Below are 144,179 nucleotides of genomic sequence, written 5' to 3' on the forward strand. Positions count from 1 at the left end.
TGCTTTTAAGAAAATGTGTTAAAAGACAAGTATAGAGAGTATACTATACTTGTCTATATGGCTTGTTTATATACTATGCTATATAGCCTATAAAATTAACATATTTAGGGGCACCTGGGTGGCTCAGTCAGTTGAATGTCTGACTTCGATATAGGTCATGATCTCACAGTTTGTGGGTTCAAGCCCCACATCTGGCTCACTGCTCTCAGCTCAGAGACTGCTTTGGATCCTCTGTGCCCCTCTCTTTATGCCCCTCCTTTGCTCACGTGCTCATTCCATCTCAAAAATAAATAAACATTTTATTAAAAACCTTAAAAAATCAAATTAAATCAAAATACCTTATTTTGTTTGGGAGTGATCTCAGTAGGCTTTAAAGAGGAAGTGGCATTTAGGCTTATACTTAAAAGATGAATGCGTAGGTGGAAAGATTACTCAAACACACATGCACATGCATGTGTAAATAGGCAGATTACTCACACACACATGCACATAGCCCACAAGGCAGTGAATGATCAATGAACATTCAGTAATAACTGTAGTTAAAAAAAAACAAAAAACTCAGAATGTCCAGAAATGGTCTAAGTTTAGACTTGAGGCATGATTTGTTCAGATCAGGACAAACACTTAAGGTTTGGATATTATCTTAGTAATAACTTTAAAGGGAATCTAGGTTAGATCAGTCTGTCTGTCTGTCTGTTTTTCCTCTATGTATACACACACATGCACACATGTACTACATTTACCACAACTCAGCCATGAAGTCTAATGTAGTATAATTAAAATATTTTTTCAGATAATTTGGAATTTTACTGATATAAAGTGCTTTATTCATACTCATATAATTTTTTAATTCTCTATTTTATAATCTTTATTGTATGAGAACTGATCATCCACATTGCTTTCCTTCTGAATTTTAATAAGGGATAATTTAAGACACAAGTATACTCCTTTTTCCCCTTTAGTTTCTTTTTTCTTTGGCAAGGATAATTAAAGTAAATGGAGCATAATAAAGAAAGAATATTAGCTTCCAAGCAAGAGTTTCTAAAATGAAAAAAAAAAAAATCTCAGTACATTGGACTCATAGAAAAGAAGGCCAGTTTAAATGGCAAACTATTTTAAATGTGTATATTTTAGTTATTTTAACTACATTCAGTAACAAAAATTGGATGTCAGGACTACATATTGGAAATTCGTTTTAGGAACAGATAAGAATGATTTATAGGTAGAGAGATTGGTAAGATAATTAATTTGAAATATGAAAGACTGCTTAAAAACAGTTATCCAAATAACAGACTATTTAGACCTAATAGTCTATCCACAATTTCTTTTAGTATTGATGCTTTTCACGGAGAAAATTTTCTTCATAATTAGTAAAAAGATCAGAGTCAACTAAGACATTTATTTGATCATGTGAAGTTATAAAAGTAACAAGGTTTCCTCTTTGCATTTTTATCTTTGTATTATAAATTTTTGGAATTCCTCTAGAAGTATCACCATCACCAAAAATAAAAATGAGCAGTTTTAATGCATACACAACTTTCACGAAATAGAATAACAAAAACTCAACAATGTTTAGCGATTTTCTTGTTTTGTTTAACTCTGCTCCCGACATGGAGATTATTATTTAATTGTAAACAGAGTCAAATGATTTTTTTTTCCCTTGAAACAAGTGGTGAGTCATTGAATGGGAAATGCAGTTTTACACTTATTTTAAGGGAGCCTTTTGCGAGCTTTAAAAACAAACCTTGGGGAGAAGAAGAGACCCTTGGGTGCTGAGCTGTCAATCCAGAGATAATAATAACACATGTTTTTGGAATACTGCTGCCTCAGAGATGTTATAATGTGTCAGAAGTAAACACCCCCTACTCATTCTGGTAGTTTTATTGCTTCTGGCATGTTATGATTAGAGATGTGTGTGGCTTTAAAACTGAAAAGATTGAATTGCTTAACACACTATGTATTGGAAAGCCGGGGCCAAATGGAAGCTTAATCAGCATCTTTCTTCCTTCTAAATGTAGATGGTATGATGTAGTGTCCTGTAAATGATGCTGTTTATCATATACTGTCAGACGATGCTGCTGAAAGATGCATTTCCATTTGTTTCCTTACTTGAGTTTGATTTGTAAAATCAGATTTAAACAGTGGATGAAATTGAATTTAAATTTCAAGGACAGACAACCTAATAATATTTAGCATAACTGGGACTAAGTCTAGAAATAGTTATTCTAACTTCAGCCTTTAGGATTTGAAAGAACAATGTGTCTTTATTTTTACTTTAAAATAATTAGCCCAAATGTAATGAATTTTATGGTAATTACAGTCATTAGCAATGGAAACTTAATCTCAGCCAAAGTATTCATGTGCACACTACAATTTGTGTACGGAGCTCCAAAAGATCTTTTTTTTTCCCTACACATCTAAAGTACCACAATATAAAAAATGTGATGGAGATATTGCTTTGATTTATAAGTATTTTTATAAGTATTATAGTTATTTTAATGTGATTTTTCAGTGGCTGGGAGAGAACATCACAATTTACATATGCAAATATTTCTGGCAGAGATTCATGTGCTCAAAAAATTTAGAAAACCTAAATTTACCTTGTCCATGTTCTCAGCTGATTATACCCGTCTACAATCAATGTGAGCCACATATGCATGTCAAAAGCTTCCATTATTATTTTTGTTATAAAAATATCTTTCAAGACTGCCAATTTAGAAATTAGGACAATATTATTCTTAGTTCCAGGCATCAGTAGCAATATACTATAGCGTCTGCAATTCGCAGACACTGAAACAGACTTTATTTTTCCATTATGCTTATATGGAAACTTTTTCATGTTTCCTAACAAATTGCAATTATGTTAAAGAGTTGCTCAAACCAGACTGGAGTCTACAGGCAAGAAGATGAGGGATTATGAGTTTGTAAATGTCCACTTGGCTGCAAGTGAAGGAGAAGTAGAAAACCTAGGAAAGGGGGGTTGCTTTTGTTAAACATTGCTGCCTTAAGACACCCAAAGTGGTTCCCAGGTTTGTACTACTTCCTCTTTGTGGAGTTAGTACAGAGAAGCACTTAAAACGGCCAGTTCTGAGTTGGAGAAGTGAAGCTGGTGGAAGGAACCTGGTTCACCCTGGATCATTGGGAAGCTTGACTACGTCAGTCAACATCTGGACCTGGATTGGGTTCAACCACTATCCAGGAATTCTGGGCTCGTCATCAATTTATACAATGCCCTATCCAGCCCTGCTCTGTGAAATCCTTAGCCTTGGAGAAAAACAAGAAGTCTATAGTGGAGTATACCATTGCTGAATGGGCTGGGGCTGGGGTGGGGGTCCTTGGTAGAAATGCCAGCTGGATCATGGATGTAGCTGAATTTATACATTAAATATTTGGAACATGCTTGATGATTTGTACTTGGCCCCAGACCTCAGAATTATTAGAAGTGAGCCTGAAACCGGGAACTTTGTTGAACATTGTTTCAGACAGTACTAGATAACTTTACAAAAAAAATCTCGGACTCCATGTGTTAGTATTGACTTGAAGCTCTTCTTGGACTCCATTCTTTCACGTGTATACATGTATACACATGTAGAGAACATCCAAGCCCTCACATACTATGATGAATTTTACTTTATTCTGAATACTAATTCATGAAATATAATAATATACATTTGTCACCTACAGAATTTTATGTTGCAAAACTCTACATTACAGACATTTTTTTTTAGGGCTTTGGGGAACAACAGTATTTTAAGTTCGGTGCCACTTAGAAAAAAATTGCAGTGCAATCAACAATTCATATAAATACAATTTGTTAATAGAAGCTTCAATAAAAACTTTGACATATGATATGTACTTAAAATATAGAAATGTTACTTTTCCCTAATACTTCTTTTTTTTCATAAAATCTATTTTCTCTATATTTTTGAAAATCTAGAAATCGAGGAGTATATTAACAGACATTTCCCTGATTTCTGTGTATAAGCCAAGATCGACATGGTTTGTATCATGAACTCTAAAATATGGTGTAGAACTCTTGATAGTGGGTTAAATAGTAAAGAACATTTTTGAAGTACAGTTTATTCCACAAGTATGTATTAAGTGCCTACAATAATGCCAGACAATGCAAGAGGTAGTAAAAACAATAGAGATTTATACTAGTATTTTTGAAAGAGAGATACACATATAATTAGATAATTCTGCCACAAAATGATGAATGGATGAATGTTGAAAGGAAAAATGCTTTGGGAATTTATAGTAAAGGAATGACAAATTCTGCTTGCAGGAATCCAGAAAGATATTCTGTTTGCTGTCAATGCAGCTAGATGTCAGGGATAAATAGCAGTTTCCAAGGCTAGAGAAAGAGGAAGAATATCGTAGAAGTTCTATAGAACTATAATTCTATAACTGTAGCGAAAAAGAGCTTGTCAGAGAAACTGAGCAATTTCATTTGTCTGATCACTGAGCCAGTTAAGTATGGCAGATGTAAGAGACAGTGCCCAAACATGAAGGGGATGAAAGTGCCAAGATAGGCAGAGATCTAAAGATGAAGAGTCTCTATGGCATGTCACATTGTATGTTATTTTTCCCCATGAGGCCTCAGGATTTGGGAAAACTCTTCATTGAATAAGTACTTTGCATAAATAGTAATGTATTTTATACATATATGTGAAAAGTAATCTTGACAGAGTGCAGAGCACTGACTACAATGAGGGCAGACCAATTGCAAAGACATAGTGAGAAAGTTCATGGTTATGTATACATAGCCATATGTATACAGAGAAGAGGCTCTGAAAGCCTGAATTTAAGCAGTGCCAATGGGTTTTAGGGGTAAATATAATATTAAATGCATTCACTCAAAATAATTCATTTAAAGTGAGTCTACTATGGGCTACTCATTGTACTAGGCAATAAGATAGAGTTTTGAATATAACACACAGGTTATTGATTCTGAGATATATTGAAGGTAGAAGTTTCAGGCCCTACTAATGGAGAGAGTATGTGTGCATATGGGTAGGAGATAAGAAAGGAAAACAGGAAATAATGAGAAAAAGTCAGAATTTTTGTGTAGAACATAGAATTTTTATATATTAATTTTTAAATATTTGTTTATTTTTGAGAGAGAGAGACAAAGCACAAGCAGAGGAGGGACAGAGAGAGGGGGAGACACAGGATCTGAAACAGAAGGGCAGAAAGAGGGGGGGACACAGAACCTGAAACAGGCTCCAGGCTCCAAACTGTCAGCAGAGAGCCTGATGCAGGTTCGAACTCACAGACCATGAGATCATGACCTGAGCTGAAGTTGGGCACTTAACTGACTGAGCCATCGAAGCACCCTGGAACATGGAATTTTTGACAATGCACATATGATAGGAAAATGGAGTTTTAGAAGAAGATGAGGAGTGCCTGGGTGGCTCAGTTGGTCAAGCATCGACTCAGTTTTGCCTCAGGTCATGATCTCAGGGTTCATAAAATTGAGCCCCCAATGGAGCTGTGCTCTGACAGCATGGAGCCTGCTTGGGATTCTCTGTCTCCTCTGTCTCTGCCCCTACCCCACTCCCAAAATAAATAAATAAGCTTAAAAAAAGAAGGTGAAACAGTTGATTTAGGTACATGTTTAATGTGTGTTTGTGACACATGTAGAGATGTCATTCTAGAATGCAATGATGAATGCCAGTCTTTGACCCAAGAAAATGAGAGGAGATCATTTAGATTTGGGAATTTAAAAATCATGTCTCCCCCTGAGGAATGGGGGAGGAATTTCTCCCTTCACTTTGAGGGAGAAATCTTCAAAATTGTAAGAAATAGTAAAAAACAAAAGAAAACAAATGTTGTAACAGAAGTCTAGGAGAGTTTGAGGGATATAAAGTATTCACTCTCAATTTAATTTGTGGAGATGCTGGGATGCCTCGGTAGCTCAGTCAGTTAAGCCTCTGACTTTGGCTCAGGTCATGATCTTATGGTTCACGAGTTCGAGCCCCATGTCAGCCTCTGTGCCAACAGCTCAGAGCCTGGAGCCTGCTTTGCATTCTGTGTCTCCCTCTCTCTCAAAAATAAATAAACATTTAAAAAAAATTTGTGGAGATGCCAATGAACATTTAGGCAGTTGGAAGAAAAGAGAACAGAAAAACAAGATAAAGGNGTCTCAAAAATAAATAAACATTTAAAAAAAATTTGTGGAGAGGTCAATTTGTGGAGAGGTCCAACTGCCAATGAACATTTAGGCAGTTGGAAGAAAAGAGAACAGAAAAACAAGATAAAGGATCAAAGGGGTATTTTATTTTTCTTTTTGTCTTTGTTTCTAATATGAGAATCCAGCTTGTGTTTTAGACAGAGAATCCAAAGGAGATTGTAGCTGTTTAAAAGAATATAATTAACTGGGCAAGATCTCAGAAGGAAGGCTGGAAAGGATAAAGTCCAATGAAAAGGTTATCAGGAGTAGAAAGAAGGAAAATCATCTTCCCCTTGACAAACGGAAGCATTAGGTATAGATTATCCTAATGTCATTTTAATCTAAAATTCATAGAAACATTACTGAGAGAAAAACAAGTTACTTTCTTTTAAAATACTCAGAGCGAGCTGACATCCAATTCCAGCTACATAATTAAATTACATTTATAACAATGGACATAGGCCATGACTATGCTGAGACCTCAGATATGGTCTCCCAAATGTAGTGATAATTTTTGAATAGAATAGAAATCCATGTAAACAGAGATTTCATTAGCTGCTAATGAGAATTTGTGTCCACACATCCCAAATACCACTTTAAAGTATATGATAGCATTAGTACAAATGGGAGTGTGGGGACAATTTATAGTAGGGTTGATGCCATCTTGTATCTTCCAGTGTAGAAAAAACAGAGCTAGGAAGCTGAGTCTGACATTCAGGTATTTAATGAAAGTCTTTAATTTCAAGAAAATTTGGGAAAACCTCTCCCGACTATTAATTACACTTTTTCAATGATAGCACTGAGAGATGGTTAGACATATATATAAGAACATAAACCTTATAATGTGAAAACAAAATTCATACAAATTTCAGAATTTTGGTATCAAAATAGCACATGTGAACATTCACCACTTTATTCATGGCTTCTATGTATATCTATTGCCCCTATTATTCCTTATTTTGTCTTTCTTCCTTTATTATTTGTTTTATTTTATTGCATGTATTGTGTTGCCTAAGCTTATTTTTGAAACCAGTCAAATATATGTGAATAAATTAATGTGTCAGTATCACACTTTTGCATTAAATTTATGAATGTGCAGTGATCACTTATTTATCCTAATGAAAATATTCGTATTTTTCCAAGATTATAAATAATGCTGCCAAGAATATTTTGTCCCTACATTATGTTTACATAAACATACATTTGGTATACATGATATCAACATCACTAGAAATTTCTATGCTGCTTTCAAAAGTAGCTATACCATCTGTAGGGTATGAGTATCCCTAATATTCCCAGGGCAGGGATTATGGTCAGGAATGTCCTTTTGACACTGAAAATTGGGCATTCTCTCCACCTAGAACAAGGTTTTATTTCTCCAGTGCTAGAGAACATACTGAGCAATGATATCCTAAAAGATCAACCTCTGCAAACCTCTATCAGTGAAAACCACCTTCAGGTTAGAGTGATCCAACAGGTGCTTTGAACTGCCAACTGGGAACCAGCACCACTCCTCAAACAAAATAAGCTGCTTGGGGAGCATAAGGGAATAGGAGAAACTACCTAAGAACCACATAGAGTGGATATTATACATCCTGTCCATAGTGCTTTTAACAGCCTGGGATAGACAGTAAAAAAGCCAGGTGGCTCATGGGAGATGACTGTGGGCTACTGATAACTGAACAAGGTATGCCTCTTGTTGATACAGCTGTGCTCAACACTGCCACCATCTTAGATACGTTGGCCATAGTCTTAGGAGTGTATTGTGCCATCTTGGACTTAACAAAAAGGTTGTTGTTGTTTTCCAGTGTACCCCAGCCCCCATTGAGTCACAAGATCAATTTGCCTTCAAGTGGAAGGGGCAGCAATGTATCTTTCAAGTGCTTCCCCAAGGCTACCTACACAGCTCTGTGATATATCATGGAATGGTATCTAAGACCTGTTCTTCTTCTCCACCTCAATAAAATGGGCCCTTTACATTGACCTCTCCTGTTGACATGTGAAACCTTGTCTCTGCTACAGGACACTCTGCAGACTTTGCTGGAATATCTGTGAGTGAGCAGATGAGAGGAAAATTCAGAAATTCAAGGCCCAGGTATTGCCAAGTTTTGTGGAGTCGTATGGTCAGGTAAGACCTGCACTGTCCGAGAGACCGTTATCGCCAAGGTGCAGCCTGTCCAACCCATAAGAATGTGAAAGAGGAGCCAGCTTTTGTAGAGATTGGGGGATTTGGAAGACTTTTATTCCCCACTTGGCACAGTGCCTCTGTCCCCTATTCCACCTGGTAAAGAAAGGACATGTAGAGGACCAGAGCAACAAGCTGTCTTTGAGAAGGCAAAAATGCCAGAGAAGCAGATTAAAGCTCTGGGCATCTCCCAATCAGGGCTATCATCTGAGTTCAATGTATTTGTGACTCTGGAAGGTATGGGTTGGGTACTGTGGCTGAGACAACAAAAGGAGAGAATCCCCTTAGGATTTTGGTCCCATCTCTAGAAGGGGACAGAAATTCAATATACGCCCATGCAGCAACAGCTCCTCACAGTATACATTGTGCTTCTCCAGACAGAGGTAGAGCCTTTCACAAAGGAACAGCATATCATGGTAAGAACTTACCTTGCTAATCAAGGGGTGGATTGTGAATATGTTCAGTGATCTACTTTTGGTAGCGCTCAAAACTCCCACTTTGACTAAACGGCCCTATCTGCACCAGGGAGTTTCCTTGTCCACCTGCCAACTGTATCTAGAAATATGGATGCTACTAAGCCTGGCAGAATATGTAGATCCTTCAAATGGCCCTACCTCTATTCCTGTGGTGGCCTTTGTGTTCTATAGTGGGAATGGAGGAAATTCCCGCTGTTACCTGGTATACAGATGGGTCTAGTCAGGGTAACCAGCTTACCTGGATTGTAGTCACTATTGAGCCCTGAGACGTTTGGATGGAAATAGGAATGAACTGTAGCAGTTGAGGATAATGGGAAGCTGATGGATGGATGATCATGAATAAGCCCTTGTGGGGTCAGAATTTGTGGAAGAATATTTGGGTTCACGTGTAAGAACCTGAAGCTGTCCTCACTGTCTTCTATATCCTGGCTTATAAAGTGCTCACACTCCCTACAAATCAGGAAACTGGTGCTCTAGGTCAGGTACCAGTCCTAACAACTTGACCTTTCAGTAGATACAGCAGATTGGGTGCACAGAAAGAGCAACTACTTTAGTGGCTGAGAGGAAAGGCATATTGCCAAGGATGCCAGACTGTCCTTAAAATGTAGTAACTTAGTTAATGCAGTAATAACGTGATCTGTGTGTTCTAAACAATGCCCAAGGTAACTGATAAAGGGGTCTGAGGCCATCCACAGGAGTTCCCAACTAATGAGGGATTGGCAAATTGATTACATCAGCCCCCTCCTTCCTAGTGAGAGTTCTAAATATGTCTTGGTTTGTGTGGACACGTGTCTGACCTAACCCAAGCTTCTCCTATTGCCACACAAACCAGACTGCTGCCACTAGGGAATTAGAGATGCAGACTACCAATTATAGATACGTTTGTTGAATAGTTAGTGATGGGGATCACATTTCAAAGGTTATGATACATGAGTGGGCAAAACAAACAAACAGAAAAACCAAAAAAAACAAAAAACAAAAAACGACATGACATTGAATGATGGTTTCATCTCCCTATAACACACAAGCAGGGGGATTTATAGAAAGGAAAAATGAGATATTAAAATTTTTTTTTTTTTTCTAGGAGAGAGAGAGAGAGACAGCATGAGCAGGGGAGGGTCAGAGAGAGAGGGAGTCACAGACCGAAACAGGCTCCAGGCTCTGAGCTGGCAGTCAGCACAGAGCCCGAGTAGGGCTCGAACCCACGAACCGCGAGATCATGACCTAAGCGAAAGTCGGACACTTAGCCGACTAAGCCACCCAGGCGCCCCTGACAAATGAGATATTAAAGCATCAGATTAAATTACAAGTAAAACCACCATGGCTTGACCAACTATTAATTTATGATGTACTAATGTTATATCATCTTTCCTAGATCATAAGGATACAAAGGGATTCTCTGAATGATTTGATCCCCGCCTATGGGACTTAATAAATCAGTGGTTTGGGTCATGGAGCTCTTGGTGGAAAACTAAATTGTTACTGACTTGGGGGATCATTATCTTAATCTGTATTTCCTCTGGCACGTGCTTATAGTGCTGCTCCAGTATCTGCCTGCACTGCAGCTAGATAGCTGCCAAGTGAACTACCCACGCTAACTAGCCTGGGGACCCCCCAGGGTACATGGCCAAAGGTGGGGAGACATGTTAAATTGCACGACCTGGTCAGGAAGGGTGGAGTGTTGGAGGGAGTCATCAAGAGGAGGATATGACGGCTGGGTGACACTCGACTTGGACCCCGTTGTTAGAGGCTCCTTATTCCCTCCCCCCTTCTTAGAATGTATGTTCTACACTCTTCCTACACTCGGAGATACTGCATCCTTGAGAGAGTCCTGTGGCATTGAGACCATCTAGACTACATCCGTGTGTCTGAACCCTGTTATGGACTCTAATCTCTTAAGATTCTGGCAGGGAGATGCACAGATCTATTCCTCTTGCCACCATCCAAAGCAAGTCTGGTTTGTAAATTCTTTTTGTTGACACAAAATGAACAATCTTTTTTTTTTTTTTCATGTTTATTTTTGAGAGAGAGGGGTGGGGAGGGACGGAGAGGGGAGCAGGGGACAGAGGGCCTGAAGCAGATTCTGTGCTGACAACAGACAGCCCAATGTGGAGCTCAGACTCAACTGGTGAGATTGTGGCCTGAGCTGAATTTAGATGCTTAACTGACTGAGTCACCCAGGCACCCTCAAATGAACAAAGCTTTTTAAATTTTTTAAAAAACAAGGAAAAGAATTTTATCTGAACCCAAGTTAGGACACCTGCCAGGATACATATAATTTCCACTGAGAAGAGAGTGCTCTGGAAAGGAACATTTGGTACAGGGTCATGTATGTTTTCTACATAAAGAGTTACAAATCATCATGATGAAGGACATTCCAGAAAGTTATAGACTTTATCTTATGTTTTAATATGTGCAGGCCTTATGAATTTAATCTTATGGGAACCAGGGAAGTTTCTTTCTTATCTTGTGTTCAGAATGCTCCTTTTTCATTTTTTTTTTTAATTTATTTTTAAAGAAGCAGACATTCAGTATGAGCTCGGGGCAGAAATACGGCCGATGCTTTTGGATTTTGCTGAGTCATTTTGACCTTGATAAATGTTAAAGTATAGCTTCCCTGGGAGCCCAGAAGTCGGGCCCACAAACATAAGAAGTAGAACATTTCCTCTTGCTTGTTAAAACTGCCACCTACCAATCTGGAATGGTCTGCCTCTTCAGTCTCTCCTTGCCCTCTCATATACATGGGCCAGTTTTGAAATCACTCTGGGGAAATACCAGAGCTGCAAACCAACAGACTCCACTATATCAAAGTGATATACTGTCTGCACCCTTTACTTCTTCACCCTGATGATGTTATAAACGTAATATGGAAAGAAGCACCTTGAATAGAGGATTGTAGAAGGCATAGATGCAATGGCCCCATAGTTCTGGCCCTAAATTTATCATGTTTATACATCTTTATTCTTGCCTCAATAATCTTTGCCAGAGTAAGGCATGCTCCACGAAAACAGCTGCTTTCAATGACTGCTTTGTCTGTTAATTTGTTACAATTGGGGCCTTGCCAGGTGTGAATTGAAAACCCTTCGCTCAATCCAGGGTCAGAAGCAACAATTGAAAGAGTTTCTCCAGCAACTGCCAATCAGGTTAGGCCTTTGAAAGTAAAAGGGGGAAAAGAGCTAGAGGGCAGGGAGACTGGCAGCGTTTCTGGTTTCTGCTGCAGGGGTCCAGAGCCATGTGGGACAACACCCTCAGGGTGCCTTTCCACCATCCCGCCAGAAGTTGCCCAGCTGGTAGTCAGGCCACTTCCAACTTCTCCCAAATCGCAACTTTCCTTGGAGAATCCGAATAAACTGAGGCGATGAAGTTCTCAGCTTCCCACTTTCCTGTCTCCAGTGCAAATGCCTGTTCGCCGACCTGTCTCCAGTGCAAATGCCTGTTCACCGAGATGTGAAGGTAAGCCATGCACGTCTACCCAGAGTTTCACTTAATATTTTCATTCACACTCTGATTTAAGGAAAGCCTCTGCATGGCGAGGGTCATTTCTGGAATGCCTAGAATTAGTCTGAGCTGTTGGGTTAAAGTAAGATATGTACCAAGACGGTATTGACTCTCCACAGGGCATGACTTGTACATGTTAATAGTGTTGCTTTTCAACCACGGGGCCCAGGTGAGTTTCTGGTGGTGTTTACTGGCTTAATGAAAATGTTAACGGTGAGATGATGGTCTGCACCTGGTTTAGGAAACCCTCCCCCACCTCACCCCCCATTCTGCCATTGGGGCCGGTTGCTTCACAGTAATGTGTTTACATTAGGTCGCCTGGTTCCCAGGTACTCTGTACCTATCTTTGTGGTTTGTTATTTGAGTAAGAGTACATCAGCTACCGCCCTGCAGATGCGGGACAATAAGAGCTAGTTGGAGGCTTCCAATTTGTGCAGTGAGGCAGCCTTTAGTTGAGATGCACAGTATCTTACTTCAATTCTGCTGGCATTTTGTGTTCTTTTCTTGACATAACCAGTCGATTCTTAAGCTTTGTAATAGTGAGTCCTGTGAATTCTTTGGTACTTGGAACTTGTCACATTTAGTGAAGTCTCCACCAAGAAGAGCAAGGAATAAAACAAATACACCAAACAAAACAACCCAGAGGAAACTGAGGGGATGAAAATAAGAGAAAACAAACAAACAAAAAGGCCAAAAACACATAACTCATATCCTTAAGAAGAAAAGAGGTGTTTATTGTATCTAAAACAATAGACTTGGAGGCTCTTGGCGAAAAAATCTAGAAAGTTTGGAAGATAAGTAGAGGAAATCTGAAAAGCAGGAAAGAAAGCAAAGAGATGAAAAATAGTGGAGAAAAGTTCCGGATGTTTAAAATTTTCTAAAATAAGTTCTAGGATATCAGAAAAATGAAATGAGGGAAAATTAACAAAGAAATCATTCATAAGAGTCCCTAGAAAGGAAATGGCAGTCACCAAGTACCAGCCCAATGAGTTTAAAGTCCCAACTAAAGTATACTTTATTGTGCTATGTTGTAACACTAGAAATAGAAATAGGAAAAAAAGATTTCAGAAAGAAAAAAAGGAAACACCCTAAAATACAGGATTGTGTGATTATCAAATTCCAGCAATACAGAAAAAATCAAATATTTCTGGAGAAATTTTTTAAAAGTTACTTACAGGGGTATCTGGGTGGTTGAGTAGGTTAATGGTCAGATTTTGCCTCAATCATGATCACCTGATTGATGAGTTTGAGCCCTGCTTTGGCCTCTGTGCTGACAGCTTGGAGCCTGGAGCCTATTTCAGATTCTGTGTCTCCCTCTCTCTCTATCTGCCCCTTCCGCACTTGACTTCTGTCTGTCTCCCTCTCAAAAAGAAACATTAAAAAAAAGTTAAAGTTACTTACAAAGTATGATCTCAAACTTAAAAAGTTAGAAAATTACAAATATTTCAAAATCTATATTTTTAAGATAATCATAAGCATATTCTTTCAAAAAGTATCAATGTGTGGGGGGGGAGAAAGGGAGAAAGAATCCGAAGCAGGCTCCAGGCTCTGAGCTGTCAGCCCAGAACCCCATGTGGGGCTCAAACTCACAAGCTGTGAGATCATGACTTGAGCCAAAGTAAGATGTTTAACTGACTGAGCTACCCTGGAACCCCCAAAAGATATTTTCTAAAGGCATTACTAATATTTTGGTAATATTACTTTTTTTTATTACATTTCAAAGAAAATCTTTTTTCTTTTTCCCCTCTTTTATATTGAATGATATGTACCTTGATAGCAGAAAATAAAGAAGATAAATTTGTTGTTGTGACCTTAAATGAGAGACTTTGATTAAACAATGTGTTTCTATGGCTGTAGTGCTTATGCATGTGTCCATGTATGTGTTAATGTCATCAGGTTTTAATCCTTTACTGTACTATTGGAGATTACTCAGCACGGGCTTTCTATTAATAACTTGAAAGAAGTGATTTTTTGAAGGAGGGATAATCTTTGTTGTCCTATTTACAGCATGCAATGCAGCTTGGTAAATTATACACAAATACAGTTTATTGTATGAGGGAGAATCTGTACAGAGCAAAGATGACTTGCACTTGTATGCTCAGCACTAATCCCTCATGCTTTTTGTATTTGTGCCAAGGTACTTTGGGTAATTCTAATTGAGAAGAGCCATGTGGTGTTTTAAATAGAGTCATGGGAATTTGCCCCATTATAAAACTGAGTAACTATACAAAACATCCATCAGTACTGACCACACCATCAAATATTGCATTGTGGCATCAACCCAAGACATTGCATTTATCCAATCATTGACTTTACATTTACCTCAATCTATTTCAAGACAAGAAATGAAATGCTTGCTGCAAAATTACATTTCCAGCAATCTCTGATATAGGAAGGAGATGAACTTTGAATGGAGCAATTGTTTTCTAAATGGATTTTTTAAGACATGGTATATTGGGTCTTGAGTTCATGGATTTGTATTGGACCAAGAGACAGGTTGAAAGGGGACATCTCTCCAGAAGAGAGTTGGAGATGGGTTGTTCCCTGAATCAAAGGCTTCAGGCCAAACTGCAAAACCTGCTCACAGAGCAAATTTCTTTTGATTCCTTAAAATAAAATTTCAAAATCCTATAAGCACGAGGACATCTTATATCTCTTAGGACATTTAAAAGAGAAAAATATATTAGTTCAGTAGATGGTTCAAAGAATTGAAAATGGGATATAGGACCTTTTACCCCTGGGTTACCATTTGATGAATGCCACCCAGATTTAAAGTGATCATAATTCTTTTTATTGTGTTGAACTATGGTTGTTAAAGGAATAGTTATAAGAGTTTCATCGAGGTAGAAACCCTTGGATTCCTAGATTCCCAGATAGAAGGGCTTCTGAACCTTAAATTTATGCTAGTTGTTACCCAGAATAAAAGGGTATGTTTTCCCCAGCTAAACATCTAATTTTTATTTCAAAGTATGTAAACATAAAGGACTTTGTCTTATCCCCAGCTAAAGTAACTACAGATATTTTCTGTTCATTAAATCAAATCCAGTTTTTAATGTCACAAAGCTATTTGCTTTAGTATTATGCTATGGAAATACGTTACTTTAATAGAAAAGTTTAATCTTATTTCTCATTACTGTCAGTTGTTTCCTCTTCCTTTAAGCAGATAAAAGTTAAATCAAAATATATAGGTAGTATTCTCTCTCCTTTCATAATTTTGGAAGTTCAGTTTCTCCACCCTTAAGATGAATGAATTTGCCTTTTTTTCCCTCTTCCTTTAGTAAATGCTTCCCATTAAAATTTAATTTAAAAATACATAAAACATCTGTTCAAATGGGTGACATGGAAATTCCAAGCTATTTCAGAGAACCAGAGAGGTTCTTGTGTAGTCAATGACCAATTTTATCCCTACCTTGCTTTCAAACTGTTGCTGATTTCNGACCCTTAAGATGAATGAATTTGCCTTTTTTTTTCCCTCTTCCTTTAGTAAATGCTTCCCATTAAAATTTAATTTAAAAATACATAAAACATCTGTTCAAATGGGTGACATGGAAATTCCAAGCTATTTCAGAGAACCAGAGAGGTTCTTGTGTAGTCAATGACCAATTTTATCCCTACCTTGCTTTCAAACTGTTGCTGATTTCAGAGGATGGTGATGTACCAAGAATCTCTCATCAAAGGGTTTTGCCTGCAAAAAGCATCTATCTGATGGGGCTATTCAGTGATCCTGTGGATGCATTCTATGTAAAGAATCAGGTCATGCACACTGTGGTACAGAGTGGCTTATTTTTCTAGATGAAGAATGTTAGAAGTGCTTAACAACAACAACAACAAAAACCTTTCCATGTTCTCCTTGTGAGTAAATCCAGGGTTATTCATTTGAGTTTGAATTCAAGATGCCATGGTTCAAAGAGTGACTACTCCCCCCAACCTGTTTCTCTCTTCAAAATACATATAAAAGGGGCACCTGGGTAGCTCATTTGGGTGGATGTCTGACTCTTGGTTTTGGCTCAGGACATGATCCAGGGTTGGGCTGAGCACTGAGCTAGCACGGAACCTGCTTGAGATACTCTCACTCTCACTCTCTCCCTCCCCCCCCCCCCCCCCCNTCTCTTTAAAGTAATAATAATACAGATAAAAAAGCTTTAGGGAAAATGAGTTTATTGCCCATTTCAGATTTAAATAATCCAAAGTCTTAAAAATCGATGGCATAAAATTCCAAATGACTTCAAAGTGAGCCTGAGAAATTGTATTTTAATTTATACTAGAAACTGGTGGGCTGATACAGTCAAATTGTGTCTAACCCTCTCACTTCTTCAGTGTTGAGTATTCACACCTGCTCTCCCTTTCCCTGTCCCCACTTTTCTCTTGTCTCTTGTCTTCTCTCTTGGTTTCTTTCATTAAGGAAAAGAAAATCCGTGTATTACACTTTTGACTTCTCCATTATTGCTTCATTTTTTTGGAGACTAGATGGCATATATCCTAATAGCTGTTCAAATAGAATTTAAACATAGTTAAAAACAGGTTGGTGTCAATAAATTATACTCCTGAAGTACTCAAGCATATATAGGTTCAAAGCTGGTAAAAATTTAAAGCTTACATTCTAATTGAATGTGGTGATTTCAGTGTTCAATTTATCATTTTACATTCTTCCGTCAAATCTGCATCCCCGAAACATTCTATTATCTATGAGAAAAACAGTATTAATGGGCAAATATGAAATTGATTATTCAGGGGCTACATTATATAATACATAACTATCAAAAATAACTAATATACTATATACACTTCAAGTTCTCCAATTTTGCCTGAGATTGTATAGGATATGGAAAAATATTCATGTTACCCACAAATAAATATGCAGAAATACTTTTTAGTATGCTCCATATACAGAATGACTTTTGTGGTTGCTTTTGTTGTGGAATTTTGTTTACATTTTATTTTAGCTCTTCTGTCACTTTGCCTTGAAGTTACCTATGATAATTCAAATCTACATTGTACAGTGTGCAGAAATTTAATGACAATATAATCTACCTCAAGATTAAGGCAAATACCTTCGTGGCTTACATTATCATAATTATTTCTGATGAATGGCTTCTCCTTCAACACATTAGTAATTTCATGAATCGGGTCCATATCCTACTCCTACTTTGATTTCCACACACTTGGATGTAAAGCTGTCCATTCATGAAACCACACACAATTTCATGAGGTATTTCTGATGAATAACTTAACAATTTCGGAAATTGTAACAGTCAAGATCCCCAAAATGGAGTCTTTTAAAGACTCTCTGATAGCTTTCATTGTTCTAAATAGTTTTTTTGTTTTTGTTTTTACTTTCCCAAGTCTTCATCGTAATATTCACATGTCATGATGGCTCAAATAATGTATGTTCTTACCACACTTTTTGATTATTTTACCTTCCTTTCCTCTTGTCCCTTTTCATTTTGAAGAAATCCTTGCAGAAGCAAACAAAATGGTTCTATATTTCTGAGGCAAAGGAATATAATCTTCCCTTCGTTCTTCCCCCCCCTCCATCTAGACTCCGCCAATGTCTCTTTTCCTTCATCAAAGAGGTTGTTTCAATTTTTTTCCATCAAAGATGTTTCTTAACAAGGACAGTTAACTCTAATGACAAATTATTCTATTTTACAATACTGTAAGTACTTACAAAGCATGAGAGTTATTACTTATTTGTCTGTTAACATGCTTATTTTATAAAATCCTACTTAAAATGACTAATACATTTAAGTACAACAGTTCATTTAACAATAATAGGTGTAATTTTTGCCCACAAACAGCAGTTTTTCAAGATCATATTTTCCCCTAAGAATATGAGAGCCTGGGGGAGCCTAGGTAGCTCATTCTGCTAAGGATCTGACTCTTCATGTAGGCTCAGGTTGTGGGATCACTCCATGTTGGTCTTCATGTTGAACATGGAGCCTTCTTGAGATTCTCCCCCCATCTCCCCCCTCCCCTGCTTGCTCACTCTCGCTCTTTCTCTCTCTCTAAAATAAAATAAAATTTCAAAATGGAATATGAGGGCCTGGTAACCACTCAGCAGTTTTTCATTGGTGGTCCCTAACCAGATATCATATAGTTAACTGTCATTCTGAAATCAGTTTTCCTCTCCACTGCAGATATATGGGAACATTTCCAGTGGAATTCTAGTTAAATTCACACATAAAGATGGCAGTGACTTCAATGTCACCTTTTTTTATTCAAGAATTTATTCATTTCCTACTATGTGCCAGACATAACATGAGAGCCTGAGTTTATAGTAGTGTATACAAAAGACAAAGAACCATCCCTCAGAGAGCTCACTAATATAAAAGGCCAACCTTTCTCAAAGCCATGTCTTCCTGGCAGTTCAGCTTCCATTGTCTTAAAAATCAATTCCAGTGCAGGGTGTTCAATCTGAAATCTTAATGTATCTTACAAATACTTCCTTTTTTAAAATTTTTCCTCATGTTTTATTTTTATTTCTGAGAGAGAGAGAGACAGCATGAGCAGGGGAGGGTCAGAGAGAGAAGAAGATACAGAATCTGAAACAGGCTCCAGACTCTGAGCTGGCTGTCAGCACAGAGCCTGACATGGAGCTTGAACCCACGAACCTTGAGATCATGACGTGAGCTGAAGTCAGACGCTTAACCGACTGAGGCACCCAGGTGCCCCAATACTTCCTAACACCAATTGAATATGAATAACTAATACTATGAAATATACCACTGGCATCTAAACATTAACTGTATGATGAACTCCCCAGAAGAGCACAAAAAAAACCATATCTATGAAGTCTAAGTTTATTACACTTTGAGAAAGATAGAACACCATCTTGACATTGCTTAAGGAGTGTCTGAGGGAATTCAGGACCAGATATTTATAAGATTTTAAGGCCTAGGCTAGATGGTTACATGGTGAATCTTCTAAGTCTAGAAACTAGGTGGTGTTGGGCAGAGTTGATGACCTCAAAGCTTTGAAATGGAGAACAGGTAACTGAGCTGTGAAAAGTTTGTCTTTGTAAGTAATTTCAGTTGCTTCATTGTTTTCTAGGAATATGGTTTCTTGAAGCAAGTAGCTAAGTTATTTTTGGTTATTCTGAGTATTATTTAGAGTAGAAAAAGGAGCATATATCCAATACCAACATTGTACAATACAGGGAATCATAAATTACTTGTTTCAATGTTTAGCTCACTTAAAAAGAAGAATGTTCTTAAAACATTTTTTACATTTTTAATGAGCCACATTTGTGAAACTTTTTTTTTTTTTTAAAGTAGGCTTCATACCCAGCATGGAGCCCAACATGGGGGTTGAACTCATGACTGTAAGATCAAGACCTGAGCTAAAATCAAGAGTCGGACACTTGACCAACTGAGCCACCCAGTCTTGAATTTTGTTAGGATTTTCCCTTGGTTGACTCCTTTCTGTAGTGATGTAGGACCTAAAGTCACATCACTTCCTTCAGTTGGAAAACCTATATGTATACATACACATTATTTAATTATATATAATCATAAATATATAGTATTACATAACAAATTTATATATTATATATTACATATTATATGTTACATGTGTTGAGCTTTTCATTTTTGTTTTTACTTCTCAGGGGTGGAAGGATCCTTTCCATAGTATTGACACCAAATATCCTGCTACCTCACTACTATCAAGTTCATTTCTTTATGGTTAATCCTATATGATGCTTCTATGGAGAATCATTTCTATTAAAAACAAAACAAAACCAAACTCTCTTTCATGAAAAATCCCTTCAAAAAATGTTTACAGTGACCTCTGATTTACAACAGGTACCACCTAAAACATTGGCAAGCTCTTTGGTGGTCAAATTGATCCTGACCGGATATCTTCATATCATAATTTGCTACATTCCTTACTATTCTCCTGGGTGCTTTAGCCACAATGAATTCTCCATTACTAAATACATTTTCACCTGTATTTTCTCCTGCTTTATGAAGGACCCTTCTTGTTGTGCCTATTTAATGTTATTCTCCAAGATTCATTACAAGCATTTCATTCTTAGGGAAAATTTCTTTAATGGCTTAAGGCAAAATTAATTATTTCTAATCAAATGGTGCATTATAAACATAGTTTCCTAAGAAAAGCACTTCAACTAAACTTATTAATAACCATGAGATACAGTTATGTTAGTAATACAAATAATAGCCAAAAAATGTTTTAAAAAAATCATTCATTTATTCATCACAGATAAAGCAAAGAAAGGAAATTAAAAAAGATGATCTTACAGAAACCAAAGGAAGAAAACTGCATTGGGATAAATGGGGGGAAAAAACAAAAACCTGTTTTCAAAGTGTCAAAAACTGTAGGATAGGGGCACCTTGGTGGTTGTCAGTGAAGTGAAGTGTCCACTTCGGCTCAGGTCATGATCTCACGGTTCCTGGGTTCAAGTCCTACCTTGGGCTCTGTGCTGACAGCTCAGATCCTGGAGCTTGCTTTAGATTATATCCCCCTTTCTCTCTGCTCTTCCCCCTACTCACACTTTGTCTCTCTCAAAATAAACATATTGTTTTTTTAAATGCAGGATAAAGCAGTACAGTGAGAAAAAATTAAGCATAAGGAAAAGTTTCAGGTAATGACAAGTTCATCAAAGTGGCTTAAATGTAAAGGTGGCGATAAAAATCAGATTAAAGAGGGCTGATGTGTGTTTGGGAGGAGCTGTTAACAAACCACACTTGAAGTTTGGGTGTGATAGAGACCGATTAGGTAGAAGGACCTATAGTCAGGTTTTGGTGTTCCTTTGTTTGGCAGGATGGAAAAACCACAAAGGTGATATTTTTGTAACTCAGGAGAGAAAGTGTAGCACGATTCTCACAGAGTCCTGACACCAAGGCTTTTCTTTCCAGGAAGCAATTTTATTCCAGCTGGTGTCGCTCAGTAGGGTTCGTACCCACAGAACTGAGCCCTGAACACCACGTGGTGTGTGTTTTCAAATATTTTTTGCTTCTTTGTCTCCTGTATATGATAACCCACAAACATGCAGTCTGATTAAATGGTGTCATGTTACAAGGGCTTGAGGGATGTTGTCACATACAGGAATAGCAAGGTTGCCTTGAGATATTCTTCTTCTTCTTCTTTTTTTTTTCTTTCTTAGGGAGGGGACCCTACCACAAAAGAAGATAATAGTTGTATCAAAGTCCAAGGGTCCAAGAGCATGTAAGATGTGGTAGTCACTAGGTAAAACATGAGTAATGATATTGCTCTTGAACTGGAAAAGTGACACTGGATCTAGAGATGGGGAGAAAAAGGGAGGGAAATGGCTACAGATGTAAATAAGTGCCTGAATAAAGATCAATAAATGAGTGGGACACAAGGCAATTTGCTGAGAGAGAAGGGTGTGTTGGCTGCATAGGACAGTTGAGAGGAGAAGGTCTGAAATAGCATTTGAGGAAAATAGAAGTTGTGGATCAAGGATAACTAAAAAAAAAAAAAAAAAACAAAACCTGATCAATGGCGTTCAGAGTTTGGCTAAGTCTGGAAATTGATAACATATAATGGCAACAAAGTATACATTTATGTATTTTTTTTATCATAAATCTTTGGAACATGAATTGAAACCATGTTTCAGAATGGAGACCTTTTTTGGGTTCTTTTGTGTTCTTTGTGAGACAGAAAATCAGGGTGAAATAGAGTTAAGATGTTGGTGAGAGGTACTCAGCCCTGGGGCTCCTTTTGGGAAGGATTTGGCCTTATTGCTGGCAACAAACAATGCTACAGTCTTAGTGGATGATGGCAACACACTCGTATGATGGCTGACAGACGTACAGGTCAGCATTGGTTTGGCTGAGTCGTGCCTTGTTTGTCTTCTTAGAATCTTCTCTACACAGCACTTGTCATGTCCACTGACCTCTTATAGACCACAACAAGGCATATCACACAGTCAAGTGGAATATAGGGTATTGTACACATTATATAGATGGGTTTGGCAAATTGAAGAAATATAAAACTCTATTGGGAAAAGAGTGGATTCCTGGGAGAAATAATAGAATATATTACATCTAGCAAACATGCAAGGCTTAGTGGTAGTGTATGGGTTAGAATTAAATGAAGTGGAAAGGGACTGAAGACTAAAATAAAAGAGTAATGAGTTTAATGGGAAGAAAGGAGGGAGCCAGATATTTATATGAGATGGAGCTAATTAAAGCTTCTGAGGTAGACCACTAACCAGCAGTGGGATCTAGAATGTCATCGTGAGAGAATGTTGCTGAAGTAATAGGATGGTGGTATCACTGTTAGAGTTGTAGAGGGCAAGTAATCGTGGGACTTAAATTTAGGGTTGTCACCACATTAATGTTGAAAATGGCTAATTTAATAACAAGGGAAAAGAAGTCTGTGAAGTTCCTAGTCCTGCAGGGAGATGAAGGAGTAGTCTGGGGGTAAATGAATATAAAATTATAGAGTGGGTATTGAAGACTTCCAGTTTGTACTCCAAAACTCTCCACTCTGCCCTAACAACAAGTAAGAACCTAAAGAGACTGAAAAATCAGTAACTTTTCTTTGATCCTTAAGAGAGGGGAGGACGTGGTAAGCATCTCAAGATTGGAGAGACAGATAAGCAAGTGAAGAAGCTGGACTTCCCAAAACAGTCTCCTGGGCAAAAACTGCTACAGGAGCCAGTGTGTGGGTAAGAAAACCAGAATGTCATGGATGAATTGCTGGATCTTATGTGTGGACAAATCTGGGTTAATATAAATAGATGGGGGTCCAGTGATCAAGGACCCTAAAAATATGTTTATGTCTAGGAGCTCAATGAGATTCCTACAGTAAACATCAGAGAAAAATCTCCTTTTGCTTTCTGCTGGGGAAGGGTAAAATAAGCCATTTTGGAATATGTCAGAGCACTCTGCTCTTTTCAAAAAGGCCTGCCTCTGCCTGGGTGGTTCAGTTGGTTTAGCATCCAACTTTTGCTCAGGTATGATTTCACAATTGGGTTTGTGAGTATGAGCCTGGCATTTAACTCCCTGCTGTCAGTGTAAAGCCTGCTTTGCATCCTCTGACTCTCTCTCTGACCCTCCCCTACTCATGTTCTCTCTCAAAAATGAATAAACATTTATTAAGAAAAAAAAGGAAAAAGAAATAAGGACTGTCCTCTGGGAAAGTTAACCAGAGTCTAACAGGCTGGGATAGTATCAGAGACTAATTGGCTTGGGGAGGGAAATCAACAACTCCACCCCACTCTAACCATAATGTCACACCGAAGGAGGGAGAAGACAGACACTTGTGAAGTGCCGTAGGCTCCTTGAAATACTGAAACCGAAGCATATAGAATGCTTTCCCTATTCAGGCACTTGACCACCATGTTACTAAAAGCCTATTTACAGCAGTTCCTTTTACTCAGTATATCATATCTGACTAATAATAAAAAAAAATTGTAAAACATACCAAAAGGCAAAAAAAAAATGAAGAGACAGAACTAGACATAGCAGGGATGTTGAAATAATCCAACTGTGAAGTATAAAACAAAAACAAATCAAACTATGATTAATATGATAAGCGTTCTAATGAATAGAATAGATAGTATGTAAGAGCAGATGGGTAATATAAGCAGAGAGGTGGGGAATCCTAAAACAACAAAAAAATGCTAGAGATCGGGTCAAAAGAGAAAGACTATTTGAGAACTTACATAATAATTATATGTAATAATTGCCCAAATACATGTACATTAATATATACATAAATACATACATTATGACAGATGGATAGGAAACAATCAAGATCTGTAGTAGCGACACCTACTGCGAGAGGTGGGATCCTTTTTTTCCCCCTTCTTTTGGTTAAAAGCAAGTCCTCTATCCCACCAACACTCCAAGCCTAAGTGTTGAGTAGAAAAGAACAGAAGTACTGGAGACAGACATCACTGGGGACTATCTCTGATATCTGCTATCACAGGTCTCCTTAGGCTTCTTTATTTTTTATTTCTAAATTCCAACTCTCCTGAGATAAAATTGACATTGTATGAGTTTAAAGTGTGCAACATGGTTTGATATGTGTGTGTATTGTGATGTGATTATAATAAGGTTAGTTAACACACCCATCACCTCACACAGGTACGGTTTTTGTTTTTGTGATGAGAACTTAAAAGATTCACTTTCTTAACTCTCAAATACACAGTATGGTGTTGTTAACCATAGTCATCATGCCATATATTATATACCCAGAACGTACTCCTCTTTTAACTGAAAGTTTGTACCCTTTGACCCCATGCACCCACTTATCCTGCCCTTGCACACATACACACACACCCTCACTGTTGACAACCAGCAATCTACTGTTTACATAAATTCTTTTGTTTTCTACATATAAATGAGATCATACAGTATTTGTTTTTCTCTTATTTCACACAGCATAATGCTGAGGCTATCAGTATTATTGAAAGTGGCAGAATTTCCTGCCTTTTTTGGTTGCCTAATGTTTCATTGCATGTCAAGCAACTTTTATGTTCCTGTTGACTGTTTGTATGTCTTCTTTAAAAAGATATATATTCAAGTCCTCTGCCCATTGTATGATGAGATTATTTTTTGATATTGAGTTGTAGGAGTTTCTTACATAGTGTAAAATTAACCTGTTTTCACATGTGTGGTTTGCAAATATTTTCTGTCATTCCATAGATTGCCTTTCCATTTGGATGATTGTTTCTTGTGCTGAGTTGAAGCTTCTTAGTTTACTATAGCCCCACTTGTTCATTTTCGCTTTTGTTGCTTGTCCTTTTGGTATGGTATTTTGGTAATGTATCCATAAAATCATTGCTGAGACATTGTCAGGAGGTTTTCGCCTACATTTTTTGTATAGGAGTTATATGGCTTCTTACATTTAAATCTTTAATTCATTTCATTTAAATTTTTGTGAGTGGTACCGCTTCATTCTTCTGTGTGTGATTATTCATTTTCCCAATACCTTTTCCTGGAAGAGACTGTTCTTTCTCCATTGTGTATTCTTGGCACCCTTGCAAAAGATCAGTTGACTTTGTGGTGTGTGTGTGTGTGTGTGTGCGTGTGTGTGTGTGTGTGTGCGCAGGGTGAGAGTATCGTAGTTTTGAGCTCTATATTTCTCTGATGAACCTAGATGTATGTTTTATGCCAGTCCCATACTGTCTTGATTATTGTAACTCTTTAATATATTTGGAACTAGAAAGACTGGTGCCTGTAGGTTTAGTGTGATGCATATAGGTTTATCATTATGTCTTTTCCTCCACGTATGTTATTTACCAGTGGCTACTAGCATCCACTTTATCACTACATTGAAAGTAGTCTGCCTTTGGGTTATACCTCCTATGTTTCAGAAAATACTTAAATAATGATCACTTAGTGATGAGTTGGTTCTTGAACAACATTATCTCAACCAAGCCATTATTGTGAATGGATATTGAAAGTTCCACTTTATGATGTGATATGATTGAACAATAGGTCCCTCAACAGCACACAAATGAGCAGGCAACCATCATGCAAGAGTATAATCTCCATTCATTTACTCTATTCCGAATAGTCTATTAAATGCATTCATTCCAACACTAATTGGCTTCCCTGAGCTGCCCTCTTTTTCCAGATACTTGTGCAAATAATATTCATATAACTTCCAAAACAATTTCTACTATAACTCTTTTGACTGCAAAAAATAACAACAAGAAAAACAAGCATTTACTAGGGTCTTACCAAGAACAAAAGACTGTAAATACATTATCTCACTTAATACGTGACAGTAATCTATAACACAAATAGTGTAAGGTAAGGATTTTAATTAACTTAAGAAAGAATAGCTAGTAGTCAAGATTTGAACAGATGACTTTGAAACAACTTTTGTATACTGGAAAGTTACTTTCTTTTCTAGTACAAAATCATTTAGATATGGCATTAAAGGTAAATGCAGAGAATAATTACAATAAAGTACCTCTGTAAAGTACCATTCATATGAATAGCTCAAAGCACTTTTTATTACATTACTTCATTAATCTTTGTGGTATCCTACTGAGTGAGGGTGGCAGGAATTTTACTTCTCTTTTATGGATTTTTTTTTAAAAAGTGAAACAAGAACTTTAACTTCCAGGTGCTTTCTCCATAGCACATCAATGACTGCATGAAACTAAAAGGTGGTAGGCTTAGATCTCCTATTCCAAAATACTTCATTAATTTATTAAATCATACCTTTTAACCAATAGTTACTGAGTGGAAATTTAAGTTATATAATTATTAAAAATGAAAGCTCTGAAAGAACCCTACAATCTGAGAAAAGCTTTAAATATTAGGCTGTGTTTTTAATGGGTGCAGAAGACAATGGGAGCGCCAGAAGGGTTTGAATTAGGGGTGACCTAATAAAAGATGCAATCTCCATTATAAATGTTCATTTTTATTAAGTAAGTAGCCAAAGAATCTCTGATTAGCTTTATGCAAAGCTCTCCTTGGAATATACAGCTTAACAGCCCTCCACCATGACTTATATAAAGGCATCACTCAAGGTGATTTGGTCTGAGTCCTTCAATTCAGGACATACTTAAGAAACCCCTGTTGTAGTCAAGGTGCTAAATATAGGAGTGAGAATATCTCTGCCTGCTCCTTAAAACTATTCAATCTAATGAGAAGGATGAAATAAGTAACTAAATATTTGTAGTATGTAACTGAATAAAGATATCATTAGAGAGGTGAAACAGTGTCTTGAGGTATAAAGGGAAAGAAAACACTAACTACTGGCTGCAAATCAAGAGATTTCAGAGAGATTATAACTCTCGGAGTAGTGTAGATACACTTGTGGATGAAGCTCTTTGACTTCGTATCTTACAGTGGTATGAATAAACAGATTTTAAGGAAGCTCAAGGACATTTTTTTTTTAACAAAGATAAATGTTCACTGTGCAACAATGAATGGCTGTGTAATTTTCCTTGAGAGTAAATACATAGAGAGGATCTAGCACTATCAGTGTACATATGTACATATGATATCCTACTGAGGGTGGCAGGAATTTTATTTCTATGTACATATGGTTGCCCACAAAGTAATTTATAATTAATATTATAATGGACAGTTGGGCTCTTCCCATTATTTGGCTATTGTTGATAGTGTTGCCATAAAATTCAGGGTACATGTCCTCCTTCAAATCAGTATTTTTGTATCCTTTGGGTAAATACCCAGTAGTGCAATTGCTGTGTCTTAGGGTAGTTCTATTTTTAACTTTTTGAGGAATCTCCACACTGTTCTCCAGAATGGCTGCACCAGGTTGTATTCCCACCAACAGTGTAAGAGGGTTTCTCCTTTCTCCCCTTTCTCCTCACCAACATCTGTTGTTTTCTGTGTTGGTTACTTTTAGCCATTCTGACAGGTGTGAGATAGTGTCTCATTGTGGTTTTGATTTGTATGTCCCTGAGGATGAGTGATTGTTGAATATCTTTTCATGTGTGTGTTGGCCATCTTCTTTGGAAAAATGTTCATATCTTATGTTCATTTCTTAACTGGATTATTTATTGGATGTTGGTTTGGTTAAGTTCTTTATAACAAATTTTGGACATTAACTCTTTATTAAATATGTCATCACAAATATTTTCTCCTCTTCCATAGGTTATCTTTTAGTTTTGTTGATTGTTTACTTTGCTGTGCAGAAGATTTTTATCATGATCAAGTCCTAATAGTTGATACTTGTATTTGTTTCCCTTGCCTCTGGTGACGTGTCAAGTAAGAATTTGCTCTGGCCAACATCAAAGAGGTTGCTGCCTGTGTTCTCCTCCAGGATTTTGACTGTTTCCTTTCTCACATTTAGGTCCTTGAACCATTTTGAATTTCTTTTAGTGTGTGGTGTAACAAAGTGGTCCAGGTTCATTCTTCTGCATATTGCTGTCCAGTTGTCCTAATACCTTTTGCTGAAGAGACTGTCTTTTTTCCCATTGGATATTCTATCCTGCTTTGCAAAAAAATTAGTTGGCCATATAGTTGTGGGTCCATTTCTGAGTTTTCTATTCTGTTCCATTGATCTACATGTATGTATTTGTGCCAGTAATGATATGGTAGGTGGAACTTTTAGGTCATTTCTGATGGTAGGTGGGACGTAAAGGCTGGTAGACTTAAGCTAAGAATGAGCTGGTAGGAATTTAGCTAGTATGTAGGGTATCTCTAAACCCATAACAGCAATAATGTGTGGAGATTCTGTTACTGTGTGGTACAGATATCCTATTATCCTGTGCATTTTAAGACTCTTGGTTCAAACTCTTTAGAGGTGACTTTTTAAAAAATCTGTATGTTTTTTCTGTAATAGGAATAGAAGAGGCCTGGGAAAGGTCCAGGGGGACCAGTGAATATACATGCATTCAGTACCTTCATTTCTCACTCCTCTGCCTGTTACTGTATTTCTGAAGTTCAACATACATTGGTGTTCTTCAAGGCCATTCAACTGTGTCCTCTGCTACTGTTAACATTTTATTAACTTTTGTTTTTAAGGTGTATTGATATTTCAACTATTTTTTTGCCTTCTAGAGAAGTTTTAGCATTTTTTACCTATTCATATCCTATATTATATACTCTTTGCTGACTGATGTACTCTTCTGTTTTCCTCTTATTATATTCTTAAGTGCAATGGATTATAAACACATGTGCTTGATTTGCCTTCTCTTTTTACTTTTTATTTTTTTTTAATGTTTATTCATTTTTGAGAGAGAGAGAAAGAGAGAGAGAGAGTGATCATGAACAGAGGAGGGGCAGAGGAGAGAGGGAGCCAGAGAATGTCAAGCAGGCTATGCATTGCCAGCACGAAGCCTGACTCCAGGCTCAAATTCAAAATCCATGAGATCATGACCTGAGCTGAAACCAAGAGTCAGATGCTTAACTAACTGAGCCACCCAGGTGCCCTTCATTTGCCTCCTTTTTTTTTTTTTTTTTTTTTTTATTTCTAGGGGAGGGGGAGAGAGACAGAGACACAGAGAGAGAGAGAGACAGTGTGAGCAGGGGAGGGTCAGAGAGAGAGGGAGTCACAGACTCCGAAACAGGCTCCAGGCTCTGAGCTGGCAGTCAGCACAGAGCCCGACGCGGGGCTCGAAGCCACGAACCACGAGATCATGACCTTAGCGAAAGTCGGACGCTCAACCGACTAAGCCACCCGAGTGCCCCTCATATGCCTTCTTAAATCATAAATTGATACCTTTTTTTATTCAGGGAAATGATATGATCTGTGCAGTGATTTTAAAAAACCATAATCTTTGTGATATGGATTTGAGTGGATTTAGGAAATACAATTTTTGAGGTTGTGTCTAGTCAACATATAAAAAGAGATCTATTATGTGAACAGTGGAAATGGGAAGGTAGAGATTTTTAGAGTTAAATCTGTGGAATCTATCAACTTTACTAATGTGCTTTGAAACAAATTTTGCTGCTCTGGAAGTGCCAGACATGAAAGAAAAAGAAGCATATCTAATACCATAAAATAGAGAAAAAGTATATGATTCAAGACTTAATTTAAAAATATTTTAATAAAAAGTATTTTACTCTGAAAAAATAAAACATCAATTGAAAAATGCATGAACCTTTTAGTATGACTTAAATTGTGAAAAAGTGATCACCTGTTGGAATTACAATGAAAATATAACAAACCCCAAAGTTCTAATATAAAACATCCATTATTGAACTTACTACTTCTATGAGCAAGGAATGTGGATGGAGGCCCTGGGAGATGGTTTCTCTCTGCTCGACTGTGTCTGGCCTCATCTAGAAGGGTTGGAGTCTTACTTATGAATTTGGTGATTAACATTGCTAGTTGGTTGGAGGCATCTGTTCCTCTCCACTGAAGTCTATGTAGTCTCTCTATAAGATCACTTTTCATTGACTAAATTGGACATCCTTACATCATGGTAATTAGAGTCCAAGGACAAGTGCCCTGACCTAGAGAACAAGGTCTATCATGACCTAGCTCACTTCATCTGCTACTCTTCTGACCATTCACAAGTACCCATTTTATGTTGGGACATAGTCACAGTGGAAGAGCATAGAGATATTCCTATGGAAGCCTGGAATGGTGTTTTCTGCAGAGGACAGTTTTGGAAGGTTGTTATCTATGGAAAGTACAACCCAGATCAGTAATCAGAATATTGCCAACAGGGTATAATTTACTTGTGTATCTTTCTTGATCTTAAATATCCTCCAACAGGGTCCTAGCAGACAGATTCCATCAAAGATGGATGCTTAACAAGCTCCATGTTAGAGCCCCTGCTTGACACCCAAGTTGGTTTTAAGAATATACAGGCCATGGAGTATTTCTCACTAAACTTAGAACATTGTGGCTGGTGAAAGATACCTTCCTTTCTACAGTGGAGAGACATGTGTATACCAGGAGCACTCAGAATCTGCACTGTGACCAAAGAGGGCATTAGGGAGACAGTTCCCTAAGGAAGGATTGATTTGGGAGCTTGAATCATAAATCAGTTTAAACTGGTTAATTTTGTGCCATGGAATTGTTGGACTAATTTGTTAAAAAAAAATAAAATCAGAAGTAAACATTGGACTCCTGATTTCAACTCAGGTCATGATCTCTCAGTTTGTGGGATCCAGCCCTGTCTATTCCTTGCTGACAGCCCAGAGCCTGCTTGGGAGTCTCTCTCTGCTCCTCCCCCACTCATGATCATCCTTTTTTCTCCCTCAAGAAAGTAAATAACCATAATTTTAAAAAAGCCTGAAGAGCTCATTTTGTCAAAAACAAACATATATACATATATAAACACACACACATACATCCATCCCTGTGTAGGTACATTAGCTTGGAATGGTGCTCTCTGCAGTGGACAGTTTTGGAAGGTTTGGAAACTCTTTATTGTGAAGTGTGTAGAATTATACTTGATCTCCCTATAATTTCAGTCTCTTCCTTTGTTTTCATCCCTCTTTTAGGTGAATCTCAGTTTGGGTTCCTGTAGTTGACTTTTTTAGTGAAAGTTGGCAAACTTTGTTTTTTGCAAAGAGGCAAATAAAACATATTTTTGCCCTGTGTAACAGACTCTATGACAGCTCCTCAGAAAAGCAGAAAATCAGAAAAGCAGCCATAGACAATATTTAAAGAAATAGGTGTAACAGTGTTCCACTAGTTATTTACAAAATCGGTGGGACGGGTATGGCTAGCAGACTGTAGTTTTCTGACTTGTGATTACAGTGCAAAACTCAAATTTTCTGCTTGGTGAGAGAGAAACAGTATATGGGATGTGGGTGGAAGGTTAACTTCTTTTCCACATACTAGTCAAAATCTGAATCTTAACCTTATGACTCACTGTCACTTGTGGTTTCTGCTTATACTTCATGAACATCTCTGGGATACTATAAGAAAATTTGTTTACTTCCGATCAGTTTATGCCCAAGTAGGAACTTAAGTATTCTCTAAAGTTCAGAGAAGTTATTTCTTCTGAAAAATCAGTGATTTCTCATATACTTGTTTTCAATCTTTCCAAAAGGCAAAAGATAAAAATAGACAACTTTTATTGACTCCCTTTATATCATCTCTTGCCTTTACCCTTTCAGATTTGTACTTTACATCTGTAATGTATTTTATTAGAGTATTAGAAAGAAGTAGAGGTAAAGGCATATCTTCAGCTGCTTGACTTCAGCCAGAAGCTGACCTCTTCTTCTTGAATCTGATTTCTACTGGTTAGCATACCCAGCTTTTCCAAGTTTACTTTTAGCACAGTAATAACTACTTACTGACAACAGGCTAATAATCTCTTTATGAAGCAAATCTTGAGAATGGGATAAATACAGTAAACCTGAATAATAACTAGAGAATAAGGCCTGTGTGGCTTTTTTTCTACCTAGTTAAAAAAAGCAGATTATCATAGCTACACTGGATTTTGCAACGGCATATGTTAGTAATCCAACAAATTTGACTAAGTTGTACAACTTCCGCTATGATGAGCAACTGGAATATTCCAATTAATATTTGGGGTTTTCTTTTGGTATGTTTTTCACCATATTTTTGTACATAATTTAAAAATTATTTGATACCACTCATCTTGGTTATCAAGATGGGTATAATCTGTATTATAGTAAAGGTTCTATACTAATAATTCTATAATAATGTTTACTTTTTAAATATCTTTATGTATTATCTTTTTGACACTGGGCATTTTTCTTCCAAAGAATATTAAAGAGAAAGGAAGATTGGGTCCTCTAATATATATATGTTTTACTTCCCTCTAATAGAAAGAGGAGGATGATACTTCAGAATATGAACCAATATCAAAGTGTAACTGTTGAGAGAATTTATGTACATCTTGAGGGATTTTTTGTTGTTGTTGTTGCTACTTTAGGGCAGTAAGATACATTAGTAGGAATTAAGTTTAATACAGTCTATCCCCCATCTTTAATGGTATAAACTAGGGTGGCATAATGTTTCTAGTTTTATTCTATCCATTTTATTCAGCTGTATGGGAAAAGAAAGTACATACTTGCATTAAGCCATATTTCTGCTCTAAAAGGAACTTTTCCATCTCAGCAAGCTGTGGGAACTGATAAGTCTTTCAGCTAATCACCTGTAAACCACTGTGCAGTGACAAGTTTCCTCTCAGTGAGATATTCTCTAGCATTCTCTACAGAAACCAGAACACTGTAGTTAGACCTGAGAAATGGTGAGCCTGATCATGAGACCAGTTTTGATTATGTTAAATATCTGATTAGATACCTTAAGACTAATACTGAATTTTTATCTTGGCAGCATGCACATACATTGACAGATGATTCACTGGCTTGCAGTATAAATTAGGCATTATTCTTCTTATGAAGACACTAGGACCCAGTAAATCCCAGGAGTTATTCTACGCATTATAAGAAATGTGTTCCTCGTAAATCTAAGCTTAGGGTATAGGCCCAAGGTAATGGTATCCCATATAATATTACTCCCTACCAAGAAAGTAATTGTAGAGGAAATTTAGGCAATTGGTTTACTCTCTAAGTTTCAGAGGTTTTACTACTATATACCACATAATGAGAAATTGTTGGCTTCTTGGGATAGTGTATTGACTTATTAAAGACCTTATTAATATGCTTACTAAAAGTGGAGGGATGTCCTACAAAAGGCAGTAAATGCTCTGAGCCAGCAGTCAATAAATGGTTTTCTTTCTCCTCTAACTGGAAAATATAAGTTCAGGAACCAAGGCTAAACATGAGAGTGGTTCTGTATTGATTCTAATAACCCACTCATCAATGTTGCTTCCTATCTCTGCAAGATTAAATACTGCTGGTCTAAAGAGTTTAGCTGTCAAAGAATAATATTTCTACTAAGATAAACAATGTTTCCACCAAATTGCATGCTGGGACTGCCACTTGATTTCTTAGGCTACTGAACCAGTGTGGAGGCACAATATACTCTAGTACCCTTATACTGACATCAGTGATTAACCTTACTGATTTTAAAGCAGATCTTCATTTGCTCCTCCTGGTCTACTCTTTACCATCTCTACTCTTCACTTCATTCTAGGATGATAAATGGTATAAACCATATCTGCAATCTCTGATTTCTAGTTTGTTGAAAGTATCAGAGGAGCCCCGGAAAAGGATCTGAAGGATGGAGAGAGTGAAGTCAGCCTATTTGTGTTCTAGAACTCTCCCTGTAAGATTTCCTCATGGTAACTGTTTGCCTTTACTAAAGGTCACTGCAATGAGATAGGTGAATTTACAGATCATTTTTTAATTTTAAATTCACTCCATTCCTTTATCCCTTTAGACATGAGCATGGTAGTAACTCAATTGCTAAAGAACCACAGGTTAATATACTGTTCAATTTGGGACTTGTCAGAGGTTAGCATGTCTTCCTTTGTTTAAAGATATCTTGCTTGAGAGTAGTTACATGATAATAGTGAAGAATGATGATGTAATTATTATTTGGGATGTAAACATGCATAGAAGCTGTAGAGATGCTAATAGCCAAGGTGATAGAATGTGTCTGATTGACTGTTAACAGCTTTGCAACATTGTCTTTCTTCTGTGCTCCTTACATTATCACAAGAAGTGAAAGATAAGGAACTATGTTCTCAGTGTCTTTACTAAAAGAATATAGGTTAGATTCTGCCAGGTATTCGTTTGAGTTTTGGAAGGCAAGGAAAAAAGGCACAATTCACACTATTGTAACTTGAAGTAGTGACAAGCACACCCATGAGCATCGATAAACACATATCTTGTCTGACTATTTGGAAAACTATCGCCCTACTTCTGCAGGTAGCTGTGACCTAATTGGTGGTTTTCCTTGATTCCTGAATCTATCCAATTTCATCTATCTAAATCATTTTGTTTAGAATTAATTCTTTGTGTGTGAAAGGCACACAGTGATTTCTTTTTTCTTGAGTATTTTTGATTACACAGATGGTATATATTTCCTTTTAATATGTGTAATATATTGAGAAAGTATAGAGAGTAATATAATACTAATATTACATATGTATATATGTATATATACATATTTAACCACTATATGTATATAACCAGAGTAAAGGGAGATGAATTATTTATGCTTTCACTTAATTCAGGGTGTGTTTGTGAATAGAGAGATGATTACAGTACCAAATTAGAAATGCACCTAAGTTCTAGGGATAGCAAGAAGATAAAACCAGTTAGAATGCTCCAGTTTAGAAGTATCAGTGAGGGTTTACTCAAGGTGCATTTTAGCTAAGTCTAACTATATGATTAAGGATTAATCAAGTGAGCAAGAATCTAAAGATAGTCTCATTGGAGGAAAACTGTGAGAAGTGTGGCATTGAAGTAAAAAGAGCCTAGCATGTGAAAACAAATATTTTGATACTACAGGACCACTTTAGAGTGGTGAGAGATGAATACTGAACCTAGATCATGTAGAGGTGTGTTGCTGTTTTAAAGCTCTTGGACTTTGCCTAAATGCAATGTGCAACTAAAACTGAAAGTATACTAGCTGGACATGGAATAGATGGATTCAAAGCTCATGAATTAAGAATCAACACAAGTTTGAGGCTCCTGGGTGGCTCAGTCGGTTAAGTGTCTAACTCTTGGTTTTAGCTCAGGTCATGATCTCAGGGTTTGTGAGTTCAACATAGGGCTTGGTGCTGACAGTGTGGAACCAGCCTGTGGTTCTCTCTCCCCCTCTCTCTCTGTCCCTCCCTTGGATGCGTGCTCTCTCTGTCTCTCTCTCTCTCTCGTTCTCTCAAAATTAATAAACATGAAAATTTTTTTTAAAAATCGTAACAAATTTGTATTATGTCAGGAAACGGTCTTTAAAATATTAAACTATTTACCCTTAAAATATTGCATACTACTTTATATGTGAGTAAAAGTCTCCTTCCTGTAACTACGGTATAAATTAGGAGCTAACTGTAGTCATGAAAAATGATGGCAGCACTTAGACTTTTCATTGGCCAATTAAATTTAAGTTCTGTTTGTGAACTTTTGGTCTAGTTGGCCATTCATCACAAAACCTCAAAAGAGAATTCCACCTTGAAAGGTCTCACAGGATGCTAAGCTATAGTTTTAGTCATTCAATCTAATTTGATAGCACATGAAGTCACTGTGAAGACTTCCTTGTTTTAACATTAATATATCCCAACAAATGTTAATCCTCGGTTGTGTCTGAATGATGAAACAAAGAAAAATCAATCTATCGTCAACCAATAACTAGGAGGCAAAATAAAATCTTCTTAAGGCTTTAATGCTTTTTTGGAAGATTTGTGAGTGACTGGGTAGAAACACATTGTTGAGTTTTTTCATTAATTTTTTAAGTTGAATGAAAATACACATATAAAGGAAAAATTTTAAAGTAAATAATGTCAAACCTGAAAAATTCTACACTAAAACTTATTTTAAAATCACAAATTACTGTAATCTAGCTTTTTATGAAGTGATCTATGAGTATTTAAGAGATAATATCTAGTTTTCCAATTTAGCCTTCCTTGTAAAATTTCTTGTTTCCAAAAGGAACATGCAATTCTGTATTTACACAAATCAATTTTATTCTGAATTGGACAGGTTTTTATCTTGTTTTGTGTTTTGTTTTCTATGTTTTGGGATAACTGGTTCAGGATGTTAGCTAAAGCTATGGGAAACATCTGACACCTACCTAGTATCATGTATGGGAGGTTGTTAATTATGTCATGTCAAAAATACCAACATGATTATAATTTTCTAAGAATCTAGTGTTCCCCTTGCAATCAATGAATGCATTAACTCGCTAGAAAAAGAATTGCGTTTTGTAGACTAAGAGATTGAAGCAAAAATAATCTACATGAGAATATTTTTCATAATATGTGTTGTAATTCTTCTATTTGACAACCTAGAGATAAAGTCAAAAATTTAGCCATCATCCTGCTAGTATTTCTCACTATAATTTATAGCTCTGTCTAGGTCAGCAAATTGAATAGGTAGATGTCAACCTGTCTAGTAAAATAGTCAGCATTAATAACATTGTTACTTTTTACACTATTTACAAAATTAAATTTCCTAAATTCTTTCTTGGCAAGTCCTTACTTTTCTTGGAAGCAGGCAAAAGTGACTATATATTAGCATGAGCGTGAAAGTGGAATGCAGAAATGAAGGTTTTTGCAGAGAACAATCAATAGAAATGAGGTAACTAAATGAAAAGAGTTTAAACCATCAGTTCATCAGTAGATTTCCCTAGGTAACCATGGAATTTAAAGTGGTGACCTTCAGTGGAAATAGATGTTCTTACAAATTGTTCTAAATTGAGAGTCAAATCTGAGCTGCTCTAAGAAAAAAGTTCATTAGATCTCCTCTGTATATTAAAAACAAACCTACACAGACAAACAATATATTAACCTAGTTACATGAACAACTGACTTGGATATAAATATAATTTTGTTTTATCAATAAAACAGAGGGTCAAAACAGATACAAGATAAGGAAAAATACAACTCCTATTTTAGATACATTTTGGATCTGGAGTAAGAATACAACTTCTTTGGCTTCCAGTCCCAGTACAATATCACCTTGAACTTCACAAGAAAAATATTTATTTGCTTTTCTGTCATTGAGTCAAACTACTTAATCTGTTTATGATATATGTCGTATCCTAATTTATTTCATGCTACTTAATATCCATGGAAGGATTTCTCTAATTAAATAAATCTTCCTGAAAAAACTTATCTTGGGAACATAGGCTTTTTCTTCTTCCCAAAAATACTGTATTTACTCAAATATTGGAAATATCTAATGTGCTTCTAATATGTAGGGTGAAATATAAGATTATATTTCTTCTATATGAATGTTTCTCTCATCTGGCTGTAGTAGAAAGCCATCCTGAAATCTAAACATTAGGCAAGAGCAATTTAAGAGATACAGATTGATTAACTAAATGTCCACATGATTACATTTTGCACATCTTTAATTCTTTCATCAAGATCTTAGGGATGCCACTATGAAAAATATTGCTGATGGGATTTTTAAGAGATGGTCAATCTGACCTACATGCTAGTGCTCATGGCTTGGGTAGAAGGACCACCTTATGATGCCCCCTTTCTTGATTTCCTAGCCAAGTTTATCAGGATGTGTAGATGTGCACAGATAAAATAAAACGATGCCATTAAGTTCAGTATAGTCAAAGTTGTTATTAATCATCCAGTTACAGAAACATTTTATTATGATTAGTACTCAGTTATGTCCAGAAATGTTAAGAGCTAAATGTTATCNCAGGAAGACACAGAATCTGAAGCAGGCTTCAGGCTCTGAACTGTCAGCACAGAGCCCAATACGGGGCTTGACTCATGAACTCTGAGATCTGAGCTGAAGTCGGATGCGTAACTGACTGAGATACCCAGGTGTCCCTCTATTTTATTCATTTTTATTTTTATTTTTTAAAGGTTTTATTTATTTTTGAGAGAGAGAGAGACAGAGAGAGAGAGAGGCACAGTGTGAGCAGGGGAAGGTCAGAGAGAGAAACACACAGACCCCAAAGGTAGGCTTCAGGCTCTGAGCTAGCTGTCAGCACAGAGCCCGACGTGGGGCTCGAACCCATGAACCATGAGATCATGAACTGAGCCGAAGTTGGATGCTTAACCGAATGAGCCACCCAGGTGCCCCTCTATTTTATTTTTTAAAGTGCTTATCTTATTTGAGAGAGCAGGGGAGGGGCAGGGAGAGAGAATCTCTCTGATTGCACAGAGCCTAATGCGAGGCTCATGAGTTCATGACCTGAGCTGAAACGAAGATGCTTAACTGACTGAGCCACCCAGATGCCCAGAACTCTAATGTTTTGGAGGAAGAGATAAAATCATTAAGAAGTTAGTGGAAAATAAAGAAAATAACATTTCTAGAGATGATAAAATAATATTTATTGGTAGAGGCTTTAATGTTTTATACCTGACATGTAATTTTAAGGAAAATAAAAAGAAATGTAGTTGTAAGTGAAATTTTAAAATTTGATGGCTTATTGTAACCGCTCTGGGGAAACAGTGTGGAGGTTCCTCAAAAAGTGAAAAAAATAGAGCTACCCTATGAGCCAGCAATTGCACTACTAGGAATTTATTCAAAAGATACAAAAATGCTGATTTGAAGCACCCCAGTGTTTACAGCTGTGCTATTGACAATAGCTACATTATGGAAAAAGCCGAAAGTAAAATATCCATCACCTGATGAATGGATTAAGAAGATGCTGTATGTATGTGTATCCATACATATATGGATATCCATACATATATGGATACACATACATACAATGGAATATTACTCAGCTATAAAAAGTATAAAATCTTACCATTTGCAACAACATCATAGAACTGGAGAGTATTACACTAAGCAAAATAAGTCAATCAGAGAAAGACAGATATCATATATGATTTCATTTATCAGGAATTTGAGAACCTTAACAGATGAACATTGGGGAAGGGAAGGAAAAATGAGATTAAAAACAGAGGGAGACAAGCCATAGAGACTCTTAAATACAGAGAACAAACTGAGGGTTGATGGAGTGTTGGGTGGGGGGGCTGCGTTAGACAGATGACAGACATTAAGGAGGAGACTTTTTGGGATGAACACTGTGTGTTACATGTGCGAGGTGAATCACTGTGCTCCACTCTTGAAACCAAGACTACACTGTATATTAACTAACTTGAGAATTAAAAAAAAAAAAGTTTGATGGATTAAACTGCAATACAGAATAATAATAAATACATGTATTTTCTATATATTCAACATAACCATAACTATGTTTAAGAACTAAAAATTTGGAAAAAAAACAAATTTGAGAGTGGGTGTCACTTTTTTACATAGAAACACATTCACAGGCATTAGACCTGTAATTACTCAAACTTGATTAAAAAACATAGTTGTTTAATATTTCCAGGGAATTTTAGTTCTTGTTGATCTCTACAAAATGCATGTCATTGAGTGCTTGTTATACAAGAAATGTGTTTTCTATCTCTTTGAAAGGAATTAAGTGTTAAAATATATAATGCTTTTTGACCAGAGCTTAGCACATATTTTTATTCTGTTTTTCCTAATTCTTTTTGACCCAAGCATTCTGGATCCTATGTTTACACATGGTGATGTGTAGTTGTCTTGTTTCCTTTGATTAAAAAAGAGTAAGTTCATGAATTGAGTCTGAGCAGAAAATGGATTGACTATACAATAAAAACATGGATACCATGAGACTTTGTTTTGCTCATTGAAACCCAATGATATTTTTGTTTGTGCTTTTGACTTTCAGTGTAAAAACAGTTGCTGCTGCTTTGTACGGAGAACCTGACTCCTTAAATCACACAAGCGATGGGTGTCTGGTGTAGAATGAAGACTTAGGTCCCCAGGAAGGGATTCCTACACTAAACAGTTTTTCATGTCATGACATCAGTGGCCAGTTGATTCTTGAGCAGCACGATAGTGCAGTCCACAGGGTGTAGCCGTCCATATTGTAACCTTATGGTTACTTTGAAATACTCTTATCTGCTTTAGATAAATTAGTTTGGTTTCTATTTGGGGGGGGGAATGAAGTTTATGGAACCTGAAGCTCATTCCCATCTGGTCATTCTATGATAAATCATGGTGGTTACAAAGTCAGTTGTACTCTGGGGGCAAATATAAAATTGCTCTAGAAATCTATCTGACCCATGCATTTATAGCTTTCAATAAATGTTTGCTTCTTAAATTCAGTATTAATGGAGATACATTTCCGAAATGCAAAAAAGATTGATAATTGCATTAGCTTTTTTTAAGAACTATTTTTATTCCATTACTAATACACTTAGACATTAAATGGTGTAACTAGGGTGTGAAAATACTCACCTTCATATTCTTTTTTAAACACCCCTTTAGTCTCAGCCAATGAATAATTTGGAAATTAACCTTTTATTTTAAACTTCAAGTTTCTTTGATCTATCCTAAACTGCTTTCAAAGAAAATGAGACTTTAACTCTGACAGTCACTCTACAAATTAAAAATGAACAAATAAAAGTCAGACTTTGATTCTCCATACCTAAATAGAAACACTGGCTAGTAACTTTTAACTGATAGGTCTCAAGTTACAAGAGGTGGCTAATATGCTTTAAAATTATCATAGTCAGAGTTAAAGAAATGTAATTCCATAAATGAAAAGGAAGTTTTCTTAGGCTAATTTTGTAATATCTAGGTAGGCAATACTTTGGCTTTGAAATGACAGATACACATATTTCTACCCTAGTTTCAATATGTAAAGTGTATGGCTTATACTAAGTTTTATAGGAATTAAATAAGATACAATACTTTAAATTGCCTGGTATACTTCTTTTCATATTTTAGTTAAAAATAGTTACTGTTTCCAATATTCAAGGCATTATTTTCTACTATAGCCACATTGGTACCAGCAAGAAAGTGCTAAGAGTCTGTGTATTACTTTTTACAGTGTAGGAACTGTCATTAAGAGTAATGCCTGTGAAATGTAAAGTACATTTAATGCTCTCAATAAATCTATAATCTAGTCATGACACAAGTAAATATTTGTATGACAAGTGATGCAGGAAACGACCAACTTGGAGATTAAGAGAAAGAAATAGATCATTGTGAACCAGAAAAGGAAGATAATAGTAACAGCCAGCATTGAAAGCTTTCTCTATTACCTCACTTCAAACAAAGACCCAGGAAATAAAGCTGAAATATTCTTAGTTTACAAAATCAGAAATTGAGGCTTAGGAAAGCTAATTGTCCAAAGTCACTCAGTTACAAAGAGGTACAGCAAGATTGGGACTACAAGGAGTCTAACACAAGACCTTATGTTCTTAATAATCACAAAGTACAACTTTTTTGGTCCAAAATTTTTGGGCAACAGAAGGGACTTCAAGTTAATCTATGTATATTAAAGAGCTGGATCAAAGCAAAAAACAATACAGGTTGGGCATGTGGTATTTTTGGATTTTTGGAGCATTGGAAAGTTTCATCCAGTTACAGGGGAGATTTTAGATGGGGTTACTTAAAATGTGAAGTGATGAATGTGAAGAAGTGAGATAGTCCAAAGACACCTTTGAATTCATACAATAGAGGAATTAATATCAGCCTCTACAAAAAATACACAAATAGATACCTTTTTAGATATTGTGAATAAAAGTATACAGAATTACTATGCTTATCAAAAACTTTGACATCATCTTTCTCTTCCTTAAAATGAGCTGAAAACATCCATGAAACACTGTTAGTGACTCAATATGGCAGTAGTAGTGCTCAGGCTCACTCTATACAGGACAGTGATTCACTGAAAACTGACCTGTTGTATTGAGAACTGATAATGCTTACTATGAGGTAAAGCAATATCATAAAGATCTACTTAAACAGGTAAAAAGGATTTTATAGTTTAGCAATGTGCTAATTTAAAATATTGATTTCCACTGGTGGCATATTGCATAAAATTGGTAATAGACACAATTTAAAATTAACATTCTAAACATATCATTTGCATACATACTAATGAACTATAAGACTTCTTTAAGTGGGGCAAGGAAAGTCCCTTGTACTACTATTAATTTTAATATTCTAGTGTGAGTTGTGTTCATGTGAGTAGCATAAATGTAGAAAATTCAGACAGGGGTTTCCAAAAAAACAAAAACACCCTTGAATTACATTCTGGATACCCTTCAGATTTAATATAACTGTATATAATTGAAAATATTGGGGCACCTGGGTGGCTCAGTCCGTTAAGGGTCCTACTGCAGCTCAGGGCATGATTCCACGGTTCGTGGGTTTGAGCTGCACGATGTGCTGACCGCTCAGAGCCTGGAACCTTTTTTGGCAGTGACCGAGGATTCTGTGCCTCCCTCTTTCTCTGCCCCTCCCCACCCCTCCCTCTCTCTCTCTCTCTCTCTGTCAAAAATAATCTGCAACTTTGCTGAATTCATTTATTTATGCAACATGGATGGAACTAGAGGGTGTTATGCTGAGCGAAATAAGTCAGGCAGAGAAGGACAGATACCATATGTTTGCACATATAGGAGGATTAGGAGGAAGCTAACGGAGGACCATGGGGGAGAAGGGGAAAACTAGTTGGGGAGAGGGAGGGAGGCAAACCATGAAAACTCTTGAATGCTGAGAACAAACTGAGGGCCGATAGGGGTGGGGAGAGAAGAAGGGGAGTGATGGGCATGGGGGGGAGGGCACTTGTTGGGATGAGCACTGGGTGTTATATGGAAACCAACTTGACAATAAGCTAAGAAAAAAATAAAACATTAAAAATTTTAAATATATAATATTAGGTATATTTAAACTGTTACAGTAGTTTCATTTTCATGAATTATTATTGTACTGACTTCATTGAATACCATCATTGATTTTGGTTAGTAGTAGTCAGCCTTGCACTCAAATAGTCTCTTGTGCAGCTAAACGTGTGTGTGTATGTGTGTGTGTGTGTGTGTGTGTGTGTAAAGAGAGAGGGAGAACNAAAACTAGTTGGGGAGAGGGAGGGAGGCAAACCATGAAAACTCTTGAATGCTGAGAACAAACTGAGGGCCGATAGGGGTGGGGAGAGAAGAAGGGGAGTGATGGGCATGGGGGGGAGGGCACTTGTTGGGATGAGCACTGGGTGTTATATGGAAACCAACTTGACAATAAGCTAAGAAAAAAATAAAACATTAAAAATTTTAAATATATAATATTAGGTATATTTAAACTGTTACAGTAGTTTCATTTTCATGAATTATTATTGTACTGACTTCATTGAATACCATCATTGATTTTGGTTAGTAGTAGTCAGCCTTGCACTCAAATAGTCTCTTGTGCAGCTAAACGTGTGTGTGTATGTGTGTGTGTGTGTGTGTGTGTGTGTAAAGAGAGAGGGAGAACAAACTTCATAGGATTCAGTCTTCTCAAAATAGATTCTATAGATTTTTTTTCCTGTTTTGAATGTATGCTTATCAGGATTCTTAGCATTTATTGATGCCTATAGTTTTATCCTATCCTATATCCTTGGCTTTTAAATGACAAATCCATAAAACTCATAAAGCTTCCTAAGAGTCCTTCTATGCAGCACCTGTTATTTTTTGGTACTTATATGGAGTTTTATACTTTCTGTAAATTATCAAACCAAATACATAAACACATCTGCTCATCTAAGATACTTCATAAACAGTAAAGATGGTTATAACAGGATGACTAATTTCCCAACATTAATCATGGATATTCTCTGATTTTAGAGCACAATGGCAAGATTATACTTTCCAGTAGGAAATAATTTGAAAGCATTTACAGAACAGCTTTGCTCTTTGTTTCAGTCTTTTAATAGCAATATATTAGATTATAACTGACTGATTCTTAATGCAAGAGCAAAATATGGAAATCTAATTTACATGTCAAAGCAAAGACAGAATGGGAAGAGAGGTTGAAAGGCTAAATTAATCATTTTATATTTATAATTAGAACGTATCTGTACCTATAAAACATGACAATATGCATACTTTTATATGAAAACAGTGATTATATCACATGATGAGTTTGCTCTTCCTTTAGTGAAGGAGCTTCCCCTCATTGGCTTCATGTTATTTTCACTAATGAAGGAAGACATTATTGATGTCTCTCAGAGAAACTTTCTTCAAAACTAGCCTCTTGAAATTTGAAACTTATCTAATCAAAATATTCCACTTTAGGAGCAATACCCACTCACTTTATTACTATGAGCTTAATGGTTCTAGAGGAATTGCATTTAATATTCCCTTTGAATCTGATTTTTCAAAATCAATTAATTCTTAATTCTAATTTCAGTTCTTCTGGGCCATTGATTCTTTTCCTCATTAGGCTCTTTTAATCACTTGACTTCCTCAAAAAGCAACAGTTCAGGTTTCTAAGAGAAAAGTTTCCTATAAAAAATTAAATGCATATAAATGTAGTAACCTAAATATGTCTTCACTATTTATACCTTTTTCTCTGCATTTGTAGTGTGAAGAAGTGTACACCAAACAAAATGAGTAATCTCTCCAGTTTCTTCACATATCTCGTCAACCTTCACTAGCATTCTTGAAGCCACCTGACACATTATAAGAATATTAAATGCAGTGTTATCTTTGTACCCTGTTCTGTCATGAGTGCGATAAACTTTTTAAAACATTGAAACAGACTAGAAAAATGCTTTTGTGTTCTGTCAAATACATAAATAACTATTTTCTTACATGTTTGCAGTCCTTTTCTTAACTGGAATCACAAGTACATGTGTGCATGAATGCGTGTGTGTGTGTGTGTGTGTGTGTGTGTGTGTGTGTGTGTGTGTGTGTGAGAATTTCTAGTACCTCCTATTTGGAGCCTTAAAGTCCCCCTTGTTGTTTTTGTGATATTTCTCAAAATTTTTTTCTATGTTCATTAATGCTTTTATTTTGAGAACATAATTTTACCAGGTTTTCTCTACAACTAGTGTTCCAGATTCTGAACAATTTAATTCAACAATCCGTAAATTCACAGAACTGTTGGAAATTTGGGCGCAAATAATTACTGATCATTATCAATTTTTCTTCCTTTACTCAGAATACTGCTGATAACCTCTATTAAAATATCAATTCATAATCGTTTCTATTCCTGTCACTAATTAGTTTTATACTGACCTTCTTCCACCAAATATATAGTAAAGGCTCTCTGAGGGCAGAGTGTTTTTCAAATCCAATGTGGTTTCAGTATATGGCACTATACAAGGTCTTTTTTACAAAGAAGAGCCAAGAGCTTGAAGACCATAATATTTCAAATGCACAGATTACCTTGAAAACACTATTTTGTAGACCAAATCTATAAATTCAGTTTCTAAAACAAAGATAACACTTTTTCTAAAAGCTTTCTCTGCTTTAGTGCCATTTTAATCTCCGTTTTCCAAGAGGTCAGTGACCACTTGGTTTTCCCTTTATTTTTCTCTCAAGGACTGTTCTCAAAATGGAATCCTAAAGAGAATATGAAGGCACTGCTGGCAGGGAATACATTCTTGATCAGGAATAATGTGTTACCATTCTGAAGTGTATATAAAATTCAGAGAGGGAGTATATCTTTAACCAAAACAATAGGACTTGAATTTTGAAAGTTTCAACATTGACAAACTAGTGTGAAATGTATGCTTGAGTAATAATACCAATTTGGCACCCTTTATTTTATATCGAATTACCTAATTTTGTTGAGCGAACTTTAAGAAGAGTCGTTATGACTTTATGCAAATAATTTCATGTAATTCTAGAGCAAGACTATAAGAAAAGTATTATCTCAGGTTTACAGGAGAAGAAACTGACATCAAAGAGATTAAGGAATTTGCCTGAGGCCACACAGTTAGTAAGGGAAGAACTCAGAACAAGGATTTCTTTAACTCCAAATCTGTATTTTTTCTCCTGATTTGCATGCTCACTGGTTTTAGAAAGTTACTTTCTAAAAGCATGAGTTAGGTGATATATCCAGAAATAAAGAGGAGTTGTTGATGTTTATATTACTCCTACTATTATTGTCATTTAATAAAATACACACATACATACACACGTAATACATACTGTATAAGTTCCTGAAACTTTTACTCACAGCAAAGGTATACTTATCCAAAAGCAAAAAAAAAAAATCCCATACAACAGAAGTACTTAACCATCACTATGAACTAGAATCATGTAAACTTTGAAAAATCGAGATCCTCACTCAAGACTAGGCATTATGATTTAATTGGTGTGAGGTGAGAGACTTGCATATCTATCCTACTCCTCTATCTGTCTAAAATATTTAATTCCCGGGACTGAGGACCACTGCATATGTAATACAAATGTGCACACAATGGAATAAAAATCTGTTTTACAAAAATGTTTTGATGTGTTTTATATCCAGAGTAGATTTTCTAAAATGTTGATTAGTTACCCGTAAGCACCATATGGAAACAGTACAGATTGAGTCTCCTTACTGCTTGAAAACTCAAAATGTAACTGTATAAGAATAGGCGAGTATAGTCTGCAGTACAAACCCCAATACCTAAGTAGTTGAACTCAACAGTTCATTTCTCACAGGTGCAAAATTTACTGATTACCAATACTTTCCAAGGTTTCAATATAGTGACTGAACGATCCTCACTGCTTCTGTCTTATTGACTCCTTACTCACTGTGATGAGGAAAGAAAACACAAGGAGAGCTCAGCTCCACTATTTGTCAGGATGGATTAATCATAGCCCATTTGTTAGAACTATTCACAAATCCTCACATAATTTCAGGATGTTGGGTAATGTAGTGAATATGGCATATGTGGTCGACAGTATTGTTTCTGCCACAGTAGGTGAAATAAAGGGTTAAGTTTATCTGCTTTTAATTAGAGAGGAAGGAGATGGAGGTGCTGGATGGCTATATATAGTAGTACAAACAATAGAATTTTGAAATGTCCCACATAGCTTCACTGTCCTTAAACTATGAGTTTTCAGAAAATGCTTTTTCTTTCTTTTCTCTTCCCTCTGAATGGGTGTTTTTTTCGTTCCTGTTTTCATCCCTGAGAAAATTATCTCTTGAATTTTTAGGATTGTAGTTATCTTAGGGTAAGATTACAGCAAGCAGGTTTTCCTCTTAGCCCTGGGAGGTGGGTTGGTTGACATTATTCGAAAGTGACTGCCTATGATAGTAAAGATGAGTTAGTTTGGATCTCCTACTTAGTACCCATTAGATGAAAAAATCTTACAATTAAAAGCCATAAAAGGCTTAGAACATTGTATTTTTCCTATCTTGGTTTGGTACATACATAGGAAAATAAATGAAAGTGATTCATTTGGGAAATTTTTTAAGAGCAGCCACCTCTAGGCAGCTTCTGGTATGTACAGGCTAATGATAGTTTATAACTTTTATGGAGGGTCAAATACAAAGAAGCTTTGCGTAGTCCAAGGAGAAACACCATTTTGAGCAACAAGAGGAAACACATTTTTGTCAATGTCAGATGCTTGAAATGAGTTGTTTTATCTATTAGCAATTAGTTTTATTTTCTAAGGTTAGGTGTATTTTAGGAATTATCTGTTCAAAAGGTTGTTCTTTCTGTACAATTTTACATGCATTCCTTATTTTGTTTTTCTCTTGGTCCTTTTTAAATTATGATGTCCTTCCAAATTGCTCAACCTAATTCTCGAGCAATTACTCAATCCACTTAGCTGTTGAATTATACAAAGCTTAACCAGAGAGGCCTCCTTACCTTGCTGGCTGATGATCAACTGAAGAAGAAAAGCAATAGGATTAGTGTCATGTAAGAATGTAATATCATGTATAGTAACATAGAAGCTAAGAAAAAAATATTTGGTAGAAGATATTAAATGATTGATAGACATGGTGGTATTTAAACTGAACTGTAAAGGATGATGAGGATTTTCACCAGTGGAGATGGGAACAGAATTACAGCAGTAGCAAGGTAAGTAATTGTGTAGATATGGGGAAATGTTTAGTGTTAGGAAGATTAAGTGGTCCTATATAGGTCAACAAAGTCTGCCTTAACAGCACACTTTCTAGAAAATATATGTTACAGCCTGTTTAGGGAGGATCTACAATTTATTTTCTAAAGGTTAAGCTTGTCTATAAGCAGTCAAAGATTCTTGGGCTGTGGTTAATATGATTGTACCAGGCTTGGGGGGAATTACTTAAATATAGAAAAGATGCTTGACAAGGACAACATTTGAGAGGTTATTGAAATTTCCTGTGAGACCAGATGGGAGGTGAAACTAATACAAAGGAAAGGGGATAAATACCAAAGATAGTTGTGAGCAGATGCCCTTATATATTTATAAGTACAGATGATTGGGTAGATTTTGGTAGCTTTATCAAAGGACCAAAGCAAAACAACCTAAAAGCACAAATTGCACTTTGTGAATGAATATGAGCTTAACTTCATATATTTCGGAGTATTGGTTTGGAAAAGAGAATTATTTCAGTTTAGCAGGCTGAACTTTGCTTACCCTGATTAGCCATACTCACTTAATCTTATTTCAGCAGGATATAGAAAATTCTGTATATATGTGAGGTTAGATTTTACCTGAACCAAGGGTTCTCTAATCTCTTGTGTGCTATGTCTGATCCTCATGTCCAGAACTTTATCTGACTGGCCATTTGATTCCAGCTTGGGCATACTTTCTGATACCTGATTGCTAGACAGTTTTTTAGCACTATTTCCTTCTTGACCTTTACTTTTTTCAAACTTCATAATCTGTACCATCCTATTGGCTTGCTATTTGTTATTACTTCTTCCCTATATCTATCTTGTTCCTTCTGGTTTTGGATTTTATCCTTTCATCCTTAACCTACCACTGCGTTTGACCCAGAAATAAGGCTTATACCTCACTCGTAGATAATATGATACATAATAAAGACGCATCAAAATAGAATTAAGATAGAAACGGCTATCCTGGATGAGTCTATAAGGTCAGTTCACTTCCTTAGTAATGTTTTTTTATGTAAATGGAAGCTATGAGAAAATATTTGGGGATGGAATTGTCCGAGTCCGAGATTCATTTAGACGGTTAGCCTATAGATCAGGGATAAAAGTGAGTATCAGCAGAAACTTAGTCGTATAAAAGTCACAACTATTCCAGGTCTTTGCAGTGCTCTGACCAGTCATTGAAAACCACTAGTATTAATTGTCAAGCACACTTGAATCATCATTTGATAGAATTATTAGAAGTCATTTTCTTCCAGGATATGTAGACTTCTGGCATATTAAAATTGGAATGGTATTCATGTGCGATCTAATTATACAATTTAGGATAGGGTGGCCCTTTCTCCTTTTTTAGTTTTGTCACATTATGTCTGCTGCTTTTATATTCAATTAACACTAACTGCTGTGGTCATACATGTGACTTGTATCAGTGCAATAAGTATATAATTTCAGCCTGAGTTTCAGACTGTTTTTCCATATACTTACTTTATGATGAATTTAAAACAAACTGAATCATTTGAAAGATAGCATCTCTCACAGTACAGCACATAAAATTCCCAGAGGATGGTATTTGTTTCTTTGAATGACAGTCAACACTGTAGAAATTTAGTTAGAAGAATTATAGGTCAGAGATCTTGGATGTGAGTGACATTGGCAGCATAAAGAAATGATCAGGGAATAAGTTTTTTTGAACTTTGCCAGTCAATTTCTAGAAGTCAGAAGTTTTATAAAGAAATGTAAAAGAAAGGTTTGTCAAATGCAGTTTTATTCTAGAAAAATGAAAACCATATGAAATAAGTCAGAAAACAAAAGACAAGCTGAAGTTCAGATGACAATTACTAGAGAGGAACTTCCTATTTTTCTTTTTACTTCTTACTTTGAAATGATTAAAATTTAATGAATAGTGGCCAATATAGTACAGAGAGTTCCCATATACCCTTCATCCACCCATCTCTACAGTTCACAATTCATATGATTTGGTTCATTTGTCAAAATCAAGAAATTAACATTGGCACAGTACTGTTAAGTAACCTAACTTCGGACTTGTATTTTATAAGTGTTTTCACTAGTATCCTGTATTTGATTCAGAATTTGATACAGGATACCATGATTCACTTAGTCATCATACCTTATCAATCTGTTACTGTTTTTTCAGTCTTTCCTTGTTTTTTTTGACCTTGACACTTTGGAAGCATACGTGTATGGTAGAAGGTCTCTCAGTGTAGATTTGTCTAATGTGTTTCGTAATTAGATAATTCAATGAATTATAGTCACTGATCAGAGATCACCTTAACAAATATAAAAGTAATAAAAATGTTTGAAATATTACGAGTATTGCCAGAATGTGAAACAGAGAAAGAGAGTAAGCAAATATTGTTGGAAAAATGACACCAATATGCTTGTTCAACACAGGGTTGTCACAAACCTTCAGTTTATATAAATGGAATATCTGTGAAGTGCAATCAAATCAGCTGTGCTTGTATTAGTTTGTTTGCTGACTGAGGTTTAGGTTCTAATCAAAATTACAAGCAAGATGTTCTCTTTCTGTACCTCAGGACTAAAATTCTACCAAAGTGATGCTTGCACATAACTTCCACTTTTTTCTTGAGACATGATGCACAAAATTACTGTGGAATAATTTCATTTATTTTTACTGGTATTGGATTTTGGTACTTGATTAAATCGGCATTTGCATATACTATAGTTTTTGTGCAATCTAAATAAGGTAGCTCCCTTCTTCCCTCCTCTACCCAAATTTGGAAGAATCTGGAAAGAAAGAGCACATTCTAGAACTTTAAGTCAAATAGATTTTACATTCCTGGTATTATCTTTGAGTTTTGTTTGTTTGTTTGTTTTTTGTTTTTTTAAGATAAATTGTGAGTGTCCAGATCTTTGGCTGAAATACATAGGATGATGTTTGCAGATACATCTGATCGAAAATTAGATTTTACCAGACAACAGAGACCAGACTAGCTGATCACAATGATGCATTCTCTTTAATGCCAGAATTTATGTTTCAGTGATATGCTTCACTGATGGAAATAATAATGGTTACCATTCACTGGTCATCTAACTAATTGTAATTTACCAAGCAACCCTAGAAGGCACTCATCATCAGCATCATTTTATTATTCAGAGCTGTTTGAAATGAATGACTTAAAGTACCACTGGTAAATCTAAGTTTAACACCTTGCTGCTTGCATTATTTCTCATTTTTTTCTCATGAGGCAGTATTTATTCAGTATTTTTATTTTTATGTGAGACAATAATTATGACCAGGAATTGCTAGAAAAGAGAGGGAACTGGACTCCAAGATGAACTTCAAACCCACCTCAGTAATTGTAGTCCTCAAACCTCCATGTTCTAAAATGTTGAACTTGTGCACTCTCTGATTCTATTTGTCAATCACTATTTCCAAATTCTGCAGTTAAGCCCACCAAATGCCATCCAGTTGGCCAACTACATATTTTGAATTTTAAGAATAGTGTGTTCTACTCAGTTATGTTATATTACATTCTTAAAACAAAATTATACTCAGAGAAGGTGACTGGACAGAGTGTTAGAGGGGCGTTCCAGCCTGACTTTGAATGATTGTTCTAAATGTCCTTATTGAGTAACATTTAGCTGTGTTCTTGAAAATATAAATTGTGGTATATAATTTGATGATTTTTGTGACTGCTAACTGTGATAATAAATGAAGTTTATAGTAAATGTACCTAACTCAATCTCAATTGAAATGAAATTTAAGTCATTTCCCCTCCCAGTAAAAATGTCTATATCAGCCTTTCAACCTTGAAAAAACGTGTGAAACTTGTACAGAGTGGCCATCCTGAAACCTATACTTAAGTTAGTTCTATAAAATATAATGAATTATTTGGTAAGATTTGGCACAGTCAGTTTCAGAAAAGTTTAGTAAATGATACAACATTCCCTTCTTATATTTCACTTTTTTTGTGTTGTCTTTATGCTTTGTACGTTTCTTGTAAAAGTAACTGGAGAAGATAAATGGACAGCACAGATAGATTTTAAAAGTAACTAAAGAATCAATATATCAAGCTAGTATATGACATATTTTCCGTATTGATATCTCCTTTTTTTTGTCTGCATGCTATCATGCATTCTATGTAAGTAAAACTATAAAAAGATTTTTATGCTTTCATTATTAACTGTATTGTGCCTATTGCACTTGAATTTAGAACCCAGAATTTTCTTTTAAATACTAAGTTGAGTTTTAAAGATATATGTAGAAACTACCAATGTGATTTTGTCCCCCCCCACCACCCCCACCCATGCTTATTTTGCAAAGATAATTTCTTTTCATGAGTTTTTCAGATTTGGCCTTTGTATGTCTTTCACTCTTACAGCACAGCAAAATGCCTTCACATCATCTTGGCTTATGAAGATATATACATAAAAACCCATACTGCCAGTAATATTTCTCATCTTTCAGAATGTAATGTTTTCATCATAATGGAATAATAGAATTGGGGAAGATACGATATTAATAGGATATGGTGACTCATTAATTGTCGCATATCAATAATTTGTGTAAATCAAGATGAATGAACATAAACTACACAAAGTAACTGAGAGGTTTAAGAGAACTTACAATAATTCATTTGGTATTTAATGAATTTTTAATTCATGCAAGTTTTAATAGAAGGAACATAAAAAGACATTACAAAATTTATGTTGAGATACACTTAATTTCAATTAGTTCACTGAACCACTTGAGCAGAAAACAGTTGGCTTTACGAATATTAGGAATCGTGTCTGATTGCATGTTATCATATAGGTTACATTTGACTTCTGCCACATTGTAAGGCATGATAGAAATAAAATGAATTCAGATGTGCAATAAAAATGCCTATATATACAATGGATGTCTTGATATAATTTAATAAAATGAACCACTGTAATTTATGTTTGATAACATCTTAATTTGTGTCACATTTTGTTTTCCTTTGTGCTAAAAATAATTTGAATGAGAATAAAGAAAATAATTGGATATCTTAGCATGTAAACATGAATTTGAGGTTGAGAAGAATGTTTTCTTTTTTTAATTTTTTCTACTTAAATCCTTAGTTAACATATAGTGTAATAATGATTTCATGAATAGAGTTTAGTGACTCATCACATACACATAACCCCTAGTGCTCATCCCAATAAGTACTCGTTTAGCCCATCCCCCCACTCAAAACCCCTCCAGGAACCCTGTTTGGTCTCTGTATTTAAGTCTTTTATGGTTTGTCTCCATCTTTTTATCTTATTTTTGCTTCCTTTCACCTATGTTCATCTGTTTTGTTTCTTATATTCCACATATGAGTGAAATCAAATAATACTTGTTTTTCTCTGACTTAATTTTGCTTTGCCTAATACATTCTAGTTCCATCCCCATTGTTCAAATGGCAAGATTTCATTCTTTTTAATTGCCGAGTAATATTTCTTTGTGTATGCATATATACACACACAAATACACGCACACACACACACACATATATACATACCACATCTTTATCCATTTATCAGTGGATGGACATTTGGACTCTTTCCATACTTTGGCTATTGTCGATAATGCTGCTACAAACTTTGGGGTGCATGTGACCCTTCAAATCACGATTTTTGTATCCTTCAGAAAAATACCTAGTAGTGCAATTGCTAGGTCTTAGGGTAATTCTATTTTTTTAAATGTTTTATTTATTTCTGAGAGAGAGAGAGAGAGACAGTGTGAGTAGGGGAGGGTCAGGAGAGAGGGAGGCACAGAATCTGAAACAGGCTGCAGGCTCTGAGCTAGCTGTCAGCACATAGCCCAACATGGGGCTTGAACCCATGAACCATGAGATCATGACCTGAGCTGAAGTTGGACGCATAACCGCTTAACCGATTGAGCCGCCCAAGTGCCCCAGATAATTCTGTTTTTAACTTCTTGAGAAGCCTCCATACTGTTTTTCAGAGTGGCTGCACCAGTTTGCATTCCCACCAGCAGTGCAAAAGGATTCCTTTCTCCGTATCCTTGCCAACATCTGTTGCCTGAGTTAATTTTAGCCATTCTGACATGTTTGTGGTGGTATCTCATTGTGGATTTGATTTGTATTTCCTTAATGATGGATATTGAGCATCTTTTCATGTGTCTGTCAGCCATCTAGCTGTCTTCTTTGGAAAAGCGTCTATTCATGACTTTTGCCCATTTCTTTACTGGATTATTTGTGTTTTGGGTGTGGAGTTTGATAAGTTCTGTATAGATTTTGGACACCAATCCTTTATCTAATAAGTCATTTGCAAATATCTTCTCCCATTCCATCAGTTGCCCTTTAGTTTTGCTGATTGTTTCCTTTGCTGTGTAGAAGCTTTTTATCTCAAAGAGGTTCCAATAGTTCATTTTTGCTCTTGTTTCCCTTGCTTCAGAGACATGCCAAGTAAGAAGTTGCTGTGGGCAAAGTCAAAGAAGTTGTTGCCTGTTTTCCCCTTAAGGATTTTGATGGCTTCCTGTGTTATGGTTAGGTCTTTTCATCCATTTTGAGTTTATTTTTGTGTGTGGTGTAAGAAATTGGTCCAGGTTCATTCTTTTGCATGTTGCTGTCTGGCTTTACCAACACCATTTGCGGAAGAGACTGTCTTTATTCCATTGGATATTCTTTCCTGCTTTGCCAAAGATGAGTTGGCCATACATTTGTGGGTTCATTTCTGGGTTTTGTGTTCTGTTCCATTGATCTGAATGTCTGTTTTTGTACCATTCTTTGTGACCTCTTTTATAACTAACCACACTATACCCTGCCTTCTACACATACCCACCAACAAGGAGGATAGGCAAGGGGCCCATGGGCAGAGTAAATAGAGGAGTCCTGTTTACGTAAGGAAGGACTATTATTTATCTTTATCAAGGTCAACTCAAGAGAGTACATCATCACCTGTCAATCAGAGGCAAGAGAACACATTGATTACAAGTGTCCCAAGGGCCCTGCAAAGCAATGTTCTCAAAAGTCCTAACAGAAGACAGGAGTAGCTATTTCATCTCCACATGATGTGAAACTTGCAAACAATGGAGTAAGCAACCTAGGTGCCAGCAGTGGGGATCATGGGTTAAGGAGCAGGTGCTGCTATCCCTGTCCCCCTCGAGTGCTATGGGCCAGAAGTAGCAGAGCAGTAAGAACATGAAGGGATGAAAACCTCCCACACTGCACTTAACTCCCGGAGTCAGTAGTGACCACTGGTGACTCAGAGTACTAAATTCATACTGTGTCTGGGATGTGTTTTAAGCCAAACTCATATACAAGCACCATTCTGGTGACCCAATCTCATGTGATCCCATTGATCTGAGTGTCTGTTTTTGTGCCAGTACCATAGTGTCTTGATGATTACAGCTTCGTGCTACATCTTGAAGTCTGGGACTGTGGTGCCTCCAGCTTTGGGTTTCTTTTTCAGGATTTCTTTGGCTGTTTGGGGTTTTTTTCTGGTTCCATACAAATTTTAGGATTGTTTGTTCTTGCTCTGTGAAGAACGTTGGTGTTACTTTGATAGGGATTGCCTACAATATGTAGATTGCTTTGGTAGTATTGACGTTTTAACAATATTTGTTCTTCCAATCCATGAGCATGGAATATTTTTCCACCATTTTTTAAATGTCATCTTCAGTATCTTTCATAAACTTTCTATAGTTTTCAGTGTATAAATTTTTCACCTCTTTGGTTTATGCCTAGGTATTTTAGGATTTTTAGTGCCATAAAAATTGATTAAGGATCAATTCCTTGATTGCTCTTTCTGTTGCTTCATTATTGGTGTATAGGAATGAGACTGATTTCTATGCATTGATTTTATATCCTGAAACTTTGCTGAATTCATGGATCAGTTCTAGCAGTTTTTTGGTGGAATCTTTTGGGTTTTCCATAGAGTATCATGCTGTCTGCAAAGAATGCGAGTTTGACCTCCTCCTAGCCAATTTGGATACCTTTTATTCCTTTGTGTTGTCTGCTGAGGCTAAGACGTCCAATAATATGGTGAATAACAGTGGTGAGAGTGGACATCTCTGTCGTGTTCCTGACCTTAGGGGGAAAGCTCTCAGTTTTTCCCAATTGAGGATGATATTAGCAGTAAGTCTTTCATATATGGCTTTTATGATCTTGAGGTATAATCCTTCTATCCCTACATTCTTGAGGGTTTTTATCAAGAAAGGATGCTGTATTTTCTTTAACGCTTTCTCTGCTTGAGGATCATGTGGTTCTTATCCTTTCTTTTATTGATGTGATATATCACACTGATTGTTTTGCAGATACTGAACCAGCCCTACATCCCAGGTATAAACCCCACTTGGTTGTGGTGAATAATTATTTTAATGTTTTATTGGACCTGGTTGGCTAATACCTTGTTGAGGATTTTTGTATCTAGGTACATCAGGGAAATTGGTCTGTAGTTCTCCTTTATAGTGGGGTCTTTGTCTGGTTTTGGAATCGGAAGTTTTAATTTTTAATTTAATGTTCATTTTATTTAATTTTGGTTCGTTTTAATTTAAACAGCCACATGTAGCTAAAGACTATCATATTAGACAGCATGATCTAGACCTTCTCTAGTCTGCCACTTACTGGCTCTAGGATTTGAGTGAGTGTTTAACCAGGACTCAAAGTTGGACATCTGGCCCCCACTGCAACCTCTTTTCTCCTCTAAGCCCACACTGAATCTGGTGGCTCCTTATCTTCCTCATTCTCCTCAAGGTCACCTTCTCTCAGTACCTCCACACCCTTCCAGGTCCCCCTTCGAGTCCCACTGATGACTCCCACTGATGGCTAAAAAATCCATTGGGGTGTGTTGTGGCACATAATGGCTTCTGGTCTATCTTCTCCCTGTAAGACTTCTGCTTTAGGGCCTTAACCCACAGTGATGTTAGACTCCTCAGATATGTGGACATTGGAGGGGAAAAGGCAGGATCCCTCGGGGCCAGAGCTTTGGATGTCCCTCACATGTGACCATGCACCCACCCTTGTTCTGCTGCTTCAGGGACAGCCCCACACCCTTGGGATGCCTTGACTCAGCAACTTAAGGCCATGCCAAAGGCTGATTTCCCTGGTTTTGTGTCCAGCCGGAAACCTGCATGGCCAAGGCCACCCTGGCTGGCCTCACACGTGGGGTGCACCCCTGGTCTGAGAAACCTTGCATGCATGGTGAGGAGCTGTGGGAGCAGAGAACCACAGGGGCAGGAAGCTTGATTCCAGTGCTGCTCTGAACTCTCTGGGTGGCCCCAGCGTGTTAACCCTCCCAGCAAACCTCTGCTTCCTCCTCTGAAGGCAAGGAGGTCTGAAAGAATAAACAATGAGAGTTACATTAAAAACACAAAATCCTACAGAAATACTGAAAAATGATTCTCAGCACTGAGGACAAGCCTCCAACAGCCCCTGCTTCCTAGGGGTGAAGAGGAGAAACTGTGTATAACTCAGTAGTACATTATTACAGCAATGTCCTGGTACTATCGATAGCTGCAATCACTAACATTTATTCAGTGCTTTACAGTTTATTGAATATAATTCTATAAGGAGAAACTCCCCCTTTGTTTCTCAGAATAGCCTGGTTAGGAAGGTGGAGGAGGCAGTATCTCCATTTTCCAGATGAAATTCCTGACATTTAAGGAGCTGATGTGACTTGCACAGGGCCCTGTATCTAGTGAACGGTAAAACCAGGACTGGGACGCACATGTCCCAATTTATTGTCTAAAACTGTTAACAATAAAAAAATCTCCTGGTGATGGGACCCACCTTCCAACTTAACGCCAGCCAATAATAAACCTCTGATTCCTGTCAGTACCCAGTCTCAGTTGGGGGAAACCACCCCAGATTCCAAGGCATATGGTTTGCCCTGCTGGCCCCTTTTTCTAGGCTTGTTTTGTCCTGCCGGCGCTATATTGTGGCTTAGTAAGCCACCTGTGCTTTTGAAGAAGTTCCTCTTAAGAAAAAGAATGAGCAATATCATTAAGTAGCCAACCCTTTCTGGTTTTCTTGAATGGCAGGCAGGGCCAGGCAGAGAGCCTTCACTGAGAGCCTGGCCTCTTGGTCAGGACTCGTGGTTTATACCTGTCTCTGACTCTCAATCCACTTGGAACAACTGGTTTCTGGAATGTTCTTTCCCATCAAAGCCTGAATATGTGACCTTCCAGCCCCACAGAGCCCTGCTCTTACCCATCTGGACTGGCATCTGGACTGGACCCACGCCTGGGTTCAGGAAGAGGGGAAATGGACATTTCCTAACCTGGGTTCTCTTGGCCCACAGCTATTCAGAACCCTGACCCCGCCATGTACGAGCTGAAAAGTTCTAAATCCAGTAACATCTCTGTCTTCTTGTTCACTGATTTTGATTCACGAGACGATGTGCAACAAACTAGAGAGTCCAATGTGATTAGGTTGGGGTGTACTGTGCTGGACATGAAGACTCTGGATTCCAAGAGCAACATGGCTGTGGCCTGGAGCACCAACTTTGATTTGGGATGCAGGAGTACCTTCAACCAGACCTTCCACTCCTGCTCGGAAGAGTCAGCCTTGGTGCCTGTGTAAGCCCAGTCTCCTCTCTTTGGGAGGCCTGGTTATTCCTGGAGCTCAAGTGTATGGCATCTAAAAGCTCGTATGACTGGCCATCTCAGCCTCATCAATTGTCAGCAGAGCCCCTACCATCTTGTTACTGAGCACCAGTGAGCTCCTTGCTGACAGGTCACAAACTGTCATGGGCAAAGAGCAGATGGGGAGAAGGTGGTGGGAAGGGCACTGGCCTTTCACTTGCCCTAAGTTCCTGCCTCCTTGCCTCTGCTTAGAGTGTTTGCCACTTGCTGCTCTTCCAGGCCCCAATCTAATGCTTTTTTCCAAGTGCAAGCCAAATCTTCCACGTGTTCACATTTGAATGGAATCACTCTACACACTACAGTTACGGACTTTCCTACTGATCTAGAATTACTGAAAGGCAATGGAAAGTCAGTATTCTGTTTAAAGGCTGGCATGTATATTATAAATTTCAAGAACATACCTATGCAAACACAAATTTTATCTAGAATACCTTTTCTGATGATATAGAATTACTGTGCTTATATTTAATGACTAAATATTTATCTCTAACTTAAGGCTATTCAAAGTGAACAAGCCGACTTTATGATGAAACCTATTGATATCCAAGAAATATAATAAACTACTTGACAAATTTACCATCTTAGAAACTCCCTCTGTTAAGATTGAAATGGTAGGGTTAGCCTTCTGCTGCCTAGAAGACAATACCTGCTATAATGTAAACATCAGTAAGAAAGCTTATTGCCAAGTACTGCCAGCAATACGTGGGTAATTGGCCAACTCCTAAGAGACAGAAAAAGCCGCAACAAGCAAATGAAATACCTCAGGAACAATAAAAATGGTTATTTCTTGTCATCACTTTATTTCTCTTCTACTGTTCCAGGCTCTGAGTATATCAGGCATAGTGCTGCATTGGGACAGCATATAAAAGCATCGGTTTCGCCTTCCAACTCTTAGTTCTTCCAATGAAGACACACAAGGATAATGGTCTTTTAACATATCTGGCAATTTAGAAGTCTTCTCTTGAATATGCAGAGAACGTCTCACTGGTGTTAGAAACTTTAACTTTCTAAATGTATAATCTGTATTGTCAAACTGTATCTTCTTTTTTTATACATTGTAGGTATGGTGTAGTAGACACATTATATTTAATTAATCAACTCCCCCTGGTTTCTGTACTGGGGGTTGTAACATCATTGGTTGAAATGGATAGTTTATCTTCTTCTTTTTCATCATCTTGAAATACCACATTTCTAGTTTTCTCCATTTCTGGTTTTCCTGATTCTAGATTGACCCTTCTATCTTCAGTGCTGACTTTGTGGATGTATTCCTTGGTTGCACATGCCTCCTCAGTATTTTCTCCATATTTAATTTTTTCTTGACTCTTCATTACCAGAATATCTACAAAGGTATGTTGTATCTCTTCAGTAGGCTGAGCACCTGCCAGAATGGCTTTCTCATAAAGTGTGATAATATTTTCAGTAGGACTTGTGAGAGGTTCACTAAGTGCAAGGCATATCCAATATTTAACAAGTTTTTTTGGTAACTGGAATTTTTAAAATCAGGTCATTCACTATGCCAGTATTTCTTCTTTTGGACATCCCTCACTAATCAGGTTTAGGCATTCAGAAAATGTCTTGTTTACTTTATCGGTAAATAATCTTTGTTCATCTTCTACCAGGGCAGTCCAAAGGACCGAGCTGGGTTTTCCTGTCACCCTGCAGGCTCAGTCTGAGTAACTACTGGGCTAGGTGGCCTTTTCAGTGCTTTCCTTTTGCCAGCTTTCCACTCACTCAAACTAGCTTTTCTCTCTTCTGCTGTTTCTTTGGGCTGAGCTGATCTATCAATCACTGCTTTTGCTATTGTATGCCTGCCAGGGTCTCCAGTGCCATACTGTCTTACAAATTATTGGTGTTCATTTGGGTATTTTAACTAAATACTATGTAAATAATGAGCATTTTTACATATTCATTGATGTTGTATTGAATATTTTATGTTTACTGTGCTAATACCTATTATTTTGAAGATGAAATGTTTAAGACTAAACTTCGTTTTCTTTTGGGTCTCAACTAGTACTACATATTTGTCTTACCCAAATTACCAATTCAAGCTAATTTCTAATACTCTTATAAATGTACATATTTTTTCATAAAAATTTGTGACCCTGCATTATTTATGTATTGAATCCCCTTCCATGAACAGTAACTCTCAGTGCCATTTAAGACCCACAACACTGAAAACATCTTCTCATCTAGAGGTTGTCTCCTCCCTCTCTAAACAGCCTCACTTCTACAGTATAATGGTAAGATGCTTGAATTATAATTACTTATGTGTACATACATACAGAAAACTAGATTCAAGAAAAGTATTAGGGCCTATCTAGGGCATTCCCTCACTTTGCAGTTAAGGAAATTTACAGCCTGAGAGGAATGACTGAAATCATGGGTTAAAAGTTGACTTTCTAACCATCTATGTAAATGATAAAAGCTCTAAACTCAAAGTGAGCTTACTGATGGTCCCTGACAGTGATTAGTAACAACGGGCTCCATCAATTCAAAATGATCCCACATTCTAAGCAGATTAGTAGGGCCACATATTCTTAGACCCAGTTCATGTCTGTGTTTCTTTGAGTCACAATGCATTTTTATATTATTAATTAACTGGAGAAGATTTGCCACTTTGTTTGCAAAATGAGGATATAATCCTACATACTTCCCAGAGCTGATGTGTATGGTTTTAAGCAAAGGTGTATGTTTTTAAGTAAGAAGAATGATAGTAATAGTTAACTTAAAAAATCATGAGTTTCATGGATAATACGTTTAAATATATTTACACCAGGAGCTTGTAAGGTACTCAAATATGGCATTACTCTATTAAACAGTGTAGTGTTGCTTTACTTAAAAACCAGAATCCCTGTTTGATGAATCCATTTTAACTTCTAATATATATGTTACCTTGATGCAAGAGCATGTTAAATTCATTTTTTGATCTTCCATTTCATGTAACATTATTGCTTTAAAAAATCAGGTATGGGGATGCCTGGATAGATCAGTCAGTACAGCATGCAACTCTTGATTGTGGGATTGTAAATTTGAGCCCCAACTTGGGTGTAGAGATTACTTAAAAATAAAATCTTTGGGAAAAAATGTTAGGTGTCAGTAAATATGTATTAAATACAAATTAGATGACATAGAACAACACATTGAATGTTAAAAATGATAAGATACAATAAAATATTTCAGTAAGTCTGAAAGAAGTGAGATGTGATTTTTATGTTCCAGGAATGTAGGTAGACTATCAAGTGTTGAAGGCAGTAATGAGAAGAGGATATTCTAGGAGGCTAGGAAATGAATGATGAATGTAACTACCTAACTAGTATGAGATTGTGCAGATCTGTAGACTATATCTGTGAAGCATGGAATGACAGAGGTTTGGAGCTGGAAAGAACTTTAGAAACCAACTAGAATAAAAGTAAAAGAGACCTCTGAAATTCCCTGTATGCAAAAACTATATGGGTTTCTCCATTTTCTTATGAGATATTTTTTTTTTCAGATACTCAAGTGATGTGTATATAAGAAGGATGACTGGGGAATATTAATATCTCAATTTTATACAGGACATATTTGAGACTGGGAAATAAATGAGTTGCCCAATTTAGTATGTGTATGTTGTGTTTATGCATAAATACATAAAATTGATGAAATCATGTTGATCTATTGGAGAAACTTTATAAATCCAAGTATTAATATAATAGCTTACCTAAAATATACTTTTGGCTTTCTACTAATACAAAATTGTTATCTATGAATGACGGTGATTTTATTCTTCAATTCCTACTTAATTATTTTTCTTATAAGTGACTCTGGCATTTCCCAAGACACTTAAATATTATTGAAGACATTGGACATTACCCTATCACTCATAGAAAAGGAACTTTTTCATATTTGACCAACTAAATACAAAATTTGATGTATACACTTTCATAGGTAATCTTTTCAGTTTTAAAAGGTACCTTTTTAATTGTAACTGATAATACTTTCCTCATTAATGAGTGTTGGATTTTGGCATAAATCCTTTCTGTATCCATTAAATTACCATGTTTTTGTCTTCTATGAAATTTGTTGAATTTTTTGATTTTTGAATGTTAAACTCATTCCTTGGGGGACAGTATACCAAGTCATGTCATATTTTTCTTTTCATACACCACTGGAATTATTTTGTTACAGTTTTGGCTTCTAATTTTCTTTTCTTTTTTCTTAAAAATTTTTGTAATGTTTTATTTCTGAGAGAAAGGCAGTGTGAGCAGGGGGTGGTGAGAGAGAGAGAGAGAGAGAGAGACAGACAGAATTCAAAGTAGGCTGCAGACTCTGAGCTGTTAGCACAGAGCCCGATATGGGGCTTGAACCCATGAACCATGATATCATGACCTGAGCCAAAGTCAGATGCTTAACCGACTGAGCCACCCAGGCACCCCTATTATTTTCTTATATATATTTCTTATATATATTCACTAATGATTAGATTGTGATTTTTCTTTATAGTTATGTCCTTGTGAATTTTCTTTGTCAATGTTATTTTTACCTCATAAAATAACTGGGAAATACTCAACATTTTTTCTATTTTATAGAATAATTTATGTATAATTTTTATTATCTCTTCCTTAAATACTTATAAGAAATCATTGGTAAAATATCTGGTGCTAAGATATTTGTCGTGGGAATATTTTAAATTAATTACAAATTTATTTTTACAAACAGATACAGAATTACCCAGATTCTCTTCTTTAGGCAATTTTATATTTATTTTCCTAAGACATTGTCCCATTTTTATAAAGATGTTCTTAGTATCTTCTTACTAACTTTAATGTATGTAGGATATATTAGTTTTTTTTTAAATTCCTGATATTAAAATGTGTGTTGCCTTTCCCCTACCTCCATTTTAAAAATCAGACTTGTAAGGAGTTGATTGATTATAACTTGTCATACCCTTTTTAACTTGATAAAATATTGTTTATTCTAGCTTTTTATTTTGTTTCTGTAATGTACTTTTAAGACTGTACATTATCATGGCTTTGCTAAAATCAGTAAGTTTTAATATATCGTATTTTCATTACCATGCTTTTGATAATACAATTTTTATTGGGATTTTTTTCATCCATAGATTATTTTAAAATATGCTATTCCCTTCTTGAAGGGATTTCCAGTTTTGTTTTTATTGTTGATTTCATTTTTTTCAACTTTTGAAGACTTGCTTTGTTGCTAGTAGCAACAAAATAGTCAATTTTTATAAATACTTTAAAAGAATGAGGAGTATGTCTTTTTTAAGCTGTAATGATTAGTTTGTTGAATTGATCAAATTTGATAATTGTGTGCAATTCTTTTATGTATTTGCATATTTTCTGTTTTTTTTAAACCAACTATTGAGAAAGTATTTTGAAAATTTCTCTAATTAGGATTAGGATTTTTTTCATAAGCACTACTTTGTTTTGTGTAGTATACTTACAGTATGTATTTTTTATCTTNGCATGAGGGGAGGAGGAGGGGCAGAGAGGGAGAGAGACAAAGAATGTGAACCAGGCTCCAGGCTCTGAACTGTCAGCACAGAACTCGATGCAGGGCTCGAACCCACAAACCATGAGATCATGACTTGAGCCAAAGTCGGATGCTTAACCGACTGAGCCACCCAGGTGCCCTGAAGGTGTGATTTTAGTAAGTGATAGAGGAATTGTTATTTTCTAACACCCTCTAAGAGTTGAACCTAAATTTAGCCTATTCACACTTAATGTAACTACTTATTAATTTGGAATTTTATCTACTATCTTAGGAGTTAGTGTTTGGTCCACTGGATTCCCTCCTTCTCTTGGTGCTGTCTTCCCATGAACTCTTTAATATACAACTTGTCGTTATTCTTTACACAGTTAGAAGTACAGATTTAACAAAATGTTATTTCTACTTGGGAAATGGACCTTAGGTTAACTTTCACTTAGCTGTTTGCACTTAGCAGAGCCCTGAAAATAGCAGTATTTCAGTTGTCATACTAATTATCATTGATAAACTCCCAGTAGCTGGATTGATAAGGAAGGCCATGGATGAATTTTAAATATCAGCTTGAAAGACAGCTTTGATTTTCCTTGTTTTTAAAATGACTTATAAAGCAGGTGATTTTGTTTCTGTTGTTTTTTTGGCAGGGATCTAGAAGCTATGTCCAAGCCTTATGTGAAGCCTCTGACTTCTCAGATAAAGCTTCCACATTCAGATGTATTGTTACATCACACTTAAGCTTTCACTTGGTAGGTCAGAGAATTGTTCCAGAATTTTTATAAGAATTCTCACTGATGCTTCCCAGTGGCATCCTGAGTCTCCTGTCATCTTTGTTCTTTCAAAGCTAACTCGGAGCACCTGGGTGGCTCAATTAGTTGAGTGTCTGATTTCAGCTCAGGTCATGATCTCATGGGTTGGTGAGTTCGAGCCCCACATTGGACTCTGTGCTGACAGCCCAGAGTCTGGAGCCTGCCTCACATTCTGTCTCCCTCTCTCCCTGCTACTCCCAGGCTTGTGCTCTGTTTCTCTCTGTCTCTGAAAAATATTTTTATTTTTTTAAGCCTTTATATAACAAAAAAATTAAAAAGTTGACTAAACTGTGCTGGGATAGTCTTTTACATCTAGAGTGTAAAAGGTACTGCGGGTGTTCTATCAAAATGGGTGTTGTATTAGTTATCAACTGAATTCTAGTATGCATCCTTGGCTTATAATAGTGTAATAATACCAGACAATCCCATGGCCTTGGAACATTTTAACTACATTTACCCTTTATCTTTTTGCTATTTTTGCCATGAATTTTAATTATGCATGTGTTTTAAACTTTGTTATATTTGTAGTCAGTGTTATTTCCTTTATTCTTTATTTACTTCCCCCATTCCTGTGCTTTACTCTTGAATCATTGCCATTCTGGGTGAATACTTTGTGAGGTTTTTGTTTGGTTGGTTGGTTGGTTGGTTTTTGTTTTGAGAGAGAGAGACAGCGATTATGCAGGTTGTGCGGGCAGAGGGAGAGGGAGAGAGACAATCTCAAGGAGGCTTCGCACAGAGCCTGATGCAGGATTCATTTCCATGACCTTTAGATCGTGACCTGAGCCAAAATCAGGGGTCTAAGGTTTAACTGACTGAGCCACCCAGGTGCCCCTGTGTGCAAACATGTTGCTTTAGTATGTTTAGTATCCGCTTTCTGCTGTGAATTACCTCAGTTTTTACTCATCTGCAAATATTTAGTTTTCACTTTTGTAGGATATTTTTACTGGATGTGTAATTCTATACTTATAATATTTTTAAATATATATATTTTTAAATTGTCCCTTTTCTTTTTTTTTTTAATTTATTTTGGGGTAGGAAGGGTTGGGAGGGGCAGAGAGAGAGAGAGAGAAAGACAGAGATCCAAAGTAGGCTCTGCACTGACAGTAATGAGCCCAATGTCGGGCTCGAATTCAAGAATTGTGTGATCATGACCGGAGCTGAAGTCAAACACTTAACTGAGCCACCCAAGTGTCTTTGTAATGATTTTTAAAAACTTTTCATTTAAATTCACCATATATTTAACCCAATCCCCTACTACATCTCCTGTGGTAACCATCACTTTGTTCTCTATGGTTAAGAGTCTGTTTCTTGGTTTGCCTTTCTCCATCATTATTTTCCCCTTTGCTCATATGTTTTTTTTTTTTTCTTAAAGTCCACAGAGGAGTGATGTTATGGTATCTGTCTTCCTCTGACTTATTTTCCTTAGCATAGTACTCTCTAGCTCTATCCACCTGATTGCAAATGATGAAATTTCATTCTTTTTATGGCTGAGTATTATTACATTGTGTGTGTGTGTGTGTGTGTGTGTGTGTGTGTGTGTACCTCTTTTTCCACTCATAAGTCTTTGGACACTTGGGCTTTTTGCATAATTTGGCTATTATAAATAATATTCCTATAAACATTGGGTGTATATATTGCTTTGAGTTAGTATTTTTAGATCTTTTGGGTAAATACCTAGTAGTGCAATTGTTGGATCATAGGGTAGTCCTATTTTAATTCTTTGAGGACCCTCCATAATTGTTTTCCATAGTGGCTGTACCAGGTTAAATTTCCAATAGTGCAAGAGGTTTTCTTTGCCTCCATAACCTCACCAACACTTGTTTCGAACATTTTTTTATTTTAGACATTCTGACAGGTGTGAGGTAATCTGTAGTTTTGATTTGTACTTTCCTGATGGTGAGTAATGCTGAGCATCTTTTCATGTGTCGATGGGCCATCTCTATATCTTCTTTGGAAAAATGTCTTCATGTCTTTTGCCCATTGTTAACTGGATTATTCATTTTGAGGTAGTGTTAAATATTATAAGCTGTTTATAAGTTTTAGAAACTTAATAAATTTTGCAAATATTTTCTCCCATTTCATAGGTTCCCTTTTAGTTTTGTTGGCTGTTTTCTTGACTGTACAGAAGCTTTTAGTTTTGATGAAGTCCCAGTAGCATAGCTTTGCTACTGTTTTCCTTGCTTCAAGAGACCTATCTACAAAAAGTTGATATGACCAGTGTCAAGGAAGTTACTGTCTGTATTTTCCTCTAGGATTTTTATGGTTTCAGGTCTCCCATTTAGATCTTTAATCTATCTTGAATTTATTTTCACGTATGGTGTAAGAAAGTGGCCAGTTTCATTCTTTGGCACGTTGCTGTCCAGATTACCCAGCACCATTTGTTGAAGACCCTGTATTTTTCCTTTGGATAATCTTTCCTGCTTTGTCAAAGATTAATTGACCATGTAGTTGTGGGTTCATTTCTGGATTTTCTATACTGTTCTTTTGATGTATGTGTCAGCTTTTGTGACAGTACCATACTGTTATGATGACTGCAGCTTTGTACTAGAACTTGAAGTCTGGAATTGTGATGCCTCCAGTTTTGCTTCCATTTCAAGATTCCTTTGGCTATTCAGGGTCTATCGTGGTTCTATTCCAATTTTCAGATTGTTCTACTTCTGTGAAAAATGCTATTGGTATTTTGATAGGGATTGCATTACATATGTAGATTTGGGGGGTGGTACAAATAAAAATACTTAAACAATGTTAACAATACTTGTTTTTCCAATCCATAAGCCTGGAATGTTTTTCCTTTTCTTTGTGTCCTCTTCACTTTCTTTCATCAGAGTTTTATAGTTTTCATAGTACAGGCCTTTTACCTCCTTGGATAGATTTACTCCTAGCCTAGCTACGTTACTGTTTCTGAAGCATGTGTAAATGGGGCTGATTCCATAATTTCTCTTTCTGCTGCTTGGTTATTTGTGTGTAGAAGTGCAACAGATTTCTCTATGTTGATTCTGTACCTATGACTTCCTATGTATCCTTTATCCTGAATTTGTTGATCATTTCTAGCAGTTTCTTTTGTGGAGTCTTTTCTCCATGGTCAGGAACAAGACAGGGATATCCACTCTCACCACTGCTATTAACATATCATTGGAAGTTCACGTCAGACAACAAAAGAAATAAAAGGCATCCAATTGGGCAAGGAAGAGGTAAAAGATTCATTATTGAAGGTGATAAGATATTTTATATAGAGAACTTGTATTAGTTCAGCATTTTAAAGCTTTTATTCCATTGTTTCCTAAACTTGTTCACTTCTCTTATAAGTCAGCTGTAAGTATATTTTTGCAAGATTGTTAATAGATCTGGTTTTTCTGCATACATCTTGATATTGGTCTTCAGTCTTTTGTATTATACAAAGAATCATTAAATACTGAGAAGGATAGTGAGCAGAATATCTGCTGACCTCACTATGCTTGTTTTCTATCTTTGATCTTGGCCTCTCTTTGATGGCCTCAGCTGCCTTTGATATTTCTTTTTGTTTCATTAGTCTTTATTTTTTCTAGCTAATAGTATTGGTCTGAAGCAAGATAATTATTCAGTCATCATATCTGGAAGAGGCAATCTGTACTTAGTGATATGTGATTTACCAGTAAAGTCTGTTCTTGTGTTTTTTTGTTTTTTTTTTTAACTTTGCCACTTAAGTTTTCAGTTGGGCAACAGATTCACTATGGGAAGAAAAAAAGGAGCTGCTAGCATATTCTTTGACCTGGTACAGCTGATATTTCAAATAATGGAATTTTGTGCAAAATCATTTGCATTTGGTCCTAACATGGATCCAAACTGCCTAATTTATACCCTGAATCTATCACTTGTTAGCTCTATGACCCTGATGAACTTGCTAAATGTCTCTATGTTACAGTTTACTCATATGTTTATTAAGGATAATATTAGGTTTCCCCATATTGCTTTTATGATAGTGAAATTAGGGAATTCATTGTTAACTCTAATGATGATGGTGATGTTATTCTAACTAAAATGTCAAGTGCTATTGATATGACATATATAAAACTATGGTATCCTGTATAAGATAGCTATATATTGTTGTATGGTTGTATTTCCCAACTATACTAGTACAGGTGTTAATACTAGCACAGGTATTGGAGCAGCTAATTTCTGTAGGTGATGTTTGTAAAAAAAAAAAAAAAAAACCCATGATGTTTCTAAGCCAAAGTCACCCAAACTGAGGTTGGGGACTAACATTTCCGTATATCATCCAATACTCTATATCTATTTTTGGTCCAATATAGGACCACTTTTTAATAAATAGGGTTGAGTATTGATTCTATATTTCTAGGAGAAATCTTATTTTCCTGAAATGTGTAATTTAAATTAAAAACACCTAGTTTTACCTTTTTTGTGTGTATATTTTAACAAAACTTCTCTGTTGTCTTGTTCTGGTGTTTTCTTCACTCAATACTAGATGGTTTAGAGGAATTGCTAAACTATGAACTGCATTCTTTGGTATCTCTGTGAAGTTCTGTGGTATATAACTGTTCGTTCAGTGGAGTAGTTATGTATTTTCTATGCATTGAGCATGAAGTAGCAGCTTTCATTAGCAGGTTTTCACAGTCAAAACTGTTATTTCTCTACCAACATCTCTAATTTAAAATTCAAGCTGCTTGTTTGCAGACAGAGAAATTGGAACTTGCCAATTATGTTAATCATCAGTTATAAAAATCTCTTGAGTGTCTTATGATCTGAAGAACAATTGAAAATTCACTTTTTAATGCCTGTGTACAACTTCCTGTCACATTTTTTTCTGTCATTTTGAATGCAGTACAAAGGGATTTTTAAAAGCCATTTTTTGTCAAATAATGAATATTATTAACTTTTAAGGGATTTAGCTGGGGTTTGCCCCTGAATCAACTTACTAAGTCTTCTGTAGTTGAGTAGAAATAATGAATTATTCTGCAGAAGCTTAGATTACTTTCTACCATCCTTTGGCTTAGAAATTTGGGAGTCATAGCTTTAGTTCATTATGTCATATTCTAAAAGGCATTAAGATGTTTAAAGTCACTAATTTAATGCAATAGTATAAAAACTTAGATAATTATTCTGTTCTATGGGGCCAGAATAACATAATAACGTATTAATCACTCATACTAATGATGTTATTACCTTAATATTTGTTACACATTACATGTCACTAGAAAACCTATTACCTTTGTTTTCTCATCATACAAAATTAGTTTTATAGCTAAGTCTCATTGTCTACCTTTTAAAAAGTACCTTTAACAAAGCAAAGTGTATACATACAATTTAATGTGATATTATACTAGGTCAATATCAGTGTTAATTATTGAAATTAAATTATTATGAGTGCTATGGATTCTTTGATCTGCAATATGTGTTGCTTTCATAAAAGAAAACATACATAGAAAAGTAATTCCTTGAAAGTTCGATATGAAACATTTTGTATATTTTCCCTATTTCTTTGTTTAAAAATACTTCGTCTACTTTGCTAAATTTTCTAAATTCTTAGGTTATTTTGAGTGATCTTTAAGGGCTGATATCAACAAAACTAACTTTTTGTATAGAATTCAAAATACACATAATTCATACCATTTTGGGGGACATTCAGAAAGCTAGTCTATCATTCAATGTATGCTGTGCAGGGATATTAATATTACAATAGTAATAATATCATAGTACCTATACCTTATGTAGTGTGTGCTGTTTTCAACATAGATTTGATGCACAATGTATATCCTAGTCCTTCATACCTTTAGGATTCTGGTTTAGAGGGCCATGGGAGACACTACGCTGCTGTTCTTGCAATAATCATTGTCAGGCCTCGCCCCCGTCAACTTTGGAAAACTCAAGTGAATTTAAAAGCTGGTGAACATATTAGTGAAGGTGAATGTGGATCTGCAGTCCTTTCATCCAGAGATTTCAGAGAGTTGGGCCTCTGGTTTATAGTTTGTATATCATGAGAGGTAACCCTCAAAAAGTCTCTAAGGTCACTGAGAACGTGATACATTGCTAGCAATATGTAAAGCCAAAAATTGTCTCTTATCATTTACAGAACATAAGGCAAGAGGAATAAGCAAAGATGGAAAGTTAGTTAAAATTCAAAAAAAAAAAAAAAATAGAGGGTCTGAGAGTATAACACATGGCAATTCTTTATTATCTATTAAGGCATCTCTCAAATATTTCTGTAGGTTAAGGACTAGATAGAGATTGAAAAAGGAAAAATTAGATATACCCTTCTAGAAACTGGAGAATATACTATTAGGATTTGATGATTTTGTTTAGTAAGTTGTAACCTTGGAGTAGCACATATAAAAATATTGCTGTTCCACTATTGGCAAATGGTCACCCCTAGAAGTTTCTTCAGTCCTGAACCTCAGAGCCTTCATTTGTAAAATGTCGGTCTCCAATATAAATGTAAAACACTCCCACTGGTGAACAAAATTTATAGTAGATAAATGTAGACATATAATAAGGTAACATTAATCTTAAGAAGTGAGAAACATTCTTTGAATTTCTTGAGTTCTGTGATTTTTTTTAAAAGCCAGTGTCTAAAAAATGGAAATACAACTCCTTTTAAAAATATTTAATGTCACATGGTAGCTCCATATTGATATAAAGGGATGTTTTTATCAGTAAGAAAAGTTGCAGGACTAAATGTCCTCATCTTGCCTATAGAACAGAAATAAGAAAAGGAGATTTTGGGGTGCCTGGGTGGCTCAGTTGGTTAAGCATCCGACTTCAGCTCAGGTCATGATCTCACGGTTCGTGGGTTCGAGCCCCACATTGGGCTCTGTGCTGACAGCTAGCCCTGGAGCCTTTCTTCGGATTCTGTGTCTCCCTCTCTCTCTGACCCTTCCCTGCTCATGCTGTCTCTGTCTCTCTTTCAAAAATAAATGAAATATATTTTGAAAAAGGAGATTTTTGCTACTCTTCCTGCTTTCAGCTTAAATAATGACATAGGATGAGAAATCATGATCTCAAATCCTCACAATACTCATATTTAGACTCAAAATTATAGATGTAGACTGATACTGAAATATTAGGAAGAACATCAGTACAATGGATGCCTGAATTACACTGTAATCAAACAAGAAGTTGTAATCATAGGAAGCAGCAACTTCCAAGGGAGGCTGAATAGTGCCAAGACTGGGTAGAGAAAGCTTTAGGTCTAATCCTATTAAAGTTACAAATACATAGAAAGAAAGAATATATGTATGAGGAAAAACAAAAAAAGCAAAACATGATAGCATAGAAGCTTATAAAAACATTAAAAGGTGTCTTTAGGAGTGGTTTTCCAACCAGTGTCCATAACTGAAATTTCTGTACCCCAAGAGTCAATTATATCTGTTATCAGAAACCTATATTCTAAATGTCATTATTGTATTAAAGTCTGGTTCCCTAAAATGCAAATTCCTCCTACTCTGGCCCATACTTACCAAGAGAATGATGCATTATAATTTGGTTCTCCTAGTGCTGTGTCTAAATAGAATGTTTGTGTTCTTTCACTCTAGAATGTAGATTTTAAAGTATAAATCAATGTTTGTGTATAGTTCAACCTCATTTTACTATAATATCAACAGGAGTCAACTTTCCAAGAATAGTCACATCTGGAATTTGACAACATTAAGTCTGTGCACCGGTTGAAAGCCTTAACTATCAATTCACTCAGAAAATATACCTTGTCTGTTTTATCCACTTGAGGTATTAGGGATAAAAAATGATGAGAGAAAATATTCAAAGGAAGTTGATATTTTCTGTCTTTGTATTACTGCTTGGTGTTCAGAATCCTTCCCCAAATTAGAATCTGTTGAAAAATTAAAACTATATTCTGATCTGGACACCTGGGTGGTTTAGTCGGGTAAGCATCTGATTCTTGATTTTGGCTCAGGTCATGATCTCTTCATGGTTTGTGAGTTCGAGCCCCATGTCGGGCTCTGTACTGACATTGTAGAGCCTTTTTTGGATTCTGTCTCTCTGTCCCTCTGTCTCTGCCCCTCCCCCATACTTGCTGTCTCTTAAAATAAACTTAAAACCCAAAACTATACTCTGATATTAACATCATGGATTCATATCTTTATTTGTATTTTGTATTATAGTAAGGGAATAGCATTATATTCAGTAACAGTTTCTGCAAGACGTGCCTCAGTGAGTAGAGATAAGAGTAACATTATGTTCCAAATCGTCAAGCCTTTTAATTCTCTAGGACAGTTTCATAGTTCACATGTCATAGTGAATTCTTAGGCCGTCGATAAAGATTTATAGAAAATCACTACCTAAGAACAGGTACTCCAGTGTAAAAAAAAAAAAAAAAAAAATTCTACTTTACTGCAAATCACACCTACTGGGATTCTGGCTCATTATTTTGCTTGTTTTTGTGGCCTACACTAACTTAATCCTGTTCAGAAGGGAAGTCTAAATCCTCAGTATTTTCTCAGCAAAGAAGAGACTCTAGAAGTTCTCCAGAGGACTTGAAGTAAATGTCAATAGATTTCCTTTAAAAGAAAATGTTCTGTCCATGAGAACTTTACTCAAACATAGCCAATTTTCATATTTATATTCACTTATATATACCATTTTATAGACATGCTTCTGTCTTTGAAAATTATACATGTCCTCATTTGATATTATCTAAGATGAATATTTAATTCCAAAATAAAAAAGGAACATGACAGCATATTATTATTCACATTATTTTTGAACTCGTTGGCATTAAAAATATTAAGTTCTGTGAAAAATGCCCCCTCAGAAATGTTTTCTTAGGAGGTTTCTCATGCAGAGAGTAACTAACAAGGCTTATATACCAACAAACAGTCAACCACACTGTGGTTAAATATCTATTATTAGTGAAATTGACAGTTGGTTATGCCTTAATAATAGAATCATTGGCAAAGATACTTTAATACTTTGACAATACTAACCCAGCAGGAAAGTAACACAATAGATAGGACTAGGTCAAAATCCACTTAATAAATATATGACTACGTAGGAGCTAATTAATGCCACTCTAAAGGCTGGTTGTTATGGGTAATCAGTAGCTCCAAGGCACAAATATGGAAATACAAGTGGGCTTCACTGTAATTCACACAGCTTTAAACAACTTCTGGATTTATCCAGAGTGTGAGGCAGAGGAGAAGCAAATCTATGATTCTGTCAAATATTGAACAAACAGATGGGCACCAATCAGGATTCTAAAAGATGTTTGTTGGAGAAGAAGCTGGAGCTGATGCAGGTGCCGGGGTCAGTGGAGGCACCAGGGGCAGAGGGGCCTGGTAAGAATTAGCTAGTTTGCCAGCTCTGACCAAGTGTGCAGTGCTGAGGGCAGGAGTGCTAGTCAGCGAGGAGCTGGGGTATTAGCCTAGGAAATTAGAACTATTATAGTCAGAGTAACCATGGAGGAAAAGGATGAAAGCAACAGGAGGAATAGAAAATGTTTTGCCTCAAGCTATTCATGAGCTAAAGGTTACCCCTGGCAATGGATCTTTAGTTTTGTTTCAAGAAAAAATACTTTGACTAAGGAAATGTTAAAGGCCACTTTAGGTTTATTGATAAGCCGGGTAAAATTAGAGATCATCAATTTGAAGAGACAAGTGTACTTTTTTATCCTGTGATTTTCTTAAAACAGGAAAAAAATGGTTCATCTTAAGATTGATCTGCATACTATATGCTTGGGCCAGTAGCTGTAATAGGAGTTGAAATAATTGATAATGCAGTTACTAATGGAATGTCTCCCTTACCATCCATCATGGCCCTACAATCCCTGGTGAACTAGTGATTATTAACAAACTCTTACCAATGAACATTTAACTAAATTGTTACAATGTATTAAAGTCACTTGGTACAATATAGTCAGTTTAACAATGTTGCCAGTGTAGGAAGATACCATCACCCTTTATCATACTTTTAAATGTATACTATATAGTCACTGCTAGATGGGTTCACATTGTGAGGGAGGGAGAAGGGGGAGGGAGAGAGAGAGAGAGAGAGAGAGCGCTAGCACAAGCAAGCAAGCATGGGAGAGAAAAAAATAAAGTGAAGGTCCAGGTATGACTATTTCCTCTATTTTGCTTTGCAAACCATTAATACTCCAGATTTTGAAATATATTCTTGAACTGAACTTTACCACTGTGTTTTGAACAGTATTTTGCAGGGGAGGTTCCAAATGATGGATAGGTTTTGCAAAGATTAATAATTAAAATTATTCGGTGTATTCTTGGGAATAATCATTCAGGGAGGATGCTACCTTTTAATCTAGTCTTCCCCCTTAGTAGTTTATGAATATATATTTTTGTGACTCACTGGAGGAAAATAAAGCTTTCCAACACTAAGGCATGATAAAAATTAATTGTATTTTTAAATGATTCTAATGTGCAATGTTTCTCTTTCAAGGAGTAAATATCACTTAACTTACAAAAAATAATAATAATTTAAAGGTCACAGACTCTTTTTTCCCCCTCTTTGACACCTTTGTGCATTCATCTCATTGTTTGACTGTTTACCTCATGCATTCAGTAATATAAATTCCTTGGCATTTAGTTGGATCTTTTTTCCCCTTGTGGTTTGAAGTTCTTTCCTTTTTTTAATTAGATTGACCTTTTGGTTCAGTTGAATGCCCTCAACCTGACAAAGAATAACTGTTCTCTTCTGAGGCAACCAGAAATGAACAGAGAAAGAGTGAAAACACTGACATAAAATGAAAAATTTTGATGCAGTGATCTGGGTATTATAATTGTATAATCGTTACTTCTCATAGTCACTAATGTAGAGAAATGCCCGGCTCTGCACAATTCTCAGAACTTTAATGTTGTGAGCTGCTTCTCATCTTCCAAGTGGACGCTTTTATAGTGCTCCTTAAAACTAATGTCTTTAAATTGTTTTTAAAAGTCTAATAACACCTGACCTAGCTTACCTTTCTAACACCCAACCACTGGTATTGAACAGATAAAAAGAAAATTGACTGTTCCTTGTGGTTGTTCTGTCATTGTGTCTGTGTGCATATGATATATGTACACACCTCTGTACGTGTGCTCACACACATGCAGCTTTTCTTTATATAAAATACATTTTAAAGAATATTTCCAACTACAGCTATTTGTTGAGATTGAACCCAAACTGTCTAATTATTCAAACTCTGTAAGATTCAAATATTTATTACATGCACTTACACACATGACTCATAGTGTGTAATGCATATGAAATTATGAGACTAGGTAGTAGCCAACTTATTCTGACTAGTGCCTATGTGCCAAAGCTCGAGACATAGTGTAGGTAAGAATTTACTGTGAAAACTTACGTTGACTACAACAGAANAATATAATAATAATGCAAATTCTAATATTCTAAGATCTCACTTTTCTTTCCCAAAAGAAAAAAAGATTATACCAACCTTATGCATTTTTAAAATAAACTGACTGATGCATGCTCTATTGGTTCTGAGCTATCGGTTGACAATTTAGGTAGTTAAGATTATTCAGTGGAGAAAGGATTGTCTACTCAAGAAATAGTGCTGAGACAATGAGATATCTGCATACAGATGGATGAATTCAGAGGCTTTTCCTAAACCATATACAAAAATTTACTAAAATAGATAACGTAAAAGATAAAACTATAAAATTCTTTGAAGACAACACAGGGGAAAACTTCTACACATTTGAGATACACAAGAGTTGGAGAAAATATTTGCAAGTCATATATCTGATAAGGGATGTGTGTCTCAGAAAATTAGCTTATACAGTTCAATAATGTGACAACCCATAAACAATGCATAGATTTAAAATGGATTTTTCACCAGTACCTGGGTGGCTAATAAAGTTAAGCATCTGATGATACTTCAGGTCATGATCTCCTGGTTCGTGGGTTTGAACCCCACATTGGGCTTTGTGCTGACAGCTCAGAGCCTGGAGTCTGTTTCATATTCTGTCTTCCTCTTCTCTCTGCCTCTCCCTCACCCTTGCTCTGTCTCTATATCTCTCTCTGTCTCAAAAATAAACATAAAAAAATTTTTAATGAGATAAAAAAGAACTTTCCCCCAGAAAGGTATCTAAATGGTAAATAAAGACACAAAAATGCTCAAGATTATTAATTACTAGGGAAATGAAAACTGAAAACATAAGATACCACTTCACAAATACTTGCTAAACTATGAATGAAAATATTCCCATCCTTTTCTTATGGAAATATCAAATGTGCCAGCCATTTGGAACACAAATTGACTGTTTCATTAAAAGGTAAACATAAATTTATCATGCTAGCCAACATTTCTGTATCTCGATATATCAGAGAAAATAAATTGTACATTAACACAAAGTCTTGTATGTAAATGGATTTAACTTTCCACTTAAAAGGCAGAAATTGGCAGAATAGAGATTTAAAAAAAAACCGTGATTGGGGCGCCTGTGTGGCTTAGTCGGTTAAGCGTCCGACTTTCGCTTAGGTCATGATCTCGCGGTTCGTGGGTTCGAGCCCCGCATCGGGCTCTGTGCTGACTGTCAGCTCAGAGCCNTAAAACACAAATATATTGAAAGTGAAGTATGAAAAAGACATTCCATGCAAACACACAAAACATATTTGAACACTTAAAGTGAAAATTTTAATGAGATATGGACAGCATATATTGGTAATAGGATTAATCCATTTGGAAGGTATAACAATTATAAACATATACATATCTAACAACAGTCTCCAACTATATGAAACAAAACTTGTAGAATTGAAGGGATAAATAGATTGTTTTACAGTAGTAGTTGGAGACTTCAGTACCCCACTTTCAATGATTGATAGAACAACTGGACAGAATAGCAACTAGAAAATAGAAAACATGAACAACACTATAAACCAAAAAGAACTATCACCCATGTATCAAATATTCTACTAAACAACAGGTTACATGTTCTCAAGTACACATGAAATGTTATGCAGAAACACATCTCGAATTCATTTTTAAAAACCTCTCTTAACCAATGAGTCAAAGAAATTTAAATGAAATGAAAAAAATGCAACATACCAAAACTTACGGGATGTAGTGGAAGTATTGTTCAGAGGGAAATTTATAGCTTTAAATGCCTACATTATAAAAAAGGAAGATATGAAACCAATAGCCTATGTTTCCATCCAAAGAAAATAGAAAAAGAGCAAACTAAATTCAAACCAAGCTGAAGAAAATATGATGGAGAGTAATGAAATAGAGAATATAAAAACAGTGGAATCAACACACCTAAAAGTTGATTCTTTGAACAGATCAGCAAACAGATCAGCAAAATTCATAGTCCTTAGCTAGATCGACTGGGAACAAAAGAGATAAAACTCAAAAAACTAGTATCAGAAATAAAATTGGGGACATTATGTATAGGCTTACATAAATTTAAAGGAAGGATTTTTAGAAAGTACTCTGAACAGTTGTATGAATGAACTATATAAGTGAGTTAGATAGGTGAAATGGACTTATTCCTATTAGCCCAACAAATACTGAAACTGACTCAACAAAAAATAAACAGTCTGAATAGATCTATAATATGGAAAGAAATAGAAACTTCCCAACCAAGAAAAGCCCAGAGCAAGATGGCTTCACTGGTGAATTTTACCAAACATTTAAAGAAAAATTAACAATTTTTTACAAAATTTTGCAAAAAATAGGACAGCAGGTAATGCTTTAAATAACTAACTGATTAATTTTATAATGAAGCCATTATTGAAAGGATTGCAAGCAAACTACAAATCAGTATATCTTATGAATTATTGATGTAAAAATCCTCAGCAAAATACTAGTATTTTATAATTAGTAATTAGTATATAGTATTATATAAAAATCTAGCAGTATATAAAGAAAGAGTATATACTATGACCAAGTGGAACTTATTCCAAGAATGCAAAGGTGGTTCATAGTATAAAAGTAATTGATCTAGAACGAAGGAAAGACAAAAATGAATGACCACTTTTGCTTATGTAGAGAAGGCATTTCACAAAATTTAACATACTTTTGTGATGGAACAACAATAAAACACTCAGAAAACTAGGAATAAAAGATAATTGCTCAACATGACAAAAAAGTTCTTAATGAAAAATCCAAAGATACTCAATGATGAAAGCCTGAATGCTTTAACCCTAAAATCAAGGAAGACAAGGATACTCACTTTCACTTTTGCTATGCAGCACTCTACTGGAATTTCTATCCAGAGCCACCAAGCCAGAAAAAGAAATAAAGGCATTCATATTGGAAAGGAAGATGGAAAACTGTCTTTGTTCGAAGATAACATGATCTTACGTATACAGTATCCTAAAATATCACAGAGCTACTAGAAATTGTTAAATGTATTCAGCAGAGTTGCTGGATACCAAATGAACATATATAAATCACTTGTATTTCTATACACTAGCAATGTTCATTCTGAACATTCTGAACAATCTGAAAAGAAAGTTTTAAACCATTTCCTTTTACAACAATAGCAAAAAGAGAAAATCCTTAGGAATAATTTTAACATAGGAGACACAGGACTTGTGTATGGAAAACTGCAAAACATAGCTGAAAGAAATTAAAAATCTAAATAAATACTAAGATCCTGTATTCATGGATAAGAAGTCTTAAAGAGTTAAGATGGCATACCCCAGCCCCTTCCAAAGTGATCTGCAGATTCAACTCAGTTCTTACTATGTGATAGAGAACTGATTTGAGAAACATGACACCATTTTTATGGGAGACTCTTCTGATTTCTTTTAATATGGTATTCCTGTTATTTTATCATTCTTTTAAATGTTTTGAAAATGCCAGGGAAATAGACCACTCAAATAATTTATATTTGCATTTATTGATAAATTTAAAATTTTAACTAATGTATTCTGAATGTTATGCTTAATCAGTAGTTGATATTCAATTAATGTCTTCAGTCCTTTCCTCTACCAGAATCACTTTGACCATTTTATTTGTATCTGGCCTCATTTTCTCATTTACTTTTTAGTGGATATGCTAACAAGGATTGAAATAATCAAAAGTTTAGGCAGAGAGCAATAGAGTAGAAGCAAAGGGGTCTGGACAGTGCCCATAGTGGATATGTTATTATTGAATCATCAATGATTAAGAATAATCGATGATTAATCAGAATTGTAATAGAGTATAGTAAAAGGTACTTATACCCTGTGTAAAACTAGTGAGCTTTCTGACATCTCCTTGACCATGATAAAACTAGGGTTACTTAGTGTTATATTTTCTTTACTTTTACATAAATAAAGAATCATTAAAGTAATCAAAGACTGGTATCGTGCATGGTATTTTAGGTTCTCTGCTGAATACAATATTTTTTGCTTTTTTATAGCATGTATGTAATTTACTGTTGCAAGACTCAGCAGTTACCAGAACGAGGTATAAATGGTAATGATGGTGATTAACTTCCCTGCTTGTATACACTGCTACCTCAGTGCTTTTCATAATATTCTTGACTATAAGGAACACATGCTAATTGAACTTCACATCCAATTTCAACTAAATGCATTAGTAGAACATTAGCTCACTTAGAAGAAAAAAAGAAAAGCTGAAGTCTTAATTTTGGAATCATAAAAGAAATTTATAATTATTATTAAGGTCACCTCTGAAGAAAAAAAGACTCAACCATTCATGTCACATTTCAATGCTTTTCTTGGATATGTTATACATCTATTTGTCTAAATTTTTCCCAAGACACAAGACACCTCATTGTCATAACTTTGTAATAAAAATACATGGAGTAATAAAAACAGAGTACACTGTTTTAGGAAAGAACATTTATTTTAAAAAAATGTTTCTTTTCACCTTTGTACTTGTACAGACTAACTTTTCCTTCCCTTAGCTTTTCCTGTCATGACCCCATGCTTCTTGCATAATCCTGACCAAACATTAAGTGTAAATTATCTTTCATTTTTAAAATGTTTTCTTTATTTTTGAAAGAGTGCAAGTTGGGGAGGGGCAGAGAGGGAGACAGAGGATCCAAAGAGTGATCCATGCTGACAGCAGTGAGCCCAGTGTGGGGCTTGAACTCCAGAATCTGTGAGACAATGACCTGAGCCAAAGTCAGATACTCAGCCAACTGAGCCACCCAGGTGTCCTTGTCTTTTATTTTTAAAGGGAAGAAAATGGCTCACACAAATCTCAAAGTGAAAATTGTGTAATGAATTGGGGAAAATAAAAAACAATGTTCTATTTTCTTTTTATTTTAGAGAGAGCATGTGCCAGCAGGGGAGAGGGATAGAAGGAGAGACAGAGAATCTTAAGCGGCCTCCACGCTCAGCATAGATTCCCACATGGGGCTCTATCCCTTGACCTTGGGATCATGACCTGATCCGAAATCAAGAGTCTGATGCCCAATTGACTGAGTCACTCAGATGCCCCAGAATATTTTTTTAAATGTGGTCTTTGGCAAAACTATAAAAGGATAAAAGAACTTGTTTTACTTCTTAAAACTTAATCTTTCTTAGCTTACTACCTTACATTTTGGGGTCACTAATTCTGATACTGCTTGGTACCTACCTAATTTTAAACTTTCTTTTTTTTAAATATTTATTTATTTATTTATTTACTTATTTATAATCATGGAGTATTTTATTGTTTTCCATAGTATAAGACACTTATTTTCAAATGTGTTTTTTTCTTTTAAAGAAAAAATAATCATAAGTGAATGCATTGATAATTATCTATTATCAAAATAAGACACACTTATGTACAAAATCATTTCCTAACTTCTTCTGAATAAACCACCATTAGGGAATATTTCTGATTACTTAAAAAAAAAAACACCCTTTCAGAGGATTCCCTGTTTTTAGCATATCTTTGCTGTATTTTTTAAATAGTTTATTGTCAAAATGGCTTCTATATAACACCCAGTGCTCTTCCCCACAAGTGTCCTCCTCCATGCCCATTACCCCCCTTCCCCTCCCTCCCACTCCCATTAGCCTTCAGTTTGTTCTTAGCATTCAAGGGTCTCACATGGTTTGACTCCCTCCCTCTCCCCAACTATTTTTCCCCTTCTCCTCCCCCATGGTCGTCCGTTAAGTTCCTCCTAATCCACCTATATGTGCAAACATATGGTATCTGTCCTTCTCTGCCTGACTTATTTTGCTCAGCATAACACACTCTAGTTCCATCCATGTTGCTACCAATGGCCAGATTCCATTCTTTCTCATTGCCATGTAGTATTCCATTGATGGACACGTAGGCTCTTTTCCATGTTTTGGCTATTGTTGAGAGTACTGCTATGAATATTGGGGTCCGTGTGCCCCTGTGCATCAGCACTCCTGTATTTTTGAGAAGGAGAGAGACAGCATGGAGCAGGGGAGGGACAGAGAGAGAGGGAGACATGGCATCCAAAGCAGGCTCCAGGCTCTGAACTGTCAGCACAGAGCCCGACGCAGGGCTCCAACTCACGAACCATGAGATCATGACCTGAGCTGAATTTGGATGCTTACCTGACTGATACCCCCATGCACCCCAACTACCTACGTAATTTTAATTCCCCAAACTATTTACTGCTTCCTAAAAGGAAACCAGTTTGTTTTGGTATCCCTTTTCTTCCTTATAGTTCATGCCTCAGTGGAGACTGACACAATGTCATGCTCTAGAGGTAGTCCTGACTGGTATAAGCTAAACATGGTGGTCCCTTTCGTCTTGCTAGTGATTAGGTTAGCTGTAGACATATATCATCATCTCAGCTGATGATACATGACTGACACTCTTCTCCAAAGAAGAGTATACACAAAATTTATCTGATTTTTATTTTTCATTTCTAAAAGTGACATGTAGGTTTGCTAAAGTTGTCTAGTCAGAGGGAACATCTAGGATTCTAAAGATGAATGCAATCTGGAGCCTTTGGGATATTTTTGAGCACTGATTTAATGTCTAAATTCTATCTATATGAACTTCTTGTCGTATGAGGTAATCAATTTCATGATTGTTAAAAGTTTGAACTCTTAATCACTATTATTCTTTGCATAAGAATGTATCCTAACTAGTGGGCATCTATTAAATATTATTTTACTACTATTACTACTACTACTAGTAGTTACTCTAGGATATTCTTAGAATTATTTTTGCTGAAAAAATTCACTCTGATGGGTGGATAAAAATATGAACCAACAATCTAAATACTTCTGTAAATGTATCTGTGTAATTTGAATATATTTTTGATAATCATTTATGGAACATTCATTTATTAGTAATAAAGTGATTAAAAGTAGACACAACTTCAGTCATATTGGCAACCGAGGTGTATATCGAAAGGTAGACATAGGAAAGAAAACAATAAAAAACAAATTTTTATAATTATGACAATTGCTATATAGGACCAATTTAATGTATTTTGAAAACACACAACAAAAGCAAGTGAAGTGAAAAGGGGGTTGAAGTAGACTAGATATGATCATTGAGATGTCTTCAAGGTAGTAGAATAGGTACAGTGTGATTGGATAATTTCAGACAGAGGAAAAGGACAGATGAAGGCTTGAGATCTGAAGGAACATGGCATCTTCAATAAATTAAAAGTAAGGTGGCTCGGTTTTACTTTGGTGGCAGTCTGGCCACATGAAGTGATAAGGGAGTCACATCGTGTGCCTTCAGAAACAGCAACCAGAATAAACACACTCTTGCATGAACCCAGATGGTACCAATCATACCCCACACTGAGACATGAATCAATTTAATATATTTTTAGCAAAACTGTCTTATGAAATCCTACAGTGTCTAAAGACTTTATGGCAGAAATGGTTTGATTATATCTTACTGAAGTCACTGTATACTTGTCTGGAGAACTGCTGCTGAGAGGGAGAGAAACTGAAACAAAGATGAAGCGGGGTGGATCTGGCAATGGTTAGACCTCTGCTCACATAAATGCACTCTTGGTACGAAATACATTTCCTTATTCTCATTAATAAAGAATTGCCTAATTTTTTGGTAATTGAATACAGCATGCGAGTAAGCCAGGAATTTCAGTTACATAATTTTCAAAAGTAAAAATTTGTGTTTATATCCAATATTAAAAATACCAAATTTATCTTTTTACAAGCTAAAATAATTTTGTTTTAAAGCCATGTGAAAAATGTTGCCAGATGCTCTTTTCAGGAGAAGTTGAAGGTGGTGGGAGAACATGAACTGAAAAGAAGTAATACTACTATTAATTAATAAAGTTTTAAATGAAAATTGGAATTCTAAGATATTCAATAAATAATCAAATTCATTCTTCACTTAAGACTAGTAGATCACCTCTTATGAAGAAATAATTGTAGTCTATAAAATGATCATTTGAAATTTAAAAAGTAGTATGTTTTAATTGTGTTTCAAATGCAATTGCTTGGAAAACTTGCAGTGATATCACAGCAATGATATTTTATACGTTGTGACAGACTGAACAACGAGGAGGATGCTGAGCAAAAAGCTACACTAACTTTACTGCTGAAATAATGGAAAATCTTTGGAAATAATTCTTTCTTTAAAAAGTAAATTCCAGCCCAAAGTTTTGTTTCCTCTTTAAAGTAGAGAGAACTTTTTACATCTTGCTCTTACCTTATTTAATGATAGTGCTGATGTTCAGTGAAATATGGTATCATTGCATAGAAAGTTTAAAATTCATAGAAGAAAATGTAACAGATAGTTTTGATTCCTCTCTGAAATCATTTGTGCAATCATCCACGTGGAGGACTGGATGTTTTCCGTATACTTATTAGTGCTATTGAAGTTGGAGTTTTAACTTATAAATTTTAGTAGTTTCATCATAGATATGCAGAATCAGCTCAGACCTCAGCCTATGTAAATAGATGTGTATGTGTGTATATGTGTAAATTTAAGTTGACTCTTAAAAGTTTCTGAAATCCTTTAACTCACATATGTCTGTGAATTAAACAGTTCAAAGATCTCAGACATTCACCAATAAAACAAAGCTAATACATTTTTGAAATGGATTCCACAAGGGAATAACCTTTAAAATAACCTAGTATAAAGGAAACAAGTCATTTCAAGTGAGAAATACCATAATGTTAACTCTCCAAAGATGAATGAGCTTAATAGTGCTTTTTAAATATGATGTTGGAATATATGAGTAATTTTAATTTTTATGCTTAAGGAAGCATCAGTATTTAAAAGATAGGTATGAGTACATCACTAACAAAAGAGTATGACAGAGAAAATCAAATGCTGATAAATTTTTTAGAGTATTTGCAATGAAATCCAACTTCCCTAAATGTGTCTAATTATCTAGATACAGACATCTATAAATATATAATATAGATTTATTTCATGAATACCCATTAAAGTAATTATGATAGGATTGTTTTTCTTAATTTTTTTACTTTTATGTTTTTTTTAAATCTTTTTACATTTATTTATTTTGAGAGACAGAGACAGAGCACAAGTGGGGGAGACGCAGAGAGAGAGAGAGAGAGAGAGAGAGAGAATCTGAAACATGTTCTAGGCTCTGAGCAGTCAGCACAGAGCACAGAACCCGATGCGGGGCGTAAACTCACAAACTGTGAGATCATGACATGAGCTGAAGTCAGATGCTTAACAGACTGAACCACCCAGGTGCCCCCTTTTATGTTTTAATCTAGGTCCCAAAGAGTCCTTTTATTTAAGAATATTGTTTTATTTAATTCACATGTTTGAAAAAGCCCATAAGCTAAACTTTAATTGGGTTTAATATGTTCTATTCATTACATATAAACCATAGAAATGGGAACAACAAGAATGTGTTTTAGGGGTGTTTTTAAAGTGTAGAACTCTCCAAGTGTGTACAATATTTTAAGAAACTAACTCCTTTAAATAAAGGATGAAAAAGTTGTAAACTAATAGCTTTTCATTAAATTTATCTTAGCTTCTTTCTTTTTATCAGCAACTGGCCTTTGTTGTAGGTTTTTGGCATCTTTTCTGTCATGAATAACCTTACGCTATTTTCTGTTCTGTTTAATTATTCTCTCTGGCTTAAAGCATAATCAGCATTAAACCAGCTGTGCAACCTTGAATGATACCATTTCAGTAATACATTGATTTTTTTTAAAAGCACAAAGTGACAATTAATTTTACCTGAAACTCTCCCTCCTGACTATGGCCTGTACACAGTTTTAGAACTTGTATCCATTTGCTGCTAAGTAGCACTGTCCCTACTATACTCATCATACCAATGAATACTCTCAAAGTCTGACACTGTGAATGGCCAGACAACTACTAAAAGCCAGGAAAGACCAGTTTTTGAGAAGGTATCCTTATCATCATGACTAGCCAGGTCATGGAAAAGCTTTTTAATAGCACAAGAAACAGACCAATTTCTTGGGAAAAAAAGTGGGGGGTTAGGATGTGATTTTCTGAAAATACTTTCTACTAGGATATAATTAGTCCATATATTAAGATGACATGCATGTGAAGAAACCATAATCTTGTTGGGAAGGTGTTGCTAATTCATTCAGTCAACAGCAAAGTTAGATTGCTGGCAGAAAATGCCTTAAGCAACCCAACAAGAAATACATTAATCATGAACATGTAGTGTCCAGGTTTGAATCTTGGATAGTGATGAGGCATAGGACTTACAGAAAATGAATCACATGGGTTTTGGCATGAATTCTAAATACCAATTTTCACCTTGGGTGACCCATGCAGGTTTATGGAATTATGAAATTCTAGAAAATGATTGTATGCTGCCATTCTATGCCAGAGATGATGTCATAAAGTCATTGATTATTAGTGCTGTAACAAACCTGGGTGATTGAGTTCCAATTCTTTAGTTAACTGATATATAAACAAACGAGAAGAACTCAAGTGAATTACCTATTGTAATGTAAACCCTATTTCTTTTTGTAGCTTTTTTTCTTACTTTTTACCATCATTACTACTGTGATTTTGAACTTTGGATAACATTGTACATTGTCACATAGAAGATTTATTATCATAACATGGATAAACAACATTGCCTTCTATGATAACCCCAACCTCTGTTCTTCCTTAATATAAAATGCATTCATTTTTCTTATAAAAAGTCCAAACTCCGATATTTCAGATGACAGTGGGTCATCCTGGTCATTCAGGATTCAAGGTTTGTTTAATATTCTGGTTTTACTGTAGAGTCTTGTTCTTTGCTGGACCATCTGCAATAGGGCAGCACGTGGAGGAAGACAGGAATATAGAGGATTATGCAGGAAAATTTTATGGATCAGGCTGGAAATTGGATACATTCTTTGGTCATACCCTGGGAGACAGCCCAATATCTTCTCTCATTCTATCTACCGTAGAGCTTTTCTGTTGATCTTTTCAGTGGGTCCAGCAGTCACTGAACCAGAAACACAACAAGTTAGCAGCCCATAATCCATCAAATACGTGATGGTGGAGAATGTCCAGAAAAAAAAAAAAGAAAGAAAAAGAAAATATGGAAATCAAAAGAGAAAGCATTGCAGATACATTTTAATGTTTGATATCCTGGTATGCATGCTTTATGAAGACTCACATTGCAATAGAGGTTTGTAAGGAAAATTCATTTATTAGACTCTGATATTGACTTCTGGGAAACATATCCCTACTCTAGCAATCATTCTCTGAGGGCTTTGGCTGCACCCTTTTTAGGTTCTTTCTTATTATCCTCAGTGATCATATATCACATAAGAATATGTTCTGAAGGGGGGTTAGATGTGCTTGCAGTTTACTTGCTGTTTAGATTTTTTGTTGTTTGTTTTGGTTTGCAAAACCACATGCATTTTAGATAAGAGTCCTAGATATATTTTATTTTTTTAAAAAATATTATTGAAGTGCAGCTGGCATACAATTTATATTAGTTTCAGGAGAACCTTTTTTCTTTTGGCTATCTAATTTCCATCAAAACTTGGAAAGCTTCTTGGGGTGCCTGGGTGGCTCAGTCAGTTAAGCATCTGACTTCAGCTCAGATCATGATCTCGTGGTCTGCGGTTTGAGCCCCACATCAGGTTCTGTACTGACAGCTCAGAGCCTGGAGCCTGTTTCGGATTCTGTCTCCCTGTCTCTCTGCTCCTCCCCAGCTTGTGCTCTGGCTCTCTCTGTCTCAAAAATAAATAAACATTAAAAAAAAAAAACTTTTAAAGCTTCTTATCTGAGTCCAATCAGTTCCATGGGACAATAAACGAAATCCAAAGTTCTTTCACAAAGTTCTTAACCACTTTGAATTTCTTAACTTTCTCACTCTTTTATTTTCTTTCAACTATTTCTTTTTTACTCAATTTAATTTTCCTGAATCATTTTTGTTCACTTTTTTTTTCTCCTCCATACTCTCTCTGCACTTTCTAGAGGAGAACCTAGAATAGTTGTCTTTCCAGTCCTGAAAGGATTTCGATCTCTGGCAATTCTCCAATCCTTTTTAAAGTTTTTAATATCATGTTTTTAGAAAAACTTTGCTAAAGGCGGCTAATAATAACCAAAGCATATTATTTATTCTGCCTTTTCTCAATCACTTTTTCTAGAGTAATAGTTTGATATATATGACTTGCTTTCCAGGTTATGGCAGATGGAAGTTTGTCACAGTGTAACAGAAATCTCTAGGGGTTCAATCTGTATTATCTGTTTTCTTGTCCTATACAAATCTCACATGGTTTAGTTTTTTAATGGCAATACATCAATTACAGTTAATTTTTTTGTATTATTTAAGAAAAATAATTGTTTAGGGTATTAAACACGTCTCTCAATTTCATGGCTTAGCACAATATAATTTTTTCTCTCTCACCTCAAGTACACTGTGGATATTTCCAATCTTTGCATAGCATTGGACTTGGTCATCAAAGCACTTTCTTTGCCATCTTCCCACTTGTGATGGTTTGTCTGCCTCTGGCTAATAGTTAGGGGAAGATAAGTTACGGAAATTACTTGGATAAGTTATTTTCTGGTCCAGTACTGGAAGTGCTGTACTTCAACTTCAAAGAAAATTCTTTGGTCAGAACTTGGTCATAGAGCCACATTCGTGTGTAAGGGATGCTGGGAAATGTAGTCTGGCTTCTCTAACAAGCAGTAGAAACATATTTCATGAGCACGGAATATCTGCTGTAGAGTCTTACTGTTTACATATTTTTCACTCTGTATTATAAAAACTATAACAAAAGCATCATGGGATTTCATTGACATTGACAAATTTCATGAGTACCCTGGTTAATTTTATTTCTCTGCTTCAGTATTCTTATCATTTCAAAATAAGATATCCAATATATTAAGCAAGTTATGCCATGTCAGAAAATTCTTCTGGGGCAAATGTATAACTTTATCAATTGGTTAAAGTTAAGGACAAGCAGTGCACTCATATCCAAACTGAATGATTTTTGGAAAAATTCTGTTAACTCCTAGAGTATATAAATGTACAGAACCAAATTTTACTTTGTTTCCATTCTCCTGAAATGTACCCTATAATTACATTTAATAGTCCCTAAGTAAATACCATGTAAACTGGAATCTTCTTTAAAGGAGAGAAGCAATCACATATTCACACTGTAATGATGGGGTATTTGCATGGCAATTACCAAGCCATTATATTGTCTTTCCTTTAATTTAGTCAACTTCATCTCCTGAATCTTGTTCAGGGAAAGTGGTTGAGCTAAATAACTTTTAACTACCAAAGTGTATATTTCTTCAAGCAGTTGTCATTGTCATTTTTTTGGTTATTCTGATATTTTTTCTTATTTTAATAATTTAGTAAAGAACATTTTAGACATCGTTTAAACATTTATGCAAATAACCTATCAAACTGATTGTTTCAAAAATATTCCAATCATAGTAATTATCCACATTCACTATGGAGAATTGAATATTAAATTACAGGTAAAGAGTACAATAGAATTATTCCAAAATATAAACTTAGATGAAAGTAAAATCAAAGGTTAAATTATAAAATAATCCTTTTAGTTATGTGTCTGAGTATCATGTTGTCTTTTAAGCTAAATTTTTATTGGAATATAGCATGCATACAAAATGCACAATTTATCAATTTATAGATTGAGGAATTTTCATTAATTGAGTTTACCCATATAATAATTACTCATATTGTGCATAGAACATTATCAGCATCACAGAAACTCCTTTCCTGCCCTACTTGACTTATTATCTTCCTAAAGTTAACTTCTATCTTGATTTCTATTGCTATATATTAGTTTTACTTGTTTTAAAATCGTCTTAAGTTGAAATTATACAAACTGTAATATAATGGATCCTGGGTTGTGTTATCCAAATCCCTTTCTAAACCTAAGGCGCTTACTCCCATGGCTGCCAAGAATATTGTCTGCTGACAGTTCAATATGTGGCCCTTTCAGAGAGTTACTCTTAGAAAAAGGAAGCTGCATCATCCAAGATTACTTATTCTCCAGGGAGGCAAACTGCATCTAATGCCTGCCAGGTGAGGACACTAGTTGAGCCCTTTTACCTCATTTGGGACCAATCTAAAGGGCCATCTCAGCTCCTGAGTTTGCAGTGGAATCATCATGGGCTTCTCTTGTACCATATTGCTATTGAACATCTTCTTGTACTCATTTTAGCTTCCCTCAATCCCTTCAAATATTGTTTCTGAGATCATTCTTCAAACTCTGTCCTACAAATCTCTGCCTCAGGGACTATTCCAGGGAACACATCTTAGACAGTGGTGGAAGTGTTTCTAGGATGAAGTCTGTGAAATGGGTGTTTGGCTTTGAATAAAAAAAGAAGGAAAAAAGGGGGGGGCACCTGGTCAGGTAAGCATCTGGCTTCAGCTCAGGTCATGATCTCATGGTTGATGGGATCGAGCCCCACATCAGGCTCTGTGATGACAGTGAGGAGCCTGCTTAGGATTCTCTCTGCCCCTGCCCCACTCACACACAACCTCTCTCTTCCCCCCTACCCTCTCTCTCTCAAAATAAATAAACGTTAAAAAAACAAATGTGGTTTTTTTTGAAGTTGGACTCCCTGCTGGCAGGGATAAGAACTATTATTGAAAGTAGGTGGAAAACTAATAAATCTTGGAATACACTAATGATGTAATTATCAAAACACTTATTAGTGTTGAATAAGATAGTAGAGAATACACGATCTATACAATGCCTGATGTATTTGAGAAGTATAGGTGAAGGCCTAATTTTAAGAACTGTCGAATTGAACCACTACTGGCCACTGCTGGGTACTCTCAAAGCATTGAAGAAAGACAACAAAAGTCTGAGTTTGATTAATCACCAATTAAGATTAAGTTTAAAAGCCAGAAGTCCCCTTTGGCAGCTTGGAGGTCCTCATCTCTTGCAGTTGGATGCAGAAAGAGGTTGAGACCTGACGCTTAATTATAAAGTAAAGCAGGACTCCAGAGAGGATGAATTCTCAACTCAAGTAGATTTTATATTCCTAAGAGGGCTTCTTATTAGAAAGAATAGGTACAATGGAATTTGGTGTGAAGTATCTGGGTCAGGTTATTTGAGAAACTTGAAATCTTGAATCCCCATTATTCTTTGGGTCTTTCCACATATAATATCATATGAAGTTACCCAGAGGTGGGTCACAAAGGGAAGAAAAAGGAACAAGGCTTAAAAGCAATGACCAAACATGGAAAAATGGAGTCAGGACCCTCATTTCAGATCGTAATCTTTGTATAATTTAATTAATGTCAGTTTTGCCCAGTTGAAAGGTTTCCAGATGACCCTATGGTATTTTTAAGGATTGCTTTCTGAACACCTATTTTGACTCTTCAGAATGATGAAACTGCTGGAAATCTCATGGTTTGGGTTTCATTTATATTTAGATATTGGTTTCTCATCTCTCTGGTTGGTCTTTATATATTTAGAATTTGGGGGAAAAACACAAAAATAAAAGATTCATGTTTCTCTGTCTCTCTTCTCTTTGGGAGCTTGGCCCCATATGTATCCAGTGCCTTCATAGCACAGAACTCCAAGTCTTGGTTTCTAAGTTCTCTAAGGCTGCAGAAAAGTCTGCTGGTCCATCTTTTTTCCATCTTAGTAGTAGCGTTTTGCTTAGATTTGCCCAAACCAGATTACAATCCTTGTGGTAAAACTGACTTACTTATGTTTGATTTCCTTTTTTTGTGTGAGTGATCTTAGCACTCTTAAGTTTTTGATCTCTCACTAGATCTCCAAATTTTAATTGTATCTTTATATCTATATATGTACATTCAGATATCAATCTGATCATTCCAGTGGAGTGTTGGACTTCTCAAGTTGTCCATCATAGCTAAAAAGTCTTTAATCAACATTTTTAAAATAAAATTTCCTGTGTTCTTTTAAGCCTAGATACAGAGAGAAATATGAATATAAATATTAAGTGTCTAAGAACTGGTAAAATCAAGTGCAATTTATATAAAATGCTAAGATAAGTCTGGGCATTTTTAAACTTTATGTCATTACCATTATTTTTCTATTTTGATATTTGGTACTATAGTTCTACCTATTTTGTAAATAAATTTCTTTTTTATAATGAAGTGATTTTTTTTTTTTTTTAGAAAATACCATGATAGTTGAGTTGGTTGAGTTCAGCTCTACACTTTTTCAATCCACGTCTTTGTATTTCTGCACTATGTCCAGTTAGATGTCTTTCATAATTAGATAGTATATGTTAGCATCCTGAAAATTAGATTTTGTCAACACTACAACTCTATTTACCATTTAGTAGACATTTTGCAAGTAGAATCTTAACATATTTAAACTCAAAATATATTTTACTTATAACTATAACAGACTGCTTTTTCTACCTATAAAGTTATATCATCTACTTTTTTAAAAAACTTTGAATTTGTATAATTTTTTTGTGTATTCTTTTAGAAAATGTTTGATCTTCGTCTCTGTCAATTATCAATTCTCGGAAGCAGAAAACTGAATTTTTTATTGCCATTTACATTGAAAATCAGTACTACAATATAGCACTAATAATTAGGGGTGTAGGGACATTATATATGATTTACGGATCTTTGTATAAAGGTAAAAATGTGCCTCAGTTTATCTGCTANATATTTTAGATACTAAAGGTACATTGATGTATTTATTAAGATCTTAAATTTTTACCATTTGTAAATTTTGTAGAATTATAGTAAGACCTAAAATAAAACTAATATTAGAAACCTTCATTAAAAGCAATAAATGAGATTCTATGACTTGGTCAAAGGTATTTTATTTTTATTTTTGTTTTTGTATTTTCTCAAATTATTTTATTATTTATTTATTATCTTTACTCTTTTCTTTCTTTTTTTTTTTTTTTTGCTGTTGGAGAATNATTAAGCTTTGTTTTTAGGCCTTGAAAATAAAGTGGGAATAGAGTAAATTTAAAAGCTGCAGGGTACCATTAGAAACAAACAGAGGAATGTGAAATGTTGATTAAAGATCAAAGGATAGTAGCAGAATTAATTATCTGGAAGCTGTGAAATCACTTACAAACTGCATAAAGCCAAGGCAAGGGAATTGAAAACTTATTACTAATTAATTCTTATAATATATTAATAAAATGGACAAGGCACATCATATTTTAGTGGAAATTTGGCTTTAGTATCCAAAATAATTTTTGAATATAATATGATTCAATTGATTAAACTCTAAAAATCTGACTTCAGAAGATGTAATCCACATGGAAGACAGGTTGCAATCCAAGTGTAAGTGCTATGGAGTTACTAGGTTTCTGTGTAGAGATTATTGGGGGGGGGGCGGGCTTAAAGAATATGAATGTAGTAGCATAATTATAGTGAAGTGTGATAATACCAGTAACTCTGTAGGAGACATAGAGTAATTCCAACTCCACCACTGAGAAAATGCTGTAGAACATAATGATATGTATAGACAAAAAGACTATGATGTTTCAAAGTAGAAAAATGAATTTTTGCAAAAATTTATACATTGCATTTTCAAGTGGAACAATAACTTTCAGAGTACAAATCTTCTAAAACTGGATTCCTCACTTAATACCAGCAGCACTTTCCCCCAAGACTGTCAACTCTCTCACCCTCAGGTTTATTCTTAAATTCTAACTAGTCTAAGTATTGAGTGTAAAATGTTATTCATTTTCACCCTCATTGTTTTAACATCAAGTGATGTTGCTAGAGAAGAAGTGCACAAGACTTGAAAACTGGAGCTATAAAGTCATACTTTCCAGATATACCTGGGATCTAACCAAAGTCATAAAGCTGTTTGTGGTGCCACAGATTGTACAAAACACATAGACACCGTTTTTAACTACTGGGAAACACTGTGTCACTCTTATAAAGGCAATGCTTTCTAATATTTTAGAGATTAAAAATAATGCCAGAAAAAATCCGAAACCCTTCCATCCCCTTTACTCCCTAGTCTACTAATCTATTCCACTTTTCCATTCTGTCATAGAGATTGTAATGTCTCTTCTTTTTCAAAACTCCTCTCTTTTCTTCTGCCTCCTACAAATATTTGTCAGGAATCTTAGACCTCTAATTACCTTCATTATTCATTCATTCATTGTCTTTGTTTCTGTTCTTTCTCCTTTTCCTCTGTTGCTGTCCTTCCTTCTTTCTTTGATCTTACATTCTCTCTACTGTCTTTGTGCCAATTCTGATTTATAAACATTCTTTCATAAGGAAAGCAACAAATTGACCAGGGAGAAGACTGTCATTCTCTATTTCCTTTGAAATTCCTTATTTCCTTTACCACATATCATCCAGAAAAATGTTTTGTACTTATTTTTTCAGCTTTCTCAAATTTCTCAATGTCACACATTTCTTAAGGCATTATTGTCTGGCCATTATGCAAACTATTTTACTTAGTATTTTAAAAATTATTTTCAATATCAGTTTATGGTTATCAGCTTACCAAAAATTATACTCATTGGCTTATAAGAAATGTTTGCCAGGTTTTATCTCTCTGTAGTATTCGATGGTGTTGTCCATACCCTGATTTTACAATATGTTCTTCATTGGCTTCTGCAACTCATTTGTTCTGATAGTACCTGATTGTCCTTGTCCTTCTAAATGTCTGACAGTTCTTGCTTTTGTGGGTCATTCTCCCCTACCCACAGTTTAAATGATAGACCTCAGAGCTGTTTTAAGTTTGATTACCTTATATTCTTTTAAACTTTTACTTGACAAGTTTAATAACATATTAACTCATAATTTTATCATTTCTAAGCTGAACACTCTCAAACTGGTATCTTTCTCTAAACTATACTGAGTTTCAGAATGCCATCAGTGAAACTTTATACCAATATTTCCATATAGAATTCTCATTTAGAATTATTTTAACTCAAACTGTTTTACTGAATTCAAGACTTACCCTCACAGGATATTATATAATATATGTAAATTATCTTGTTAACAAATTCTATTAGTATTTATTCCCTCCTCCTTTTTTTATCCTAACCCAGTTTCATTGACATTTTTATAGTCATTTTATTAAATTTATTACTGAACTTGCTCTTAAATATAGATTTTCTATTGCAAGTGTTTAAATGATTACTGATTACCCTGTACTTGGAATATATCAAGAAAAATATCTGGTCTGTCTACCAATAATCTCTTTTCATACTGGCTTACCATGTACTATATTGCCAGATTTTTTCTTATTTTTTTAACATTAAAAAGTTAAAAATGTTTTTAATGTTTATTCATTTTGAAAGACAAAGAGTGTGAGTGGGGGAGGGGCAGAGAGTGAGATGAAAACAGAATCTGAAACAGATTCCAGGCTCTGAGCTGTCAGCACAGAGCCCAACATCAGAGGCTCAAACTCAGATCCGTGAGATCATGATCTGAGGCAAAGGTGAATGCTTAACCAACTGAGCCACCCAGGTGCCCCTATATTGCCAGATTTCTTCTTAAAAAACAAACACACTCGCTCACAACTAGAGGTGTGTCTATGAGCCAGGCTTAAACTTACATATCTATCTTTGCCATAAAAGATAACATCAAATTATTTAGCTTAGTCCAGGAGGTCCTACATAATCTCTATCATATCTTATTCCAGTACTTCACATCCACTGCCCTCTTTTGTACTTTGTGATCTTCACATATGTTTCTGGAACATAAAATATTTATTTATTTTTTTATAACGTTTTATTTATTTCTGAGACAGAGACAGCGTGAGCAGGGAAGGGTCAGAGAGAAAGGGAGACACGGAATTTGGAGCAGGCTCCAGGCTCTGAGATAGCTGTCAGCACAGAGCCTGATGTGGCCTCGAACCAACGGACCATGAGATCATGACCTGAGCTGAAGTTGGACACTTAACCAACTGAACCACCCAGGTGCCCCCATAAAACGTTTTTTTTAATGACTCTAGTGTTTCTGATTTGTTGAATGCTCTTGTTGATTTTGCTTTCAACTTGGAAAATTTTTACTTGTTCTAAATTCATACTCAAATGTTTTTCCCTTTGTTAGGTCCCAAAACATATTTTTTCTATCTTTTTTATTATAATTGCATGTTGCTTTTCTTGTCTTCTAGGTAAACTGACTAAAAATCAATGTATACGTCCTGAACAGACAGGGCATGTTTAAAGAATTGATGGGGTAGATTTTTCAGGAATCTTATATGAGGATTTCTATGAAGGCCTAGGGCCTTGTGAAATGTAAATGTATTGAAAAGAAACAATTGCACTCATTTAGAGTACTACTCCAAATCTTTTTTATTTTTTACTAATCCTGCATTAAGGTTAGGCCATTACTATGATAATGCTACAGAAAACAAAGATAACTGTCTTTTTGAGATGTTCTTTAGTTAACATCTGCTTTACAGTTCCATATTTTGGAAGTATCTTCCTTGTTCCTTATTGTCTCTGGTCTATTCCCCCAATTTCCCTTTATATTGTCCTTAGGCAAATTATTGTTCTTGATAGAACTTGCTTATCTAAATATTAACAGTAAGGACGGCACACCATAAAGTACCCATATTGATTGATCGTAGACAAAACAAACAAAATAAATGATAAAAATAATATGCATGGAGTTTTTCTATAATACAAGAACCAGATAAATACTATCCTCTATCCTAAAATAGAGAATATGACTTTAAGAAAATGAAGGCAATGAAAAATCATTGAGAAATGAGAAAGAATATGATAATAGGAAATGATACTTTTTCACTTTAGTGAAAGATACCTAAGGTTTAAATAAAGACATAAAATAAATGAAACAAATTAAATCAATAATTATTAGAAAAGATACATCTTAAATCTGAATTAGGGAGGTGGATGTCAAGTTTGAAAAATCATATAATTTCCAGTAGATAAAACCTAGACAGATAAGCAAATAAATACATGTACCCCAAGATATGGTGATGTATTAAAAAATTATGCAAAAGGTTACAATTTAGCCATAATTTACATAACTAAAATTATTAACACTATAATAGAGTAATATAGTCACTAGATAAAAATCTGAATCTCCAGATCAAATGGTATATTTGTCCAAGAAGGGTTGATAGAATGCTCTATATTTTAACTGATATCCTTGTATATTATTGAAGTAATAGAGTAAAAAGTTGAATTCCATTGAATTTTGGGGATCTCTGCTTTCAGTTATCACCAAGATAAAGAAAAAACCCTGTGAGTATTCAGGCAAAGACTAGTTACAAAAAAAGAAATGTTCTGGTTTGTCTTAATGTTCTCCACTACAACATTTCAGCAGAAGATAACCAAGAAGCTTACATATCTTAAGGGAAAATGAGCAGGAACCAAGCATTTCTTTGGGTGGAGGGGGAGGGCAGCCAAGTTCTCATTTAAGTGTAAAAAAATACAGAAAGTTGCAGACACATAAAGCCTTCAAAGATGGTTGCATCCAAGCATTTCTGGAAAACAAAGTAAAAATGTTAAAATCCAGCCAATTTCTGTAATATGAATAAAATAAATCAGAGATTTAGTCAGAAGACTTTCAGTAAGCATTGCATACATTTAAATATGTAACAGAATGAAATATATGTTCTATCAGTGGAAAACTAGTGAAAAAATATGGCAAAAGAAAATATTGTGCAGCCTTAAAAAATGAAGTAACTTTTTTCATACTAGAATGGAAAAGTATCAAGGATGAATTTAAAATTTCCTTTTTCTATAACCTATGAGTGTGGGTGTCTGAAATTCTACCGTGTATAAACTATGGGGATGTATGTTAGGTAAAGTGACATAATCTGCTCACTGAAACATATAGTCCATAAAGTGGATAATGAACCAAGCAGAATAGACTTTTATGATTTGTGTTTTAACTGCCCAAAGATAGATGTTTTAGATCAACATAAAGGGTCCTACATAGTCATTCAGGAATGCAGCCTGCATTATGGTCTATAGCTTTAAAGTTATACACAAAATTTTGATTATCATTTTCTGGATTGTACTCAAGTCGTGTATGTGGCTACACATATTGCAAATGAAGCTGCAGGAATATATGCCCAAGGAGAAGTGGAGAAATGAATAGAAGCTATTGTTTTTTTACTATGGCATTCATGATAAATAAATAAAATATTTTGAGGATTAAAGCATTGAGCTGTTAAAATATGATCAAAATGTACTTTTCCTTTTTGTGACTAGAAGGAAAGAGAATATTAATGCCAGAGGATACATGAAAGATATTGTTCTGGAAGATGTGATGGATGGAAAGGAAAGTTGAATGAAGAGTTCAATTAAAATTTTAACTGTTTTAGGGTTTGTTAATCCTTCTGTACCTGGGAGGCACAACCACAACCACCAGGTCACCTAACCTTGTTAAATCCCATCATGTTCTTCCCCAGTGTCATCAGCAGTGAGCCCTTGGGACATGTCTCCTTTGAGCTGTTTGATGTCAGAATTCCGAAGAGAGCAGAACACTTCTGCCCTGAATCCTGGGAAGAAAGGTTATAAGGATTCCTGTTTTCACAGTATTATTCTGAGGTTTATGTGCTAGGGTAGTGACTTCCCATGCCCTAATGGCACTGGTGGCAAGTCTCTCTCTGGGGAAAATTTGATCATGGGAACTTCATCTTGAAGCATAAGGGTGCTGGCATCTTGTTCATGGAAAACACTGGACCCAACATAAACTGTACCCAGTTTTTCATTTGCATTGCTAAGACTGAGTGGTTGGATGGCAAATGTGGTTTGTAGCAAGGTGAAAGAGTATGTAAATGTTGTAGAAGACATGAAGCACTTTGGGACTGCTACCCAACCCAAAATTGGCTTCTGGTCACTTAAGGGATGATTACTCAAGAGACAGTTTTGATTTTGATTGGAAGGGAATTGGATCATTATTCAGGAGTCTGTCCACCTGGGGTGAAGGGAGATTCTTGTCTGAAACCCATTTCCATCTCCAAGGCTTCTGTCTAGCCCTTCTGTCTTAAGGGTTAATTTACTGACCTAAGGCCCTTGACCTGTAACAGAACTAATTTACACATTTAGCCCATCTGTATGTTGTTGATTTTATATCCTGCAACTTTGCTGAATTCATGTATTAGTTTTAGCAGGTGGAGTATTTGGGTTTTCCATGTAGAGGATCATGTCAACTGCGAAGACTAAAAATTCGACTTCTTCCTTGCCAATTTGTATACCTTTTATTTATTTTTGTTGTCTGATTACTGACACTAGGACTTCCAGTACTATGTTGAACAAAAGTAGAGAGTAGGCATCCCTCTCATCTTCCTGACCTTAAGGGGGAAACTCTCAGTTTTTCCCCATTGATGATGATATTAGCTATGGGTCTTTTGTATATTGCCTTTATTATGTAAGGTATGTTCCTTTTTTATTAAATTTTTTTTTTTGAGAGAGAAAGAGACAGAGTGCAAGCAGGGGAGGGGCAGAGAGAGAGACAGACAGACAGACAGACAGACAGAGACACAGACTCCAAACAGGATCCAGGCTCCAAGCTGTCAATACAGAGCTTAAGATGGGGCTTGAACTCACAAGCCATGAAATCATGACCTGAACCGAAGTTGGATGCTTAACCAACTGAGCCACCCAGGGTCCCCAAGGTTTGTTCCTTCTACCCCTACTTTCTTGAGGGTTTTTATTAAGAAAGTATATTTTAGGTTGTCAAATGCTTTTTCTGCATCTATTGAGAGGATCATATGGTTCTTATCCTTTCTTTTATTAATGTGATGTATCACAGTGATTTGATTTGTGAATATTGAACAAGCCCTATAGCCCAGGAGAAAATCCCACTTGGTCATGGTTAATACTTTTTTAAATAAACTTTTGAATTCAATTTGCTGGCATCTTGTTGAAAATTTGTGCTTTCAGATTCATCAGGGATATTGGCCTATAATTCTTCTTTTTCATGGGATCTTTGTCTGGTTTGGGAACCAAGGTAATCATGGCTTCATAGAATGAGTTTGGAATCTTTCCTTTCATTTCTATTTTTGGAACAGTTTGAGAATTGGTATTAAGTCTTCTTTAAATGTCTGGTAGAATTCTCCTGAGAAGCCATCTGGCCCAGAACTCTTGTTTGTTGGGAGATTTTTGAAAACCAATTTAATTTCTTTGCTGGTTATAGATCTGTTCAATTTTTCTTTTTTTTTAAATTTCAGTTTTGGTAGTAATGTGAGTTTCTAGGAATTTGTCAATTTCTTCCAGATTGCACACTTTGTTGGCATATAATGTTTGATAATATTCTCTTATTTATGTTTCTGTGGTATTGGTTGGGATCTCTCCTCTTTCATTTGTGATTTTTGTCTATTTGGGTCCTGTCTCTTTTTGAGAAGTCTGGCTGAGATTTATCAAGTTTGTTTATACTTTCAAAGAACCAGTATTTACTTTCATTGATCTATTCTACTGGGTTTTATTGTTTGATTGATTGATTGTTTCTATATCACTTATTTCTACTCTAATCTATATTATTTCCCTTCTTCTGCTGACGTTGGGCTTTATTTGCTGCTCCATTTCTAGCTTTGTTAGGTGCAAGTTTAGGTTGTGTTTGGTACCTTTCTTGCTTCTTGAGATCGGCCTGAAATGCAATGTACTTTCCTGTTATGATTGTCTTTGCTGCACCCCAAAGGGTTTGGACTGTTGGCTTTCATTTTCTTGGGTTCCATGTGTTTTTTTAAACTTTTTTTTCCTTTAATTTCCTGGTTAACCCATTCATTCTTCAGTGGTATGTTCTATAACCTCCACGTACTTGAGGGTATTCCTAATTTTTCTTGTGGTTGATTTCAAGTTTCATATTTTTGTGATCTGAAAATATGCACAGCATGATCTAGATTCTGTACCAGTTGAGAGCTGATTTTTTACACAGTACATGATCTATTCTGGAGAATATCCATGTGCATTCAAGAATGTATACCCTGCTGCTTTGAGGTGAAATGTTCTGAATATATCTGTTAAGTCTTTCTGGTCCAATGTGCCTTTCAAAGCCATTTTTCCTTTATTGATATTCTACTTGAATGACCTGTCCATTGCTGTAAGTGGGATATTAAGGTCCCCTACTATTATTGTATTACCATCAACGAGTTCCTTTATGTTTGTTTTTCATTGGTTTATATATTTGGGTGCTCCCAAGCTGGGCACATAAATATTTACAGTTGTTAGATCTTCTTGATGGATAGACACCTTGATTATGATATAACGCCCTTCTTCATCTCTTGTTGCAGATGTTCTTAAAAATCTAGTTTGTCTGATATTAGTATGGCTACTCTGGCTCTCTTTTGATGTCCATTAGCATCATAGATGGTTTTCCATATTCTCCTTTTCGATCTGCAGGTATTGTTGAGTGTAAAATGAGGCTTTATAGGCAGCATATAGATGGATCTTGATTTTTTTTCATTATGAAACCCTATGTCTTTTGGTTGAAGTGTTTCACCCATTGACATTCAGAGTAATTATTGAAAGATATGAATTTAGTGCCATTGTGTTGACTGTAGAGTTGGTGTTTCTGGTGATGTTCTCTAGTCCTTTGTAGTTTTTGTTGCTTTGGTCTCCCTTGTTTTTTCTTTACTCACAGAGTCCCCCTTAAAATTTCTTGCAGGGCTGGTCTAGTGGTCATGAATTCCTTTAGTTTTTATTTGTCTGGGAAACTCTGTATCTCTCCTCCTATTTTGAATGACAGACTTGCTGGATAAAGAATTCTTGGCTGCATATTTTTCCCAATCAGCTCAATGAAAATTTCCTGCCACTCCCTTCTGGCCTGCCAAGTTTTAAGTCTGCTGCTAATCTTATGTATCTACCCTTGTAGGTTGAGGATCTTTTGTTCCTAGCCACTCTCAGACAGCCCACATAGTATAGCGAGGGCAGTCAACTTGCCCTGTGCCACAAGTCTCCTGCATTTTTTTTTTCTTTGACACTGAGCTGAGATTCAAAACCTGTAGTCTTACCGGACCTAGTACTGCATGGATCTGCCCCCTTCCTCTGGTGTAGAACCACTCCACACTGTGTCTGAAGCCTTCTGTCCCTGAAAAACAGTCCCACATGTGCATCGCTGAAAGCAGCAAAGGTTATATTTCCTCTGGGTCTGCTTCTGCCCTCTGTCAATGAAAGGTCTTTAGCTGGTGCCCGCAGGGTCTCTTCTTGGGGAGGCAATATGCACTTTTGCAAAGTATTCCAGGAAGGGGAATATTCTCTCCCAGTGCACCCTGGAGATCCCTACACCTCAGCTATGCATTCAACGGCCAGCTCCCTCCTCCCCAGGAGGGTACACCACAGATACACTCCAGAGAAAGCCACATACTTCAAAAACCTCAGAGTTTGAGCTCCAAACTCTGTTTACAAAACAAAACAAGAAAACAAAAAACAAAAAACAAAAACAAAAACCCTGTGACAGTCAGTACTTCTTGCTCCACAGAGTACTCTGTGGTCCAGAGAGGTTTCCCTTTTGTGTGAACTTGATGCTGAACTTTCTCAACCTCTCTCTCTCCCCATTTGGTCTTTCCATGGAAAGGGTTCCCTCCACTCCACGGAACTGCCAGTTTTCTCTCTCCTAGTTCACTTCCATGTACCTCACACCTGCCATGCTGTCTCCCTCCAACTGTGAAGATCCTCCTGCCACTCTACAGATCTATTTCCTGGGTGTTTCAAGTGATCTTACTACAGTATAGCCGTGTTTGAGGAACAAGGAAAGCCCAGAGTTCCCCTACTTCTCTGCCTTCTTAACTCTTCATTCTGTACAAGGATCTGTACAGATCTGAGGTCTCCAGATCCACAAAGAGAGGTCAGTAAAGTCATTTATGTGACCTAAAAGAAAAACATTTTACTGAAAAAAAAAAAAAAAGCTAGGCTAATCACAAAGTTGGGCCAGCTTTAGACATACTTGCAAGCCTCTGTGGCCTGGGAAACTGGGAGGGAAACTTCTGGTTCTTCAGTCCTCAAGACTGATTCTTTCAGCCAGTGGTCTGAAAATCTCCAAGAAAGTAAATTAGTTCTGTTATAGGTCAAGGGCCTTAGGTCAGTAGATTAAGGGCCTTAGGTCAGTCTTAAGACTGGCTGGAGGCTGTAACAAGTTCAGGGATGGCAAGGCTGGCAAGGCTGGCAAGACCACCACGGACGACTATGAACATCTCTAAAAACTGTGACTTGTATTTATCTGGACCATCAGACTGTTCCTTTTGTGCCTCAGCAGAGCACCCTTCTACCTCTGTCTGCTCTCAGTTTTCTATCTTTGTGCTCTCATTACAGTGTTTGGGGTCCTATATTTTCCTTTTCCTCCTCCAAGTCTACCTTGGTTGTAAGAGTTAGGTTTATAATTATAAAATATGAACTAAACAACAGGTTAAAAATTTTTAACTGTTCTGAAGTTTTATTGAGATCTGATTGAAGGACAAAACTATCTTCCAGATGCCTTGGATTATTTTGTGATAAGGAGTTCAGATATTTTACTATATGAAGAAGAGAATTACTTGCCTCTTTTCAATTATAAACAAAAATTATGAAGTAGAGACATTGAACATTTGTCCATATCTGTATGGATATTCAAATGATAAAAGTCTCTTTATATTTACACTTGGTTTTCCTCTTGTGGATGGCTTTTCAAAAGCTTTGTTCAAATACCAGGTTTGATCCCTCACTAAACTCGGAACTTACTTTGTGAGGAAACAATTCTTTCTCTTCAGTAGATCATCATTGAAGACAGTGTACTTGAAGTTTAAAATCCCCATTTCCTTACTCTTTTTCAATCAATTATTTCATATACTCATGACAGTAAAAATTATTAAATAACATAATTTTGAGCCCTGTTTAAATAAAAGAAAACTTTTCTGAAAAATATGTTTTAAGGTACAACACCATCTTGAGATTTAATAAAACATTAATGCATTTTGCATTTTATTATCTTTTATTACTACCTAGCACCTTATTTACAATAAAAAATAATGAACAAGGATATCTATTGAGATATAATTTCATGAGAAATTACTTCATTCTTACTATGAGACTAAATGTAGACAACAGCACAGTATTGTTCAGGATAAATGAACAGGGTGATTATACCAGGAGGGATAGCCTTCTCTGTGGTGCATAAAGATTCTTAGGCTCAGAAATCTAGTCAAATACAAGTAGGAATATCCCTGAGTGACATTTTCTGGCAGTGGATGAAAGCTCTTTCCTTTAGGACATTCAGAGGTCAGTACTTACAGTTTCACCAGAAACCACTGTCTATTTAAAGTGTCCCTTGTTAGAGGAATGATGGGGATATAGAATTTCCTCAAATTTAATTCCGAAAGATAGAAGGTACTGTCAAAAACAAGCAAAAAAGAATGTGGCAAATGTATATAACAGTATAAAACTAAGTTCTTCTATATACCTATAAATGAAGGCTTCAAATAAAAATGAATATGGTAGTCAAGTAGAAACGAAGCCATGAAGCTTAAAGCCAAAATTATCCTGTGTGCTGAAAATCACTTCCACTCTTTCATTTCTAGAAGTGATCATAGATCTGACATAACTCTGAAGGATTATTTTGCAAGTCCTTTCTGTTGTCATTCTCTTAATCTCAGACTTTTGAGTATTAATGAATTGAATTGGGAATAAATAAGAGAATGCATATAGTGTCAAGCCTAGGTACAATAAACTGTTATGCAATAATAATGATATGGAAAACTTTATTATTCCCAAGATTCACATGTATATATAATCCCGGATCAGTTTTAGAGTCACTTAGCTTGCTTAAACACCTTGGGGAACTATGGGATAAACAAGATTTTTTTTCCCTGAAACTTATTAGAAGATACATTATGTGCATTTTGGGAGCTGAAAATCAGGAGGGGGCTAGGTAAGGAGTGTAGTGAATTTAAAGCTGTTTGTAAAGCCCTACTGATATGTTAGTTCATTGACTGCAGTAGTGAGTTCACAGGCTGTAATGAGGAAAACCTGGACAATCCCTGGGAAATGTGAAAAGGCTGTTTTCATTGAGGACTCTATTTTCCTTAATTCCACACAGGTGATGTATGTATTATTTATATATAAACTACTGACTCATCTTTCAATTTTAAAGGGAATGGTAATTGGAAACATTTAAGTGAATGAAAGCATTTGTGTGTGTATGCGTGTGTGTGTGTGCACGCGTGCATCCATGTGTGTGGCAAGGTCACCAAAATAATTGTTGAAAGACTTTTTGAATTGAATATAGTTATCTGCTTCACTCAGTGGAATAGTAATTTCAAAACAGTTATTCCTCACATCCATATTTCCTTCAGTTCCTCAAATCCTTATTTTCTTCAATGCTGGAATTATTACAAATGAAACATTTTACATGATCTTCCTCCTAATCCCATGCTAGGAATTGAGTGAACATTTGTCGGGGAACAGCAGAATCTTGTATTTTGTTCGTTACAGTTCTCCTTATACTTGCCTATAATAATTTATAAATATTTTACCCAGCTTATTGTACATAGTTATAAAACCCTTTTTCAGGATACATTCTCTGTCTCATTCTTATGTTCATTTTTTACTGGCTTTGACAGTTCTCCAAATTCAAGTAAATCTATTTAAAATAAATGGGTCAGGCATATTTTCAAGCTGTTTATTATCTCTGTACATTTCTTATGGAATGAACAACATAGACATAGTGTCTGTTTATACTAAACAGGGTGAAATCAGAATATTTCTTTTGTTTATAAGACATTTATTCAATGAGGAAGGATCCAAGTTGGTCAGAAGGACCCAGAAATCTCAGAGAATGAATAATTCTTTAGAGAATTCCATAGTGCTGTATATCTCAGCACATGTTTGAGGTCAGGGGCACTTAGATCTCTAGCTCAGGAAAGAAGTTTAGCTCAGATTTTGAATGCTCAGGTGATGGTGATCCTTTGAAATAGTAAGCATAGGAAAATAAAAACATCTCCACCTATTTAATTAAGATGTACTCCCTTACTCCAAAAAGCTAAATTTATATGTGACAAAGACATGCACTTTCCACTGAGAATTTCACCTATCATTAAATGTCATAAATCCTTTCTAAATTTTATTTTAAAACTTGGATCTTCTAAATGGGTACCATTTTCCCAAAACTTATATGTTTGTAACTTTTATAAAGTGTTATTATAGGTTTTTTATTTTGTTCTTCACAGATTGGAAAGGCTAATATCATTCTGTCCATTTTACAGATTAAAATAAAAAGAGAGACTTAGCTTAAATAATGGATCACTGGCCATATCGAAAAAGCCTTATCCTGATTCCTGTTCACTGCTATTAACTTTGTAGTTATGTTCATTTCACTTTCTAGGATTTTATTTACTCAGACTCAACCATGTATTTTTTTTTAAATGTGTACAAAATTTGTGTGTGTGTGTGTGTTTGTTTATATTTTAGAGAGAGCATGAGTGGGGAGAGGGGCTGAGGGAGAGAGAGAGAATCTTAAACAGATTCCATGCTGAGGGTGGAGCTGAACAAGGGGCTCAATCCTCTAACCCTGGGATCATGGCCTGAGCTGAAATCAAGAGTTGAACACTTAGCCTACTGAGCCTCACAGGCACCGCCAAACACAAAATCATTTAAAAGGTGTAGTCACTTAAAAATATCTATTTAAGTGCATCCTTTGTAGGAGGAGCCATAGGAATATGAAATAGGCTATATTTCAGTTAAACACAAGACAGAGAGGCCCTATAGGAATTCTGCCGTATTCTTAGTCCACCTCCCCCTAACGGGGCATTCCATCACTTGCAGTAAGAAATATGCTTTATTTGAGGCCCTACGAGTAATAAGCAGCAGAAGAGGGAGTTGTGGATGCTGGTTTAAGCCTCAAAACTATTTTTTTTTTAATGTTTTATTTATTTCTAGGAGAGAGAGAGACAGCGTGAGCAGGGGAAGGTCAGAAAGAGAGGGAGTCACAGACTCTGAAACAGACTCCAGGCTCTGAGCTGGCTGTCAGCACAGAGCCTGATGGGGACTCGAACCCACGAACCGCGAGATCATGACTTAAGCGAAAGTGTGACGCTTAACCGACTAGGCCACCCAGGCGCCCCGCCTCAAAACTATTCTTAAAGAAATTCATTTGATCTTGCTTTGTGAACTCTTTCTACTACTTTTTTTTTTTAAAAAAGGTAAAATCATTTAAAATCTTCAAGGTTTAAAAATATGTGAACCCATTTTGTTCATTTCAGCATTACTCCAGTTCTAAAGCTTTTAGTCATGTCATATTGTCCATGAAATATTTGATAGATTTGCTCTTGAGCATCATATTTGCTTCTACAAACATTCCTCAAGTACAAAGAATTTATAATTTTCATCATATCTGACAGCACTGGCAGACACACTCTCAATTGACTTGCTGCATATTTTCGATATACATAAATTATGAAAGCAGCATTTGTTTGTTTACAATTTTAAGCTCTCAGAGCAGCAAAACAGATTATAACATAGACTTCTTCAAAATTAAATGAAAAGGATATTCAAATTATTTTAGAATAAAATACCCTGTAATTTGTTGTAGAACATTGAAAGTATTTGAAGCAACAAAAATAATGGCAGTGAGAAGAAAACAAAACTGGGGCAGCTCAGTTGGTTAAGCATCCAACTTAGGCTCAGGTCGTGATCTCATGGTTTGTGGATTTGAGCCCCATGTCAGGCTCTGTGCTGACAGCTCAGAGCCTGGAGCCTGTTTCAGATTCTGTGTCTCCCTCCCCAATGCAGGCTCTGTCTTTCAAAAATGGAGAAGTGTTAAAAAATTTTTTTTTCAATAAAAAAAGAAGAAAGCAAAACTGATAAACACTGTGAGTTAAACACTTTGGGCTATTAGTGTATGTACTGCTTTAAATACACATTGCTAAACTGCCTTAACATCAAAGAGTATTCGGATTTGTAAGTTCAAGGTAGTATACAGCTTTATGTTTCAAGTTTCAGCTTGGTGAAAATTGAATCAGCTGAGTTGCAAAATCAAATTTATCATAAAAGTAGTAACTGACCATTAACTACTATGTAACGCTGTAAACATGACCCTATCACAAAACTACAAGACGATCTCTTCTAGAACATGACAAACAGTTAAGAGGAACAGGAAAAGTCAGTGTATTTGTCACTAAGAACAAGAAAGATAAAAGGAACATGATCTTGTGCTGTTTCATTGTTTTCTTCACAATTTTAAGACACGCACTGTGCTCTTAATGGCAAATGCCTAGAGGAATGGTGCCTTCATTTTAAATTACAGCTATGTATGTTTAAGACATTGTATCGGCATTTTCAAGGAGTTCTTTTCTATACTAGATATTTTGTTTTAAGTGCAGCAAAAGGCCAAGCTCAAATTCATTCCTAATGAGCCATGTGTTAATGTCAAAGTCTCTGCTGTCCACTCAAATGCCAAAGAACACATCTGACTTTATAATGAGCCAAACAGTTGTCTCTTCATAATCTCTGTTAGCCTTCTGTTAGATAGCTGCATCCAAAATTTATAACACAGTGATGGAGGTTGTTGCTGTAATGTCTGAAATCCAATCAAAGATGTAAAACTTCTTATGTTGCTCAGTATTATTACCAAGTCTTTACCATTCTATCTCCACATCAAATAAACTGGTGCAACAAAATCCAAATGGAATCTTGCCTGATTTTAATTTACTCTGTACACTAATGGGGGAGAGATCAAAACCAGATGACAGGCATCAAAACAATCAGCCAGTAGCAGGGTGCTTGGAATATAGGCAAAAGTCTGAAATGGTACTGCCAAATCTTCCCTCCCTCACCCCTGGAGAACACCCATTTCAACTAACCACCTTATTTCTTATACTTTTAGGTTCTAAATTTGTTTGGTTCCTGATTTCACACTCACACTCAAAAAGTTTAATGTTTATCTTTTTTTATTCTCTAGATAATGTGTCATACCTGCTTAACATGAAAATGAATATCTTTACATAGTCATGGATAATTGATAGGATATCTAAAAATATGGGGGCTTGGGGATGTTTTCAGTGAAGTGCCATACATATACATAACATGACAACTGTGAGTGGAGATTAGATGTGTAATTCAGAAAAGTCTGTAAAATTGAGGGATATTTACATTTTTGTTTCATTTCCTAGTGAGTAAGTCTATATTCCTAGATAGATTTTTAGAGTATTTACACTTAAGTTTAATAGGGAAATTAGAATATTCATACATAAGTTGGAAACATACTTTACTTTGGTAGTGATAGAACTGCATAGACATGCATCAGGAGAAAAACAAGAAATAAGTAGAAAAACTCACATTAGAAATAAATTCAGTTAAGTGTTACTGTCTTTGATGGATAAGACTTTAAGAATTTTTACCTACTTGTAATTTGTGAATTGTCGATAATGAGACTGCATTTTTAAAGTTTCAGTTTAAGTACATGAGTATCCATCTCTGGCACCACATAAATTAAGCCTGATACTGAGTTCTACTCAATGGAAGAAAGGGGGCAAGCATAATAAAATGATGTCACTCTCTGAATACATTTGCTGCATGCTTCAGGATCTATCTAACATTTTATTGTTTTTTTAACAAGTTTTTTTAAATGTTTATTTTAGAGAGAGAGAGAGACAGAGTGCGAGCAGGGGAGGGGCAGAGAGAGGGAGACTCAGAATCTGAAGCTGTCAGTCCAGAACCTAGTGTGGGGCTTGAACTCATGAGCCAGGTTGTTCATGACTTGAACAGAAGTCGGACACTTAACTGACTGAGGCACCCAAGGGCCCCTAACAAGCTTTCTTAAACATGTTTTAGTAAAGGAATTAGCAACTAAAATGATACTTTACATACAATTTCTTGCAATGTATATGTTTATAAAATAAGTAATTTTAAACAATATGAAATATAGCATGTACCTAAGAATTAATATTTTTAAAATGTGCAAAACTTGTGCAGTAAATTTGCAGAATGACAAGCTAATTCTAAAATTAACATGAAATTACAAGAGAGCAAAATAGCCGGGATGGTTTTGAAAAAGGTAAAAACTAGAGGACTTACACTGTCAGATGTCAAACTACTCACCAAACTATTGTGATTATGACAGTGTTGGCAAAGAAGAGATGATAATTGTTGAAAAGATCAACTTACTTCAAAGCTAAAAGTGGAAATTGGTGCAGGATGCATCTCTAGCTGAGGAATAAGGGAGAACAAAGAGTGAGAGAGACTGATTCTCAAATTTGTATCTTTGGCTCTGATATCTCCCTCGAGTTACAGATTCATAGGGGTGCCTGGATGGCTCAGTCGGTTAAGCGTCCGACTTCAGCTCAGGTCATGATCTCACGGTTCCTGGGTTTGAGCCCTGCATCGGGCTCTGTGCTGACAGATAACTCATAGCTTGGAGGCTGTTTCAGATTCTGTGTCTCCCTCCCTCTCTGATCCTCCCCTGCTCGCTCGCTCGCTCTCTCTCTCTCTCAGAAATAATAAAATAAAAAACATTAAAAAATTAAAAAAAGAATTACAGATTCATATATCCAGCAATATAGTAGGCCATATCATTTTGTTGTGTAATATACACCTGAAATTTAGCGTGTTCTAAAACTGTGGACTTATAGTCTTCTTTCAAATCTGTATCTCTCTTAGTAAATGTTACAGTCCCATTCAAACAAAAATGTGGTTAAGATCCTTATTTCCTTTGTTTTCCTAATTCCATCCAGTTTATCTTTCTTTCTTCTCTACTACTGTTATGTAGTCTAAAGCACATTTATATTGGGGCATCCAGGTGGCTCAGTCAATTAAGCATCTGACTTCTGCTCAGATCATGATCTCACCATTTCTGAGCCCAAGCCCCATGTTGGATTCTGTGCTGACAGCCCTGAAGCCTACTTCGGATTCTGTGTCTCCCTCTCCCTCTCTGCTCCTCCCCTGCTCATGTTCTGTCTGTCTGTCTGTCTGTCTCTCTCTCTCTCTTAAAAGTAAAGAAACATTAAACAAAATAAAATATTTTTTAAAAATTACATTTATCTTTTGCATAAAACAAAGCAATTGGTTCCTACTTGATTTCCTGATTCCCCTCTTGCCCACCTCTTTACAATTTGTTCTCATCACAGCAGACTTACCTTTAAAAAACAAAAATTGTGCCTCTGTACAAAACAAATATAATAATAATTCTAAGAATAATTGTCACCTTCCAACCTCTGCACACTCTTTCTCTTACGTATACTATACTACCATACACAGATTCAATGTGATTTTTTTATTCTTTTTCTAATTTCATGAACATACATAATTTCTATCTTAAATCCTTTGAACAAGCTGTACTCTTTACCTGAAAAATCCTTTAACTTGATCTTTATAGGCTGACTCCTTACTGTTGTGACCATAGCTATCATGTTTCCTCTACCTGGTCAGTCCATTTAAAATAAAATCTTGATACCTAGGCTATTTAATATTTGACATAATACTTACAATAATCTGATATTACTGATATGCACAATGTCCAATTTCATATAAACTTAGAAACCAGGACCCTGTTCTTAGCTGTATCCCTGGCACCTAAAATATTGCCCACCCTGTGTAACTCTTTTTAAAATTGTGAAATGTCGAATGACTGATGAATTGCAATGAAGGGCATAACGAGACCAATGATTGAATTAGAACTGGAATCCTCATCCTAGAGAAGGTAGGAAAAAGAGTCAAACCAAGATAAAATATTAGAATAGGGAAACCAAGAAGCTTTTTTCTCTGCAAAGACAGATACCAAAGTGAAAAACTTATTCATAATATTCTTCTTTTGGAAATTTGTCTCAGATTGGAATATAATAATTACAAGGTTTTCACATATTTTGAGTAGCTGTATTGGCATAGAACCTTTACACCTATACTTTCTATTATCATACTATCCCATGTTGCTTGTATTAGATTCTTGTATTGTCCTTTCGCCTTTTGTTCAAATCTTAATAGGTGTAACGACTACTTACTCATTATTCTAACGAAGTTAGATAGTTAGGAACTATGATGTAGGTTATTACCTAAATACTCTAATGAAACTCCTTTGCACATGTAGTAATGAAAAATAGTAGATAGCAAACACTATGTACTTTCTTTTCATTAGGAAAACTACAGCCTGTTCAAGTAATGTAACTTTATTTATAGCTTCTATTGCCACTATTTAATTTATTCTAAGAATTGCTAATAAGCCAATATTAAAACAATAGAGGAATAAATGTTTTAAGATAAGCAGCATTCTAACTATGATTCAAAATTATAATTCAGTGTTCATAAACTAGTTCCCTCCAGGGTAGAAAAAAAGGTTTGTGTTGTGTTATGATATTACAATGTAAATCATATTAAATCTGTGGTTTAGAATTATGTTCTAATGAATAACTTGTGATAGAAGGCAATCAAACAATTCAAGAAAATGCTTAGCATCAGTTGTAAAAGTGTAGTAAATATAAATAATTATCAAATACATCTAAATGAATGTGATATTTTATCTAGGACTACATTTGAGGACATGGCAGTACTATGAATCATAATGATATAGTTGTAAATTACTGTGTTTTAATTTCTTTCTCTTTTTTTACTTTTTGCTAGTAATAGTTTTGTGTTCCCATATTAATGATATTTAGTAAATTTTTTGTATTTTATGCTGTTTAAAGTTATAATATACTGTCCTCAGGCACCTGGGTGGCTCAGTTGGTTATGCGTCTGACTTCAGCTCAGGTCATGATCTCACGGTCAGTGAGTCTGAGCCCCACATCGGGTTCTGTGCTGACAGCTCAGAGCCTAGAGCCTCTCTCTCTGCTCCTCCCTCGCTCATGCTCTGTCTCTCAAAAATGAATGAATGTTAATTTTTTTAAATTATAAGACACTGTCCTTTCAATAAATACAGTAAAGCTCATATTTTAAGTTCCAACTACTTGATGGTATAGCTCACATTTTACATTTATAAAGCATTGAATTTCAATATAACTACTTTATGGAATAAATCAATCTTTAAGAACTATGATATGGATCATCATCCAAGTACTCTTCTTTCTTAGAATCAAATGATCAGCCTTGGCAAAAAATTATGTTTGAATCCACTTAGAAATATGGTATGTATGTATAGTATGGTATGGCACGGTATGGTACAGAATGGTGTGGTATATGTGTGATTGCCATATATACTTAAAAGATCCCAACAAATTGAGTAAAACTTTCAACCCAGATCTCAATTAATGGTATATAGAATAACAACTGTAGAAGGCTAGAGGAATCCCTTTACATCTGTGTCATGTTACTGAACTCTGTCTCAGCTAATACGCAATCTGTTCCCTGAACTGGTTGAAAGCTGAAACCCTGGATTAGACTTCTTTGGTTCAAATCTCTGATTTGCCACTTAATAGCTGTTTGAACCTTGGTAATTTACTTAATTTCTCTGCATTTCAACTTTCTTATGTATAAGGAGGAGATAACAGTGGTATCTAAGCATTATGATTTGAATAATTGTGTCCCCCTCAAAATTCTAATATTGAAACCTTAGCCCCAAAAGATAATGGTCTTTGGGAAGCCTTTGGGAAGTGGTTAGATTATATGGATACCCAGGTTCTTCCATAATCTTATTGGAGATTTAATATCATAAAACCTCACAAAGAGAATATTTCACAAGGAATGAAGTAATTATCCTATAATTTTTCTCCACATAGAACTATTTCTTATATTTAGAAGGGGCAGATATGATAGGAGTAGGAAATTACCATTTGTAAAGTTTTTAGAAAGCATACACAGTTGAGGGTTAGATCTAGATACATTGTTATTTCCATAATATTTCTTGAGCAATAAGTCATTCAACTTTTCTAACACTGTCAGCTAAAAAAATACATCTTTATTTAATTTTTCTGATCATGATAAGTATAATCTTCAATCCCCATCATCTATGTCACCCATCCTTCCATCCACCTCTCCTTTGGTAGTCATCAGTTTGTCCTCTAGAGTTAAGAGTCTGTCTCTTTGCTTGTTTCTTTCTTCCCCAGTCTCTTTTCCTCTCCTTTGCTTGTTTTTGTTTCTTGAATTCCATATGAGTGAACTCATATGATTTTGGTCTTTATCTGACTGACTTGCTCTGTAACTCTATCCATCTTTTGGCAAATGGGAAGATTTTATTCATTTTTGTGGATGAATTATATTCTACTGTGTATATATATCATATCTTCTCTTTCCATTCATCATTTGATGGAAACTTGGGCTGCTTCCATAGTTTGGCTAATTATAAATAATACTGCAGTAAACGTAAGGATGTATGTATCCATTTGAATTACTGTTTCTATAATTTGGGGGTAAATACCCAGTAGTGTACGTAGTGAATCATAGGATAGTTCTTTTTAAAATTTTTGAGAAATCTCCATACTGTTTTCTGCAGTAGCTGTGTCAGTTTGCATTCCCACTAACAGTGCACCAGAATTCATTTTTCTTCACATCCTTGACAACAACTGTTGTTTCTTGTGTTTTTAATTTTAGCCATTGTGACAGGTGTAAAGTGATAGCTCATTGCAGCTTTTGTAAAGTTTGTTTATTTTGAGAGGGTGCACATGCACACACAAGTGAGGGAAGGTCAGACAGAGGGAGAGAGAATCCATATTCAGCATGGAGCCTGATGCGAGGCTCTGTCTTATGACCACGAGATCATGACCTGAGCTGAAATCAAGAGTCAGACTCTTTGGGGTGCCTGGGTGGCTTAGTCATTAAGCGTCCGACTTCCTCTTAGGTCATGATCTCGGGTTCGTGGGTTCGAGCCCCGCGTCAGGCTCTGTGCTGACTGCCAGCTCAGAGCCTGGAGCCTGTTTCAGACTCTGTATCTCCCTCTCTCTCTGACCCTCTCCTGCTCACGCTGTCTCTCTCTGTCTCCTAGAAATAAATAAAAATATTAAAAAAAAAAAAGAAAAAAGAGTCAGACTCTTAACTGACTGAGCCACTCAGGCAACCTATCTCATTATAGTTTTAATTTGCATTTCCCTGATGATGAGTGATGCTGAGTATCTTTTCATGTGTCTCTTGGCCATCTGGTCTTCTTTGAAGAAATGTCTATTCATGTCTTCTGCCCATTTTTAATTGGATTACTTTTTGAGTGTTGAGTTGTATTTCTTATATATATATATATATATATATATACCATTTGCAAATATCTTTCCCCATTCCATAGGTTGTCTTTTAGTTTTGTTGATTGTTTCCTTTGCAGTGGAGAAGGTTTTTATTTTTATTTAATCCCAATAGTTTATTTTTGCTTTTTGCCCCTGCCTCAGGAGACAAAATATTGCTCACTAGCAAAAATATTGCTACTGCCAATGTCAGAGAAATCACTGCCTGTGCTTTCTTCAAGGATTTTAATGTTTTTAGGTCTCACATTTAAGTTTTTAATCCATTCTGAATTTATAATTCTTGTATATGGTGAATGAAAGTGGTCCAATATAAATCTTGTGCATTTTTTTATCTAATTTTCCCAGCACCACTTATTGAAGAGACTTTTTCCCATTGTATATCCATTCCTCCATTGTCAAAGATTAATTGACCATATAATTGTGGGCTAATTTATAGGGTTTTAATTATATTCCATTGATTTATGTGTCTGTTCTTATGACAGTACTATACTGTTTGAATTACTACTGCTTTGTAATATAACTTGAAGTCTAGAATTGTGAATTTTGTGTTTTAATTCTGTCTTAGTTTATATTAAACTAGGATCTTAGGATCTATATATTGGGTGTGGTAAGGCATTACATATTATAATAGTCAAGGCATCAAGTCATTTATTTTTTTCAGCTCATTTATTTTCTGGTATGCATAGGAATTAAGAGATTCCAAACTGCATAGAAAATTGCTCAGAGCACAGATCTACAGAGCTCACATAAATAATGTGCTTGTGAGGATACATTCATCTATAGAAGCAATATGGTTATTACTTACCACATTTATTCACTTATTCAGCATTAGGTTTTGAGCATCAGTTATGTCCTAGGCACTATCAAGCATATTGCAGAAACATCTGATAGCAACAGTAATCAAAACAAACTCCCTGTCTTCATGGAAGAGAGAGATAAGTACATAAGCAGATGCGTAAATTAGATTGTTTTGGAATGTGATGAGTGGTATGAAAGATATCAGAGAAGGTGACTGGAAAAGGAAAGAAAGAAAGGAGAGTCATTTTCAATTAGCTCAGACTTCTTTGAAGAGATGACATTTGAACTGAGAACTGATTAATGAGATAGGTGTAGTTGGATAAAGATCTGGGGAAGAGTGCTTCAGGCAAAGGGAATATTTAGTCATGCTAGTGAAATAAAAATGACGTTATCTTGATAAAAGGAGCATGAAGATTCTCTTTGTTCACCATAGGTGGAACAAAGTGGGGGAATAAAATGTTAACAGGAGATGAAATTAGCAGAGTATAGGGAATGGTATTTTGAAGTCTCTTGAGCTGTGTTAAGGTTTTGGATTGATTTCTAATCATAAGAATATCTTAATTTTCTGGAATCTCAGAGATACATAGAGATGACAGATGATAGATAGATAATTCAACTTTAATTAGGTAGCATGGAACAAAACTTTTCAAAAACCTCTCACAGTCATTAATCATGGCAATAAGCAACGACCAGTGAACTGTGGTTCCTTCATATCTTTAAAATTTGCCATGTATTCTGGCAATTACTTCTCTACCTTGCCAAATTCAGCACCAAATGCTTCACTGTCTCTCTTACATATTAATAAGATAAAACATGTGGACAAGTTTTTCTCTTGGATTCTTGTCTCTAGTATTTTTCAGTGTGGAATAGTGTTAAGTAAAAAGAATAACCTGAAAATCTACAGTAGAAACCAACAATACCCACTACACCATGCTCATAAGCTGGTTAGGGTATTCAAAGACTTTAACCTAAAAATCCTGGCTCCCTGTTTCAGATTCTGTGTCTCCCTCTCTCTCTGCCCCTACCCCACTCATGCTCTGTCTCTCTCTGTCTTAAAAATAAATAAACTATAAAAAAAATTTAAAAATCCTGGCTCCTTCCCTGTCCAAATGAGGCATTTGGTTTTCATAACAGTTATTGGTATGAGGGGTATTGATACTTTTATTCATTAAGTATTTAATATAGTCAAACATAACTAATACAATACCTTTAGAGCATCATAACTTTGAAAAAACAAAAATGATAATTTGCATAAAAAGGTATTATAAATTTAGGTTAAGTAGAAAAATATGTGACAAATTACATAATAAAGATATCTACAAATTCTTTGGGAACATAGAATAAATATCTCCAGTATTGAAAGAATTAGAGATTCTAACCTCAGGAATCCAGAAAAGTTGGATATATTTGTTTGTATCCCAGTAAGGATGTTGGACCCCTTTCAGAAATAGACACACTCTCCTCCCTCTGGCCTCCCTCCCTCCCCCCGCCACAGTAGGAGCTAAAGCAGTAGACTGGGCCACTGGCCAAAGAGAACCAAATCTACTCTTAGTTTGGAATTTCTAAAAATTTAAACAAGTCAAACTAGAAAAGTATAGTCAAGGAGTTTGTTGATATTGTGTTTGTTTGTTTTTTAAATCTGTATTTCATCAGGTAATTCCATAACAAAGACTAAACTCAAACATTTAGTATATATAAACTGTCTTTCATAGAGTGCTTGCTCAATAAATATTTGAATATATAAGGAAATATATTCTAGTTGTTGTGCTGCTAAGGCCTCCCTGATTGGTACCCTGCCTGTGTTTTGTAACGTCAAATTATCCTCTTGGTTGTATTGATCAATTCTTGTTCACTGTAGTTCTTGCTTACCTGTAAAGTCCTTACCTATATTTTTGGATTTCTTTTTGATACTGATTTCTATTTGAGATTATTCACAATCACTATTAATGTGTTGGTTTAACTGACAATTCATATTTCTGAGACATACTCCCATTTAAATACCCTTTTTCTATGGCCAACAGGCAACAAACAGGTCTAGTGAACAGATTTTATGTGTTTCCTTTTTGGTTACTAGATATTTTTGGCTTACTAGATGTTCTGTTTTTGCTAAATTGCTACCATGCTAAGTTTAATTGATGGTACCATGCAAATATCCTTAAAGTAAAAAGTGTACCTAGGTCCTTTTACTCAAAATGAACACTTGAAAACATTGTGATTTTGATGCTGCTGTTAATTACAATATTTCTTTCAAGCCATTGTTAATTAAACTACGCTTAGATTTTATTATTGTCTGTCAAAAATTTAGTTGAGTTTTTGTAGTATATGTAACTCTAGTAGCAAGTAAAGAGTTTAATTCTATAGTTATTATTTTCTCTGCCATTTATATAAAAATGTTTCACCTGGGTATTTTTATGGCAACCCTAATTATAGCATTTAATAACCAGAACAGTCTGCTGTATATTAATATTCACTCATAGATTGCAAGCATCTTAATGGTCCTCATCATTTGTCCATTCTAGTTGTGCCAATACAGAGCATTATGTTTTTCTGGAACATAAAATGTGCTCAGTAAATGTAATTGAAGACATGGATGAATGAGAAAACCATGTGAAAACTTGTATCAACATTAAGAGTAAGATTACTTGGCATTCTTTTCTTTTTAACATTTATTCACTTTTGAGAGAGAGAGACAGGCCGACAGAGTGTGAGCAGGGGAGAGGCAGAGAGATAGGGAGACACAGAATCTGAAGCAGACTCCAGGTTCTGAGCTGTCAGCACAGAGCCTGACGTAGGGCTCAAACTCACAAACCCCAAGATCATGACCTGAGCTGAAGTTGGATGCCCAACTGAATGAGCCATACCCAGATGCTCCAAGGTTACATGGCATTTGTTTTTAAAAATAAATAATTTTTTTTCAGAACTTCAAGGACAATAACTTTAATCCTTTCTAAAAACAAGGTAAAGTATTGCTTTCTAATCTTAAATAAATACTGACATTTTCAACTATTCATTTTATGTATTTGTCAAGACAGAGACATTTTTGTCCATGACTTTGTCCGTGACTTCACATTTTAATTCTCTTAGGATTTTCTGATAAATACAATCTGGTTCTCTTGATTTACTCTAATTCCTCATCTGGCTCATAATTTACTGCTTTGAGAATTTTGACTTTGCCAATTACATATTCAGATTTTTTCTTAAAACACCATTAGCATAATGATTTCCCTTTGTCATATTACGCTAATATAAAAGGCATGTATACAATAAATTCTGTAGCCTTAATTCTCACCATTTTTCTTTGATGCATTAGGGCATAAATGAAATAACATAGTATTACTTCCAGCATATGGTTATTTTTTATGAATTCCTTTTAAATTATTTCTAAGCATTTATTTTTTTATTCTTGCTACTTATTTTTTTCTTTTCCAAGTTTTTATTTAAATTCCAGGTAGGTAACAAAAAGTGTAATATTAATTTCAGGTACAGAGTTTAGTGATTCAGGACTTCCATACAACACCTTGTGCTCATTACAAGTGCCATCCTTACCTTAGTCCTCATCACTTATTTCACCCAGCCCCCAGCCCACCCCCACTCTGGTAACCATCAATTCTCTGTTGTTAAGAATCTGTTTCTTGGTTTTCCTCTTTTCATTACCCCCATGTTCTTTTGTTTCTTAAATTTCACATATGGATGAAATCATATGGTATTTGTCTTCCTCTCACTGACTTATTCCACTTAGCATGTCTAGCTCCATCCATGTCATTGAAAATGGAAAAATTTCTTTTTTTTAATGGCTAATATTCTATTGTGTTATACACACACACACACACACACACACACACACACACCGCATCTTCTTTATACACTTGTCAGTCGATGGGCTGACATAATTTGCTGTTATGGATATTACTACTATAAACATTGGGGTGCATGTATCCTTTCAAATTAGTATTTTCATTATTTTTTGGGTAAATACCAAGTAGTGCAATTGCCAGACCCAAAACAGTTCTGTTTTTAACTTTTTGAGGAAACTCCACAGTGGCTGCACAAGTTTGCATTCTCACCAGCAGTGCAAGACCATTCCCCTTTCTCCTCTTTGTGGGCACCTATTATTTGTTATATTGTTGATTTTAGCCATTATGACAGGTGTGAAGTGATATCTCATTGTAGTGTTGATTTGTATTTCCCTGATGATGAATGCTGTTGAGCATCTTTTCATGTGTCTATTGGCCATCTGTATGTCTTCTTTGGAAAAATGTCTATTCATGTCTTTTGTCCATTTTTTAATTGGATTATTTTTTGAGTGTTGAGTTTGATAAGTTCTTTATAGATTTTTGATACTAACCTGATATGTCATTTGCAAATATCTTCTCCCATTCCATTCCAGAAGTTGACTTTTAGCTTTGTTGACTGTTTCCTTTGCTGTGCAGGAGCTTTTCATTTTGATGAAATCTCAGTAGTTTATTTTTGCTTTTGTTTCCCTTGCCTCAGTAGACCTATCTATTAAGAAGTTACTATAGCTGATGTCAAAAGAGGTTACTGCTTGCGCTCTACTCTAGGATTTTAATGGTTTCAAGTCTCACATTTAGGTCTCTAATACATTTTGAATTTATTTTTGTGTATAGTATAAGAAATTGGTCTAGTTTTCTTTTGTTGCATGTTCTGTCCAGATTTTCAAACATCATTTGTTGAAGAGACTGCATTTTTTCCTGGTTTGTTGAAAATTAATTGACCATATAAGTGTGGGTTCATTTCTCAGTTTGCTATTCTGTTCTTTTGTTCTGTATGGCTATTTTTGTGCCCATACAATACTCTCTTGATGACTACAACTTTGTGATATGTCTTGAAATCTGGAATTGTGATGCCTCCAGCTTTGCTTTTCTTACTCAAGTTTGCTTTGGCTGTTTGAGGTCTTTTGTGTTTCCATACAAATTTTAGGATTGTTTGTTCCAGCTCTGTGAAAAATGTTGTTGGTATTTTGATAGGGATTGCATTAAATGTGCAGAATGTTTTGAGTAATATAGACATTTTAACAACATTTGTTCTTTCAGTCCATAAGCATGGAATGTTTTCCCCTTTTTTGTGTGTCATCTTCAGTCTCTTTCATCAGCTTTTTATAGTTTGTAGAGTACAGATCTTTTTTTTTTTTAATGTTTTATTTATTTTTAGGAGAGAGAGAGACAGACGGACAGCGTGAGCAGGGGAGGGTCAGAGAGAGAGGGAATCACAGAATGAAACAGGCTCCAGGCTCTGAGCTGGCAGTCAGCACAGAGCCCGACGCGGGGCTCGAACCCACAAACTGCGAGATCATGACCTACGCGAAAGTCGGTCGCTTAACCGACTAAGCCACCCAGGCGCCCCATGTAGAGTACAGATCTTTAACCTCTTTGGTTAGGGTTATTCCTAAACATATTATGGCTTTAGGTGCATTTGTAAATGGGATTCATTACTTGGTTTCTCTTTTTGATGCTTCATTTTAGGTATATAGAAAGGCAACAGATTTTTGTACATTGAGTTTGTATCCTGCAACTTTACTGAATTTGTGTGTCAGTTCTAGCAAGATTTTGGTACAGTTTCTTTTGGGGTGGGGAGTTTCTACATAGGGTATCATGTCATCTGCAGAGTGAATGTTTGACTTCTTCCTTGCTAATTTGGATGTCTTTAATTTCTTTGTGTTGTGTGGTTGCTGTGGCTAGGACTTCCAATACTGTGTGAAATAACAGTGGGAGAGTGGACATCCCTGTCTTGTTCCATTCTAATTAATATTAAATTTTATTCTATATTTTATGCTTTTACTTAGTTCTGTTTTCTTGATCCCCAAATGTCATAAGCATGTGTTTGTATGTACATTTGAGTGTTTTAATGCAGTGTTCTTTAGGTTGTTTTTTACTACTTTGTATATGGGAACAAATTTACGCCTTTGCAAATGATGTGATTTTGAACACTTAAATGTCATTCAGTAGCTCTCTCTTTCTTACTCTTCCACTCTTTTAACTTTCTTTAAAAAAGCAAAAAAAAAAAAAACCCAGAGAAATCCAGAAAAATGTAGAATTTATCTACCTTCACTTTGAGCCTCTCAAGAATACCTTAATCCAGAGTAACTCATCCTTTGACCTTGAAACACTTTTAAAGCTAAGAAAGAAGAGTTTTTGCTATTTTTCTCACCGTTGTTGTTTACTGTCATGACAACTCGTGTTTATGCTTTTTTGTTCACATTTTTCTCTTTCCAATTTGTACATTTAAACTTACATCCATCAAAGTAACAAAGAAAATTCTAATATTGACAGTTCCAACTTCTGGAATGTTTTAGACTTTTCCCACTGAGATAATTGAGTTTCTCTTTCATTATTTGCATCGGTGAAGGAGCAATTTTTACTCATTTATAACCATGACCTCCATGCCTAGCTCAGGTCTCATTATATATTAGGTGCTAAATAAAAGTTATTCAATAATGTTTATATCTGGATATTAATAAATCATATGTCAGTCAGAATTCTTGTTTTTAATTTCAAGCATTTAATCAGGCTTCTGATTGTAGGTAACCAGTCTCTAAGTTGTCCGTTGCTGTGTCTTCTGTGATTTAATGTCAGTAAATATGAAAACAAATTAAAATTGCATGATTTTTAATCACTCTTTAGAATATTTCAGAGACTTAAAGTTCTGTGCTGCTTAGCAAGTCTATTATGAGTTTAGTGAATACTTTATCAAGGAAAAATAATAGCAGGGCATTCCTGTACTTGTTTCTCCAGGAGGGAGTTTCTTTTTTTTTGCTTCAGTTTGCAAATTACAAATGTTTTGCCTTTTGTAGTCATTTTGTACTATATGACAGATTTTTTTTAGATTTCATATAGACTTGTACTAAAGTAACATTTATTTAAAAAGATAAGAGGGACTAATGAGACATGGACCAAATATAGTAGAGTCATAATTCAAATTTAGTGTGTTAAAAGTAAAACACATAAGTAAAATTTAATGTGTACATAGTCCCTGAGCCTAATAAAACTTTGAAAATGAGAAGTATGGAAAATTATGAAGTATGAAAATCAATCATTCACAAATATTGTGAATGTTAAGAAGCAAAAATTATAAAAATCTTTAAGTCAAGTGAAGACTGAAGATAACAGGTCTGTGTCCCCATGTAGAAACAGTTGAAATTTTACATCTAGTTAATTAAATATGATGTTTTTTCATAAACCTGTTCCAAATTTTATATTCAAAAGAAAGGATAAAATTAACCTGAATGTGGAGAAAAATGTAGAGTCACAAGGCAATTATGTTACAGTAATTAAGATATATAAAATTATGAGTATTATCTCATTTAAGCAATATATTATTAATAATGTAATGAAAAATTATACAATATGATCTAGTAACTCATTTCTGGATAAGTTCAATGGTACATGACAGGGTTTTTAGAACAAAGATCTTTGTTATTTACCTATAGAGTTTAAAATTAAAAATGAAGCATTCTGCAAATTTCCTGTCTTCTATATCTTCATGTTTACCAAAATACCACCTCTGCACTAGGAAGATAATGTATAAATGTAGAAACACATTCCCCTTTTAAAATTTTACGTCAGAGCCGTTTTGTATGAATATTGTATTTTTAACTAATTTCGTTGAAAACAAACTGACTTTTGCAGCAATAATAAAAATATGTGGTTGGGAATTATGTTTCCAGCACAAAATGCTGAATATTTGACTACATTTCTTAAACTCTCCTTTCTCCCCAGTGCTTTAAAATAGCCACATGGAACTTAATTCTATAGGTGTATATTAAAAATAAATATATACTCTTTTAGCAATTCATAAGACATGGAAGGTTCTGAAAAAAATCTTATAACTGTTTTCATCCCACTTCTAACCCACCCATCCTCCATCTCCATGCTGCCTTTCTAATGCTGTTTATTACTGTTTATGTAATCCTATATGTTTCTTTGATTATACAAACATTTATGTACACAATATTTAATTGATATCATATGCCTGTGTTCAAGCAATAATAGGTTATACTCAATTAGAAGTAAACACCTATTGCCATGGCAATAGTTCCAATGCAAGACTGTATTTTCAGTTCAGAGAACACAATTTCCCAGTTGCATTCCCAGTAGTTCCTCAGAAACAGCTAGTAAGAATACATACAATTTATTACTTCTGCATAAATGACTGCTTCTGTTAGAGAACATAAAAAATAATATATTAAAATAATAGGTATGCTGGAGCATTGAAGAAAGTTTTAGGCCAAAATTTAAAATCACAAAGGCAGAAAATAGGAAAATTAAAGCTTAGCTACCAAAGTTATCAACATTGCATATATTACAAAATGAAGTTCAACCTGAAGATATTGATTGCTGACAGCTCCATACGCGGTTCTTCCAAATTCAAAATCACGACATCAAGACAAATCGGCATTTCTTTACAAAAACGTACATGCTTTCTACTTTAGGTTCTTAAACGGTAAAATGTTTGTAAGTTTGTTTTTGTAGATATTAACATAAATTGTTTAATTGTAGCAAGTGTATGGAAAAGTATTAAAATTTCCAGCATTTCCTAATATTTAATATTTTAGAATTTCAAAATAGTCATGCAGAATAGGGGAAATCTAGTTACCATTTGGACATTTTGAAATGAATAAACGTTGAAAAATTGTTTAGGGTATACATACATGGAGATTTTAAAAAGTAATTATATTGAGAGACTTATCACGCTATTCAAATGAATATCTTCTCTGGAATAATAAAATTTATTAATAAAAATATCTATTTTTTGGGTTCTTTATGTCTAAATTGACTAAAGTGATAACACTGAGAATTCTTATCCCGAAACAGAGCTTTATTTTTTCATAAATCTTTAGGAAGTTCCTTTATAGCAAAACAAACATATGCATACATAAATAACTACATATATAATTTATTGAATATGTAATTTATTGAATTTATATTTATTGAATAAGTACCATCTGCCAAGTGTTAAAGCATTAAAGGATAAAGTGGGGGACAAGGTAAGAGTCTAAGCTCTAGAATATTAGTGAATATTAGGAGATATGGATGGAAATAAAGTATTCAAGGGTTTGAAGACTAATTTCGATGAAAACCTCAATCTAATCTAATGTCATTGTTAATATCACATACCACTCGGGGTAGTTAGATGTATTTTTCTATTTGACCTTTCAGATCTCTATTTTGGCAGTCAGTCGTTTGAAGGAAGAGGTCATGTCCCAAGAATATAATACAGTAGTCTCTCATTGCTACAGAAACCGTGCATAGTACATATATCAATAAAACATATTTGACATAAATTTGCCTTTATTTTGCAATTCTTCATATTCAGCATCTTTTCTATACAATAGGTTGGGACTTGCTCTTTCTATTAAACTCACTTTTGATAAGCTGTGACAGATGACATATGTTACCTATCCCAGTGGCATTTCTATTTTTAAAATAAAAAAAAATAAAATAAGAGAAGCTCTTCAATTTCCTGTTGCCTAAACTTTTAAAAGTTTCTATATAATAAACTTTTTTTTTTGGTAGTCTCCACACCCAACATGGGGCTCAAACTCACAACCCTTATATTATGAATTACACACTCTACTGACTGAGCCAGCCAGGTGCCCCTAAATAATAACCTTTCTCACCCAATTTTGAAGTAACCCAACTGAATCATTTCTATAAAAACAAGCTTAATTAATGCATAAGTAAATCTACTCAAGGTAGATTTCAAGCTTTTGTGCAGTAACAAACAAACAAATAAATACACAAATGTAGAGGAAGGACTCTTTACAGAATCCTTTAAATCAAGCCTGTAAAAGTCTAGCTACTTTGCGAACTGATAGGGTCAATCTATGTTGTTTTAAACCCAGAGTGCCTTATAAAGCCTAACTAGATTTCAAATCTACCAAAAAAGTTGTTAAAGTCAAATGGGAAAAAATAATGACAGGTCTTTTAACTCCTGGTCTACGTAAGCTGTGCTCATTAGGGGTTTTTTTCAGTTTTTTTTTTTTTTTTTTTTTTTTTTGCATATGGTTCCATATTTTAACTATTGAGAATCCACAGCATTTAAAGTTCCATATTGTATATATAGTGGTGAGCACAGCAGACAGTCTCTGCCTTCAAGGAGTTTATTGTTTAGGACAAAGCAATGTACTTAGATAAAGCCAATTTGCCAAATGCAATGAAATGAGTATAGATTGAAGTTATAAAACCTGGTGTGATTTGTTTAGTGCTTGATTTAGTTTAATGGGATATTGGTGCTTGCATTTTCCAAAAAAAAGCCAGTATTTGAACTAAGGTTTGAATGCTTATGGATTTTAGGTAAGTAGAGAGTGCACAGTATAAGGAAAAATAAGGAGGAAGAAAGACCAGCAAGAAGACAGCCATGAAATTTAAGATTGCAGAAATAAGAGAAGGCATGATTTATTCAAGAAATTCTGATGTAGGAGCATCTAGGTGGCTCAGTCAGTTAAGCATCCAACTTTCGCTCAGGTCCTGTTCTCACCATTTGGGAGTTCAAGCCCCACGGGCTCTGTGCTGACAGCTCAGAACATGGAGCCTGCTTCAGATTGTGTCTCTTTCTCTCTCTGCCCCTTACCCACTCACGCTCTGTCTCTGTCTCTCTCAAAAATAAATAAATACATTAAAAGAAAGAAATTCTGAGGCTTAGGAAGTACATGATAAGCCCCAATATTATTCAAGGTGTAAAGAAGTCCTTAAAAAATGATGGAAGCCCTCCAAAAGGACATCAGAGCCACCTTGAAGGGGCGTCCACTGGCCAAATCAGAGACAATTATGGCAATGGAATACATAATGTAGTATAAAGGATTGTAACTATAAGATAATATGTCATGACTCCATTGTTGATATATACAAATGAAGAAAGAAGTTAACGCTCTTCCTTGAAGTTTAATTTCAAATAATAAATGTAGAAAGCATGATGATGGAAATAGAAAAATGGCCATTTAAAAAGTGCCAGAGCAATACTTATTTCAGACAAGATTCATCAATGGATGTTAAACTTAAGAAATATATTTATTTTGAGAAAGAGAGCACATGTGTGTGAGTGGGGTAGGAACAAATAGGGAGAATCCCAAGTCAAGTCTGCACTGAAAGTGCCTCGATCGCATGAATTGGGAGATCATGACCTGAACCGAAAAGTCTGATGCTTAATGGACCTGAGCCATCCGGGTAACTGGATATTACAGTTAATAAGAAAAATATTATAACAATATCTTTATATATTATCAAAGTTTATCTCTGTAAATTATCTATTAATTCAAAGAGAAAAATAAAGAAGACTGACAGTACTTAAAGAAGTGAACAGTGTGTACATCACCTGCAACGGGACAAATCAGTATTATATTCCTCTTGATATGTGTCCCTTGAAGGATATAACATCACTTCTGTGCTATTTCTGCCCCAAATCCTTAACCTGTATTGGATCATAATGACATTTCAGGAAAATGCAAAATGAGGGGTATTGCACAAAATGACTTCTCTATCTATACTCTTTAGAAGTATTGAAGTCATGAAGAATGCTTAAGGAAATGTTCCAGATTAAAGGAGAATGATGAGACATGAAAACTATCTACCAGTTGTGATTCTGAACTGAATTCTGACTAAACCATTAAGTATTTGCTTTTGCTATATAATATAGGAAATTAAATAATTGTTGTATTTGAGATCTATATTGCATCGTAGTTAATTTCCTGATTTGATAATTATATATAGTTATACAAGAGAAAGTCATTGCTTTTAGGAAACTCATTTTGAAGTATTTACAGGTAAATTAAAATTCTATTAAGACTAATAAAGCAATTGTATCAAAGGCTAACATTTGGAGAACCTGGAAAAGTAGTATACAGTAAATCTTAGGGCTATTTTTGCTTTCCTTTTTTATAACTCTAAAAATTATTTCAAAATAATGGCTATTGTTGAGAATGAGCATCAACTCTAAGCTTAAATCAATGCCTTTAAGGTCACTTGCAATGCCAGATTTTTATGTCATTTTCTATTAAAGGAAAATGAAAATTACATGTTAAAATCCTGTGATTCTTATATCCCTTTTGCTGCCTATTTTTTTATTTTCCTATTTTAATTGAAATATAGTTGACATACAATATTTTATTAGTTTCAGGTATACAAAATAGTGATTTAACATCTTATTACAATATACTACTAGTTGCCATCTGTCACCATACAAAGTTATGACAATATTATTAACTATATTCCCTATACTGTACTTTTCATTTACATGACCTATTTTTTACAATTGGATGTTTGTATTTCTTAATATCTTTACTTCACTCCCCGCCCCACAACCACCAGTTTGAGCCCATTTTCTTGTTTATTTGTCTTGTATTTTTAGATTTCACTTAAAAGTGAAATTCTATGGTATTTGTCTTTCTCTATCTGACTTACTCTAGCTTAATACCTCTAGGTCCATTCATGTTGCAGATGGCAGGATTTCACTATTTTTTAATGACTAAGATTACTGTGTGTGTGTGTGTGTGTGTGTGTGTGTATTTGTACATAGTTGTCTTTAGTCTTTATCCATCCTTCTGTCAGTGGACACTTAGATTGATTCTCTATCTTGGCTATTATTAATAATGCTGCAAAAAATATATGGATACATATATCTTTTCAAATTAGTGTTTTTGTTTTCTTTGGGTAAATATATGGAAGTAGAATTACTGGGTCATATGATATTTGTATTTTTAATTTTTTTTGAGGAATCTCCATTTAGTTTTTCATAGTGGCTGAACCAATTTACATTCTCTCCAACAATGCAGAAGTGTTTTCATACCCTTGCTAATACTTGATATTTCTTGTCTTTTTGAGATTAGCTCTTCTGACTAGTGTGAGGCGATATCTTACTGCAGTTTTGATTTGCATCTCTCTGATGATTAGTGATGTTGATGTCTTTTCATGTGTTGGCCATCTGTATGCCTTCTTTGGGAAAAGATCTGTTTAGGGCCTCTGTCCATGTTTAAATCAGATTGTTTAATGTTGGGTTATATGAATTCTTTATGTATTTTAGATAGTAAACCCTTATTAGATAAGTCATTTACATTATCTTCTCCCCATTCAATAGATTGTCTTTTCGTTTTGTTGGTAGTTTCCTTCAGTGTGCAAAAGCTTTTTAGTTTGATGTAGTCCCAGCAGTCTATCTTTACTTTTGTTAACTTTGCCTGATGATACAGATCCAAAAAGAAATACTGCTAAGGGGCACCTGCGTGGCTCAATCAGTTAAGTATCTGAGTTCCGCTCAGGTCATGATCTCACTTTGAGCTGTCTGTGCTAACAGCTTAGAGCCTGGAGCATACTTCAGATTCTGTTTCTCCCTCTCTCTCTGCCCTTCCCTTGCTTGTACTCCGTTTTTGTCTCTCTGCCTCTCTCTTTCTCAAAAAAATAAATATTAAAAAGTAGTAACAAAAATATTGCCAAGACTAATGTTCAAGTGTTTACTGCTGCTATTTTCTTCTACAAGTTTTATGGTTTATTATATACTTCTTATTGACCTTACAGTTGGGTCTTTAATCCATTTTGAGTTTACTTTTGTGTGTAGTGTAAGGAACTGGTCCAGTTTCATTCTTTTGCATGTTGCTGACCAGGTTTCCCAGTACCACTTATTGAAAAGACTGTCTTTCCCCCATTGTATATTCTTGCCTCTTTTGAAGTAGGTTAATTGACCATATAAGCATGATATATATCTGGGCTCTCTATTCTCTTTTATTGATCTATGTGCCGGTACCAAACTGTTTTGATTACTGTAGCTTTGTAGTGTATCTTGTGTCGGAGGCCGCACTGGCTCCGACAGGTCCAGGGGTCCCTGAAGGATGGACGGTGTTGGCGAAAGAGAGTGAGAGAGCCCCGAGATCCTTTCTGATCACCAGGCAGGCATCTCTGTCCTGTCGTTTTTGGTGTCTTTATTTATAGGTCAAATGTTAACATGGCATCAGGAAATGGAATTTTTACAATGGATAGCTCTTTGTGATAAGGTGTTTTTGGAAAATGTACAGAAACAGGTTTTACAGAAGTCTTCTTGCAGAACTGCCCCAATTATAGTGAGGTTGAGTAACTAAGAAAATAACAGGGTGTTCACATTATAATAACGCTAAGATTAAGTCATAGGTTTGTAGATACTCTTATCCATCCTCATCACAGCTGCCAGGGTAAGGGAAGGTGTTTGTGGAAAGTAGGCCTTAGGGAAGGGGCTGCTATACACCATCAGTTAGCAAAGGTGTATGTACTAACTTATCTTCTGCCCTTATCTGTTCCTTTTCTCTAAGTTAGGCTCTTTGTCTCCGGGCAAGACTTGATTTTCCAGTTATATGCTTTATTGCACCAGAGAGCCAACCATACCTTTAAAGAGTTTAGCTCATTTCCAGTACATCGAATAGCCTCTTCAAGGTCATTTACCTTTGTGTCTAGTTTTATGATTTCTTGATAGCTAGGGCATGAGAGACATTTTTGGTTAGTTGATTTACATGTTGAGCTGTATGAACATCTTGGACTAACGCAACAGGTAGAAACAGAATTGTACATGTAAAGGTCAATCTTTTATGACTAGGGGTCATTAGCCTGTTCATAGCTCAAGCGAAAGTATGGAGGGAAACAGGACCTTCTGGAGACATGATGTCTGTTCCCATAATCAAAAGAAGTTCCCACAATAAGTTCCTTCACAAGGTGCAATCATCATACCAGGGCCGGCATAAGGGGACAAGTCACTCCCAATATTGATCAACAAGGTACCTTGGGGGTCGGTGCTCAAGCAGAAATAATTGAGTGGGGGTAGATATCGGTCATCATCTGACTGGCAAGAGACCGTGCAAACTTGCTTTAACCTCACCAGGAGTTTTCTCGACTAGTGGGCTCAGAATGGCTCCCAACAATCTTGAATTCTGGGATTATGGTACTATAGCTTTGTTCTTCTTTCTCCAGATTGCCTTGGAGAAAGGCAATCTGGTCAGGTCTTTTGTGGCTCCTTACAAGTTTAGGATTATTTGTTCTAGTTCTGTGAAATATGAGTGTTACTTCAGTAGAGATTGCATTGAATCTGTAGATTGCTTTGGGTGTATGGATATTTTAATGATATTCATATTTCCAATCCATAAGCATAACATATCCTTTCACTCATTTATGTTGTTTGCAGTTTCTTTCATCAGTCTCTTACGCTTTTCAGAATACAGTTTACAGAGTACAGTTTTCACTTCCTTGGTTAAGTTTATTCCTGTGTATTTCACTCATTTTTGATTCAGTTGTAAATGGGATTATTTCTTAATTTCTCTTTCTGCTAGTTCATTATTAATGTATAGAACCACACCTGATTTCTATATAGTAATTTTGTATCTTTCTCCATCATTGCTTTATGAATAAAATGTAAAATTTTCATGGAAACAATGTAGTAAGTTGCTTATATTACATACATACATTCTACATACTTTACACACACATTCAATGCATACATTATATTTCCAAAATTATCATTGGGCACACACACACACACACACACACACAGATTTCTTAGCCAATGGAGAAGGGAGAAACCTAAAAGGATGCCTAACTCAAGTAAATATATAGTTGATAATAATAGGAAAATAATGATATATAATTATAGTTGATTGATTCTGAAAAGAGAATAAAAAAAGAGTCAAGAATAAAAGGCCATTGTGACTTCCATCATTAATGAGTGAAATTCCATTTTAAAACTAAATAAATTTTAGAGACCCATTGCTTGGTTTTCTATTTGAGCAGGGTAATAACCTCTTCTGAAAATTAATACTCTTCCATTACTCTTCCCCTTTAATAAATCAATATTATTAAAATAAGAATGCTAGAACTTGTACTCAAAGTATTAGACTACAATTTAATATGTACTAAGTACTAAGTTCAAGTTCAGGAAGTTAAGAATGTACCATTTTACAAACTGCTAAACGCTCTGTAGGAATAGAAGAGTCTGTCAAAGATACTTTATCTTGTGTATGTCTAGGGTGCTATTTTTCAAGACCAATTGAATATTGTGAGAACTTAAGAGGTATATAACATCAATTAGGAAAAAAGAAGGGATGCCTGGGTCGCTCAGTCAGTTAAGTGTCAGACTTCAGTGGCTCAGGTCATAATCTCACAGTTCATGATTTGGAGGCTCACGCTGGACTCTGTGCAGACAGCTCAGAGCCATGAGCCTGCTTCGGATTCTGTGTCTCCTCTCTTCTAGTCCATTACTCCTCTCTGCTCACACTGTGTGTGTCTCTCTCTTTCAAAAATAAATAAACATTACTTTTTAAAAAACGAATAAAAGGAAAAGGTTTGGAATTGTTTTTCAGAGGCATTGTTTTAAATGTGTACATTTCTCCAAGTTACCACATATAAATTGGTAATTGCTATTTTAATCTCAGTTTGGAGATCTTTTAAAAAATGAACTGGATTAATGTAACTGAGTTTATGTGTGTGCAGGCATACATTTATGTATACTGAGTATCTTTGATTAAGTATGAGATAAAACAATTCATAACAATACTTTTTTGCAACTTACTGTCAATCTTGAACTGCTCTTATTTGGATATAATCTTGAAAAATAATAACTCATTATTTTGTTTTGCCATGTTGAAGACAAAGATGGATAGAGAATAGATACATATAGACATTGATATGTTCTTTCACATTGAAGTAATTTATCCAAACTTTAGAGGATTTTAAAATTGTGAAAATATAGTATGTTCCATAACATAAAGAATGTCATCTAAAAATTAAAATGAGTTCTAGAATGACTAATATAAATGAAAATGTATTTAAGAAGACATTATGTCCTGCCCTGCAGGAAAACATATATTCATATTTTCAATTGCTTCCATTCTAATAGAATAAAAATATAGAATAAATACACATGCACATACACATACCCCAAGTTTCTTTTAGGTCCTTAAACTTTTATAATAATGCTTAGTAATTGTTTTTTATCTCCAATTATTAATAGATGCCACTCAAACACATCACTTATAAGCCATATTCATATCCTGTTAAGTAAAAGGATAAAAATGATCAAATGAAGAGAATAGTTAAGTCTGGTAAGGGGAGTTGGGGAGAGAGACCTCAGAGGTGTTTTTTTTTTTATTCTAGTCTAAAAACAGTAATTATAGGATTGCAAAAAATTAAAACAGTATGAGTAGGCATTATCTTTAATGAATTAATTGCTTCCATAATAAGTGCAATATTCAGTTCTGAAGCATTGGCAAATGGCTTGAATAAGCACTGAAGAAGCTAAGTGGAAGGCAACCTCAAAAGAATACAGGAACTCTAAGCCACAAACACCTGTTAACTATTCTGAGCATCTTCAGTACTGATTATGTCATTTCGTTTGGCACCCTTTGAATGCATGGCATTGAAATTGTTTCCTGCCTAGCGATCTAGTTAAATGAGTGTACTGTGTTTTCCATCGCAATTAAAAGCAAAGAGTTGGTGGCATTTTTATATCCTTATGCACCACTTCCTTTTTTACTTAAATACCTAAAATTGAATCCTGCCTTTCTCTAATCAAAGAAACCTCAAATACAGTATCTTAGGCCAACACCTTTACTTCCTTTTCTCCTTTGACCACCTGCCTGACCTATTTTCTTATTATTGACTTCTTGTTATTCAGTTAAGGATGATAGCAGTGGAGCCCAAGAACACTTGGTTCTATTTAAAACAAAAGCCTACTGTTGCATTCAGTGTCAGAGCTGAGGTTTATAGCATTGAAGAATTGCCTTGATAAATGGCCCTGACATTACAGCTTCCACGACTCCACCTTCAATGTCATCACAACACAGCGTAAGTGTTAAAGTATGGCCGTCGCTGCTTCCCCAAAACATATTAACTTGATGCTTACTCTATCTCCGGATCCCATAGGCACAATAAATGGAGAAAATAACACATTTACAAACTGATAAAACCCAGCAAAGCTAATAAAATCAGACACTTTATAGCTCGGCTAATCGTGTCCTTTGAAGGGCATCAAATAACACATCATGTACTGCTCAGGGGGAAATCAAATTAGGTGCAGCAATGTCCCTTCAGAACGAACACATCTGAATAGACAGAAGCTATTGTAGCTAATCAGCTTGCATTGTGGATGCTTTATCATTAATACAATGTTTATGTTAAGTGAGCATTATGCAGGTTTTGTTTGAAAAGTGAGTAAAGCATTCCTTAAATTGTTGCTCATTTTGCATTCTGAATCTGTTTTCTATTTCTGTTTTGATTTTATTTTTAATGTGTCATAATGTGGTGTGCCTCCCTGTTAATAGTGTTTAAAAGTCATTTAGCCTATAAGGAATTGACCAAGCTACTCATTCCAGAGATAACCTGCCTTTCATTTTCCCCTCTTCTTATTCCCAATTCCAAGTGATCACCCTATCATTGGCTTAGGAAAACATAAATATTTATAACAAATAGAGCCAAGTATCTTGCCCCAGAATGTTTAGCCCGGTCTTAAACCAAAGTCTCTACAGAGAAAGTGCCAATATTCTTTTTTTGCCAAATTCTTGAATTCAGAGTTCACATTTTTAGTTATGTGCCAATTCTTTTCCATCAAAGCTTCAATTACATATAAAAATTTTAAAATCTCTTTTTGCAAGGAAGATAGTTAAGAATCCCCAAAACTAGAAATTATTCCTGGAAAGAGGTTATTAGACCATAGAAAGAGGATCTGGGAATAAAGGTCTTAGAGACATTGAATTAATGTTCTAAGGCAGGGGTCAGCAGTCTACAGCCTCTGACCCAAATCTGTCCTACCTGATTTTATAAATAAAGTTTTATTGGATACAACCATAGTTAATTATTTTTAACAGGTTGTCTGTGTCTGTCTTCACATAGTTATAATAGAAACCATAAGGACCAAATTATTTAAAGAAGCCAAAATATTTAATATCTGACCCTGTACAGAAAAAAAATTATGTCAATTTTAAGGGCATGACTCTCTAGACTTTATTAAAGGGGGAAGGAAGAAAAGCAAAAAGAAGATTTTTCATGAGACTAAGGCCTATATATGTAAGTGAAAGCGAATAAAATTTTTGCCACAAAAAGACTAGAAACCAAGGAATCCATACTAATACAAATGAATTATTTAAGAAATAAAAATGGAGAAAAACGACAAATCTCCTATGCGGAATAATTNTTTGCCTTAAGGAGATGGGACATTTACTTCCCGTTCCTTAAAAGTAAACTGTATATAGAGACTTTCTTCCAAAGAGTACTATATTAAAAGGAGGAAAAGAGAGAGCAACTTTACAGTGAGAAACCTAAAGAACAAACATATAGTGAAAGTCAATATCCATGTTATTAAGTCATGTTGATATGATATGATGAAAGTGACATTTTAGTTCTGTGGTCTTCCTCTCACAAACACTTAAATCCAGTCTAATCATGAGAAAAACATCAGATAACTCCCAATTGTGGGACATTCTATAAAATAACTGCCCAGCACTTGTCAAAAGTGTTAACCTCATTAAAAGCAAGGAAATTCTGAGAAACTCTCACAATTATAGAAGACTAAGGAAACATGACAACTAAATGTAGAATAGTATCCCACATGGAATTCTTGAATCAAAAAGGTTTAGCCTAGAAATTAGGATATATTAATGAAGCATGAACTTTACTTAGTATTAAATGTATCAATATTGGCTCTTAATTGTAACACCTTCCATGCCAAGGTAAAATGCTAATAAGAAGGGAAAGTGGGTGTGGCATATATGGGAACTCTGTACTGTCTCTGTAATTTTTCTATAAATCTTAAGTTGCTAAAATTTAAAAAAAATATTCTTAAATGTCTAGGAACTATGTTATGACAATATTTGATCATTATCTGGCTCCAGATCTTTTCTATGAATTTATACTCAGTAAAATCTCATTCCTCTCATACATAAGGAAGATTATAAAGTAAGTTTAAGTGAAGGAATTGTACAAAGTCTCAATAATATGAAGCTCCTTCATAAAAATACTCAACGATTGTAAACACTGTAAGCAAAAATTAGTTGAATGTAGATCACTACAAACCCGGACTCCAGAATAAATTTTAGTTTCTGTACTACCAACCTGATAGGTGCGCCACACTCAAGTCGCTGCTGACAAGGTTCAGTGACTTGGTCAGCTCGTCACAGTTATTTTCTAAGCACCATTCACTCTTGACTGCCTGTATCTTACTATCAAGGATAGAGAAGGAAATGACTGAATCTCTCCATTCATTTTCTTTCCATTGTTACTGTCTTCCCTGCACTTATGTTCACTCCTTGCGCGTTTTCTTATTAACACTGGAGACTTGTTACCCCACTATATCTAACTGGGAGAGAGATACATTATTCCTGTATTCTGTGGTATAATTTTCTCTTTAGAAAATCAGTATCATATTGAAAATGGATATGCTAAGATTACAGAATTCATTTATTAAAGTGTATTTTCTAATATATTCATTCTGAAACTTCAAAAAGTGGGATGAATGTGATTTTTTATACTTCTCTGGTACTTTAAATTTATAAAATATATTTGTGTTCATATTTCTGACAACTTACTCATAAGAAGTTTGCAGCCAATGTAGATCAGACTTCAAACTGTTGATAATCTTTTTCTAGCTGTATGTTCTTTTCATGATGACAATTTCAGTTTTGTCACCTTCATATGGGTACACAGATGTTAAAGATATCACTAATGATATCACATCATTATGATATCATGACAGTTTTCTTTCTGACAACTAGTAAATAGCCAATAGATTATAGCTGTAATTAATAACAAAAAATATTATAGCTATCATCTTCATTCCTTGGATAGCTAGTTGTGATTCAAAATAATTAAATGACATGTTGATTATTGTACAACTAGCAAATGATAGTATTAAAGTTGAGCCATTGCCTTTGAAATACCCTTGTTCATGCATTTAGTGATACAAGAAATATGTATTTATTACCTATTATCACCATCTGTTGTCATTTCTGAAGCTTAGATTCAAATACAAAGGTAAGGAGCAATAAAAAATGATGATAAAATATATATAAATATATAGAAAATATATAGTAGTTTAAAAAGAGATATGTGTGTAAGAAGGGAAACAGGGAATATGGGTGGCAAGCAGAAATATTTTTAGCATCTGAGTAAACTGAAATACCTCAACAAGAATAAAGACACATTAAGACCAATATAAAAATAGAACTTTTTTTTATTAATAAAGCCTTGTACCTTACATTTCTGTTTCTTTGTATTTAAAACATTTTGTTGTTATACCTACTCCCTTATGTTAGACAGAAAGCCCTGTCCATATATTTTTAAATTTCAGAAATGAAGTCACAGCAAATGGATAGTAATTAGAATGTATCTCTAGGCTAATAGAGACATCATGTATTCTTTATTTTTTTCTAGAACTTACATAACAACCTTTTATTTCAAATGGTAGATAATCCTTGAATAATTTTGTCTTTATGCTCTAAAACATTTTTTTCTGCCATAAACTTGTCTAGTTGCTAGATGGTAACATGAAATAATCATCCAAAGTATTCAAAACAAGAGTGGAATATTATTATTTAAAAGGTAATTGACCATTAGAGGAAAAAGAAGAGAAAAATGGCAACCAATTCTTTAAATATATTTTTAAAGTATGTGAAAAGAACTATGAATTAATTTGCAGAAGCTGGTTCCCGCTGGTATCAGCAGCTCTGGAAAGCAATCAGATCTAGTTCTATTAGCATAAAAATTAAAAACAAATAAAAAATTCAGATGTTGCATTTGTGATCAATCAACCATCATGTGTTATGTTACTAAAGATTTTGCTTCTGCTAACTATACTACTAACCACAAATTTGGAATGTCACTATTTTTAACATGTGTGTAATTAGTCTAAGCAAGAATATTGTCCAGAAAGGGAAATAATTGTTTTGGCATCATTTATGCACTGATTTCACACATTTGTATTAATCTCCTTTCCCTGGAAGCATCATCCCCAATTTCTAACACTAAGATACAAGAAAAAAAAGCAGAAAATTGATTCTGGGGAATAGGAAAATAGATTCCTTGAGAGGAGATTCTTGAAATTATTATATTTCCCTCAAGTAAACAGAATTTTTAACACGCTACCATAAGGTCCATTTTTTTCATTAAAGTCTACTGAGAATCAAAGAGAAAAGTATCTATAACTCCAAAGAATTGTTAATACTAGTATCTTTATACATACACTGCTAAGATGAGTTAGGTTTATTTTTCACACAAACATATAATGGCTCTTCTCCCCTTGTAACTAAGGTTCATTGTCCTCTCATTTCTGTCAGCAAATCAGTGGACATTACTTGAGGTTAGAGTCGAGTCAAGTCAATTAATCAGGATCTTCAGCTGAGTACAGAGAATGGAAGTTTTCTGCTTGCCAGAACACCTGCGCGCCTCAAATGGTCTTGGCGCTTAATTGTTTCCAGGTGCAGCACATGCTCATTCTGGGCTAACACAGAATTGTGAATTTCTGCTGCCAGAGGACGCACTTTGGAAGTTGGACTTCATGAGTAAGAGAATTAACCCTCAGTTAGAAGATGTATCTATCTGTGCTGCTTAATCATTAAGATGGAAATATGCAGAATACTCTTTGATGTTCAATAAGGAACAGATTTTTTTTTTTTTCAAAGCTAACAGATCCTACCCTTGCAAGACTTCAAAGATCTGTGTACATGAGGGGCGCCTGGGTGGCTTAGTCGGTTAAGCGTCCGACTTTCGCTTAGGTCATGATCTTGCGGTTCGTGGGTTCGAGCCCCGCGTCGGGCTCTGTGCTGACTGCCAGCTCAGAGCCTGGAGCCTGTTTCAGTCTGTGACTCCCTCTCTCTCTGACCCTCCCCTGCTCGCGCTGTCTCTCTCTCTCTCTCTCTCTCTCCTAGAAATAAATAAAACATTAAAAAAAAAAATTCAAAGATCTGTGTACATGTAATGGTGATAGCTTTGTAAAGTTTACTCTATAAATATTTATTGAGCACCCTTTATGTTTCAGGACCTTAAAATACAGCAGGAAGCAAAACAAAGATTCTTCCTGGAGGCTGTATTCTACTGAGTGACATTTTCTTCCTTCCTTCCTCCCCTCCCTCCCTTTCCTTTCTTTTTATCTTCTATCATATCTTCTTTCCTTTCCCTGTCTCTGTCTCTCTCATTTCCCTACTTTAAAATATTCTTAAGTAGGATAAACATCTCTTTCAGAATCCAGTTTCCATGAAATAGTTGGACCTAGTTTTATGTCAGCTTTAGAGCTTGGAAATGAGTGGATAGTCAGTTTGGTCTTCCTCTACATTCTAATTTATCTCCAGTTTAGATTACCAGAGATTAAGAACCCCTATTTTTGGAACCTGGTCTGTTTCTTATTTTCTTATCTTATTTTACCAGAAATACTGTTCGTACTCGGTTTTAATAGCCATTTTATATTTATTTCCAAATTGATTAGGATATTGGATCATTATTAACTACTCTACCCCTCTCCCACTCTATCCGCTTTTTCTTCTGGAATATAGTAGCCAAAATTTATTTCAGGGAATCGGGATTTATACTCCTCTCCCGTGAAGAATGTGCACTTCCTACCTTAAAGCTACAGATCACCAACAGAAACTTTGAGGAATTTTGAGTTCAGTTTCCTTGTCTCAGCTTTTACCCTGATGTGTGGTAGTACTAAGATCTATTCTCTGAGGAAGGGTAAAACAGGAAAAGAAAGTATCATAGATCTAGGCAGTCATGGAGTCTACATGATCAGCACTCATGAGGAGGATTGCTGATGAAAGATTCTGGTTCTTTGCTCATCTATTTTTCTTTTCTTTTCTTTCTTTCTTTCTTTTTTTTTTTTTTAAATCTCTTGTTAGGCAAGTATGTGCCTTCTAGCTTGTTTATAGCCAGAAAAAGATCAGAAACTTGGAAGTAAGTCTTGTCTCTGATTAAGCCAAAAACAGATATCATCGGATTACTTCCATTTTGGCTAAATATCTTCATTTATACAGTAACGGCTCTTCTCTTTTAGCTAGCTCTTTGAATCAGGATATGAGAAAGGATGGTGGTAAAGGCAAACCATATCTCTTTGTAAGGCTAAAAACAAATAAATTACTAACTACTTTGCTATGAATCCATGATTATCTCAAGAAATCTTTGAATGCTTCAAAAATTCTTGTTTTGTTGTTATTTTAAATAACATGTTAAAGCTGACTATTTATGGGTTACTTTCCAAAGACCATGAAGCTATTTTTCAGGCAGAATAGTTTGTATTATTTTATAAAGTATTTTTCTTCCTTGAGCATCTTACTTATTATGAATGTTCAATGCATTTTCAATTCTAAACATGTTAATGTTTAACTTAAACTGACTATTCCTTAGGGATTTAACCTAGTCATTCATATATCTTTCTCTGACTTTTTTTTTTTCCTGCCTTTTTTTAATACTATATCATTTCTCTGTATTGGCTCTCTCAAAATTGTGTTTCACAGAAAACAAGTGTCTTCTGGCATGTTAACTGCTATTACACCAAAAAGAAACTAATGGTTTACCAGAAATGATGTCCATTCTGGATTTTCATAGTTATATGATATTTATTGCATAACTGGCCAGGTCATTAGAAGAACAGTGGATAACACAGACACTGTTGGCAGTACGTTCAATATCCATCCTTCCTTCTCTACTAACAGAACTCTGGATTTTCTCCAAATGTTCACTCTCATTTCCCATATGAGTCAAGCTTATATCAAAGAGGCTTACCCCAGATTAGTTTAATGGAGTTATGGGGGTTCTAGTCTCATTGCTTAATCATCAATGTGTGGTGAATTTCAGGAAGTGATGAACAAGGAGAAATGTACTCCTGCCTCTCAGATACAGAAAACAAGATAATCCCTTTGAATTTTGTCATATCTGAATATTATTTTTTATAATTGTTGCAACTCTCAAGCAGGTTTTCAAATTTTATATATCAATATAGGTGACTCTAGGATGACTGGCTACAAAAGAGTGCAGAGAGGTGGGGTGGAAGCTTATATGGATTGGGATGCAGATGAGAAGGATCCAGTAGAGAGAAAAAATTATGGTACAGAAGAAAATTAGGGAGGGTTTCTGAAAGTAATATCCTTGAACAGGTAAGAATGGCTGAGAGACCAGGAACAAATAGAGTGATGGATTTAGATAGGAGCACAGTTAATCCATGCTTGTTGTCAGTCAAGAGATATTATGAGTATGCATGAAAGTAAGTGAGAACATATAGTTGTGGAAGTCTTGACAGTCTTCATCTAATTGTTTCAATTTATGAAATATTCTTATATTTTTATAATTTGTTCAAGGTCTCATCATTGATAAAGGTGAGAAACAGATTCAAACCCAGTAGTCCATTCATATGTTTTTCCTAGAAGCATCATAGCATCTGAAAATAGGCAGGTGTCACTGTCTATGCTGTCAAGGCACATTCCCAAAACATCTACTTTCTTAACAAAACCTCAGTTACTTTGTAATGCATATGTGAACAAATCTAGGAATTTGGGCATAATTGATCTAAAACAATTATAACAGTTTTCTTCACTGTCCATGCATCACTTGCAAATATAGGTGGTCCAATTCTAGACAGTAAAGTGCAATTTTGTTGCAAATGCCTCTGAAAATATTGCTTTCTTAATTAAAAGAGACCAGTGTAGTTAGTGCTATCCCTGTCTTCCATTCTGCCTTTATGTATACACTGAACATTTATGATGACTGGAGTTACAACAGTCGTCTTGCCATTATTGAGAAGGGAAGGGAAGGGAGGGGAGGGAAGGGAAGGGAAGGGTAGTAAAGGGAAGGGAAATCCTGTACTTAAAGGCAGGTGGGTTAGAAAGATAGATTCCAGATTCCTAATGGCATCATAGGACAGCTGAACTGAATGTAGACAAATAAATGACAGTCTGATTAAATTGCCATTATTTACATATTTACTGCCTAATGAAGTTCTAAATTATATGGCTATAATTTTATTATTCTTTAACTTTTTGGAAAAAAATAAAAATAAGCCAAAACTTTCGGTTATGATAGAATTTTCAAAACACAGATATTAATTATGAAGCTGCTGATCTCGTGATTCTGCTGTGTTCTAAGGAATGCAAAATTAGTTGTAAATTTTTAATCTGGGTAGAAAATAAATCCTACCACTAAATGTTTAGGTAATGCTTGCCCCCTGGTCATTTAGAAATGTTATTCATTTCATGTACTGCTGACACAGTATGTTTTAAAATTCTTAAACTAAATTAACTTTATATTTGCTTGAATTTGAAATTGAATTAAAAGTTTGAAAATGAAGACATGAGTCTAAATTAAAACCATGTTTTTAAATGGAAAATTTCTTTTAATACTACTTACAAAATTACATAGATCAGTTGGCATGCTAGGAAAAGTATTTGCATGCCTATTTTGGGTAAGATATTATGGTATGAAATTGAATAATAATTTAAAAATTGATGCTGGCAGAGTGAAAAGGAGAATGATCTCTGGGATGTTTCCTAATTGTTTCCAATTCATTGAATCATCCCATTTAGAAGCTACTTTTCTTATGTCTTTTTGTTATGAAAGATGATACATGGCAACATTGGTTAAACCACTTTGAGTTGAATTTACTATTAATTCTAACCAGTGTCCTAACTGATGAATAGTCAAACAACCCTGGAAAAACACTAGAATTAACAATAGTAAAGAATATTGTTTGTTTGGAGGCTTGGTTTTAGTTTGTTTGTTTGTTTGTTTATCGTAGAACTTCATTTAGCCTTTAATATACTAAGGTACATATTGAATTCCCTAAGCAAAGAATAGAGTCAGCAGTATTTTGTAAATTTATTTGACCATGGAAGTCATTATCTTAGAAGCTGCTCTCCTCACAGACACACCCTAAAACACATAATAAGTGGATCTAGCATTCCTGGAATCAGCATTCTAGCCCTGAAACCCAAGAAAGGGAATAAAAAAACATGTCTAAAAACCCAGACATATGTGGGTTTGAAACCATTCTTCTGCTAACTGCCATGTAGCATTAGTCAAGTGGTCTGACTTTTCTGATGCTTTGTTTCTCTATCTGTAAATTGGGGGAAATAATACTACTGTATAACACAACTGATCAGAGAATTCAAATGTTGAAATTTATTGAGTATCTAGAACATGCTGAGTACTGAGTCAGAGATGATATTCACAATAGCTGTTTTATAATACTACCAGCAATGCTAATGGATCTTTTAAAGTGATCTTTTAATATTATTATATATTTAATTTATCTATGCTAATCCCTGACTCTTAGGTGGTCAATAAATGACCCCTACCATCTTTAATAATTATTTTGCTCATGGTTTATAACTCTGAGATTTATTGAACCTCAGTCAGTATTGAAACAATGGACACAGTTCAAATATGTTTGTTGTTGTTGTTGTTGTTTCTGAATTATCCAAGTGCTGAAAGTGAAAACCTACTTGGAACTCTAGATCTATAGAGAATGCCACTTGAGTTAAGGGGTTATAGTTATTTGTTTAGTATTCAGTGCAGGAATATTTTTCTCATCTACATAAATGGAGACGAAGAAAGAATTTACTATTTGGTAGAAAAATAGGACAGTTTCAAAAGGATTTTAGTGGCTTTCTACCACTGTGAGAGCTCTCACCTTGTCTCACAGGACAAGGATCCATTTTGGGAGTTACTTCAACTTCCAAGTACATGCTCATCATGCTTATCAAAATTTTCCCTCAGAGTGGGAAAATGGTCACTTCTGTGGGCCCAGAGGATGCATTTTAAACCAGACTGTAGCCTACCAAGGCTTACTACTTGCTCCCCATATTTACCACTAGATCCTGTATGTTTCCATAAGTGCTCCATTCTAACTGGGGGGACATGATGACACTTCTGGTCTTTGGGCATTTGTATCAACTCAGCTGCTGTACCCAGTAGTCCTCAAAACATCTGAGCACTCCTCTTCTTTCTATTGTACAGTTATCTGAGCAAATGGCCATAGATAACCTCGGGTTAAACAGGAAATCTTTATAGTTTTTCCTTACCAGGCTGTTGCAAGGTTTGCCTCTTCTGTCAATTTGTTCCACATCTAAATGCTGACTCAGGTATGGGAACTGAGCAGTATA

General features: G+C 35.3%; 1 pseudogene; it reads right to left on the reverse strand.

Moving 5' to 3' along the window:
- Nucleotides 1–59,513: 59,513 nt before the first annotated feature.
- LOC144235102 (cytoskeleton-associated protein 2 pseudogene) lies at nucleotides 59,514–102,286 on the reverse strand (annotated as a pseudogene).
- Nucleotides 102,287–144,179: the final 41,893 nt, after the last annotated feature.

Source organism: Crocuta crocuta, unplaced genomic scaffold (assembly GCF_008692635.1).
Source record: "Crocuta crocuta isolate KB4526 unplaced genomic scaffold, BGI_CrCroc_1.0 scaffold403, whole genome shotgun sequence".
Lineage (NCBI taxonomy): Eukaryota > Metazoa > Chordata > Mammalia > Carnivora > Hyaenidae > Crocuta > Crocuta crocuta.